General features: G+C 35.9%; 9 protein-coding genes across 22 annotated transcripts; 4 read left to right on the forward strand and 5 right to left on the reverse strand.

The window, feature by feature from the left end:
• Positions 1-271: 271 nt before the first annotated feature.
• LOC128214840 (probable low affinity copper uptake protein 2) lies at positions 272-9,475 on the reverse strand. Of its 2 annotated transcripts, none has more exons than XM_052921517.1 (4): positions 8,983-9,475; positions 8,210-8,273; positions 2,037-2,145; positions 272-834 (listed from the first exon to the last, which is right to left on the reverse strand). In XM_052921517.1, exons 1-4 carry the CDS (start codon positions 9,013-9,015, stop codon positions 444-446), a joined length of 597 nt encoding a protein of 198 aa, XP_052777477.1. In that variant the 5' UTR covers positions 9,016-9,475; the 3' UTR covers positions 272-443. The 2 variants fall into 2 exon arrangements, with proteins under 2 accessions (XP_052777477.1, XP_052777476.1); XM_052921516.1 differs by having other exon boundaries at positions 8,804-9,475.
• A 4,588-nt stretch (positions 9,476-14,063) lies between these two features.
• Positions 14,064-24,771, reverse strand: LOC128215598 (uncharacterized). 9 transcript variants are annotated; one of them, XM_052922317.1, is made up of 5 exons: positions 24,756-24,771; positions 19,784-20,168; positions 19,197-19,260; positions 15,466-15,592; positions 14,064-14,625 (listed from the first exon to the last, which is right to left on the reverse strand). In XM_052922317.1, the coding sequence occupies exons 2-5, from the start codon at positions 20,093-20,095 to the stop codon at positions 14,235-14,237; spliced, it is 894 nt and encodes a 297-aa protein (XP_052778277.1). In that variant the 5' UTR covers positions 20,096-20,168; positions 24,756-24,771; the 3' UTR covers positions 14,064-14,234. The 9 variants fall into 9 exon arrangements, with proteins under 9 accessions (XP_052778277.1, XP_052778278.1, XP_052778273.1 ...); XM_052922318.1 differs by lacking the exon at positions 24,756-24,771 and adding an exon at positions 23,850-23,865; XM_052922313.1 differs by lacking the exon at positions 24,756-24,771 and adding an exon at positions 23,411-23,509.
• Positions 24,772-29,961: 5,190 nt separating this feature from the next.
• LOC128213163 (CXXC motif containing zinc binding protein-like) lies at positions 29,962-43,702 on the reverse strand. The gene is made up of 7 exons (XM_052918714.1): positions 43,649-43,702; positions 42,334-42,417; positions 41,889-41,945; positions 41,035-41,116; positions 32,791-32,900; positions 31,878-31,943; positions 29,962-30,661 (listed from the first exon to the last, which is right to left on the reverse strand). The coding sequence occupies exons 1-7, from the start codon at positions 43,652-43,654 to the stop codon at positions 30,581-30,583; spliced, it is 486 nt and encodes a 161-aa protein (XP_052774674.1). The 5' UTR covers positions 43,655-43,702; the 3' UTR covers positions 29,962-30,580.
• Positions 43,703-43,811: 109 nt separating this feature from the next.
• On the forward strand, positions 43,812-60,593 carry LOC128215229 (N-acetyltransferase ESCO2-like). Of its 3 annotated transcripts, none has more exons than XM_052921936.1 (11): positions 43,812-43,901; positions 47,996-48,073; positions 48,939-50,136; positions 51,418-51,536; positions 51,998-52,103; positions 52,488-52,622; positions 53,548-53,643; positions 54,209-54,286; positions 55,344-55,409; positions 55,849-56,018; positions 57,066-60,593. In XM_052921936.1, exons 1-11 carry the CDS (start codon positions 43,894-43,896, stop codon positions 57,193-57,195), a joined length of 2,184 nt encoding a protein of 727 aa, XP_052777896.1. In that variant the 5' UTR covers positions 43,812-43,893; the 3' UTR covers positions 57,196-60,593. The 3 variants fall into 3 exon arrangements, with proteins under 3 accessions (XP_052777896.1, XP_052777897.1, XP_052777898.1); XM_052921937.1 differs by having other exon boundaries at positions 43,812-43,891; XM_052921938.1 differs by having other exon boundaries at positions 43,822-43,877.
• Positions 60,594-65,210: 4,617 nt separating this feature from the next.
• On the reverse strand, positions 65,211-73,456 carry LOC128214218 (internalin I-like). Its single transcript, XM_052920573.1, has 12 exons — positions 73,356-73,456; positions 72,594-72,754; positions 71,972-72,127; positions 71,544-71,733; positions 70,549-70,617; positions 69,695-69,826; positions 69,127-69,249; positions 68,361-68,494; positions 67,550-67,615; positions 67,002-67,092; positions 66,415-66,492; positions 65,211-65,826 (listed from the first exon to the last, which is right to left on the reverse strand). The coding sequence occupies exons 2-12, from the start codon at positions 72,746-72,748 to the stop codon at positions 65,782-65,784; spliced, it is 1,239 nt and encodes a 412-aa protein (XP_052776533.1). The 5' UTR covers positions 72,749-72,754; positions 73,356-73,456; the 3' UTR covers positions 65,211-65,781.
• Positions 73,399-78,523, forward strand: LOC128214219 (transmembrane protein 234 homolog). Its single transcript, XM_052920574.1, has 5 exons — positions 73,399-73,530; positions 74,365-74,516; positions 76,365-76,431; positions 76,737-76,829; positions 77,109-78,523. The coding sequence occupies exons 1-5, from the start codon at positions 73,518-73,520 to the stop codon at positions 77,174-77,176; spliced, it is 393 nt and encodes a 130-aa protein (XP_052776534.1). The 5' UTR covers positions 73,399-73,517; the 3' UTR covers positions 77,177-78,523.
• Positions 78,524-81,273: 2,750 nt separating this feature from the next.
• On the forward strand, positions 81,274-83,427 carry LOC128214835 (toll-like receptor 6). The gene is made up of 2 exons (XM_052921508.1): positions 81,274-81,573; positions 81,796-83,427. The coding sequence occupies exons 1-2, from the start codon at positions 81,563-81,565 to the stop codon at positions 83,423-83,425; spliced, it is 1,641 nt and encodes a 546-aa protein (XP_052777468.1). The 5' UTR covers positions 81,274-81,562; the 3' UTR covers positions 83,426-83,427.
• A 51-nt stretch (positions 83,428-83,478) lies between these two features.
• LOC128214836 (uncharacterized) lies at positions 83,479-88,112 on the forward strand. 2 transcript variants are annotated; one of them, XM_052921510.1, is made up of 3 exons: positions 83,479-84,532; positions 84,893-85,105; positions 85,545-88,112. In XM_052921510.1, exons 1-3 carry the CDS (start codon positions 83,948-83,950, stop codon positions 85,902-85,904), a joined length of 1,158 nt encoding a protein of 385 aa, XP_052777470.1. In that variant the 5' UTR covers positions 83,479-83,947; the 3' UTR covers positions 85,905-88,112. The 2 variants fall into 2 exon arrangements, with proteins under 2 accessions (XP_052777470.1, XP_052777469.1); XM_052921509.1 differs by having other exon boundaries at positions 83,479-85,105.
• A 13,056-nt stretch (positions 88,113-101,168) lies between these two features.
• LOC128212878 (rho GTPase-activating protein gacG-like) lies at positions 101,169-114,714 on the reverse strand. Of its 2 annotated transcripts, XM_052918264.1 has the most exons (3): positions 113,317-114,714; positions 103,047-103,076; positions 101,169-101,946 (listed from the first exon to the last, which is right to left on the reverse strand). In XM_052918264.1, the coding sequence occupies exons 1-3, from the start codon at positions 114,420-114,422 to the stop codon at positions 101,352-101,354; spliced, it is 1,731 nt and encodes a 576-aa protein (XP_052774224.1). In that variant the 5' UTR covers positions 114,423-114,714; the 3' UTR covers positions 101,169-101,351. The 2 variants fall into 2 exon arrangements, with proteins under 2 accessions (XP_052774224.1, XP_052774225.1); XM_052918265.1 differs by lacking the exon at positions 103,047-103,076.
• Positions 114,715-127,338: the final 12,624 nt, after the last annotated feature.

A 127,338-nucleotide genomic window follows, 5' to 3' on the forward strand; every position in this document is an offset into this window, starting at 1 on the left:
CAATTAAACGGTAAATGAGGCTTTTACTGAATAATAGGATTTTTTAAAAGATTTTACTGTCTCACATATTCAAAAAAGGCGGTCCGCGAACGCTTCAGCTCCCAAACCCTTTAGTTTTTATTGCATTTTTGGCCCCAAATATTTTCTGACTTGTGCGACGAAATGTACGCACGGGCGTATTGTGCGTAACGGCAGCTACGCCACTGGATATATCATTTGACAACAACATGTTGCTATCAAGACGGAGAAAAATACACAAGTTCTCATGCAACAGGGTTAACACTTTAATAAAATAATACATAGTTGTATGTATACCGTTTATGCTCTGTTACCTAAAGCCAACGACTGCCTTTAGGTAAGCTTCGTCAAAACTGACGCCGTGTGCCTGCCTGATGGGAAATCACATTTTAACAATGTATATAGATAATATACGGAATAAATTACTAAACAGTTTCGACACATGGATAGTTTTGCAACAGCCCATCAGTCGGAAAGTTATTATGAATCACATGATTAGCGTTCTTTGAATCATCTTCCTCTAGAAAACTGTCCATTTCCCCTTCTTCCGTTCCAACCGTTCCGTTAACTCGATTCGCGTCGACCTTGACCTCCCTCACATTTTTCACGGGCACACTGACGGGAAAGCAGGAGGCGACGGCCGGTCGCAAGAGGAGGTAACCAACCCCAGCCCCAATAACTGCCGCCACGAGAATCCAAGCGTTCATTGACATGACGCATAACATCACTGTGTAACTGAGGGCTACTGTCAGCATCTTGTGGACGGCGTAGAGCACGTGTAGACTGCCGTCCACTAGAGAACTGGAACGCTTCGATCTGAAATAAGAAAATTATCAGGTGACTTCTGTTGCTCTGAAAATAATTAACGGTCAAATTAAGGATATTTTAAGATAGTGTTAAATTAATTCTAGAGATTTTAGTGCACGACAGCCTCCGACGACCGATGTTGTTGAACTCCAACTGTTGACCAAAATGTTGAAAAATTATCGTCATCTGCATCTATAGATACAAAAGGGTACGGTGTGTTGATCCAGGAGGTTGTACTCGACTCGAGTGGATTTTTGCAGATACCGATTTATCGAGAATTCAAAATCTCTAAACATCCACGAGAGTCCAATACGACCTCTCGGATCAAAACTCAATACTAGTAACCCTGGAGTTATATACATTATTTTGTTTATCAATTACCTAGAAGACACGTTATAACAAACTAAATTTCATTTAACAATAACTAATTTGCTTGATGACGTCATTTTAACATGGCGCAATAATACTTATTGTGTCAGCGGAGTGGAATACGACCGTTTTGCACTAGGCGGAATTCGCAGAAACAAATTTTCTATGTATGCCGGTATATCAGTAGAAGTAGTTTGATAAATTTAGTATTTTAACGTGTAGTTTGTATTATTGATTTTTAATTGGTTGTCATTGAATTGCATTCTTACTTAGCTAAATCAGATTCCCAAGAGTAAAGTCATTGAATTGAACTGCTAAATTGAAATCATTACTCGATCTACTTACAGCATAGTTAAATGAAAAGATTTCTAAGATTGAAAACCGTCCGGATACATCCGAGGTTGTTTTCGATGGAAAATGACCGAGATGTTCCGAATGACGTTATATATTGTTTAAAGATTTATGATGCGTTTTAACAGAATTAATGAACAGGAAACAGGACAATGATATCGTATTTGTTGAATTTGGACAGATCCCGAACACCATAGGCTATAACAATACTACTATCTGAAGTCAGCCAAAACGTTAAAGGTCAGTCATAAGAAAAACGAAAAATAATTTGTATACTCATTTTCCATTTTATATTACTTTCAATTATAAAAAATGAAAAACAAAAAGATGGTTTACACGCGGACCGTTATTTCATGCAAGAAGAGCCTATGGGTATACGACGATGGATGTCTTCATTCGAAAGTCGCTAACTGAAACTTTGACCAGACATTTATTTTTACTATCGCAAACTAAATTATATTATTATGCTTTCATTTATGTTGATTGCGTACTTGTTGGCAAAGGTCGCTGGCCTGGCAGCCTGTTTGAGGAGGAACCAGTAATTGATGCCTTCCAACAGCGCTGTTAGTACCACCACCGATATCATCGCTACCACCAGACCTATAACAGATACTGGCGTTGTAATTAAAACACAGGTATATAAACAAGGGCCTCCACCAGACCTATAACAGATATTGCCGCTGTAATTAAAACACAGGTATATATAAACAAGGACCTACACCAAACGTACAACATATATTGGCGCTGTAATTAAAACACAGGTATATAAACGAGGCCTACACCAGACCTATAACAGATATTGGCGCTGCAATTAAAACACAGGTATCGAAACAAGGGCCTACACTAGACCTATAACAGATATTGGCGCTGCAATTAAAACACAGGTATCGAAACAAGGGCCAACACTAGACCCATAACAGATATTGGCGCTGTAATTAAAGCACAGGTATATAAACAAGGGCCTACACTAGACCCATAACAAATATTGGCGCTGTAATTAAAACACAGATATATAAACAAGGGCCTACACTAGACCCATAACAATTGGCGCTGTATTTAAAACATATGTATAAAAACAAGGGCCTACACTAGATCTATAACATATCTTGGCGCTGCAATTCAAACACAGGTATATAAAGAAGGGCCTACACTAGACCTATAACATATATTGGCGCTGCAATTCAAACACATGTATATAAACAAGGGCCAACACTAGACCTATAACAGATATTGGCGCTGCAATTAAAACACAGGTATCGAAACAAGGGCCAACACTAGACATATAACATATATTGGCGCTGCAATTAAAACACAGGTATCGAAACAAGGGCCAACACTAGACCCATAACAGATATTGGCGCTGTAATTAAAGCACAGGTATATAAACAAGGGCCTACACTAGACCCATAACAAATATTGGCGCTGTAATTAAAACACAGATATATAAACAAGGGCCTACACTAGACCCATAACAATTGGCGCTGTATTTAAAACATATGTATAAAAACAAGGGGCTACACTAGATCTATAACATATCTTGGCGCTGCAATTCAAACACAGGTATATAAAGAAGGGCCTACACTAGACCTATAACATATATTGGCGCTGCAATTCAAACACAGGTATATAAACAAGGGCCTACACTAGACCTATAACAGATATTGGCGCTGCAATTAAAACACAGGTATCGAAACAAGGGCCAACACTAGACATATAACATATATTGGCGCTGTAATTAAAACAAAGGTATATAAACAAGGGCCTACACTAGACCCATAACAAATATTGGCGCTGTAATTAAAACACAGATATATAAACAAGGGCCTACACTAGACCCATAACAATTGGCGCTGTATTTAAAACATATGTATAAAAACAAGGGCCTACACTAGATCTATAACATATCTTGGCGCTGCAATTCAAACACAGGTATATAAAGAAGGGCCTACACTAGACCTATAACATATATTGGCGCTGCAATTCAAACACAGGTATATAAACAAGGGCCAACACTAGACCTATAACATATCTTGGCGCTGCAATTCAAACACAGGTATATAAACAAGGGCCAACACTAGACCTATAACATATATTGGCGCTGCAATTAAACCACAGGTATCGGAACAAGGGCCTACACTAGACCTATAACATATATTGGCGCTGCAATTAAAACACAGGTATCGAAACAAGGGCCTACACTAGACCTATAACAGATACTGGCGCTAAAATTAAACCACAGGTATCGGAACAAGGGCCTACACTAGACCTATAACATATATTGGCGCTGCAATTAAAACACAGGTATCGAAACAAGGGCCTAAACTAGACCTATAACATATATTGGCGCTGCAATTAAACCACAGGTATCGGAACAAGGGTCAACACTAGACCTATAACAGATACTGGCGCTAAAATTAAAACACAGGTATATAAACAAGGGCCTACACTAGACCTATAACATATATTGGCGCTGCAATTAAACCACAGGTATCGGAACAAGGACCTACACTAGACCTATAACATATATTGGCGCTGCAATTAAAACACAGGTATCGAAACAAGGGCCTACACTAGACCTATAACATATATTGGCGCTGCAATTAAACCACAGGTATCGGAACAAGGGCCTACACTAGACCTATAACATATATTGGCGCTGCAATTAAAACACAGGTATCGAAACAAGGGCCTAAACTAGACCTATAACACATATTGGCGCTGCAATTAAACCATAGGTGTCTGAACAAGGGTCAACACTAGACCTATAACATATATTGGCGCTGCAATCATAACACAGGTATCGAAACAAGGGCCAACACTAGACCTATAACAGATATTGGCGCTGCAATTATAACACAGGTATCGAAACAAGGGCCAACACTAGACCTATAACAGATATTGGCCCTGCAATTAAACCACAGGTATCGGAACAAGGGCCTACATTAGACCTATAACATATATTGGCGCTGTAATTATGCCACAGGTATCGGAACAAGGGCCTACACTAGACCTATAACATATATTGGCGCTGCAATTAAACCACAGGTATCGGAACAAGGGCCAACATTAGACCTATAACATATATTGGCGCTGCAATTAAAACACAGGTATCGAAACAAGGGCCTACACTAGACCTATAACATATATTGGCGCTGTAATTAAAACACAGGTATATAAACAAGGACCTACACTAGACCTATAACAGATATTGGCGCTGCAATTAGAACACAGGTATCGAAACAAGGGCCTACACTAGACCTATAACAGATATTGGCGATGCAATTAAAACACAGGTATATAAACAAGGGCCAACACTAGACCTATAACATATATTGGCGCTGCAATTAAAACACAGGTATATAAACAAGGGCCTACACTAGACCCATAACAGATATTGGCGCTGTAATTAAAACACAGATATATAAACAAGGACCTACACTAGACCCATAACATATATTGGCGCTGTAATTAAAACACAGGTATATAAACAAGGGTCAAAACTAGACCTATAACAGATATTGGCGCTGTAATTAAATCACAGGTATATAAACAAGGGTCTACACCAGACCTATAACAGATATTGGCGCTGTAATTAAAACAAAGGTATATAAACAAGGGCCTACACTAGACCTATAACATATATTGGCGCTGTAATTAAATCACAGGTATATAAACAAGGGTCAACACTAGACTTATAACATATATTGGCGCTGTAATTAAAACAAAGGTATATAAACAAGGGCCTACACTAGACCAATAACATATATTGGCGCTGTAATTAAATCACAGGTATATAAACAAGGGTCAACACTAGACCTATAACATATATTGGCGCTGTAATTAAAACAAAGGTATATAAACAAGGGCCTACACTAGACCTATAACAGATATTGGCGCTGTAATTAAAACACAGGTATAAGAACAAGGGCCAACACTAGACCCATAACATGTATTGGCGCTGTAATTAAAACACAGGTATATAAACAAGGGCCTACACTAGACCCATAACAGATATTGGCGCTGTATTTGAAACAAATGTATATAAACAACGGCCTACACTAGACCTATGACATATATTGGCGCTGTAATTAAACAACAGATATCGGAACAAGGGCCTACACTAGACCTATAGCATATATTGGCGCTGCAATTAAAACACAGGTATGGAAACAAGGGCCTACACTAGACCTAAAACATATATTGGCGCTGTAATTAAACAACAGATATCGGAACAAGGGCCTACACTAGACCTATAGCAGATATTGGCGCTGCAATTAAAACACAGGTATGGAAACAAGGGCCTACACTAGACCTATAACATATATTGGCGCTGCAATTAAAACACAGGTATCGAAACAAGGGCCAACAATAGACCTATAACAGATACTGGCGCTAAAATTAAACCACAGGTATCGGAACAAGGGCCTACACTAGACCTATAACATATATTGGCACTGCAATTAAACCACAGGTATCGGAACAAGGGCTTAAACTAGACCTATAACATATATTGGCGCTGCAATTAAACCACAGGTATCGGAACAAGAGCCAACAATAGACCTATAACAGATATTGGCGCTGCAATTAAAACACAGGTATCGAAACAAGGGCCTACACTAGACCCATAACAGATATTGGCGCTGTAATTAAAACACAGGTATATAAACAAGGGCCTATACTAGACCCTTAACAGATATTGGCGCTGTAATTAAAACACAGGTATATAAACAAGGGCCTACACTAGACCCATAACAGATATTGGCGCTGTAATTAAAACAAAGGTATATAAACAAGGGCCTACACTAGACCCATAACAGATATTGGCGCTGTAATTAAAACACAGGTATATAAACAAGGGCCTATACTAGACCCTTAACAGATATTGGCGCTGTAATTAAAACACAGGTATATAAACAAGGGCCTACACTAGACCCATAACAGATATTGGCGCTGTAATTAAAACACAGGTATATAAACAAGGGCCTATACTAGACCCTTAACAGATATTGGCGCTGTAATTAAAACAAAGGTATATAAACAAGGGCCTACACTAGACCCATAACAGATATTGGCGCTGTAATTAAAACAAAGGTATATAAACAAGGGCCTACACTAGACCCATAACAGATATTGGCGCTGTAATTAAAACACAGGTATATAAACAAGGGCCTATACTAGACCCATAACAGATATTGGCGCTGTAATTAAAACACAGGTATATAAACAAGGGCCTACACTAGACCCATAACAGATATTGGCGCTGTAATTAAAACAAAGGTATATAAACAAGGGCCTACACTAGACCCATAACAGATATTGGCGCTGTAATTAAAACACAGGTATATAAACAAGGGCCTATACTAGACCCTTAACAGATATTGGCGCTGTAATTAAAACACAGGTATATAAACAAGGGCCTACACTAGACCCATAACAGATATTGGCGCTGTAATTAAAACAAAGGTATATAAACAAGGGCCTACACTAGACCCATAACAGATATTGGCGCTGTAATTAAAACACAGGTATATAAACAAGGGCCTACACTAGACCCATAACAGATATTGGCGCTGTTATTAAACCACAGGTATATAAACAAGGGTCTACACTAGACCTATAACAGATATTGGCGATGCAATTAAAACACAGATATATAAACAAGGGCCTACACTAGACCTTTATTATATTTGCGTTGTAATTAAAACACAGGTATATAAACAAGGGCCTACTTGAGACCTATAACAGACACTGGCTCTGCAATGAGAACACAGGTATATAAACAAGGGCCAACACTAGACCTATCACAGATATTGGCGCTGTATTTAAAACACAGGTATATAAACAAGAGCCTACACCAGACCATATAGGAATTATGTCTATACCAAACCTCAAGTGAATCATGGAAAGGTTATTTATATCTTTATTAAAGGGACTCGCTCGTGTTTGGGCGTACGGTTTCTCGGTAATGCATCTAAAAACATTTATATTATAACTATTTTACTCTTTCATACAGAAATTGCAGGTGACATTTTAATTCTTATATTTTCTTAGATCACCGTTTTCTATGTTTTTATAACAACTTTTCGAAACAATTCTCCTTCTCACATGTGAATGGTATACATCGACAACGTGGGTCTGAATGAAGGCCAGGATATTCAAATACAGACCCTAGCAAGCCATGTTGGTTCAACATTTTGTATTTGAGTTGGTAAAATTTAAAGCAGCACTCTCACAGATTAACCATTTTTTACATATTTTTATTTTTATTTTTTGTCTTGGAATGAGCACTTTTTGCGTAAATATCTGTTAACCAATGGTAAAAGATTGCTGACAAAAGATCAGAATGCAGAATTTCATATTTCCGTTCGAAAATTAATGTTTAATGGCTTAAACCGCTACTAACGTTACTAACGGTTTAAGAAAAATGCATAATACATCAGTTTTTTTTAACTTAAATATAAAAATCTGCGATCTAATGTTTTGTCAGCAGTCTTATATTACTGGTTTCCATGGATTTTCCTAAAAATTGGCTCGTTCCAAGACAAAACAAAATGAAAAAGTTGTCAAAACTTTCAATCTGTGAGAGTGCAGCTTTAAGGGTTGGCGAGCAGGGATAAAAATCGAGCAATTTATTTACAGTCGCCTTTTGTACAAGAGTACTTACCACTTGGAGCTGAAATCTTCACATCTTTGATGAGGAAATCGCCTTGAAAATGTAATGTGAAGTACTGGAAAGGAATAATGGACCATTTTAAGTATTATTTAAAGAAAAAAGGCTTTATTATGTAAGTTTACGTGTCATAATATTTAAGTAAAACATTTATCGCAGAATACGTGTGTCTTTATTCTACGTAGTAGTGCATTCATACGGTCGTTTTCCCCTCTGCTGACGTCACTTAATAACAAATATCATTGCGCGATGTTTAAATGACGTCATAAAACAAAATAGTACGTAAGCATTTTTTAATGTAATAACGTGTCTTTTAAGTGATTAACAGTATAAATACATATTTGAGTATATACTAACAGAGTTATTACTACTGAATTTTGATCCGGCAGGTCGACTTCGATTCTCGTGGATTTTTTGCAGATATTGAAATCAGAATCTACAAAAATCCACTCGAGTCGAACACATCCTCTTTTTCTATTCAAATGTAAAACAATAGATCTATCTCGTGTCGTTTACAATATAAACTGCATTTCTGTCGTTTTCATTCGTATATTTGACAGATGAAATGAAACATAGCCAATAACATACCGGAGACATATGGTGCATTTTGTTGTGTTCCATGTCCCCGTGCATCATGTGTTCATGACCCATATTCCCGTGCATCATGTGTTCATGATCCATTTTCCTGTGCATCATGGGATCATGGCCCATTTTCTCGTGCATCATGTGACTATGGCCCATTTTCATGTGTTCATGACTCATGTTACCTTGCTGCATATAATCCATCTCCATTTGTTCATGCCGAGCACGTGTCATATTTATATGCACTATAGTCGTGTCCTATACGTAGCTACTGTCGATTTCAATTTATTCTGCCCTGTCTGTTTCCACGAAACAATACATTTTCTTTCTTACGGGAAAAAACACTTGTTTTTCCGGTTTTGCTTTTTTAACTACTTTATTTTTACTATTTATTTTTCTATTATTTTTTTGTAAATTTTATCTATTTTTTTTGGTATTCCATAACACACTAGCAAATATCCCTCCATTTTCTGAATAAAACAAACGTGTCGTTATTAGATGCCTCCCACTTTTTGACATTCAATCATTTGCCAAGAAAGTTAAAATCAATGCTTGTAAAGGAACAATTTGACGACTGCAATTTCAAACGCATGAAAAGATATGTAACAATGATTATACCTCACTGGCTACAATTAGTAACACGTATTTAAATATTTACTCTATTTTTAAACTCAACGCACATAAAAAACTACTTCGATAGAACAAATGCATTGTGGGTGTGTATAAAAAAGAATAGTATCAGAAAATAAACATCGCAAGGTTACAAAATATACCATGTGACCGCAAATATTAGAAAGAATGCATGTTTTCAATGATAAGATCGTCTGACAGTTTAAAGGTCTCTTTCTTTCAATAGTCGCGACTGGTAACTGCATAAGCATTCACTTAAAGATAACGTTCGCATTTTTCTTGCGTTTATACTGTATGAACTCAGTAGGGCACGCAAGCAAACTCCATGAAGTGCGCGACCTCTTCTGTATTTTAGAAATGTTACCAACAGCATACGTTTGTATAAAAAATAGCTGATATTTGTATCATCGAATATCATTGATTTAATGACGTCGCGCTTATCCAATAGGAGTGCAATATTGAAATAAACAATGACGTCATAACTCATTGTGTGTTATACAATATAAACGTCAAGTTTTATCTATACAAATTACCAGTGCAAGTATAAATGTTTGATATGCATGTGCAATCATGAAACAGGCTTTATCAATAAACTATGAACTAAAAGAAAGCAAATTAGATACAGAAAGATTAGCAGTTTCATTCTTCGTATATTTTGCTTGATAGCGAGGCTAAACAGAAATTTGTCACGATTTCCATACGTTTTCGAGCCAAATCTATTGCGTATTAGGTGCGCATCCGGCTGCCCATTGGTTGTGCGTCCATGCGGATGTAGACACATAGAAAAGACTCAATGATATTCAACCTGTTACATTTTTTTTTACAATAGTGGCGTACAATTCTGCCTTTATGTGTAAACGTATCTAAATTCAAACTTTGTGTATAACTGTTTTCGCTTTTAAATAATGCGATATGGGTGGTGGTGTAATGCTTTGGCTTGAGGACCAACGGTTAACCAACCATGTCATCGCACTGACATCTAAACCAGTTACATGTATATCTAGTAGAAAATATAAGTGTACCTTTTTGGTATCATATTCGCTAAACAAATCAGATAAGTTTACGTTGGCCATTTTTCTCCAGTTGTTTGGTTGGAATGAATTTCTGCTTTGGTAGCATATGACCTTTAAAAAATAGTGACATTCAACTTAAAATATTTATAAAAAAAAGTGTTCAGATTTATGAAAGGGACCATTCCACCTATTAATTAACTATGAATAACTGCAGTTTAAAAATATCAGAAAATCTAGAAATGCCTAAATAGCATTTTTTGCTGAGATTGTTAAATTAAAACAACTTACAGTTATTTTATGCTAGATCATTTGTAGGGGTGACCCTTTGGTAAATCTAAATACTAAAAATATTTTTTTCAAAGGTCATATGACACCCAAAGGAGAAGTCCATTCCCAACAAACTACTGTGATTTTTTTTTCTTTGTGTACTTTGTTTGTTAAACATATTTTGACGGTTTGGGTTTGTCAGCTATTTTGTCCATTTTGTAAAGTGTGGGTAAATGGCGGTTTGTGTTTGTTAGCCATTTTTCCATGTTGTAAAGTGTGGGTAACTGGCGGTTTGTGATTGTGAGCTAGTTTGTCCATCTCGTTAAGTGTGGTCTACTGGCGGTTTGTGTTTGTTAGCCATTTCTCCATGTTGTAAAGTGTGTGCACTTGTAACACCGAAATGAGAAGTTCATTCCCAAAAACTACTGTTTCTATTTGTATTATGTCTGTAAAAAATAATTATGTTTCCCAGTCTTGCATGGCCGGTTGGCGGTTTGGGTTTGTCAGCCATTTTGTCCATGTTTAAAAGTGTGGGCTACTGACGGTTTGGGTTTGTTAGCCATTTTTCCATGTTGTAAAGTGTGGGCTACTGACGGTTTGGGTTTGTCAGCCGTTTTGTCCATGTTGAAAAGTGCGGGCTACTGACGGTTTGGGTTTGTTAGCCATTTTTCCATGTGGTAGTGTGTGTAACTGGCGGTTTGTGTTTGTTAGCCATTTTTCCATGTGGTAAAGTGTGGGCTACTGGCGGTTTGGGTTTGTGAGCTATTTTGTCCATCTCGTGAAGTGTGGTCTACTGGCGTTTTGTGTTTGTTAGCCATTTTTCCATGTTGTAAAATGTGTGTACTTGTAACACCGAAAGGAGGAGTTCATTCACCAAAAAACTACTGTGATATTTTGTATTTGTACTATGTCTGAAAAAAAAGTAATTATGTTTCCCAGGCTTGCATGGCCGGTTGGCGGTTGGGGTTTGTCAGCCATTTTGTCCATGTTTAAAAGTGTGGGCTACTGACGGTTTGGGTTTGTCAGCCATTTTGTCCATGTTTAAAAGTGCGGGCTACTGACGGTTTGGGTTTGTCAGCCGTTTTGTCCATGGTGAAAAGTGAGGGATGCTCTGGTTTGGGTTTGTTAGCCGTTTTGTCCATGTTGAAAAGTGTGGGCTACTGACGGTTTGGGTGTGTCAGCCGTTTTGTCCATGTTGAAAAGTGTGGGCTACTGACGGTTTGGGTTTGTCAGCCGTTTTGTCCATGGTGAAAAGTGTGGGCTACTGACGGTTTGGGTTTGTCAGCCGTTTTTTCCATGTTGAAAAGTGTGGGATACTAACGGTTTGGGTTTGTCAGCCGTTTTGTCCATGGTGAAAAGTGTGGGCTACTGACGGTTTGGGTTTGTTAGCCATTTTCCCATGTGGTAAAGTGTGGGCTACTGACGGTTTGGGTTTGTCAGCCATTTTGTCCATGGTGAAAAGTGTGGGCTACTGACGGTTTGGGTTTGTCAGCCGTTTTGTCCATGTTGAAAAGTGTGGGCTACTGACGGTTTGGGTTTGTCAGCCGTTTTGTCCATGGTGAAAAGTGTGGGCTACTGACGGTTTGGGTTTGTCAGCCGTTTTGTCCATGTTGAAAAGTGTGGGCTACTGACGGTTTGGGTTTTTCAGCCGTTTTGTCCATGTTGAAAAGTGTGGGCTACTGACGGTTTGGGTTTGTCAGCCGTTTTGTCCATGTTGAAAAGTGTGGGCTACTGACGGTTTGGGTTTGTCAGCCGTTTTGTCCATGGTGAAAAGTGTGGGCTACTGACGGTTTGGGTTTGTTAGCCATTTTTCCATGTGGTAAAGTGTGGGCTACTGACGGTTTGGGTTTGTCAGCCATTTTGTCCATGGTGAAAAGTGTGGGCTACTGACGGTTTGGGTTTGTCAGCCGTTTTGTCCATGTTGAAAAGTGTGGGCTACTGACGGTTTGGGTTTGTCAGCCGTTTTGTCCATGTTGAAAAGTGTGGGCTACTGACGGTTTGGGTTTGTCAGCCGTTTTGTCCATGGTGAAAAGTGAGGGATGCTCTGGTTTGGGTTTGTTAGCCGTTTTGTCCATGTTGAAAAGTGTGGGCTACTGACGGTTTAGGTTTGTCAGCCTTTTTGTCCATGTTGAAAAGTGTGGGCTACTGACGGTTTGGGTTTGTCAGCCGTTTTGTCCATGGTGAAAAGTGTGGGCTACTGACGGTTTGGGTTTGTCAGCCGTTTTGTCCATGGTGAAAAGTGTGGGCTACTGACGGTTTGGGTTTGTCAGCCGTTTTGTCCATGTTGAAAAGTGTGGGCTACTGACGGTTTGGGTTTGTCAGCCATTTTGTCCATGGTGAAAAGTGTGGGCTACTGACGGTTTGGGTTTGTCAGCCGTTTTGTCCATGTTGAAAAGTGTGGGCTACTGACGGTTTGGGTTTGTCAGCCGTTTTGTCCATGGTGAAAAGTGTGGGCTACTGACGGTTTGGGTTTGTCAGCCGTTTTGTCCATGGTGAAAAGTGAGGGATGCTGGCGGTTTGGGTTCGTCAGCCATTTTTTCCATGTTTTAAAGTGTTGGGTACGGGCGGTTTAGGTTTGTCAGCCATTTTGTCCATGTTGTAAGGTTTGGGGTGCTGGCGGTTTGGGTTTGTCAGTCATTTTTACATGCTGTATAATTTCGGGTTACTTGCGGTTTGGGTTTAGTTTGCCAGCACATACGTTCGTTTTGCCTTACGTACACGACCGTATCTATCAGTCACGTTTGTAAAACAGTAATCGCTAAGTCTAACTGCCGGGTTTATCGTCACTTCATTTGCGGCTTTTATTTGCTAAAACATCTTACCATAAGCTGGTGTTTTGTCTGTCACGTGCTCAAGTAAATAAAAAGTTAAACAGTCTCTGTTATTTCAAAAATTGAACTAATATTTTTGTTTTTTAGAATTTATTGTTTTACCCCTTCAAATATATTTTGCACTGTGGAAGGCCCTTAACTGACATTGGTTCTAAATGCGTTTTACATATTATGTTCTTTAAACTTTCATATTGCAAAACTAGCTGATAAGAAAAAAAACACATTTTAAATTCAGTTTAAACCAGTTTGCCATTTTTATTGTACTAAATTTACATTTACGTTTTTTTTGCATGTGTTTAAATGTGTGAGAAAACTATCTAAACCGTTTTAAAGGTCGGTATACTAGACATGCAGCAGAGCAGACCAAGTGTCTTGATCCAGATTAAAGTTTTTGTCTCAAATATTTCGGTTATGACGTTAACTTTATGACCGTGCATCCGTCAATTTAGAAATCAAATGGATCTATCATTTGACAACAATGAACATGTTGCTATCAAGACGGAGAAAAATACACAAGTTCTCATGCAACAAAGTGAACACTTTAATAAAACAATACACAGTTGTATGTATACCGTTTATGCTCCGTTACCTAAAGCCAACGACTGCTTTTAAGTAAGCTTCATCAAAACTGACGCCGTGTGCCTGATGGGAAATCACATTTTAACCATGTATATAGATAGTATACGGAATAAATTACTAAACAGTTTCGACACATGTATAGTTTTGCAACAGCCCATCAGTCGGAAAGTTATTATGAATCACATCATTAGCTTTCTTTGAATCATCTTCCTCTAGAAAACTGTCCATTTCCCCTTCTTCCGTTCCATCCGTTCCGTTAACATCGTTCGCGGCGACCTTGACCTCCTTCACATTTTTCACGGGCACACTGACGGGAAAGCAGGAGGCAACGGCCGGCCGCAATAGGAGGTAACCAACCCCAGCCCCAATAACCGCCGCCACGAGAATCCAAGCGTTCATTGTCATGACGCACAACATCACTGTGTAGCTGAGGGCTACTGTCAGCATCTTGTGGACGGCGTAGAGAACGTGTAGACTGCCGTCCACTAGAGAACTGGAACGCTTCGATCTGAAATAAGGAAATTATCAGGTGGCTTCTGTTGCTCTGAAAATATTTACCGGTCAAATTAAGGATATTTTAAGATAGTGTTAAAATAATTCTAGAGATTTTAGTGCACGACAGCCGCCGACGACCGATGTTGTTGAACTCCAGCTGTTGACCAAAATGTTGAAACGGTATCGTCATCTGCATCTATAGATACAAAAGGGTACGGTGTGTTGATCCAGGAGGTTGTACTCGACTCGAGTGGATTTTTGCAGATATCGATTTATCGAGAATTCAAAATCTGCAAACATCCACGAGAGTCCAATACGACCTCTCGGATCAAAACTCAATACTAGTAACCCTATATTATACATTATTGGTTTTCAATTACCTAGAAGACATGTTATAGCATACTAAATTTCATTTCACGATACACTGATTTATTTGATGACGTCATTTTAACATGGCGCAATAATACTTGTTATGACGTAACGTGCACTAGGTGGAAAACGCAGAAACGTATTTTGCGATAAGTATTACTTGACGATTTATGATGCATTACAACAGAATAAATGAACAGGAAACACGACAATAATATTGTATTTGTTATTTTTGGACTGATTCCGAACGCCACAGGCTTTAACAATATTACTATCTGAAGTCAGCCGAAACACTATAGGTCAGTCATAAGAAAAAACGAAAATTGATTTGTATGTTCCTTTTTCGTTTTTTTTTTTTAACTTTTAATGATAAAAAAACGAAAAGACGGTATATACTCGGACCGTTATCACTAATTGAAACATTGACCAGACATTTAATTTTACTGAATTTATAATTATGCTCTCGTGTATACTGCGTGCGTACTTGTTGGCAAAGCCCGCTCGCCTGGCAGCCTGTTGGAGGTGGAGACAGTAATTGATGCCTTCCAACAGCGCTGTCAGCACCATTACCAATATCATCGCCAGCACCTGACCTACAACAGACATTGGCGCTGCAATTCAAACACAGATATATAAACAAGAGTCAACACCAGATCTATAACATCTAACAACGGACATTAAAGCTACATTCGACATACATGTTTAAACATAAGAGCCAGCAACACCAGACCTATAACAATCACATGTTTTCGTACAGTAAAGCTGCAATTGACACACATGTTTATGAACAAGGGCTAACAACACCAGACCTTGTTTTGTTGTTTATTTGAGTTTATCAAGGTCTGCCCGCGCCCATTGGCTGCATTATGGCTTGACCCCGCCGTGACGCCATCACGACTTAAATTGTGTTTGAATGCCATAAGTGACATGAGATAGAAGTGACAGCAATTCGCAGTCAAATCCAGACATTGGAATACTTGAAGAAACAGAGTGAGATACAAGAAATCCGGGTGCGATACCCTAGCTCTTTGCGAAGAGACCTCTTGGTTCTTTAACGTGCTCAGTGTAAAGCACCGATACACGGGATACAACTTTCCTGGGTAGGACCAGTACTGAGTACACCACTTTCCCAAGCACTACCCTTTAAATGCCGAGCGCCAGGCAAGGGAGCTACTTGTACCAGCTTTTAACGTCTTTCGGTATGACGCGGCCGGGGATCGAACCCACGACCTCCCGCTCCGTAGGCGGACGCTTAACCACAAGGCCACGGAGACGGTTAACACCAGACCTACAACAGAAACATGTTTACAAACATTAAAGCTGCAATCGCAAACGTGAGTAAAACAGGAGCCATGAACCACAGACCTTTAACATGGATGTCTGCATACTGTTATAACATACATTGGCGCTGCAATTGACGCAATGGTGACAATCTAGAGACAGCAGGCCCAGACCGATAACATGGACAAGAGCACCGACATTAAACATTAAACATGCAATTGACGCACACATGTTTATAAACGAGAGCCAGCATGCACTGGCAAAAAACATATACACGTGTAAACAGCTACATTAAAGCTACAATTGGCACACCCGTGTATAAACACATGTACACAGACATCGACGCTTTAAATGACACACAGGTGTATAAAAACCAGACCTAGAACATGAACATGTACACAGACATTGACGTTACACTTGCCATACACGTGTATAAACCATGGATGCAAACGAATATTCGATCAAACATTTGGTTTTCGAATGTCAAAATCGGTATTCGAATTGTTGAATAAATATTTTGCCTACAACTCTGTTGTTGGTGTTTAATATTCGTTTGTCTTGATTTTACAACGATTGTCCCATAATACCAGAGGTGTGAATTCGATTACAATACACTATACACCCGTCATATGTCATTTAGGGACATATCATAGGGTACTAAAAAGTCCCCGTAATTTTACAATAACTGGCCGTAAGACAAGTGACACAAAAATCCAATTATTTTCAGTAAATTTAAATGCCTCTACCAATTAAGGAATAAACTAGTTCCCGAGTTGGTTTGGTTTTTCCATAGTTTTTTAGTAGAGGTCAATCCCAGAACGAGGCTGCTCGTCTTACGGAAAGACCCTCCATTTGCGTATAACGCCATTTGACCAGAAATCCATTTTAGTTCACGTTGTTTACAAATATGATGGCAGAGGAATACAAATTAAAAGTTTTTGTTTTTTTCGTTTGTTCATAATGTTTTAGTTTTTGTCTTTCTGAAAAGAGGAATTTCAGAGGCTCATTTGGTGAAAATTCAGGGTCCGCCGCGCGTAGTGGTTACGACAAAGTAGAACTTAAATTCCCCGGCTATTACTTTAGCGAATATTATAATAGTTTACTTCAACTTTTAAAAGATGTAGTTTGGTAATCGAATATTCGAATATTCGTTCGAAAGAATTACCGAATATTCGAATATCAATTTTGCCATTCGTTTGCATCCCTAGTATAAACACCAGACCTAGAACATAGACATAGCTCACATACATTGACGATACACTTGCCATACAAGTGTATACACACCAGACCCATAACGTATACATAGCACATACATTGATGCTACAATTGACACACAGGTGTATACACACCAGACCTATAACGTGTACATAGCACATACATTGATGCTACAATTGACACACAGATGTATAAACACCAGACCTATAACGTATACATAGCACATACATTGATGCTACAATTGACACACAGGTGTATAAACACCAGACCAATAACGTGTACGTGTAAACATACATTATTCGACCAATTTGGGGACTGTTATTGGACATGCTACACACGCATTTATTGTGAATATGACTACAAAGTTGCATATTTTATTATTATATATACGTATATGGGTTATGAGCAAGTTTGAGATCGACGTCAAAGACGAAGACGACACCAAGGTTATGACAATAACTCGGTCCTTTCCCCCATGTGTTGATGTTATGTGAAAAACATAATTCCATAATTTTAATATGTTACAATTATCGAAGCGATGTTTTGTTTTCATAATGTTAACGAAACCATTCATTCGGTATATTAAGAATTCTTTTTATTGAAAAATTACTTAAGCATAACGAATTAAATGAGGCAAGCAGTAGACAGCGATAGGTTTAAGTCATTTGTACAGAAGTAAATGTAAAATGTTTTTTTTATTTACTTCTATTAGCTTCGAGCATTTGATGGATGTTCAACATTTGAAAATGTAAATATACCCCATTCAGACCAAATATGTTAATACCGCACCTCAAGTGAATCATGAGAAGGTTATTCGATATCTTTATTAAAGGGACTCGCTCATGTTTGGGCGTATGTGTTCTCTTTAATGCATCTGAAAACACTTATAACTAATTTATTCTTTGATACCAAAGTTGCAGAGAAAATACTCTTAAAATAAAATAGTATAACAAACTATTCTGCTTTTAGTGGGTTGCGAGCCCACGAAGGTACAGTCAAGGAAAATGTAGAAAACTGACAACAAAACCGTACGCCCACACATACTCGTACAAATTGAAAGAGATAACTTAACGTTTAAGTCTTTTGTTAAACCGCGTTACTAACGCTATTCAAATCGTGGAATTCAACGCAATTATTAATTTTGAGCATATATCAACATTTCATGAAGGGTTCCAGTCGTCAGTATCTTACTTCCTAGCTTGACGCTCCTACTAAATGATATGCCGCACATTATTCCGTCATACAAACAATGAGTGCATTTTACAAAAACACGAGCGAGTCCCTGGGTAACTGACACAAGAGAAACTAGGTTACTTTCTCAAATAACAATATAGCCTATATGAATTAATTGCTAGATCCTCATCCATTTTTTAAATGGGGGCGGGCGTGACATTTAATTTAATTTAAATTAAGATGACTGTTCACTGTTGAATATGTGTTTTATGCTTTTTATTGCACAAGGGGCCACATGTGTTTCTAGACGCACCACAAAGAACATCGTAACAATAATCCTGTTTTACATGTGAATGTTATTACATTGACATCGAAGGTATGAATAAACGCAGTTACTGGACAGTACCGAACCGACACGCAAATACAGACCCTAGTTAACAGTTTCATTTGAGTCAGTAAAAAATAAGGGGTGGCGGAAAGGGGGGGGGGGCAGACGGGGATGAAAATCTAGCAATTAATTTATCGCATTTAGTACAAAGTACTTACCACTTGGAGCTGAAATCTTCACATCTTTGATGAGGAAATCGCCTTGAAATTGTAATGTGAAGTACTGGAAAGGAATAATGGAGCACTTTCAGTATTATTTAAAAAAAGGCTTTATTTTATATGTGTCATAAACATGCGAGTATAAAATATATCGTAGAATGCGTTTGTTCATATCCCATGAAGTAGTGCATTCATACGGTCTTTCTTTCCTCCGCTGACGTCACGTCATAACAAATATCATTGCGCGATGTTTAAATGACGTCATAAAAAGAAATAGTGCGTATTTAAAAAAGCAATTTATAATGTAATTTCGTGTCTTTTTAGTGATGAAAAGTATATCTACATAATGAAGTATATACTAACAAGTTATAACTACTGAGTTTTGATCCGGCAGGTCGATTTCGACTCTCGTGGATCTTTTGCAAATTTTGAAATCCGAATCCACAAAAACACGCTCGAGTCGAACACAACCTCCTTTTCTATTTTAAATGTAAAAATAATCTATCTCATTGCAATATAAACTGTACTTCTGTCGTCTTCATAAGTATGTTTGACATATGACAATGAAATATTAGCCAAAAACATACCGGAGACATATGATGCATTTTGTTGTGTCCCATGTTCCCGTGCATCATGTGTTCATGGCCCATATTCCCGTGCATCATGTGTTCATGATCCATATTCCCGTGTATCATGTGTTCATGATCCATTTTTTCGTGTATCATGTGTTCATGGCCCATTTTCTCGTGCATCATGTGATCATGGTCCATCTTCTCGTGCATCATATGATCATGGCCCATTTTCTCGTGCATCATGTGTTCATGACTTATGTTACCTTGCTGCATATAATCCATCTCCATTTGATTATGCCCAGCACGTGTCATATTTGTATGCACCATCTTAAAATGTCCTTTACGTAGCAACTGACGTCACCAACTATTCTTTGTCTGTTTCCACGTGATAATGTATTTTCTATTATAACAGAAAAAAACAACTAGTTATTCCGAGATTTTGAAATTATCAAAAAAACATGTTTTTTTTACTGGTTTTTTTCCTTATCTTTTTTTTTTAAATTTATCACATTACTTGTATTCCATTAAACACTGGCCTATATTCCCCATTTTGAATAAATCACCTACTTGTCGTTTTTAGACGTCTACCACGTTTTGATTTTTAAAGGAAGTAAAGGTCAATGCTTGTAAAAGGAACATTGTCGAATGCAATTTCAAACGCATGAAAAGGTGTGTTACAATAAATATACCTCTTGAATAAAATTACAATAGTTAAAATTAGGAGCACATATTCAAATATTGACTCAAATTTTCAAATCTCAACGCAAATAAAAAACTACTTTAAGAAGAACTGCATTGTGGGTGTGTATGGTATAAATAATAAGAAAATAACCTGGCAGTATATAAGTTATCCTATAGACTCCATGTGCACCGATCCGCGTCACCCATACGCAGTTACCCATCCATGTGGCCGCAAATATTACTTTTCAATGATAATATCGTCTGACAGGTAAAAGGTCATTTTCTTTTAAAAGTGGCGACTGTTCACTTTATTTGCATTCCTAAGTGTTTGATAGTGATATACAACCCTAAAACAGGCCTTATCAATGAACTATGAACTAAAAAACATTTAAATTTGATAAAGAAAGATTAACAGTTCAATTCTTCGCTTGTCTTGTTTCATGGTGAAGCTTAACAGCACGACTTCTGTATGTTTAGAGCCAAGCCTTGTGGGCATTAGGTGTGCAGCCGGGTGCACATGGAATAGACCCAACCATCATATTCAACCTGTTAAGTTTTGATGCATGTTCTCCGTAGTATATATTTGATATGTTTGTAATGCAGTCAAAATGTAATACTAAATGGTATATTGACTATTGTTTATATATATGATCATGTTAATGGATGATGAACTGTATGTTTAAATCCAAATAAATTATTCTGTTTTGTTCCTGTTATTGTTTTTACCTATTAAATATACAAAATACAAAATAAAAATGATTATATAAGCTATATTTTCAAATAAAATGCTGAAACAAATAATAAGTATAATGTAGTGCTTAAGGGGGTCGGGAGAAAGGAGAGGGAGTATAAGTGGTGTCAACAACAAATCAACTTATCCTTTCTTACATCTTAATGTTGTGGACAAAATTATATACTTGTTCCCTTTTACGTATGCGGACTGTGGCTGCGGACAAACTATGGATGCAGACTGATAGAGTGGATACTGACTGAGAGTCTGGAAGCGGACTGAGACTGTGGGTGCGTACTGACACTGAGAGTATGTTTGCAAACTGAGAGTGTGGCTGAAGACCAGGGGCGGTATTCATAAAACTTTTTAAGTCATTTCCTAACTTAAGTCACTTTCCTATCTTTTGTATCACTTTAGTCATATGAAATAAAAAAATAAAGAATTTCCAAAATACATTATTTTCTTTGAACTTATTGAAAAAACAACAACAACATACTGTAATGTTAAAAACACTTATACATTTCTTTTAATTTGACAATGAAAAATTTAAGAAATTGACTTAAGATAGGAAATGACTTAAGAAGTTTTATGAATACCGCCCCTGAGACTTAAAGTGTGGATGCGGACTGAAACTGCGGGTGTGCACTGAGAGTGTGGATGCGGACTGAGACTGTGGATGCGGACTGCGACTGTGGCTGAGGACTGAGAGTCTAGATGAGGACTGAGACTGTGAATGAGGATTGAGACTGTGGATGCGGACTAAGATTGTTAATGCAGACTGAAACAGCGGAGGCAGACTGAGACTGTGGATGCGGACTGGGACTGTGGTTGAGGACTGAGGCTGTGTATGCTGACTGAAACTGTGGATGCGGACTGGGACTGTGTATGCGGACTGAGACTGTGGTTGAGGACTGACACTGTGTATGCGGACTGAGACTGTGGTTGAGGACTGAGACTGTGTATGCGGACTGAGACTGTGGATGCGGACTAAGATTGTTAATGCAGACTGAAACAGCGGAGGCAGACTGAAACTGTGGATGCGGACTGGGACTGTGGTTGAGGACTGAGACTGTGGTTGAAGACTGACACTGTGTATGCGGACTGACACTGTGGTTGAGGACTGAGACTGTGTATGCGGACTGAGACTGTGGATACATATTATGTGGATGAGTACTGAGACATTTGATGTAGACGGACTCTATGGATGCGGACTGCGTACGATTGACTACAGGTCTATAGGAAAGCACAATTACCTGCCTTGGTTTCGATTTCCTTATTATGGCTTGAAAAGGTCAGGGGTGGTATTCATAAAACATCTTAAGCCATTTCTTAACTTAAGTCAATTTTCTAAAGAAAGGAAAGAATGACTGTCTTTTTTAATTAATTATTTATTATAAATCAATTCTGTGAACATAGTAGTTCAGATATTATCAAGCGATACTATCATATGATAACTGAGATACTTAACTAAAGAAAACGACTTAAGTTAAAAAAATGACTTAAGATAATTTATATTAAGTGTATAGAAATGAGAACTCCAATACAGTTAAGTTTAAAACGGTGTGGTTTCCTGAAAAATAATCTACTTCCCTTTACTTGTAACAAGAATCACACACATTTCTCTTGCCATTGTAAAATAATTTTCTTACTCTAGGGTAATGTAAGAACAACGCATATTTCACTTACCATTGGTTAACAGAAAGTGAAAGTATTTTTGTGAAAGGCTATAGCTTTTGTTATATTTACATGTATTTCTCACAGAAAGTGAAAGTATTTTTGTGAAAGGCTATAGCTTTTGTTATATTTACATGTATTTCTCACAGAAAGTGAAAGTATTTTTGTGAAAGGTTATAGCTTTTGTTATATTTACATGTATTTCTCACAGAAAGTGAAAGTATTTTTGTGAAAGGCTATAGCTTTTGTTATATTTACATGTATTTCTCACAGAAAGTGAAAGTATTTTTGTGAAAGGTTATAGCTTTTGTTATATTTACATGTATTTCTCATGTTTCCTGTAAATATTATTTTCATAATTACATATTCAGTGACCTAACATGCTAAAGGTTTTATCCAAATTTACTTATTTCTGGCTGAACCAGTTTTTAACATAAATTAGAGTAATGCTAGTTTTATTCCACCAGAAAGACACACGTGCAAAATCATTTTATGCCTGCAAAAAATATAAAAATACGATACACAATTTTTAAAATATATTAACACTATATACACACATATATAATTCCATTACTCCAATAATCCTTTAAAGCCACCGATAAACTGATGCATACATTACGTTGAACATCTAGGCCACACCAATCTAATAATATTCTTGTACGGCTATTGGCCGAGAACAATTGGAGCGAGCGAACGAATTAAAAATAAACTGGGCTAACAAAATGTAAAAAGCGATCTGAGATGACCATGAACTCGGCCACGATTTACGGGATTTGGCTGGCATCCAAGTTCTTAAAATTATCAAATTGAGTTATTTTACTTACTTATAAAATATAAACAAAGACCCACAGCAACTGGCATACACTTATTTAAAACAAACTGTTTTTAATCAAAGCTTAAAGTGAATCCGTTTTCAATAGCGTAACTAAATCTTTTCGGCAAAATAAAACATTTCCCGTTGTATTCTTAAATATCTATCAACAAACGAGCTCTTACCTTTCCGTTTGATGTTATTTCATAATTTTAATTTTTGTTTACATTTCTGAACCATTCTCAAAACTGTACACATTGTCGATTTTTATTACATTAGCTTCAAAAATAAGAAAGTAGATCAAAGGGTCACAATCAATGTCATTAAAGCACAGACTTGATATTTGTTTTCAAAACTTAACACATGGTCCAAATATCATTGCTGTAGCTTCAAAAATAAGAAAATCGGTGGAAAGGTCACAGTCAGGGTAATCCCAAAACACCATTGATATTTGTTTTCAAATTGTGCACATGGTTCAAATTTCTTTGCTGTAGCTTCAAAAATAAGAAAGAAGGTCAAACGTGGTGGGGCCAGCTTTGACCCCGGTGACTTAATTTGATGTTGGTAGAGGACCACTTTATGATGCTACATACAAATAATTAAATGTCTGGGCCTAACGTTTTTTTTACACGAGGATTTTCAAAGATTTACCTATACAAGTCTACAGGAAACATAAGAATTTGGGGGCTTGGCCAGTTTTGACTCCAGGGGCATTATTTGATTTTCACAAGCGGTTGTGTACAGACAGACGCACGGACGACGGACGCGGTGTCATCCCATAGCACTTCTGGCCCAGTACAGCAAAAAATCAACCAACCCTCTACTTGATATAGCTGCCTGCACACTGACAGATTTGATACAGTTGCCTGCACACTGATCAGTCAAGAAGATTTGTCAAAGTTTACCCTATCTAAACTGTTATAAATTGCTTAAAGTATAAAAAAATGCATTGTCTATACTTATATATAATACCATAAAGTCACAACTATTATAAATCAACATCTTTAAAGAATTAAAAAACCTTCCAGCTATTCAAAATCCATATGAAGCAAGACACATCAGACCTACAAAATATATGTAAATTATTCTACCTCAACATACACAGCATAGTTATCCTTGAGTATACATGTATTAATACATGAAACAAGAAGGCATGACTGCAAAAAACACAGCTGAAAGAAACAATATTGCAGAACTGGTAGAAACAAGATGGCATGACTGCAATAAAAAAGATGGCGCCATGGTTGTCAACATCGCCATTTAGGTTTTCATCCCCAAATGTTGAAACCAAAACGGTGGATGAAATCATTGACGAAATTATGGCCAAACATGCTTCACCAGAGGAAATAATAATTACCAATGATCGGTAGATGCGACAGCACTGACAGAGAAGTCGCCTTTAGAATATGCATTTTAGGAGTGTACTCAAATGATTGACGGCATAAAATGATCGGAAAAATATGCGCAGATGTAACAAACTTAGCGTTTTCTTTTCTTGGGGCGAAGGACTAAGTCGCGATGGCCCTAACATGATTCCGTAGTTTTTAATTCGACAGTGTTTCTTCGTGATTTTTATACGGACGGTTTGGGGAAGTCATGATCTTGCCTTTTAAAAATCTTAATAAGCGAGATCATCCTTTCGTCCAGTATTCTACGTGAAAACAATGAAAGGGAGTCTTTCGAATTTTATAGAGTTAGACACCGTAATAAATATTTCGTGTGGAATGCGACCACAATACTTGTTGCAATGATAAAACATCATAAAAAGTTCAAAGTAGAGTTACACATACATGCATGTAAAGTGTTAATAATTATAAAAAATAATGACATTTTGTCGAAAAGCGTGTGTAATGCTATTGAAAATAACAATAAGGCGCACAATATAGGACAGGTCGATGCAAAAACATATTAATTTATTTTTAAATTTATTGCATCATGTTTAATTCATTTGACTTAAATGATTAAAAAACAAAAAAAAACAAAAACATGCGATTTAAGTACAGATAAAAAAAACATAAGCCTTTATAAATTGATTTCTTTAATTAATAGCTACGTAGTCACACATACCCAGACAAAAAAGCGCAAAAATATGGCTAATATCTTTTAATCTGTACCTAAAGCATATGCTTTTTATTAAATCATTAAAGTCAAATGAGTTAAACATGATAATATATATATATATATATATATATATATATATATATATATATATATATATATATATATATATATATATATATATATATATATATATATATATATATGTGTGTGTGTGTGTGTGTGTGTGTGTGTGTGTGTGTGTGTGCACCAACAAACATTGTGCGCCTTTAGGGCGTGCATGTACATATTTCTATTCAAATGCGTACACGCCAGCTGCCGTCTGGGTTTGTTGTTAAAAGTATGAAAATTAACGAAGATTAAAAAAAGAAAGTTGCCAGCATTGAAAAGGTACCTGCTGACAGACTGACAATGAAGAAGGACAGACGTAATGATACTCCACTTACACGTGTTTGGTTTCATACGCAAGACGAGTTCCATTCAGTTTGTGATGAAAACAATTCATATTATTCAAGTTCACGGTCAATGCAGACAATTGCGACGCATTGCGTATCGTCAAGGCTATCAAATATCTCGGTTAACATAATTTTATCTTTTTAAGAAGTTAACCTTGTACCACTTTAAATAAAAATAGTCGCTATTTTAAACCGTATTAGCCATAACTTATTTGCACCCCAGAACAAGTAAGCTCCGTCAATTAAACAGCTCGTCTTCAGAGCCGACCCTTTCAGAAACATTATGTATACTATTTATGTGTACACTGTGCATATACTTTTGTTTTTTATTGAACTGAAAATATAACAGGTTTAAACTCAAGGGGCAAAATCGTCAATTGTTAAAGCCAGAGTTATGGGCCATGGAATACATGTTTGTATTGTCTCTTGCAATATAGCCATCAAGTTTCATTTGAAGGGTATGATAGTACCTCGACCTTTTTCTTAGAGAACAGATATTAAAGCCAAAGTTATTGGGTCATGGATTACATGTTGGTATTATCTCACGCAATGTCAATCGGAACACCTCGGCCAGTATCCAACAGATCGACCGACCGAACTCAGTCATGTCTTTGTTATGCATGGGTTAGGATGTCCTCACTGATGAGCTCCGCTTTTTCATTAACTGATTTTCACATTTAAGGCTCTGTGAGTGTGTTTGTCTAGAATTGTTTCACTTACAAATGGACAAATGTTATAAACGGTTTGAATTTGAAAAAGGTGTATCAACAATGGAATTTCATTACTTGTACAACTAACAATGTAAACTGTGTAATTAGATATATAAAATAAACAATCCCAATGCCATTTGACTTTCAAACAATAAACTGCACTTAAAAACAGTAGAGTGTACCATGTTGGCCTGGGACTGTTTTCATTGTTTTCGTCTAGACATAACTCCCATACCGAAATGGTAACAAATAGTCGGAGCCTAACCATGCATACACTATGTGATATGTGGAACGATACTGATAGCGTTCATTTGGAACTTTTCGTGTTAGTTCATGGGCGCCGCCATTAGTCTTGTAACATGTTACGTGCAATATGAATATGGAGAATATTGAAAACAGCCACATTGCCAATTTCAAGGGCCATCATCCAGTCATGCATAGGTGGATCTGGCTGTTTTTTGCAAGAGTCGAGGCATCATGAAAATTTAACAACTGTCCACGCTTGGTGAAGACCAAATAAAAACTAGAGGCTCTATTCTATTTACAATCACAATTATAGCAATTTTGTCAGTTCAAGAGGCCATAACCAAGTCATGCATGGGCGGGTGTGGCTGGTTTTCGGAAAGAACCCTTATAAAAAGTCAATATCTGACAACTGTATACGTTAAATGAACAGCGAATGGAGGCTCTATTGTGTCCACAACCACAATTAAATCAATTTTGACAATTTCAAGGGCCATAATCCATTCATGCATAGGAGGATCTGGTTTTAAAAAAGAATGACAGTTTTATCAATATTTAACAACTGTCTGAGTTTTGTGAAAATCAGATAAGAAATGGTGGCTCTATTGTGTTAACAAGCTGTATTACAAAATTACAAGGGCCAGAATCCAGTCATGTTTGGGCAGATCTGATTGGTTTACCAAAGGAACCATGCAAGCTCTCATGGATATCTAACTACTGTACAAGTTCGATTGAGATTCAATCAAAAGGGATGATTTTATCGCATTCAGCAGCAATTGTTTACAGACGCACACACCAAGAACACCCTGCCATTGCATAAGCTCTTCTACCAGTAAAACTTAAACAAGAGCTGTCACAGAGACAGCACGCTCGACTATTCCGCCGCTTTTCAGTGTAAGGATTGAAAAGTTTTGGCGAAACATACATGGATCACTGTTAGATTAGATTTCAATGCAATACATGATGTGCTGAGATATTAACATAAATGTGGTCACATGCAAAATTTTAACCAGAATTTTAAAGTGCAATAATAAAGGGCCTTTATTTGCAAAACACAGTTATCTAACTTGGTTATTCAATTAGGTTGGGTGGTTGAATACCATTGTATAAAGTCTCAATGCAATACATCAAGTAGTTGCTGAGATATTATCCTATGTGTGCTAACATGCAAGACATAACCAGAATTTCTAAGTCGCAAAAAATATATAATATGAAAGATAGAGTTATCTTACTTGATTAAAAAAGAAGGTTAAATGGTTGGGAGTCTGTGTGTAAAGTTTCGATGCAATACATGATGTATTTGCTGAGGTATTGACTTAAAAGTGGTTACATGCAAAACCTTAACCAGAATTTCTGTCGAATAAAAAAGGGGCCATTATTTGAATTTAATGCAAACTAGTGTTATCGTACTTGGTTATTTAAGTAGATTTGATGGTTGAGTACCATTTTATAAAGTCTCAATGAAATACATCCAGTAGTTGATGAGATATTAACCTATGTGTGCTTGCACGCAAAACCTTAACCAGAATTTCTTAGTCGAATAATAAAGGGCAATTATTTGCATTAAATGCAAACTAGAGTTATCTAACTTGGTCAATTAAGTAGGTTGGATGGTTGAGTACCATTGTATCAAGCCTCAATGCAATACCTCAAGCAGTTGCTGAGATATTAACCTATGTGTGCTTGCACGCAAAACCGTAACCAGAATTTCTAAGTCGAATAATAAAGGGCAATTATTTGCATTAAATACAAACTAGAGTTATCTAACTTGGTAAATTAAGTAAGTTGGATGGTTGAGTACCATTGTATCAAGTCTCAATGCAATACCTCAAGCAGTTGCTGAGATATTAACCTATGTGTGCTTGCACGCAAACCCGTAACCAGAATTTCTAAGTCGAATAATAAAGGGCAATTATTTGCATTAAATGCAAACTAGAGTTATCTAACTTGGTAAATTAAGTAGGTTGGATGGTTGAGTACCATTGTTTCATGTCTCAATGCAATACCTCAAGCAGTTGCTGAGATATTAACCTATGTGTGCTTGCACGTAAAACCTTAACCAGAATTTCTAAGTCGAATAATAAAGGGCTATTATTTGCATTAAATGCAAACTAGAGTTATCTAACTTGGTAAATTAAGTAGGTTGGATGGTTAAGTACCATTGTATCAAGTCTCAATGCAATACCTCAAGTAGTTGCTGAGATATTAACCTATGTGTGCTTGCACACAAAACCTTAACCAGAATTTCTAAGTCGAATAATAAAGGCCTATTATTGGCATTAAATGCAAAGTAGAGTTATCAAACTTGGCTAATTAGGTAGGTTAGATGGTTGAGTACCATTGTATAAAGTCTCAATACAATACCTCAAGTAGTTGCTGAGATATTAACCTATGTGTGCTTGCACGTAAAACCTTAACCAAGGGGTGACGCCGACGCTTGGGTGAGTAGTATAGCTCTCCTTATTCTTCGAATAGTCGAGCTAAAAATTGATGCTTAGCAGTAGGCAAGAACTTGGACTTGTTCATCCAAAAGTCTAACTTTGATGACTGATTTAAGTGAAAAAACCTTCCCATCTCTGGAATGATAATAAACCCAAGTTTTATTAATTCTAAGACATGTAAATAAAAAAGTATTAATATAACAAGAGGGCTGCTTCTTACAAATTATTAAACGTCTGGGCCTAGCTGGATATCGGACGATGCACGGCGGACGACAGATGCCCAATATAGACTGATCACAATAGCTCACCTTGAGCACTTTGTGCTCAGATGAGCTTAAAAAGTATTAATATAAATATAAAAGTGCCTTAAACACATAAGATAGACAAACATTGAGCAAACATACATTTTATTACACTTTCAAAGGTACAAAATAATGCAGCTATTATGATTATTGCAAACTTATGGCGAAAACAAACTCTTATTCTAAAATCATTTCACAATAATTGTTCATATTTAATGTAATTGCATTAAATGCTAAAATAAAACAAACAGAAGCACTTGATAGGTTTTAAGAATTAAAAACAATCAAAATAAAACTCTTGACTGTGAATTAAAGCTGCACTATCACAGATTGACAGTTTAGATATATATTTTTTTGTCTTGGAATGATCCAACTTTTGTGCAGATGTCTGGAATAATGTGATATAGGACTGCATGTAAAAGATGAGATTAAAGTTTTTTTTCATATTTCTGTTTAATCATTTATGGCTAAAAGATTAATTAATGCTTTAATGTAGTGTTTCAGACAATTTAGATCTGTTCTATTGTGAGTTATCATAATGACTGGATAGAAGGCATATATGCAAATATCAACTGTTTCTGTGCCAACAACTAGAACATATGTCAAAACTGTCAATCTCTGGTGCTGCAGCTTAAAGCAATCGGGATAATACATTGATTAAGCCACTATTCCCAGAATTTTAAATGTTCATTTGGCCGACAAGTTATTCACTTGACATGCACAAACTTATGCTCTATCTCACTGACTCCGACTGGTTCCTTTTGCTTTTCATCATACTCCGCCCATTCCTGAAAACAGACCAAATGACAGTATTTGTACAAGGGTATTATAAGTTTAACCCTTAAAGGCGTACAATATAGGTTGCTGCAAAACATGTTTTTGACTTGATAATAAAAGCATATGATTAAGTTACAGATATAAGATATAAGCAATAAACTGGCGCTTTTTGAACTGGAGTATTTGTGGCTACGCAGCTATTAATTAAAAAAAAAAACACATTGATAAAGGTTTAATTTTTTATCTGTATTTTAATCATATGCTTTTTTTGGCTTCATTAAAGTCATATGACTTTAACATGAAAATGTATAATTGTTTTATATATTTAGCATCTACCTATATTGTGCGCCTTTAACAATCTGCCACAGTTATGATTAACCACATAACAATTCACCACACTTGAATAAAAATTCATCTCACACATGTGACCAGAATTATAATTTCTTTTATCAAATAAGTGTTTGTTTCCAGTTTCCTGACCTATGCTATTTTTTGTACCCAACCCTAATTTCTTGAATGCAATCTTACCAATTTTTTCTTACCATGATCCTTTTGGTACCCTATTTTGTAGTTTCCTGCTTTGGAAAGACACTTTTGTAATTTTTAAACAGCACTCTAAAATTAACATTTATCCAAAATTACTATTTGCCCTACATTTTCAACCAATCAGAGGAGCTAAAAATGTTCAATTTCTTATTAGTGAAAAAATGATACGTATTGCTGATATTTGAATCTACCTACCCTTTTATTTTTGGGCAGTGAAATGAGAAACAAACTAAATTTTTTTAGCCTTAAACATGTGAAGTGAATTGTTATGTAACTTGGGCAAATCATTATTCGGTGAATTGTTATTGTGGCCAATCTTTAGTAATTATATACAAGCTATAGATCTTATTCTTCCGGGCGGATAAGTTTACTGCCAAATTGGATAAAAAGCATTTTTAGAGTTAGTTTAAAATCTATGCTAAGAGAAAAAACAACAAAAAGAGTTATTTAGACTATCACACAATAACTTCTATTTTACAGAGATGTCCGATGTACATTTGATAAATCTGATTCTTTTAAAAGACAACAAAATAATACTTAGACCCATGTTCGAATCAAGTGGGCATGGCGTACACTTGTGGCCATAAATGTGAGGACAAACCAATCAATCTCTACCAAAGATAACAGACCAGTTTTTTGACACTAATATTAGAGATGAATATAATCCAAAAACCTACATACCCCTTCTGTTAGGGAAACTTCGGGAAAGGGTGTGCCGCTTTCCTCGCCCTCTGCTGTGAAGCCAATCTGGAAAACAATTATACGCAACAAGGTCACATCGTTTCAATGCTTTGTTATACCAATATTGGCATATGAATATTTGAAGTTCGCAACCAATTTTTTAAAAAATATCCAATTTCTTTTTAACGCAAAAGAGGTCAAAGACCATATCATTTTTTTCTATATCCCGGTAAATAATATTTAGAGTGATAATCCTGGCCGATAACAACATTTTTCACCCACAATTTATTTTGATTTTTTAAACAATAGTTTCAGTAATTTCATAGAATACAACTTCTATATGATGTGGCTATTCATTCATTAATTTAAAAGATATTCTTAAATTTTCTGTTTTTCTCTTTTCTTCATCATTCTTGATCCAACACAAATAATTATTAATAGTATATGTGCATATCAATAAGGAGAACAAGGGGGATACAGCAGTATAGATGACTGTCTTTCACCAAAAAGGTCATGGGTTCAATCCTCTTGCCTTGACCTCTCAAAAAGGTCACAATACAGTATACTGTTTCTATCCAGGAAGTGGACTCTAGGGGCCATATGCATAAAGCATCTTAAGTCAACTTCAGTCGATTTCTTAAAATTTTTAGTCAAATTAAAAGAAATGTATAAGTATTTTTAACATGAAAGTACGTTTTTTTCAATAACGTCAATAAAAATAATGCATTTTGGAAATTCTTTATTTTTTATTTCATATGACTAAAGAGATACTAAAATTAGGAAAGAGACTTCAGTTAGGAAACGACTTAAGAAATTTTATGAATACCACCCCAGAGGCATTTATATCAGCTTAAAGCTGACTTTGCTTTTGTGGCTTAAAATAAATTAATTCAAACTGAGAACACAAACATACTCTTGGAGAGAAATCTATAGGCTCCACCCCTCGGCAGTCGAATACTACTATTGTCTTGAAATGATTAGAATCTTCCGCATTGTATGATGTTATGGTGTCTCGCATTATATCTGAAAATAAAATAATGCAATTTTATATACAATGTACACATGCTCATTTTTATTGTAGAAAATGGAAAACAAGAAAGCAGCACATACAGTAATTTCTTACCCACTTCTGTCGATATCATGTCAGTATAAAAGGGGCATAACTTCTGAATTACTTAAACCAGTCTTATAGGTCTTGCAACACATGTGCAGCAAGGCCCATAACTTGTTTTGCTTATCTTCAACAGTTATTGAGTTATGGCCGGAGTTTTATTATTGGTCTCAGATTATGGCCAAGGTAGTATGAGAACACCAAGGCTATTACAAAACATCAACAAGGGTAAAACCAGGTTTTAAAAAGGAAAGGGTGCTGCAGAAGAGGGGCAGGGTGCTGCAGAAGAGGGACAGGGTGCTGCAGAAGAGGAACAGGTGCTGCAGAAGAGGAACAGGGTGCTGCAGAAGAGGGACAGGGTGCTGCAGAAGAGGAACAGGTGCTGCAGAAGAGGAACAGGGTGCTGCAGAAGAGGGACAGGGTGCTGCAGAAGAGGGACAGGTGCTGCAGAAGAGGAACAGGGTGCTAAGGGAGAAAAGGGCACAATGTTTTGGGCTGTGAAGAATTTCAACATTATGAGTTTCACCAAAAAATGTTAAGAATCATGTTTAATTGATATTTAGTCTTAAGTATTTAACTCTATGAGGGCAGAAGGGAGCCCATGCTTTTCTCTATGAGGGCTTAAAAGGGTTCTACTAAAAAGGACAGGGTGCAGCACCCTTCCACAACTCTTTAGCTAAAACCCTTCATAAACATTTACTTTTTATCCAAAAAACAGATGAGCAAAATATCAGCTTAATAAACAGTATGGATAAGAGACTTTGGTGAATGAAAATCCTTTTCATTAGCAATAGCATCAGTCTGTATAAAACATGTTAGCGTAAGTATATTATGTTTTGATCAATTATTTTTTTTTATTAAAATACACAGAGTTTAATTAATTTATTCATGGTTTTACTGGCTTGATTTGTTTGAAATGCAAATTTCTGTTTGCTGTTTTTTTTCTCTTCCCCTTACAAACATGGTAAAAACCTATGAATAGATTACACATTATCAAATAGGAACATTTCATACCTAATAGACGGAAATAACCATTAAAATCGTTAACCTATATATAATGCAAATTTGTCCATAAATCTCAAATGTTTGCATTGGTTTTAATGTTATCTGATCATACACCGAGACAAATGACATTTACTTGCAACTCCGATGACAGTACCGGTACACAGTAAGAATCTAACAGCCTACTTGAAATTTTGAATTTAAGCTCTTTTAACAGTAATTAATAGTTGTCAAATATGATTTAGTTCTACTTTAAGGCCACACCAAATTAAACTTTTGTTGAAAGGATTTTTGTAAAATAAATACCTTGAGTGAGCAAGTGCATTTTTTTTTATAATAATACCATTTTTTCATTATTCATTGTTCATAAAAATCTAAGTGAGCAAAGAGCCATTTAAGTTCAGAGCCATTTAAGAGCAAAGAGCCATTTAAGTTCAGAGCCATTTAAGAGCAAAGAGCCATTTAAGTTCAGAGCCATTTAAGATCAATCTGCATTGGACATTGAAAAAAATGTGCCCATCTTTACTACCAGGTATTTACCCATTAGTTTTGAGTAAGCACACAAAAGATAAACCAATTCTAAAATATATTTTAAGAAAAATATCATTTTTTTTTTATTTATGATGAATAATAACCATGCTGTTATTTTTTTTCTTTAGCATCATTTGACTCTGTATATAGACATGTTTTTTTTTTTATTGATTTTGGATATTTAAAAAATGCAAAGTAAGTTGTAACTTATGCATTATTTGAATACCTGGGTATGTTGATTTTCATCAGCAGCAAGCGCATTCCATTAAAGGGTCAATACACCAGATGGTTAAAAAATCCGCAAATACAGTATGTCCTCGAAACAAACCTAAAATTATCAACACCAGCTAGTATGAGGCCAATAATATGTCACTGTACATGATTAAAATAATATTTTGACGCTGTCGCAGGTGAGATTACCCATTTGAAAATAGCGCATAAACGTTTCCCAGTTTATAGAGTATATGTTAAGCATGTGAAAATCATGTGATTAGTACAGATACATATATATATATATATATACCAAGGCTTTTAAATTTAGAGGTATTTCTGGGTAGAAAAGAAAAATGCGCAAAAACTGCGAAAGACGCATGTGTCGTTAGGGATGTGAATCATCAGTAAGTAAGATTGAATGTGTTGTAAACAACAAAATTTAAGTCTGACAATTTTCTTTTTTTCTTGCAATTGTAACATCTGGTGTCTAGTCCCTTTAACACATGATTTTACAAAGCAGCACAAACAATTTTAGGTTTCAATATACATTTCAGCTTGTTGATTTAATTTGGTTTTCAATATCACTTTTAAAGCAAAACCAAGTGTGTATAAAAAATAATCAGAATGTTTAGCATTCTATTATGTCGAGGTATTTATTTTCTTTCCCTAAAATATTGGTGTAAAAGGAAACAGAGATATAAAAGTAGCCATGGTCCTTACTTTCTTTTTGGTTTGTCCGAAACAGTGTTCTATACTGACAGCTATTTGTGACTAAATATTACCAAACACATGAGCCATTTGATCATCTTAAAACTCCTGCGTGAATGACAAAGTTACAGCCTCTACACATATACTATGTAGCATTTTATAATAAACTGTTGGTCTTTCATGCAACATATTGTCTTTAAATGTACCAACAAATGTGCCAATCTATTTTAAAATACTCTGTGCATGACAAAGTTACAGCCTTTACACTGATACTATATGAGCAAATATGCAAAGTATGACCTTGAACTTTGAGGTAGGGTCGTTGGTCTTGCACATGACATGTCATCTTAATGTACCGAACACATAACAGGGAAAAACATTCTTGAATAATAAACCTGTAAGTGTGACCTTATCCATTGAGGTAGGGTCGTGGGTCTTGCACGGGACACATTGTCTTTATGTACTGATCACATGTGCCAACAGATCTTAAGATCCCTCCCTGCATGACAAAGTTAAAGTCTGGACAAAGAATACTGGACGAAAGGATGCACAATGGGATTTTATTATGCCCACCGGTGGTGCATAAACCTTCATGTTCATGGTGAAAACGTAGGTATGGTCAGATAAAAAAACAAGTGCGGTAAATTTGTGGAATGAAGCATCAATTTCGTGTGGCCTTAATCCCACAATTATTGCATCAAATCTCTAAGTTTTCCTCTACATTATAAACTAGAGATTGCTTTTTTGAAAAAGCCCTTGTCTCCCCTATAGTGTGGTCGTAGCTGAGAAAAAATAAATGATGGACATGAAATGTGTAATTTTGGACTGGAGATGAAACAACAGTGAAGTTTGGTTTATTCACCCGTATAAAGTAGTGAAGAGAAAAAAGTGTTGTTGATTAATCTTGGAAAATGTAAACGAAGTTTGCATAGTATGAAGTTCCTGGGTGCAAGTGTTATTCAGTTATTGATTGGAAACCATTCTTCAGCTCAAGGTCATCGTGACCTTGACCTTTGACCAACTGATCACAACATCAATAGGGATCATCTACATGACCAACTTGCATACCAAGTATTAAGTTCTTGGGTGCAAGTGATACTTTAGTTACTGAGCAGTAACCGTTTCTTCACCTCAAGGTCACGGCAACCTTGACCTTTGACCTACTGATCTCAAAATCAATAGGGGTCATATACTAGTCATGACCGACAAGCATACCAAGTATGAAGTTCTTGGGTGCAAGCGTTATTTATTTATTGAGCGGAAACAAAGAGTGACGTACAGACTGACTGACTGACTAACGGACTGATCAAAAAATCAATAAGCTTAAGATCACCGCCAACATATCGTTTTTTACCTGAAAGTAACCTTGACCTTTGACCTTTTGATCTCAAAATCAATAGGGGTCATCTTCTAGTCATGAACAACCAACATACCAAGTATGAAGTTCCTCAACCCGAAGGATCTTTAGTTATTGAGCAGAAACCGTTTCTTCACTTCAAGGTCACAGCGACCTTGACCTTTGACCTAGTGATCTCAAAATCAATAGGGGTCATCTTCTAGTCATGACCAAGTAGCATACCAAGTATGAAGTTCATGGGTGCAAGCGTTCTTTATTTATTTAGCAGAAACCGTTTCTGCACCTCAAGGTCACGGTGACCTTGACCTTTGACCTACTGATCTCAAAATCAATAGGAGTCATTTACTAGTCATGACCAACTAGCAACTTCCTGGGTACAAGCTTATTGAGCAGAAACCGTTTTTAAGCTGAAGGTCACTGCCAACATATCATTTTTTACCTGAAGGTAGCCTTGACCTTTGACCTTTTGATCTCAAATTCAATAGGGGTCATCTACTAGTCATGAACAACTAGCATACCAAGTATGAAGTTCCTGGACCCAAAGAATCTGTAGTTATTGAGTTCACCTCAAGGTCATGGCGACCTTGACCCTTGACCTAGTGGCCCCAAAATCAATAGGGGTCATCTACTAGTCATGACCAACTAGCATACCAAGTATAAAGTTTCTTGGTCTAAGCGTTCTATAGTTTTTGAGCGGAAACAAAGTGTGCGTACTGACTGACTGACAGACTGATGGACTGACGGACGGACTGACTGACGGACAGGGCAAAAACAATATGTCTCCCCATGAATAGGGCAGACATAATTCTTCACATTCATTTTCAAGCATTTTAGCAGTTCTTGTTTGTCTTCAGAGATTTGAGTTTAAGCAGTAAAGCCTTAAACTGGAACAGGGTAAAATGTCCTCTAACAATATCCTCTAACAATATCCTCTTACAATACATGTGGGTTTATGGTTTTAAATTACTGCCGTCTCATTTACCCTACAAAACTCTTTCAGGGACAAGACACCAGATGGTCCAAAAATCAGCAAACAAAGAATTTCCTCAATACAAGCTTAGAATTATCAACACAAGCTAGTATGAGGCCGACAATACATTATTTTACATGATTGAAATATTAACTTATTATTGTCCCGTTTAAAATAGCGCATACTTGTTTCCTAGTTAATAGGTTGTACCAATATATTTAGCATGTGAAGGTCCCGTGATTTGTACAGATATAAATACCGATGGTATTTTTAGTTCACTGACATTTAAGTGGTAGACAAACCCAGTTAATTTCGCATTGGAAAAATATGCAAAAACTGCAAAAGATACATGTGTCGTAAGCGATGAGATACATCAGTAAGTAGGATTCAACACGTTGCTTACAATGATATCAATTTTATGTAAGTTTTTGACAATTTTCTTTTTTTTCTTGCAATGGTATCTTTTGGTGTCTAGTCCCTTTAAAACATGTAAAAGATTTACATCAACAGCCATTCGAGAATTAACCATAAACATAAATTATACAATGTATTAAATAGTTTAAAGTTTAGGCCTGTCCAGTAACTATATAAATCTAAATCTAAAATAATCTAAAAAATCAAAAAAATTAGCATAATGATCCCGAGATCACTTAATTGCTAGATGAAGTTTTACTGCTGGACCACTGAGTGACCAATATGTAGAAATTGCCATGTCACCCTATCCATGATTATACTCAAGGGACTCAATCATATTTTTGGAGCAAATATAATGTTTTCACAGTTATGCACTTGAAAACAGTTATTTAATGATTATTCTACTCTCTGATACCGAAATTGCAGAAAATAATTAAAGTATAATTTTTTTTATTCTTGTTGTAGTGGAGAGTGCACCAAAGCTGGTACAGTAAAGAAAGAAAGAAAAGAAAACTGACACCTTCACAACTCCCCCACAAGGACTTATACAATAGCTGTAGTATATTTTAACCTTTTTTAAATACATTGTATCAGGCATCAACCAATCAGGCTACAATAATTTGCTTAATTGTGTTACTATCGGTATTCAAAATTGTGGTCTTCAAGGACGGTTTTTGAGTGAAAATCAACATTCATTGAAGGGTTCCAGTTATCAGTATCTTTGAGACACGTAATGATTTGCCACATTTTATTTTGTAATATTTTTTTCTTCTTCTTTAAAAAGTGCATTCAAAAACCATGAGCAACTCCCTTTAAAATTTGTAAACATTGCAGATTATATGTAATATTCTCCACAGTGATCTCCCTTAACAAGCAGAATAGATCACTGCCACCATGACCAAGTATAGCTTAATCTTTTTTTATAAAAAATAATATTTTCACTTTTTGGGGGATAGTTTAATAACATTACAATATTAAAGATGAACAGAGGTTGAATTACATGAAATCTTTTAAAATCAAATATAAATAAACAATCATTTTTATGTATCATGTAATATCTATCCATAGTAATTTGATTTGCATGTTGGCATTGATCACTGTACTGTAAGGGAAGTAACTCTGCATCGAGTATCTTAGGGATGTTTGGTGCCATTAAGTATCACAATATATCTTCAGTGCATGACAATATATTGCTGTAAATTAAACAATTAAATATGGTACTGATTTCTTGTTCATGTTTATTCATCCTAACTCCTGGGGGGGGGGGGGGGGGAGTTAGGATGAAACTTTTAAAACTTTTATTATACTCTGATATTGAAATGGCATGTTATAAAATATTGAAGCATATTAACCGTTCATTCAAGAATACTTTTATACATCTTATAAAGTGGACAAACAAATGAAAAAAGGTCTATGTATAAATTGGGTTCATTTGCAGGCCAACTGGAGGCCACAGGCAATTGTGCCACGCACTGTTCTGCTAGATCCTCCACTGATATATTGGTTTATCGATAATATCACACATTCCTTATTAGAAGGAAAGTTGTCAGCATACAAATGTTTATGGTAGACAATGCAAGTAGATAAGCTTCACAACATAGTATTCCTTTTGTCTACACTTTTTTCTATCGGCAGAAAGTTAATAAGAATTGTTTAAGAGGCTTTGTGCAATCAGCAGGTACAAATAGTTTGGTCGAAAAGCAAAGAATGTGGCTTTTAATAACATTTGGACTACAACCAAGATGTCAATGCTGCTTCCATGTACAAAACCGTTTTCTATTTCTCTTTACTTTGGACTGACACAAGTACAGAAATGCCATTTTTGTTACAAATTCAAAAGCAATAACTCTCTCCTTACTATGTGCAGCTGCAAAAGAAATCCCAGGTGCACAACTTCATCATCTCCTATGGTTGCAAGACTCTAGGTTAAATAGTTAGGGAGTTTTGTGTGACACAAGTCCAGAAATGCCATTTTTTTGCTAGTTCAAGGACCATAACTCTCCCCTTACACTGTGCAACTTCAAATGAAACCTCATCATCTCAACAACATTCTCCTTAGGTTTCAAGACTCAGGGTCAAATAGTTTTGGAGTTTTTAATAGACAAGGGCAATTTTATATATAGGCCTAAAAACTGGATTGCCTCTGAGAAATGAAGTTGACAGTTTTATTTATCAATTGATTGTAGCCTGATTGTGAAGTTGGTAGGAAGATGCTCTGATTTGTGCTTAAGTTCCATTTAATGGGTACATGTACAAACTCCTGTGTTATGACATGATGCTTTACAAGACTGAATTAACTGGAATTCTGCTAATCAAATGTGTTACCAGTCGGGAGTGCCCATCATTATAATAATTGCAGGGCAACAACTTTAGTGTTACAATGGCAATCTGACTATAATCAATCTTAATTAAGATAAAATGGCTAAATGCATTGCTGCCAAGTTTTGTTTAAGTCATTCTCATTCATCAGAGGATGGTAAGGCTTACTCTAACCTCTGATTCAAAAGCTGCAAAATCCAGTGCAAAACTATAACTAGAAAATTTTCCTTTTGTCATCGTCAACCAATCAAAACGCTTGTTACATTAAGCATACTCAACTTTAGGGATTATCAAGTCAAAATTTTTATTGCATTGATCATCTGACCAAACTGTGGTAAGCATAGCTCTGATTTCAGACAGTGGTCGAAGTCAGAAAATAAACAAATGAAAGTGTGTTGCAGTGGACCATGAACAACATGATCCTTATGCATCTGCCATGCAATGCAGGCAAAACGGTTTCTTTTTTGCACGCTGAAGGTACCAACTTAATTTTGAGTTTGGTCATTTTCAGTGAATCTTTTGACTACCCTACCTATGGAGTTTTCTCTTGAGCACAACTTGCATTTCACTACCATGCTGGCGTGTCCACGGCCTCCCTTTAGAGGTGCATTCTCCTGAAATCAACCATATTGTATAATACTGTGTGGATTGCATTAACTGAGAAAGGTCATTTATTGAGATATTTTTTAAAACTTTCACCATTTAAGCAATGTTAAGTACATTGTCGGCAACCATGGTACTTTTTTCTGTTACACTTCATACACACCGTGGGACAATTGACTGACAAAATCTGGTTTTAATGAATATGCATGAGGCAGTAGAGACAACTCATCTTCCAATGAATTGGCATGTTACACTCAAATATTGTTCAATAACATTACTGTGTCAGTAGCCTCCGAGGCCATGTGGTCTTGACTACCGCCAAATATTAATGTACTGGGAAGGCACACCCGTTTCAACTCTGGCAATTGCCAGAATATTTTTTAACGGTAAAGCATCTGGTACTTTGCAGAACCAACAAAACTGTCTCATTAATTATTCATGATTACGAGAGTTTCCAAGCCAAATTGCCCACGGTAAACAAAGAAGTATAGCGTAGTGAGTATCAGGGGTATCCAACGATGTGTTAAGTTTTGGAGATAAGAAACAATTAAACAATTTTACGAAAGTAGTTTCAAATAAGTAATGTGAAAATTTAAATACTGGTTCCTAAGGAATAGTGTCCTAATAAAGGTTCTTCACTGATCCTGATATTTTTAAATGCCCACAGAATTTAATACACATGAAATATTTAACACACACTACATGAGCACTAATTAATTTACTTTCAGAATTTTAAATGCTATGTCTTGTATGGATATATAGACAATTTTAACGATCACTTACTATCAGGGTCAAATACTGGAATTCATGTGTTTCTTCTCCGCAATTTGCACACCGCAACTGGAATAAAACAATGGAATAGCTTAAAGCTGCACTCTCACAGAGTGTCTGAAAACCAGTGATATAAGACTGCTGATAAAAGATCAGATTGCAGGTTTTCATTGACAATGTAACTTAATAGTAAGATAACAATTTGGAGATAACCTTTCAGAGTTGTGGTTAACTTGGAATGCACAGTTTTTAAGTTCAGCAACATGTTTGAGAATTACTATTTGAATGGGCTAGTATCAAAAGCTACTAAGTATGATCATGTACTGGTTAATACCAACCTTGTATATCGTTCATCATTGCTCAAATGACATCACGTTTGTCAAATCAGAGTACAGCAAAGAAATAAACAATGATGTCGTAACATGCAACATTAATATTTAAAAATAAAAAAACTCACCCTAACATACCATCTGAAGTCTTCTCCATCAGGTTTTAGGTTGGTTAAATTTTCCAAATTAGCCTTAAACTGCAAGCCTATTTTCTGCAAAGAAAATTAGTGTACATGTAGATAAAATAGCATGCTTATCTATTAACCAAGTCTTGTTGAAAAAACAATCTGGTCATTAGATTGAGATACATCATAGGTTGGGTGAAAGGCTTGTTCAGGGGAGGGCAGGATGGTTGCCAGGTGTCAAACAGGTGTTTTTCTGTCCAGATGATGATGACTATCGTTACTATCAAACAATATTAGTTAAGATTAAAATATTTGTATTAATAATAATTTGTATAATAATGATAATTATATTATTAAAATGAAGACTATATGTTAACATTGATGTTTGTGAGTGTCATGATTTATCTGAATAAAGAATCATTGTTTAATTCTTTTACATAATGAATAACAGATAGAAAAGATCAGACGCATACTCAATACATCCATTAATCCTGACGCCTGTAAATATAGTAACACCTTTGACAGCCCTTTTGATGTCAGCCAATCATTGCCACCATGGTAACCATGGCAAACAAAATAAATGTTTTGTCAAAATTAATGAATGTTTGATGAGGCTTATAGTTGTGAGGATGAAAGCATGACTGCACAGATAACATGTGTTGGTAATTAGCCTTGCCAGTGGAAGGCATGTCAGGCCGGATTGGACTAGGGCCCGATAAGCTATAAAGACTTTGTGGAAACCCTGATGTATACAATACACCGATAAACAGTTTCCGTGTGGCCGTTTTGGTAGAACTCAAGTACCCGGATGTGCGAGTAAAAATTTATCGATCCGCCATTTTGAATACATGGTGAACTGACAATCACAAATTTGTCTTGCTGCTTTCTCAGTGTATACATTTATAAATTATTAGGAATCCAAGTGGCAGGTACCCACTCATGTGATAAATATTTGTCATGTTTCGGAATATACCAGTAGACGGTACACACAGGTAGACGGCACACGGAGTAAATGGAATAAAAAATGTTTTGATTTAATCCGTTCTTATTTTAATCTCATGAGATATTTAAAAATATACTATATATTAAAATCAGAGACTTTCTGGTCTTAAATATCCGAAAACAAAACCTATCCGATGTTTACTAAACATTAATTTCCAACTCATTTTGGAAGTTTTAATAGCACAATCGACTCAGATTTTCACAGACAAATAAATTACTATATTATGCATTAACTTATTCGTACAAAACTACATGACAAATTATCTAAGTGACATTAATTCCAAAAAATAAATAGAAACACAAAACGTCAACAAACCACCATCTTTGCTGACTGGTGTTTTCATATATTATTGTTTTCAACCACTTACGAATATTTCGTGTAAACCATTCGAATTTAATTCGGTGTTCAACTTTGTTTTTATGCAAAATAATAATCCTGGAGAAAGAAATGTACCAATCAAAATCAAGAATAATCATCACACAATATGGCGCCAAATCCGGAGACTTCATGAACTTTGCGGGAAACTAAACAAAATAAAAATTTAGTACGTAAATAGTGGTATGTTCAGGTAGTTTTCATTTTGACATAAGTCATAGTTCATGTTTTTTCTTTAATTAAAGTATCTATCATATGTTTTACTCTGTACTTTCCGAGAACAGTTTTCTTACAGTGACTTGATTTTTGGAAATTAAATGTTATGATTGACAATGCTAACTACTTCTACCAGATACTGGCCATACTCAACAAGCTGAACGTTATTGTCAGAGTATAGCGCAATGAAGCAAAATGGATAAAGTGAGAGTATTTATAGTGAAGGATAAAAATAAAAGCACGAGTCTAGATACAGTGTGGCTAGCAGAGCCTTAAAGGCATCAACTGAGCCTGATACAGTGTCCAGTCGGAGGCTGTTCCACTCCTTGATAGTTTGAGGAAAGAAGAATTGTTGCCGATAGCTTGTAGCACATTGTGGTTTCTTGAAGCTAAAGAAGTGTGTTGATGTATGTCAAGAGATATGACTATGAGACTGGGAGAATATGTTTGGTTTTGTTGATGGCAACTAGATCAATTGAGATTTTGTATAAGAGATTGAGGTCGGAGATCTTTCTGCGGTCCTGTAGTGGGGTCTATTTGAGGCCTTAAAGCATCTCGACGATGCTAGATCTATACTGGTACTTGTGTTTTACAAAGGGTGCACCTCGACGTTGTACCATTTCCAGTCTGTTAATAGCATCTTTTTCATGCGGGTCCCAAACGGAGCTAGCATATTCCAGGGTTGGTCGAATAAGTGATTGATAAGGATTTCTTTTGTTGATGAGGAGGCAATGTTCATGTTTCTTCTTACAAAATTGGGGTTTAGATTGGCTTTGTTTGTTATGGTGCTGATGTGTTCCCCCCCAGTCTAGGGATTTGTTGATGGTGACTCCAAAATATTTTGTTAAAACTACATGCTGAAGAGACTGGTTGTGAAGAAGACATGTGAACCTTTGGCAATGAAAGAGTGGTAGATTTAGGTCTCAAAAGCGGTAGATCAGGTTCAAAAGCTGTAGAATTTCTAATTCCTTTAATTTTCAGTCAAAAACAAAGATGTAAACAAAAACATTACATTTTTTTTTTTTAGATTTTCGGAAAATATGCGTAAAATACTTCATGGTTTAGAGACTTGTCAAATGTCAGTCTTTTTAATTTAGAAACAGAAGGAATATTACCTCTGACTTGTAAAAACAAGTTCATATTCAGAGGAGCTGCTAATAAATCTAATCAGACAGCCAAAACAGGTCGGAGTGTATTCGTGCAGACGACTGCAGAAATGTGTTTGTTAATTTTCCCGCCAAAATGTTGTAAAATTTTATACACTAGAATAGATAATTAATAACACCTTGGAAATGTTTTTTTTTTAATGTTTTGACAGTCTTATGATATCTTTTATATTTACAAATGCTGATTAGTAGGATGCCAATTAACAAAGAATGCTGATGAGTAGTGATGGGATATCGGAAAAATAATCGGTTAAATGTTATTTATTTTCATAATTTTCTATTCAGATATTTATGTCTTAAAAGTGAATGTTTTACTTAAATTCTAATGATCTTTTGAAAAAGTAAAGAACTTAAATTACAATCTGGTGTATACATAGCTGGCATTTGTGAGAACTGACTGGTATTATAGTGGTATATACCTCTGTAACAATGTACATATCTAGCATACAGCAAGGAAGTACAAATATTTAGTTTCTCTGGATGATAAAACTGTGATTGTCTGGAAGAAAATAGTCATTTTTTGGTAATATTATTGTAATGGTTACGTTAGTGAAAAGTTGCACCATGTTCCTACTGCTTGTTGCTAGCATTTTTGTCCCTTGTCGACAGATAGATACAATCGAACATACCGTTATAAAATACGAAAATCTATCAAAGTTTTGCTAATTCTTTCGAACTTATTTTTTGACGCTATGGGCGCCGCCATATTGACAGTTGTGCCTAACTGTACGATGTTAAATCAATTTTCATTGGATAACTGCTACGAAATACTAACGCTTCATTGGCTGACCATTTGCCGGCATACTTCGGTTTTAACCATTACGCATTAATCATGTCTGATATTTCCGATACTTTAAACTTTCGGACAGGCAGGCGTTCTTTCTGTTAAAGTGGGGACAATATATTAGCAAAACATTAATGATGATTACACAAACCTAGCTCTTGAGTTCCAAAATATAATGCTGAAGCCTGACATTAAAATACTGGACGGGAAATTTCAAAAGATTGTTTTTGTAAGTCTTTTTACAAAGACGACAAATGGCGATGTTCATATTCAAATTGTCCTTCGTCGGTGGCAAATTTAGGGCGATCTTTTGAAATCCAAAGACCTTCCATACATTAGACTTAGTTTTGGATCGTGGGTGATTAAATATCTCCGACTCTCTATTGCCTTCTGCTAGAGCGGCCATTTTGCGCGCTTTCAGAGTTATTTCCAATTCGGAAATCTTCGTTCGTACCCGTGAGTATTCGTACCCGCTATCGACTCGGAAAAAACACAATCAATTATCGGAATCGGTTGGGCTTTTCTAGCCGTTAATCGATTATACCCGCTAATCAGCCCATCACTACTGATGAGTGGTCTTTTGTACCGTACTGGTAACCTAGCAACGATCTCGGCCAAAGTGTTAAGTGATTTGACAAGTTGTTTATTGCACCATGTTCTTTAAAGTGACAGATTAATAGGGTATTTTAGCAAAGTTGATAGAATTTTGAGGTAGATTTCTACGGGAAAGCGGTATGGTAGTAGAGGCGACTTAAAAGCGGTATATTTTACCTACTGTCGGTAGAGTTCACATGTATGTGTGAAGGCGAAAGTCATAGTGGATTATTTTTTTCTTCCTTGAGGTGCTGATGACTTGGCATTTGTCTTGATGGAATTCCATTTTCAACTTCTATTCCCATTGTCCAAGTTGATCTACATGTAGGTCTTTTTGCAGGTTTGCAGTCAAAAAATGTTGGCATCAGTAAGGTAGGGATGGTATTGTCCACAAAGAGGCATCAAGACCTTGAGGAATATTGTTGATGTAGTATAAAAGAGGCTTGGGCCAAGCACTGAGCCTTGTGGAATGCCAGATGCCACCTTGACTGTGTCAACTTGTGAAGGAGAAGACTGTGTGAAACTTTATCAAACGCCTTGGAGAAATCCACCACAAGAACGTCTGTCTGCTTACCCTTTTCAGGTTTGATGATATGGCATCTGTGAATTCAATGAGCTGTGTCTCACAGGACAGACCTTTACGGAAGCTTTGTTGTAGTGGGTACAGGGTTTCGTTGATTTCCCCATGCTGTATAATGTGTGGTAACAATGTGTTCAAGTAGTTTACAGCATATACATGTAAGTGAGATCAGACGGTAGGTTTCAGGGTTGTATCGGCTCCCTTTCTTATAAATTTGAGAAACATTTGCTTTCCGCCAGTCATCGTGTGTAGTGCTGGTAGAGAGTGAGTAATTAAAGATGGTGCAAAGGATAGGAGCTGACGAGAAGAAAGTTCCTTTAATACTCGAGCGATTCCATCAGGACCTGGAGATTTGTAGGTTCAGTTTGTTTAGTAGCTTTTCTACCCTGTTGTTTGTGATGGAGATATCTTGGGCAACTGGATGTTTTGAGAGGTGGAACATAATTCCTAGAAGTAAATTAATGACTGGAGCAAGGAGTACTTTCAGAGAAGACTGACTTGAATTGGCGGTTCAGGATGTTGGCTTTAGATTTCACAATGTTGTGTTTGTGCTCGAAGTAATTCCTCATAATTCCATCGACAAAATTCATTCATCCAAGACCCAAAGATATTATAATATTTGCACACTAAATTCTGCACAAAAAAACTCATGCAATCATACCAGTACCTACTTATAAGCATGGTGAATATAATATTGGATGCCCCCTAAGTACATTAACTTATCAAAATATCTGTATACTTAGTAAAAATGGCCTGCAGAGTGACATGTACTCAGTAAAAATGGACTACTGACATTGCCTACCTTTCAAAACTAGGCGGAAAAGGAGTAGGCCATATTGGACCAGGCCGAAAACATCTGGCAGTGATAAAATGGACTAGTGGTTAACTTGTTTATTTCGATGACTACTTAGTAGAATCAGTAAATTTTGACATGCACTTCACTTCAGATTGAGTACCATCGCTGTTAATATGGACACTCGTCAGCAGAAAAGGCGGTGGAGGTCCTCTCCTGGAAAAAGAGCTCGGTATTTGAATTAATATTTTTATTCAAAAGGATTCTTATTATGCATGGGCATGCTCAAAATGATTTACAATTGGTGTTTCGTAAGTACAAATTCATATCCTAGCAATATTAAATTGAATACTAAATCTTGGAAATTTCATACAAATTAAGTTTGATTCTTGGCAAAATGTATATGTGAAACACATATTTCTACATGTACCGGAAGGCTCTATGACTCTGGTACAAAATGCTTTCCTCTGGATTTTGTTGTTGTAAGCATTATTTTGCAATTAACTTGCAATTATTAAGCATGTGTTGTGTTGTTATGTTTTTTCGCTTAGTTATTTAAGACCGAAAATGTTATGGAAATTTACTTACTGTTGCAAATCACACTTACTGATTCCAGGTTTAACCATTTAAATGATCATGATGATACTATGTATAAAGAATGTATTGCTTGATTTTGTGAACTTTCGATTATTGTCCGATAGTAAATCAAAATGCTTGGTCCGATTCAATTCGATAATCAATAGTAAATAGAGTTTCAAACACTATATAATAATGATAATAATTTAAACATTAATGATTTTGTATCCTAGAAATGAAAAGAGGCAATCTTAGTCAATCTTGATATTTTTTTATCTTTTTTTCAACAACTTCTTTGTCTCATCAAAATTAGCCCATCTTATTGAATGATTGAGGGATATTTTCGGGGAAAAAACTTTGCAAATATTGTTTCCTTAGGACCCATAATTCCTTAAAATGTATATACTGGGAATGCACTATTTTTAAGTAATATGTGCACAAATAAATGCATCCAAAAGGTGACATTCATTTCGTTTTGTTTTTTTTTGTCACAATTTATGGACATTTCTTAAATATTTCAGTGTTGGCCTTGACTTCGGCCATAGTCCTTCCCCGAAGAAAAGAAAACTTGATCAGTTGGAAGTTAATCCAGAAAATGTGTTAAAGCCCGAAAAAAGACCATTTACAATTCGATCTTTCTATGGCAAACGTGACAAGAACCATTTTCCCCACTCCCCTGGCCGGAGAAAGGCTGCTGAAAAAATCTCTGAAAGGGCGTTAAGTGATAACACTGATGATTCTGAAAATGACAGACATGCAGAGAAAACTAGGAATCATGTGTCTAAATTTGATTTCCATTCATCTGGATCAGCGGAAAGTGACACAGACACAGGGACAAGGTCAGTCTTACGGCAAAGAAATGAGAAATCAACCACTGCCAAGAAAGTACCTCTACAAGTTAAAAAAGTACATGTAACCCCAAAAACTACTCAGTTACCTAGAAAGACTTTGTCAGCCTCAACTGGCAAGTTAACTGACAGAAATAAACAGACGACGCCACATTCCAGTACACCTTTATCGGGTGGGAAAAAGTTCTTTAAAACAAGGTCTCCAGCAGCGGCTGACAAGTTGTTCGGCAGTGTCATGGTAAAGAAAGGATTTGATGTCAAATTTGTTTCAAGGAGGTCACTATCAAAACTTACTGTTGAAAGCAAAAAAAGTAGTAGTAAAAAGAAAGCTGCTACTAAACATGTTCAGAAAGTAAAGGCTTGGGAGGCTACACCATTTATGGAAGAAATGCCAGTAAAATTGGATGGCACTCAGGTTGTAAGTGACGAAAACAATGAGAGCATTTCTTATGATACTGATGCAGCTGAACATTCTGAAAATGAGTCTCCTGAGCAGGTAGCTGACAATTATGAAGAAAATAAAGTCAAAGTTGACTCCGGACATGAAACTGGGAATTCTTCGGATCTGTTCAGCAGTTCACTGGGTGAATATGTTAAGAGTAGTTTAAATAGTTCTAAGTCAGATAATTCAACAAAGCTCACAGTGAAGGAGAAACTTGTGTCTGCAGAAATAGGGCTAATGGCAGACACAAATAAAGTTGTTTCAGACAATGATGATGATGGATCTTTGTCTTTGATATCAACCAATGTTAGTGATGGTACTGAGAGTGTTGGGGTATCCGAGGACTTGTTTGCAAGTGGGCGAACTACTCCCAGTGAGCAGACTACAATGTCAAGCAGTGAAAGAAACACTCCAGTAAAGGATAATCAAGTAGGTGGAACTTTTACATGATTTATGATTGGCGAAGTCATAGTGTTTTTGATTTGCATGTTTGGTTAAAGACGTACCAAATTGATTCCATGTTATGCGCCAGGTTAGAATTTAAGACTCTACCTACCAAACAGGTAAAAAGAAAGTGCTTTCAGAAATTAATACTCTTTGTTCTTAAGGATTATTCCTGAAATCAGGATTGAGAACTTTATTTCAGACTAAGTACAGTTGTTTTTTTATCAGACATTTGCATAAAAAAGTAAGAAAAAACGGAAGTACCTTCAAATGAATATAAATGACTTTGGAAACAATTTTCAAAAGTGGTCTGAGTCCCTTTAACCAGTGTAGGGCATGAATCTTTCATACTCAAACAAGACCCCCAGCTATTTTTCAAAATTGACAATAATCCGTTGTAAAAAAAAAAACAGATTTTAATTGGAATGATAAACCTTCCTACCTAATGACGCTTAACATAAAAACATTTAGCATGGCATGTTAGATTGACATGCCACCTTACCACCAGTGGTCGAAAATAGCTCAAGCCTTGCACTGGTAAATTGCTTTCTGCGCTTGCTAAAATTCTGAGCTTTATGTAGCAACGCTTGCTGATTTTTTATAACAAACACTAGTTTAAGAAATCGGGCTTGTTCTTTTGAAACACGAATTTTGATGACTGAACCACCTAGTGATGTTCCGATAATTGATTATAATCGAAAATTGATTGGTTTTTGGCCTGAAATTGGAGACAATCGATTTTATTTGGTCATAATTGATCATCGATTCAACGTGGTTTTTCTTCTTCCTCTCATTATTTGCGCTGGTTAATATCCGCCAATTTTCTCCTTTGAGTTTATTTATTCATTCGGAAGTGTTCAGTTGTTATCATTAACAATATGGCCGAAAGCAACAACAACACTAAATAACTTTAAACATTCGCATAGCATAAGCATAGTTAAGGATTATGAGTTTTTGTACAAGAATAAAACTACAATTAAGGTATTGTCAAAACCAATTGTACTATCAATAATCTGCTAGTTACTTGAATGGAACCGATTATCGATAGTCAAACTGGAACCCATTCCCAACACTAGAACCACCCTTTGTGACCCTTATATACGTTATATAACTATTCGTAAGTGTTCTACCAATGTAACTAGTCACATGATGAACACCGACAAACACACAGACACAGACTTGGATTCAATAATTTTTATACTTAAGTACTGTACTTCTACATGCAAGTTTTAAGTTTTAAAACTGTCCTCTTGTTCATTATTTCAGGCCAGCCCCCGGTCAGCCAGCAGCAACTCTGTCCCACCTACTCCAGACGAGGGGAAAAAGCTGTTTCCAATATTCACCAAAAAGTCCTCCCCACAGTGTAGTCAAATCAATAAACTCAGGTCTGAGCATTTTAAAATAAAAAGTGTATGGCATTATAATAATTTTTGTAGTTGTATTTTTCAATTGTGAATGATGTTTCTAGAAGTATTTACATAAATATTAATAAAGAATCTCATCTATAACATCTGTAGTCTTTCGGTATTTCATAATATACTGAGATCAAAAGTTTGAGCGTGTGGGTTGATCTACACAAAAGCACATCGAAATAAGACTTTGATGAACAAGCTTGAATTGTATTGCTTGTTATAAAAAATATAATAACAAACCCTTTACATGTTTATAAAATCCAGAAATTGAGCAAGCATGGTGAGCATTTTACAGGTGCAGGGCTTGCTAGCTTTTAGAAATTCAACCATTGCAAACAGACCTGCTGATGAGAAGTGACATTACCACTTGTGTTTACTGAATATGTGCACTTGAGTCTTGACTTTAATATTCAGAACTTTTTTCCCATGATCAGGCAAAGGACGTCCCCCGGAGGGTCTAAGAGGTCCCCAGGTCAGCCTGCCAACTCACCACTCCTCAAGTACACACGCAGCAAGGATAAACTAGATCAGATGATGCTGGTATGCTCTGATGATTTACTATCACTTTAAGGACATTTTAACTTAAGTACTTTGTGGTTTTGTTGAAGAATTAACAAAGCAAAAAAAAAAATGGTTTAGATAGGGTTACATGACTTACATACTTTTCAAAAACTGGTAGGGTAGTTAGGCTTTTTAGATTAAAGTAAACTTTGGGGACATGGGGCAGTTATCCATACAATGTAACAAAATCCGAATGATGGTTTCCATATTTCATGAATAGCATAAACAACTTCACTACTTATACATTTGTAATTTAAGTGTTTGAGGTAAATGTATATCTATGAGTGACTTACATGTTTGAAATGGTGATTTACATGTATAGACTGCAATATGTGTTGATATTCCTGACTTGTGTATTTTCAGGATGCTGGTCAAGTGAAGCGTTACGGGGCTACACAGTGCGAGGTGTGTGGTATGGTATACACACAGGCAGAGCCTGCTGATGAGACAACACATTACAACTTCCACACAAGCGTTCTCAATGCTCTTAAGTTCCCAGTAAGTGCTATTGTCTGGTGACAAACTTGCCCCAATTCCTTGAAATATCTTGAGCGTAACAGGTTTAAGTATCATATTTTATTAACTTGCTTAAATTTGATTTATAAACATTGACATAATTGTTTACCATGATTATCCTTAAAATGATATGCTGTATTTACCTCAAAACTCTTTGAAAGGGGGAAAATTACACATTTTATACTCAAACAACTATAGTATGTTAGCTTCATCATGATATTAGGGACTTGAGTCTTAGTTGTTAAGACTGATTCCTTTATGTACGGATGTTAATGAATATCAAATGCGGTATTAAGGTATAACACTACTATCCATATATTTGCCGTCCATAGATTTGGATAAAATTATTCGTGAACAATCCTACTTTTCTGTGTTTCCTGAAATAGTTATGTTTGTTTTCAACAAGTATTATTATTACTTTTAATTAATGAGTATTTCTTTTGGAATGTGGTAGTAATGTTTGACCAGGTTTCCTAATTTTCACTTTTGCATGTATAATACATTAGAATGATGAAGTGTAACTGTAAGTTTCATGAAGTTCTGATGCAATTTTAAAACAGTTAATACGTCTGTTATACCCCCATTATGTGTCATGCTGTTGGAGGGAAAGAAGGTGTTTTGACGGGAGCCAGTCCCTACACTGATACAACCCTCCTAGATGAAAGTTTGTGACTAGAACAGTCCTCTGTGCTCGAGCTATTGCCAGGGGTCTACTTAGTCACATACATGTTTTTAACTAGTGAGAGATTTAGGGCCACCATGGCCTTCCTGTTTTTCCAAAGGGAGACTTTACATTTGGGCCAAAGGTCTGCAGTATGACTCACATAATGGTAGGAAATTAATATGTTAAATGTTCAAAACTGTTGTATATGAAAATATTAATTTTTGTATTATTATGTTGCTCTAGGGTTGGAAGAAAGAGCACCTTGTTCGTGAGTTTATGGAGACTGGAGATCGTGTCATTATGGTGACTGCAGATGACCAGAAATATGCAACTAAGAAAGTAAGTCAGTCATGAAATCAATTTATAAAGTATCAATAAGTATGTTAAAATGGCATTTGTTTCCTATTGATAAAAGTAATTGAAAGAGGATGGCTTAAAATTCTTTATTTCACCGTTAATTATTCTTATTCTCCTTTTTTTCCCAATTATAAAAAGTGTGAATAATCTAATACTAACAAAATATTTCAGTTTAGGGTTTGAACGTGATTTTTAAAAGGGCAGGGTGCTTGAGAAATTAACTTCAGGTACCTACCTGGTAACACCTATATTCAGACATCACCTTAGTGACCTAATGAAGCCAGCCAGAGCGACAATACAGTATAATTATGATTGTATCAAGGGACAAGGTGCTAAGTGGTGAAAAAGGCACATAGTATTGTTTTTGAAGAACTTAAATAAAAGTTTGAGAGAGAAATGTGTTTAAATGAAGTTGTTTTGGTTTCAACTAATGTATTTAGTTTGTATGTATTTATAATTACTTACTCAACTTTGAAACAAAAAAGGACGTTTTTGATTATTTTGCATTTAATTTTATGACACACTTAAAGATATATTTTATGAACAGGTTGAGGACATCAACAAGATCATGGGAAAAGAACTTGGATTTACAGAACCAACGCTAACCTTCAAACCATCATACAAGGTATTACATGTTCTGACATCTTGCAGGCTCAGGGCATTTTCTATAGTAACCACAGGTCGTACTATCGGACCCATTCCCAAAGCAAAATATAAGATATTTCCCAATCTTCAGAAAAAATCCCAATCAAAAATAGTTTTTTTGTTTTTTTTAGAAAGTCTTTTTACCTGTACTGGGTCATTTTCAACATCCTATTAAATTATGTGATGTAAAGTTTTTTTTTGATAATCATTGATTTCCATCACATTCAGAGATCAGTATGAAATATTATCCGTCATGATTTATTGCAATTTAGATATTTACACCCCAAGGATTGATATTTCAGCCATTTTGGGTGTTTTAAACTTTAAAAAGGAAAATAAACTAATATAAATCATTTTCTAATTTGCAGGAGACTAGCCAGCTTTTTCTTTTAACTGTAAAATTTCCCAATTTCGGCATTTTCACGACGCAAAATTTCCCAAAAATGTCTAGGGTCTGTTTCTCAAAATGGGCAGAAAAAGCCCTGAGGCTTGACCTCAGATAAATCTGCTCTCAACACATTGACCTCTCAAACTTGTTTGAAACCATTTTTGTTCTTGCTTAAGCTTCAAATTTAGTATTGAATTGTCAGCTTTTAATGCATATGATATCCCATGATTGTCTAAATCTTCTTATATTAAATTAATTGATAGCACTCATATGTGTCAATAAATGTACTAGGCAACATTTATTGGTCTCTTTCCGACGAAAAAATGTTAAATGTGAAAGCCTTGATGTTGTTATACAAAAGCTTGAACGTTGGCTATATTCCAAAACTATTCAAGATATTCAACTTGGCGGTATACTAGGTTCACATGTTTCCAGAGACAATATTCACATTGATTTCAAGGGCACATAACTGTTTGGCTTTTATAATTGAAGAGTAATGCCCTTTCAAAAGAAAACAAAACAGACAAGCATTGATGTTTGGTCTGGGGCGCTCTTATAATGTCCTTACATGTACGTTCTTATAGTCTGTGTGATGTTAACAGTTGGGTATGGTTGTCACTACCAGCTTATATGTCCTATATCTCCGCAGGCATTCCTGTACATATCTGAGGAGAAGCGTGTTGAAGGCTGCTGTGTATGTGAGCCCATCTCACAGGTAAGTGCCTCCTGGGTGATTTACATTATAATGTAGGGTCTGATTTCATGTGCTATTCCATGAATTAAAGCATTTTGACATGAAAAATTCACGTCCAAATGTCTTGATTATTTCTGTTTTTAGTTCATGTTTACGAATTTTGAGAATATTTTTAAATAGAAGGGCTTCAAATTGAAAGCTGATATTAAAGCTGAAAGAGACAAACTGTTAATCACTTCATTATGTGGAGTGTCAGTGTCACTTCATTATGTGGAGTGTCAGTGTTCCAGAACATTGAAACAATTTCATACATGTGTGCATGTTTAGTTCATTGCTAAAAATGTTCTTTAAAAATCAAAATATCTTTTGCTAAGATTGGTTTGGGAATGGTAAATGGAAGATTTTACATGTACTTGTAAGTGTTATGCCTACTAATGTGCATGTGGTACCTTGTCTTCAGGGCTATCGTGTGTTACCAGACCAGAGTCAAGAAAGCCAACACCACCCGGGACAGAGGCCCTGGTATTGTAGTGATTCTCCGGAGAAAGCGTCTATCGGGATAAGTCGAATATGGGTGTTCAGCCAAGCTCGACGGAAAGGGATTGCTTCAAAACTCTTAGACTGTGTCAGGTAATCTGGGATGACAGTCTGCATTTATTTACTTTTTAAAAGTAATCAGACTTAATATGGTAGTAATGTTTCCTTATCCTATCTCTTTAGAACAGTCTTTGCTCTTAAAAAAAAAAAAATCCATGGCTCCATGGTCTTAAAAGTTGGGTTAAAAACCAAGGGATCAATATGAACATTAATTAGTCATAACAATAAATGACACTCATTATATTCAGACTTGAGATGAACCAACCTGAATTCTTATATAACTCAGTTATATTTGCTTTATTATATATAGTAAGAAAATGTAACAAGTCCTGTTGTATAAAAGTTATTGAGGACCGGACTTGTGCCAATTTTTAACACTGATGATAAGTTGAATTGCTAAGAAAATACACAGCATCATGTACGGTATTTTTATTATGCCCCCTTTTGAAAAAAGTGGGGTATATTGTTTTGCACATGTCGGTCGGTCGGTCGGTCGGTCGGTCGGTCTGTCTGTCTGTCGGTCGGTCGGAATACCAAATGGTTTCCGATCAATAACTTGAGAACGCTTTGACCGAGGGACCTCATACTTGGTATGTGTATTGGTCATCACCAGCAGATGAACCCTATTGATTTTGAGGTCAGTGGGTCAAAGGTCAAGGTCAGTGTGACCTTTACATGAAAAACGGTTTCCGATCAATAACTTGAGAACGCTTTGACCCAGGAACCTCATACTTGGTAGGTGTATTGGTCATGACCAGCAGATGAACCCTATTGATTTTGAGGTCAGTGGGTCAAAGGTCAAGGTCAGTGTGACCTTAACATGAAAAAACGGTTTCCGATCAATAACTTGAGAACGCTTTGACCCAGGGACCTCATACTAGGTAGGCTTATTGGTCATGACCAGCAGATGAACCCTATTGATTTTGAGGTCAGTGGGTCAAAGGTCAAGGTCATTGTGACTGTAAGCTGAAAAAAGGTTTTCTGATTGTCCATATTTTATTTAAGTGTCCAAATCCTACTAACAATTTGGCTCCCAAGGGGGCATAAATGTTTCACTAACATCTCTTGTTTTCATTTTAGGCTCTGGGCTTTGTATGGTATCGAGGTTCCCATAGAGTTGTTGGCTTTCTCTGATCCGACCCCAGACGGCAAAATACTGGCTACAAAATACACCGGCACATCAAGCTTTCTTGTCTACAAGTATCAATGATGAACACTAATTAATGTTATCTCTTTAGTGTTGTGATTAATGGTTTTGTGGCTGTGAGAATACAAGTTTAAGAGGTTGTTGTGTGTAAATGCATTGTGACTCTTAAGTCTAAAAAAGAACAGGGGCCTTATTCAATATCGTTCTTATCCTTAACCTTAGACATGCCTTAGTGATCCCATTCAGTCCATAGACCAGTTATTTTTACAGTCCAATGAAAACTCTGAGTTCTAATCTTAAAATTAAACAAACATCTAAGATGGTTTTTGAATACAGCCCCTGAGGCCATATTCAGTATAATCCTTACCCTAAGACACGCCTCACTGAATTCATTCACTCCATTGGCCAGTTATTATTACAGTCCAATCTTAAAATTAAATGAGATGATTTTGATCTGAAGTAGTTATTGAATACAGACCCAGACTAATAAATGATTATACAGAAATACTTCATTCTACTAGATTTTACTTAGTTATGTTTTAAATGAATATTGTTAAATATTACACTGATGGTTAGGGATTTTAAAAGAACATTTAATTTCTTTTTGTTAGAGTCACACGATATCATCATGTACTGGCGATATTTGATTTGCAAGCGTAGAGCTGAGCTCCACAATGCTTTTAATGCAAAATGTGGATGTAATGGCTTAAGTTCATCAGATGTAGTTTTATTCTTTGTCAGTAACAAGAATCTCTGCTTAATTCTTAAGAATTCTCGAATGTGTGGGGAAATGAGGGGTGTGTCCTGGAATACCCCTTATCATATTTCTAAAAAATAATTAAACTAAGGCAAATAATGCCAGTCATGTTTGTTTTATAAAAAAATCTTAATTAGACTTCTATGACTTCATCGCAAACACTTAACAGAAGGTTTTAACTAGACCCATACTCACTTGGTTATAAATTGCCCCTTTTTTTCGCAAATAAATTAATGAATTTGATACATTATGTAGAGAAAATATGAAAGAATCAACTTCTATGTAATCTTTTAGAATGTTGGAAGTTAGGAGAACAGATATCAGTAAACTTTTTTGCATCACTGTCAAAATTGAAACTAGGATAAAATAACACAAGTCAATATTAAAGCTCAAAGATAATAGCTTTTGACTATGACTTGAAATCCATTACCATAAATGTCTTCACATTAAACTCACTAATGGTGGTGGTGTGTAGCAGGATTTATATTGTGTTTTTTGATGGACAAGGAGCTTCTAGAAAAGAAGAAGTTGATTGTTCTTATCTGATTTAATATTGCATATACTGGTAATTATGGTATATAGAAATCTCTCAAAATATTGTTTTATGCTTGGTTTTACTATCAGATTGGATCCATTTTAGGCACATCCTATAAAGTTACACCATTCTTTTCATGAAGCATGTTAGCTATTTATATAAACATGTTTTATATTGTAGTAATTTGGACTAGAAGACTAGATGTTACATGATCATACATGTATGTTAACCAAGTTTTTTGCAGTATTTTGACATTTACTTGTAAAAGTATATGACAAGAGAATGGTTGGAGTGATTATTCATTCACCAAACAGCACCCATTCATTTATTTATCATTTTATTACATGTTGAAAGCACAACATATGCAACTATAATATGTTTATACAAGAAATATTTTTCATCTAAATCATAAGGAAAGATACATGAAATATTTTTTTATCGGAATCACTTTAGGGAATATGGATACATGAACTTTTTTCATCTTAAATTATGGGGAAATTTTTCATGAATTATTTTTCATCTTTATCATGACGAAATGTTGATACTTAAATTATTTTTATTTAATTACTTTGAAATGTTGATACATAAACTTTTTTCAACTAAATCATGAGGAAATGTTGATAATTGAATTTCATTTCATCTTAAGCATGTGGTAATGTTAATACTTTAATTATTTTTCAACTCAAGCATGTGAAAATGTTTATACATCTTGTTAAAATGTGGTAATGTTGATTTTTCAATTATTTTTCAACTCGAGCATGAGGAAATGTTCATACTTGTGTTAATATGGTAATGTTGATTCTTCAATTATTTTTCAACTCAAGCATGTGAAAATGTTCATACTTGTGTTAATGTGGCAATGTTGATTCTTCAATTATTTTTAGCTCCACTGGCCGAAGGCCATGGAGCTTATGTCGTCACAGATTGTCCGTCGTGAGTGCGTGCGTAAACTTTTACTTTAAACGACATCTCCTCTGAAACTGATAAGCGGATTTTGACAAAACTTCACAGGAATGTTCCTTTGGTGGTCCTTTACCAAAATTGCTCAAATGGTTCCGGTCCATTGCACAATATGGCCGCCAGAGCTAAAAATAGCAAAATCTTTAAACGACATCTCCTCTGAAACGGTTCGGCAGATTTTGATGAAACTTGACAGTAATGTTCCTTGGGTGGTCCTTTATTAAGATTGCTCAAATGGTTCTGGTCCATTGCACAATATGGCCGCCACAGCTAAAAATAGCAAAATCTTTAAATGACATCTCCTCTGAAACGGATAGGCAGATTTTGATGAAACTTGACAGAATTGTTCCTTGGGTGGTCCTTAACCAAAATTGCTCAAATGGTTCCGGTCCGCTGCACAACATGGCTGCCAGGGCAAAAAAATAGAAAAACCTTTAAAGAACATCTCCTCAGAAACCGATGATCAGATTTTGATGAAACTTAACAGAAATGTTCTTGGATGGTCCTTTATCAAATTTGCTTCAATGGTTTCGGTCCACTGCACAAGATGGCCCCCAGAGGTAAAAATAGAAAAACCTTTAAACGACTTCTCCTCAGAAACCGATGATCAGATTTTGATGAAACTTGACAGAAATGTTCCTTGGGTGGTCGTTAACCAAAATTTGTTAAATGGTTCCAGTCCAATGCACACCATGGCTGCCAGAGCTAAAAAATAAAAAAAACTTTATACGACTTGTCGTCGAAACCGATGACCTTTTTTCGATAAAATTTGACAGAAATGTTTGTTTGGTGCTCCTTTACTCGAATTGCCCAAATCATTTCGGTCCACTGCACAACATGGCAGCCAGAGCTATTAAAGTAAAAAAATTTTTTAAATAACTTCTCAAAAATTGATGATTGTATTTCTATGAAACTTGACGAAAATGTTCGTTAGGTGGTCTTTGCTTGAACCTTTTGGCCAGTGGAGCACAGGCACTGATGTGCCTCTTGTTCAATTCAAGCATGTGGGAATGTTGATATATGCCATGTACTAATTCTCATCTTAATCACGACAAAATGTTGACTAACTGTTTTTCATTTTAATTCTGTGGACATTTTGATACATGAAATATTATCTATATTTTATTTTAATGATGTGGAAACAGAGGATTTTCAGTTATTTTTACACGATGTGTATTTCAAAATATGAATAAACATGAAATATAAGAGTATTGAGAGTTAATATGCTCACATCCCTCCCCCCCCCCCCCCCCCCCCCCCCCCCCAAAAAAAAAAAAAAAGAAAGAAAAGAAGAGAGACGTCGATAATAATTATATTTTACACTATTTGAGGCTGGGTGAGACATAGTGCTTGTTTTGTCGATGTCCATCCAGCTGTATGCCACACTCAGACATAGTGCTTGTTTTGTCGGTGTCCATCCAGCTGTATGCCACACTCAGACAGAGTGCTTGTTTTGTCGGTGTCCATCCAGCTGTATGCCACACTCAGACATAGTGCATGTTTTGTCGGTGTCCATCCAGCTGTATGCCACACTCAGACATAGTGCTTGTTTTGTCGATGTCCATCCAGCTGTATGCCACACTCAGACATAGTGCTTGTTTTGTCGATGTCCATCCAGCTGTATGCCACACTCAGACATAGTGCTTGTTTTGTCGATGTCCATCCAGCTGTATGCCACACTCAGACATAGTGCTTGTTTTGTCGATGTCCATCCAGCTGTATGCCACACTCAGACATAGTGCTTGTTTTGTCGATGTCCATCCAGCTGTATGCCACACTCGGACATAGTGCTTGTTTTGTCGATGTCCATCCAGCTGTTTGCCACACTCGGACATAGTGCTTGTTTTGTCGATGTCCATCCAGCTGTTTGCCACACTCGGACATAGTGCTTGTTTTGTCGATGTCCATCCAGCTGTTTGCCACACTCGGACATAGTGCTTGTTTTGTCGATGTCCATCCAGCTGTTTGCCACACTCGGACATAGTGCTTGTTTTGTCGATGTCCATCCAGCTGTATGCCACACTCGGACAAAGTGCTTGTTTTGTCGATGTCCATCCAGCTGTTTGCCACACTCGGACATAGTGCTTGTTTTGTCGATGTCCATCCAGCTGTATGCCACACTCGGACATAGTGCTTGTTTTGTCGATGTCCATCCAGCTGTTTGCCACACTCGGACATAGTGCTTGTTTTGTCGATGTCCATCCAGCTGTTTGCCACACTCGGACATAGTGCTTGTTTTGTCGATGTCCATCCAGCTGTTTGCCACACTCGGACATAGTGCTTGTTTTGTCGATGTCCATCCAGCTGTTTGCCACACTCAGACATAGTGCTTGTTTTGTCGATGTCCATCCAGCTGTGTGCCACACTCAGACATAGTGCTTGTTTTGTCGATGTCCATCCAGCTGTGTGCCACACTCAGACATAGTGCTTGTTTTGTCGATGTCCATCCAGCTGTGTGCCACACTCAGACATAGTGCTTGTTTTGTCGATGTCCATCCAGCTGTGTGCCACACTCAGACATAGTGCTTGTTTTGTCGATGTCCATCCAGCTGTGTGCCACACTCAGACATAGTGCTTGTTTTGTCGATGTCCATCCAGCTGTGTGCCACACTCAGACATAGTGCTTGTTTTGTCGATGTCCATCCAGCTGTGTGCCACACTCAGACATAGTGCTTGTTTTGTCGATGTCCATCCAGCTGTTTGCCACACTCAGACATAGTGCTTGTTTTGTCGATGTCCATCCAGCTGTTTGCCACACTCAGACATAGTGCTTGTTTTGTCGATGTCCATCCAGCTGTGTGCCACACTCAGACATAGTGCTTGTTTTGTCGATGTCCATCCAGCTGTGTGCCACACTCAGACATAGTGCTTGTTTTGTCGATGTCCATCCAGCTGTGTGCCACACTCAGACATAGTGCTTGTTTTGTCGATGTCCATCCAGCTGTGTGCCACACTCAGACATAGTGCTTGTTTTGTCGATGTCCATCCAGCTGTTTGCCACACTCAGACATAGTGCTTGTTTTGTCGATGTCCATCCAGCTGTATGCCACACTCAGGTCCACTCTGTATCTTCTTAACGTTTTTAAAGATTTTCATGAAATTTGGGTCAAGACATCTTGCAGAATTCAATATTACAGGACCCCAAGATCAAGGTCAAAGGTTTGAGCCATGAATTTCATGTCCGCTCCATATCTCCTTAACCCCTTCAAGGTTTTTTATTGAACTTGGTTAATATTTCAGCCACATTTACACAACATGCAGATCCTGGAGGATGCCCTTGCTCATTGTCTAGTTTCATACCCTAGATTTTACGTTGGCTCCACATCTCCTGAACCCCTGTTCACCCTATTGATACAACTACCACAATACGCTCCATGTCTAATGTTTTGAAACAGAACAAGCAAATGAACTTCCATAACTCTCAAAATAAACATCAATGTTGAAAAATTGAGACTTTGTTATACATGAATTTAGGTTTTTGATGAAAACAGGGTTTTTAGAATGAAAATTTTGTTGGGTAGGTGGTGTGTGGGCATCAAACATTGGTTTCCACCCAATAACTTGAGTTGACATTGAGTCAGTAGTGATGAAACTGGTGAAGGTAGGTTATATGAAGAGCTAGCTTGGGATGGTCGGGGGAGGGGTTCAAGGTGAAAAAAATGAATAATTGGTGTTCAGTGAGTCCCTTCAGCTTCCACAAATTGTCATATCAAAAATTATTTAAAACAAACATATTCACATGAAACTAAGTATAGATATTGCAGCAACACTAAACAAACAAGATTCTTAACTCGATTAATTTTAGTCGTCTCTTTATAAAAGTAAAGAGAATTGCTGTTGTATTTTTCATTATTGGCTATTCTTCAAATTGCACATATATAACGTCTGGTTTGGTCGCATTGCTGTAAAAAAATATTTCCATTTCAAAACTGGCCAATATGAGTTTGAAATTCGTGAAAATGGCACGTAAAAATATTCAACAAAATAAAGCATATTTACAATATTTAAAAGAAATAAGAATTTGGATAAGAAAGGATAAGCAACTACAATTTTTTAAATAAAAAATCAGCAATACCAGGGAAATATTTTATTGGGCCTAACCAATACACCAGATGTATACACCTGTAAATGTCAAATAAATGTATTTTGGTGATTGTGTATGGAGTTTACGAATAACATTGTTGGAAACTGGCAAACTGTTATGACACCTTTACCATGCTATTAATGTAGCACGATATTTACATCATATTGGATTTAAGGAAGGAACCGAGTAAGTTATATTTAAATTAAGAAATCTACCTTACTGAAGAAAGCAACTGCCACTACGTACACATTGGCAACTTTGTGCCTAACCAGGGCCATTTTGGTGCCTAATTATGGCCAACTTGGTGCCTCGTGGACAACTTGGTGCCTAATTTTGTGTCTTATCATGGCCAACTTGGTACCCAATCATAGCAAACTTGATGCCTAATCATGAAATCACTGCCTAATTTGGTGCCCCATGGCCAATTTGGTGCCTAACTTGGTGTTTCATTATGGCAAACTTTGTGGCTAATTTGGTGTCTCATCAAGGCCAACATGGTGCCTAATCATGGCCAACATGGTGCCTAATTTGGTGTCATCAAGGACAACATGGTGCCTAATCATGGTAAACTTGGTGCCTAATTTGGTGTCATCAAGGCCAACATGGTGCCTAATCATGGTAAACTTGGTGCCTAATTTGGTGTCATCAAGGACAACATGGTGCCTAATCATGGTCAACTTGGTGCCTAATTTGGTGTCATCAAGGCCAACATGGTGCCTAATCATGGTCAACTTGGTGCCTAATTTGGTGTCATCAAGGACAACATGGTGCCTAATCATGGTAAACTTGGTGCCTAATTTGGTGTCATCAAGGACAACATGGTGCCTAATCATGGTAAACTTGGTGCCTAATTTGGTGTCATCAAGAACATGGTGCCTTATCATGGTAAACTTGGTGCCTACTTTGGTGTCATCAAGGACAACATGGTGCCTAATCATGGTAAATTTGGTGTCATCAAGGACAACATGATGCCTAATCATGGTAAACTTGGTGCCTAATTTGGTGTCATCAAGGACAACATGGTGCCTAATCATGGTAAACTTGGTGCCTTATTTGGTGTTTCATCATGGTAAACTTGGTGCCTAATTTGGTGTCATCAAGGACAACATGGTGCCTAATCATGGTAAACTTGGTGCCTTATTTGGTGTTTCATCATGGTAAACTTGGTGCCTAATTTGGTGTCATCAAGGACAACATGGTGCCTAATCATAATAACCTTGGTGCCTAATTTCGTGTCTCATCATGGCCAACTTGGTGCCTAATCATGGCCAACATGGTGCCTAATTTCGTGTCTCATCATGGCAAACTTGGTGCCTAATCATGGCCAACATGGTGCCTAATTTCGTGTCTCATCATGGCCAACTTGGTGCCTAATTTCGTGTCTCATCATGGCCAACTTGGTGCCTAATCATGGCCAACTTGGTGCCTAATTTCGTGTCTCATCATGGCCAACTTGGTGCCGAAACATTGAAAATTGGTGCCTTATATGGGCCAACTTGGTGCCCAATCATGGAAAACTTGGTGCCTTATAATGGAAAACTTGGTGCCTTATCATGGAAAACTTGGTGCCTTATCATGGAAAACATGGTGCCTTATCATGGAAAACTTGGTGCCTTATCATGGAAAACTTGGTGCCTTATCATGGAAAACTTAATATTGGCCAACTTGGTGTTTTTAACAGTAGTGTTGATGTAATGGATTAATAAACAGGGGAGACATATAATTCACAATCAATTTTTATAAACAGTTTTATTATAAAATGTATAAAAAAACAACAACGAAAAAACAAAGAGTTCAATGAAATATTCATGTTGACGGTAGAAAAGAACAATCTTTTTTTTCAGAGGTTGAAGAAGTAGAAATGTATAAAATAATGTAAGATTTGATTTGGAACTAAGCCAACATGACATCAAATGTTGAGCAAATTTAACAGCATAAATAATAACAATAAAAACAAAATCACTAAGGGGCCATCTTTGTACAGTTGCTTTTTCAAATAATAATTTCCCAGCATATTCCAAACCCATTGGCTTGATATCGCTTGGCTTGATTTCCTCAACTGTTGGAACTTGAAGTATAGGACCATATTTTTTACTCTATGTAAGCATTTCCGCTTTGATTTTTTACATTTAAATATTCAACTGAAATAATAGATATTAACGGTATTTTATCGAATGCTCGTTGATAAGATGCCCTAAACTCGTGCACTTGACTATTGAATGACTGTTATTTGTATATCCCTGTTTTTCCCATTATCATATGTACTATCAAAGTTTTGGAAAATGTGTCTCAATATAAGACTGTCACTCCCTGTTATCTTTTGTCGGTTTTCAGTTCCATGCTTGCAAACTTCAGCAACTGAAACAATTTAAACAGAATTACAGCTGAATTATAAAAGTTTTGATGAATTGCAGAATTTTCAGTGCATTACACCTTCTTTTGCACTGAATTCATCCTGGTACACCAGAGCAATGATGCTACGTTAACAACAGATTAGATTAAACATTATCAAATCACCGATGAATGAGAATGCACTGAATTATACCGTTCATTTTAATTTCTGAATAAATCTGTGCATTGATACCAAAACGTGGGTTTTGAACGGTCTTAAATGCCAAGGAATTGCATAAAATGCTTAATTGATTTGTGAAATTAAATGTTGTGGATTCAAATAATTTAAATTGTTGCAATAAAATTAAAAGAGCAGAATGCTCATCTGTTATTGTTTTTTTTTCAGTCTTCACAACTATTATTAAAGCTGGAGTTATGGGCCATCCTGTATATGTGGTTTGTGTCTCTGGCAACATGTACACAAAGTTTTTTTTTCAATATTTTGAACGGTTGTAGTGATGGCCAATTTTAAAGTTTTTACACAATAGTGACAAAGACACTAAGGCTATAACAATACCTAGAGTTTAAACTTCAAACAACAGATGTGAATCTTACCTCATCTGTCTGTTTGATATGGGAGTAGTCATTTTTCGGGTCACTATGTTTGACTGGTTTGCGGGACTGTTGATGATGCTGCGGAAGAAAATGGTTATGGTTATTCTGTGATAAATCATTACAATGAATAAACTCTATCCAATATAATTCTTACCCTTAAACAGGCCTGAGTGACTTCATTTAGAACATTAGCCAATCATTTAAACTATCAGTGGGTTTTTTTTTCAAATGAAAATTGGGCAAAAATTCAGTCCTATTCACAATCCCAATTTATTTTGTTTCATTAGGCCTATATTCACAGTACACTAAAGGAGATATGTTTAAATGCAGGCTTTTTTCTTAAAAAATCTTCAAACCCAGGGTCTGTAAGGGCCTAGCTAGCTTTGTTCCTCTGGGAAATTCACAATTTTAGGCATTTTGTTGCTATTTTTACAAATCTAAGAGCCTTGGCTCCATTCACAAAAAGGTGGATAAAAATACTGACAGTCATTTTAAATATGATGATTTTACTTACTTCAAGTTAAATCTCAGAAGTTGACTGAATGCAGCCCAAATCAGCACATATATTAGCATAAATGGATACATACCCAGGGCTTGGGGTGAGGGGTTCCGATGCTGTCTCTCACTGCATGTCTATCAAATGAACCCACGTCTGTTAGGGAAAGGTTATCCAAATACCTTAAATATAAAAGAAATAAGTGCATGTGGCATTCAATTAATGTTGTTGTTTTTTCAAATGCTCACTTCAAAATACTAACAATTCTTTTTTAATTAAAAAAAAAGTTATCACAGTGGAAGGCCATTTTTTAGCCCTTGAGGTTTGAACATTTGTGAAAAAAGAGATTGCTTGTGCATGTGATAACAGTATCTTCTATTAAAATGTGGATAAAGAGTTATAATTAGGGCTAAGAAAAACAATGTTTGTATAAATATCTGAATAAATAAGAAATAAATAAGGCATGTTGGTGAACTGAGTTCTTCTCAAACATAGTATATACAGATATCAATATTTGATTTGCAAGGGCTGAATTATTTTTCAATAAAAAAAATGTCTGGGTGAGAATTGGACAGGAGCAAGCAGAGATGAAAATTTAAAAAAACAACACTTTACCGGAAATCACTTCTTCATTCATACCTCAAGCAAGAGTCAAGGTCATTTTTTAATGTTCCCTCATATTCCTGGTACTCTTTCTGCATCATGCTGAAAAATTGAAATAAATCTTGTTATAGATAGGCCATACCAAATTTATTGTTTAAGTGTCGGGTTCCATAGGAAAAAATGCCATAGGAATTTTTTTTTTCTTCATCTCTAAAGAACAAATGCCATTGACATTGACATGTTAAACATGATATGAAATATCTTAAATACCTATCTTACACTAGTTGCAGACATAATGTATTATGTCTGCATTGCTTTTTGCAAGACAGCTCCACAAGAAAGGGTTGTTTGGCATGTTTTTGACTTTTTGGGCGAAAAATAGTATATGCATGGAAAAAATAGTGCAGTAAATCCATTGAACATTAATTTGGTGTGTTCTTAACGACGTTACTAGCCCAAATTTCTTGAACATTCAAAATTGTAAAATTTGTAATTTGGCTAAATAACATGAAATACTTAAATGTGGGGCACTCAAGATATTTAGAGAAATGGAGGCTGGGACCCATTTCAGGAAAGGATCTATGTTGTTACTTATACATAGTCTAAAATCTGAAGCAATGCACAGACAGCAATAGTTGAATATTTTCATTTCTAGAACATTCTTTTTTTTCATTTTTACTGCGGAAAAATCAATTTACATTAAAACATAACGGACATATGACACTGATATCATTTCACTGTAAGATGAAGATCTTTCATGAAACAGATCCCTTGTTCATCTATGGAATTCAACTATTTCAAAACCTGGCATTGCACTTATTGTCACGAAGTTAATAAGCTATCTTACACTATACGTCTCTGAAGGAATCCAATCTGGTCTTGCATTTTGGCACGTGAATCTTTCATCCGTTCTTCAAACGCCTGACGCGCCGCCTCCTTCAGGGTGTTAATGTTGTGGACATGTTTGTAATTCTCATCATACTGAAAATACGTGTATCAGTAAAAGTCTTATTTCTGGAACAATTCAGAGATGAATGAATGTTTTTAAATTATTCATCTGATGATTATTGTGCATGTTCATAATGGAGTTTTGATAACCAACCTTCTGAAAAAAACAGCATTATTAACTTGTGTTGGTAAACAATTTTAGCTTACATGATAAAAAATAATAATACAGAAAATTAAATGAACATCCTCGCAAAAAAAATCGCTAAAATTTAACACTTTTCACCACTTTTATAATTATGTTGCATTTTGGGTCAATGGCAATCACTAGTGGGAACCATGTCATACCATACAGTGTGAAAGTGTTCAATGTACAACTTATTGTAGATGCAATAAAACATCAACATAACTGTGATGCAGTTTACATTAAAACACCTATCGTTTTTCTTTTGAACTAAATCAATATAACAGCTGAGTATGATGTTTAAAAAATGGCCAGCAACACAACTGTGGTCCATCATTCAAATATGGCCAATTTATTCCACAACCATGGCTAATCACTGAATGTGACTGAGGGGCTGGCAAAAAATCTGAGTCTTACATACATAACCAGAGTTATAACCTAAAACAGAGATAAACCTTAGGCAGGTTTTTGCTAAGACTATTACCTGGTATCTGTCCATTTCTGCTGGCTTAGGGAGTGGCCGTACAGAGATGTTGTCAAGGGTCATTACAGTAGTACATTTTATGATTTCTGTCCTGTACAAGGGGTCAGCATCAACTGGGTTTCCCTGAAATATACCAGGGATATTCAAATAAATAATATTAAACCACTGTGAATAGCATTTTAAAAGACCCCTGTCACTACAAAGGGAAAGAGGAAACAAAAAAACTTTACAAAACAGCACACCAACATTTAATAACTATCAACCAACTTTAGCTTGTGATTTGCTGAGAAGCAAGTTAATTATTTATTCCTTTCAAATTTTATTATGCCTTAAAAGTTATATCATTGTATTTTCATCATTTCATTTTTAGAGTTCACAGCTTTTTTTTCACGTTTTGTACAGTGAAGTTCACAGTCAGAACGTTGATCATAGTACTGGTAAAATAAATTATAAGAACGTGAACATATTGAATGACATTGAAGACAAAAAAACCCCAAGCATCAGACTAGATTTATCCATTGAAACAGACTCTTAAAAATTAAAAAAAAACAACAACAACTTTTCTTACATATAGAGAGAGGACTTCAAGCCTTCTGAGTTGTGCAAGGATGTCGACGGTGTTATGGAGTGTGGTAATGTGGTTGTCGGCTGCGTTCAGATTGTGCAGGTAGAAACAGCTCGTCAGTGGTACCACATCTTCCTGTGAAATTATTGTACCAAATATAACCATTCAGCTGATTCATAATTTGAATATATGGCAATTGACATCTAACATCAACTTTCTAATTGTATTAAAAATAGTTCTGGGGCTGTTTCAATAAGGCGTACACATAAACATGTTGGTTTCCAGTTTCCAGACCTACCCTAGTGTAATTTTTATCTTTTGTTTAATTGTTTCTTCTAAAAGTGAAAAATTAAGTTTGAGCTCTAAACAATACCATTGATGGTAATACTGATTGTATAGATCATACAGTTCTTAAGCATAAAAATTATAAAAGATGGTAAACTATTTTATTTTATTTTTTTATTTTTTTATTTTTTGGGGGGGAAACACACATAATTCTTTGATGCCTAAGATCCAATAGGATAATAATAAATATATATTAAAATGATCTTCCTGTCATATTTTCATTATTTGTGGAAATTGAATTTAGCCAGTATTAAAAATGAATGCAAAGTTTAGGTAAAAAAAACACAAACATTTGTGATGTTTATACACATTTAAGATTATTGAAGTTAAGATTAAGATCCTTTAATAAAACGGAAAGCTCCACTACTAAGCGCTCTGTTTGGCTTACTTAATTAATGACTTTTCTTAGTCTGGTTAGAAATTATCACAGTCACTTAAAAATTCTGCTTTAATTACTATCATAAAGTTAACCAAATTATGAACTACATATCATATAGCCTTGAGCATCTTACGATGTTATTCCTTTGGCAGGAGAGTTCTCTAAGTTTTGGCAACGACTGGACCCCATCTAGACTTCTCAGCTAGAAGAAAATAATTAAATAATTATGGCTTTGTCATGTTATTTAATGCTAGACATTTCATATATTGAATCTACTTTGACAAAAAATGTTATGAGGAGTGCTGGAAAATGGAGTAATTGTGTTTATAAAAAAACACAGAGGAAAAAGACAGATATAACATAAAAGTTACACTTAGTTTTAGGGTTCAATTATGACATTAATAGGAGGATGGGTATTTGCTAATGCATGAATAAACATTGTAGTATGCACTTTTAATCTTGTATCATATCAGAAAGTGTTTTCCCTTATTCTCTCATTAGAATTAGAATAATAAGAGAATAAGGAAAAAAAACTCTTGTTTATAAAGCAGAGCTCTTACAGTATGTAGTGTGCACATAAATTAGGACATAATTCTAATATACTGGTACTGTATACACTTGTGTATTATTTGGATAACTCAAGTAGTGTGTGCAGAAGCTATAAATTATCATCTTATATAAGTGCTCGGATTAAGGACACACACTTGCACACTCCTAAAATGCAAGTTAAAATAAGTGAAAATCTAGAAAAATAGTGACTTACAATTTGCCTACTTTCTTTTTCTCATAAACAAATATAAAATTATTTGATATACACAAGTATGATATGCTTAGCTCACATTGTAGATTGGTACTTCGTGTTTAGATTTAAGATGTCAGTATTTGGCTAAAATCTTTGACTTTGAGTCACAGTCTATCATCATAACAAGCAAAAAAGTGAAGTTTCTTTACCGCATGGATATTTAAAATTGACAACGTCTTAAGCGAAAGGAGTGAACAAAAAAATTGTGAGTTAACTAAAGATTGTGCAAGATGAAATTTTCAGCACTTGCAAAACCTTGCGAGTATATATTTTTTTTTAATTTTAAGCCCTGTAATATAAATGTTTCATTGCAATATTGTGCCTACCTTGTTGTTGCTGACGTTAAGTATCTCCAGGTTGATCATGCTGGGCATCAGAGAGAGGTCTTGTATCTCATTCAGGCTGATATTCAACTCAATGAGGGAGGCACTAGAGCTCAGGTTCTCAATTTTCCGGATAAAGTTGTGGGACAGATTCAGTGTGTACAAATAAGGAAGCACTTCAATACCTGTAAAACTAAATGACACACTTATTATTGCAAAACAATTTTCAAAATCTGACTCTGTACATGCAAGATTTGATATAATCATAGCCTATCACATAGACAGATACGCCCAATGCACTCATTATGATCTGATGTATTGAGTTCCATAGGACATTTCGCTAGGGCAATAATCATGAATATTTAATGAATTAATAAAATATTAACAAGTTAATTGTTTTAACTCAAGCTTCTACTTCAACACTGACTTACTTGCTGACTTTATTTAATGATGCATTTAGTTCTCTGAGGTATCTGAAAGGTTTGAGTCCTGCATGTTCAAGAACAGTCAGCTCATTCAGTGATAAGTCAAGTCGAACTACTCTGGATGGAACTTCTGTGATGGATGCCATTCTTGGCAAAAGGCCACTGTTGAATAAAAACACAAACACCGTAAAATGTACATATATTAATGTATAAATAATGAGTATTAATGATTGGAAAGCTTAAATATAAAACTACAACAAATAATAATTTTATGTGCAACCACCCATGAATCAAAAACCTTCTATATCTTATGAACCTTCTTGGATTAAAAGGACTACGGTAGTCACCATTTGATACAAATGCAAGAAAAGAAGAAAATTGTCAAAAACTAACCTAAAATTGATATCATTGTGTACAATTCACTTACTGATCAGATGTATCACATCGCTTACGACACATGTATCTTTTGCAGGTTTTCAAACATTAAACAGTAAGCTAGAATCTTAACTTCAGCAGTTTAGATTTGAAGAACCATAATCAATCTAAAAGGTATTAAAGGTTTCAAGTTATTATAATTATTACGAACTTAAGAATATATCAGTGTGTTTTTTAGCTAATTCTTCCTTACCCTTCCTTTCCCCACTTGAACTCATAGTCAAGGTTTTTAAGCTGACACATTTTAAGGTCCAGCTCATAATATTGTCCAGTGGGATCTAGCTTCCATGCTGGTAATATCACAGGACAGGTGTGACATCTGCGCTCAACAAATTCTTGAGTCAGCATGTTTAACTACATAAGAGGAAATTTAAGAAGAATAAAAAACAACCGAACATACAAACAGATGCAAATTATAAATTCTGCCAATATAAATATGATATTGAATAATTCAACTTAATTTCTTGCCATTTACAAAGTTTCTTTCCACATACATTTATGTACAATTAAACATATATATTATAATATAAATGTTATTTTAAAAAATTTATTCCCTATTTTGACTTAGACTAAGTATCTTCTTGTAGACTTTAAGCTCTTGTTATTCAAACTCATTTTAATGCCAATTTCACAATCATTCAGGTGTTTTTGGTTCAATGGCCAATATCTAGCACACTTTTATTGTAACTTTTGTCAATGATGTCAACCATTCGTGGATCAGCATAATCAATTTACAATGGCAGAATATTTTTCTGGCAGTTATAGGTTCAATTCTTATTTCTAATTACAACAATGTCAGTGTACTTAGTTATAAGCTATCCTGGTTTTCAAGATTTAGGAAATCTTTAGATTTGGTGATAATTTTAAGTTGATCAATATAAATGATGGTCAAAAGACGTCTGAGATATAACAATACTTCATAAATCATTACTTAAGATATTTTTTCCTGTTTTACCTGTTGTGATTTGGAAACTCTTAAAATATTTTTTTACAGGAAGTTTACATTGTTGCCACAAAGGGAGGTCACTCTAGTACAGCTGCAATGTCAAAAACCGTCATCCTACTGTACACGGTAGCATTTTAAAGAAAGAGTAAGCGAAATCAACAGATCGTCACGATGTCAACAATGGGTAAGAACTATTTTTAGTTACTTTTTATCTGCATTCATATTTAAAACGTTACGAACCTACGAAAATAAATTTGTCGCTATACTGTGAGAAACCTAATTTTAAGAATCTTCGTACCTCAAAATGTTCGCCCCACAAATATTTCGCACCACTCATCATTGATCCTGGTGCTATTCCGGCCCAATAACCATATTCGGCCCACTGAGAAACTCGGCCTTGTTCAGTATGCCTACTTTATTTATTATTTGTATATTTATTGATATAGTTGATTAAAAAAGTTATTATTGTTCAAGTCACGGCGAATACTAATTAACAATGATCAATGTTTAGCTTAATCTAAGTTGGTCTGAATTGCCTTGAATCATGGTTTGATTATGAAAATAAATAAGTAGTATTTGTATTTAGTCATTTTATCCACAATTGAGATTATTTTCTTTGATATAGATCACACTGATCTATATCAAAGAAAATAATCTCAATTGTGGATAAAATTCGGAATTGTATGCATGTTAACGTACATTACTGTAGAACTACGGACGAAGTGACACATTTCTCACATATTGACTACTTTTAATAAAAAAACGACAATGTGTCTAGTTGCCGTCCTCAGCATAACACTGAGAATAAAACAATGAAAAGGGACAACCTAAATTTTATCCCAGATTACGTTTAAAGTCACAAGTTTAATGACCCCACGAAACCTCCGTCATAACGTTGGCTTTTATTTTGACAGTTGCTGGATAGTAAGGTTATTGTAAGAAAGGAGATGACAAGTTATATACTATTATAATACTTTTATAATAAAGGAATAACTTTATATTCCCACAATATACACAGAGATGGCATTTTGGCTGGTGTCCGTTGCGTTCCTTTGGGGATTTACTAACCCGTTCATCAAGCGAGGATCAAAGGGTATTGAGTCAATCAAACGTGCATCCGCTGTACGACAATTGTGTGCAGAGATGTGGTTCCTCATCACAAATTGGAAGGTAGGCATTTTGTTCATTAATTTGCTAATGTTTAGTCGAGCTATGCTTGTAATCTTAAAACAGACAATTTCTAGAATATTGTCAGTAATTACGAGTATAAACAATGAACTTTTAATAATGAAATAGGATTGTATTTTGCAGCTCATAAACTCATTGTTGTTCTTTTTTTTCGTAAAGGAGCTTCCATTGAAGAAAAATATAAATTGTAATTAAAGGGCCTATATTAAAAGTGAAACTTACTTATATGAAAAGGCTATGGTTCATAAGGTTTATATGAGTTTGGAATTGTATTCAATAAAGCCAGTATCCTTTATAATGTTCCATCGAGTTGACGTCATTATGAACGCGTCTTTTTAAATTGAATTCATTTGTTTACTTTCCTAATCACTCTTCGGCTGGAACATAAGGCAAGCACTACAACTTTCTAATGTGTTTGGATTGAGTCTTGGCTTTTTCTTCACCTCATGACCCCTTAGATCGACGAACATAGTCTTTCGCCAATAAGTATTCTGCCTCTGCTTCCTTGTACCCTGTGGACTCCATTCAAGATCTTGTTGGGCTGTTGTGTTTGTAATGTGTGGCCAATCCATCGCCGCTTATTCCGTAGCATAGCGTATGTGATTGGGTGATATTGTCTGGCCGGCCATCGGATATAATACAAATGATTGCTTCAGACAGTGATACGCACATGCAGTTTCTGGCCCAGGCTCCTAGTCCGTTTCCAGGTTTCAGCTCCGTACAGAAGGACCGTCTTGATGTCTAACTTGAAGAATCCGAGCTTGGTCTTTTGATGGATGTTCTGCTGTGCCATACTGGCCGTAGTGTGACAAAGGCTGAACCTGCTTTTGATATCGGGATTTTATATTTTTCTCTGTTCCCACTGTATTATTGACTGTACCTCCAAGATATGTGAAGGACTGAACATATTCTATCGTGGTTGTTATGTCAATTGCCAGTTTTAATTTATAGACAGTTGGACTTCTTGATGTTGAATTCAAGCCCTGTTGACTTGGAAATTTCCTGAAGACGTATTTCGTCTATGTGGGAGAGCGTATAGCCTAGGACAAGAAGCCTATGTCATCTGCATAGTTGAGGTATTCAAGCTTTTTGATAGGGTGAACGATACCCCTCTTGGTCTATCTATTGTGGTCTTCATTATACGGTCGATTACTACCGAGAATATTATGGGAGAGGGATGGCAGCCTTGTCTTTCGCCAGTTTTCACCTGGACGGGAGCAGAAAGATCTAGATTGCGGATGACTTGACATACTGTGTGGCTATTCAAGCTCCGAAAGATGTTGACAATCATGCTTGGGATGCCACAGTGCCTCAGGATCGTCCGAATAACATTTTTGTCCACCATATCGAACGACTTTTTGAAATCAAACGGGTTTTTTGTTGTTCCCCCTTTTTTGACACTTGCTATTTTTACCTGAAGCTTAGCTTTAAAACGTTCATGGTCCGAGCCAATCTCTGTTTCCATGTAAGTTATAACAACTGTGAAAGTTCTTCTCCACATACAGGGATGACACTGCTGTTTTCACCCACTTTAGAATTCATTTCAGCCATCACTATGATGATTTCTCCTTTTCAGAACCTTGCCTAGCATACCCTGTTACCGCGAATATTACTCTTTATATGTCGCATCCTCTGTCTGATTGGCAGGCTTGTGTAGTTCTTACCTTTTGAAATTTCGAATGCAATTTGGCTTTCGTCATTCTTTTATCCATGTGTTCCCATATTGGAGGTCTCGTAATTTTCCATGAAAGACATCGCTCCATATATTTTAGAATCGTAAGCAAACCATAACTTGTCAATTTTGATGATGATAACATCTTTATTTTGCAGTATATCATACCGTTCGTGATAAACCAAAGTGGATCCGTACTGTACTATCTGACGTTGGCATCTGCAGGTAACTTATCATATTTCTTTGGTTTCCATAAATTATTTTAGGAAATACTTTTTTGGCGTTTCATGAGTTTTTTTACAAAGTGAAAATACGTAAATATGGGTGTTTTCCGGTAATCAGGAAACGGTCTGTCGCATTTCCCCCGGATTTTATGCGTTCAAAAATTGAACATCGATACTGATAAAACTATTTTGATCAAAATTAGTGTTTTTTTCAAAACCTATAATTTTAATTTCGAAAACATTTAACTCAAATATCATCACAGGCTGTTTAATGACTTAGAGATTTGATCATTTCTGTCTACGCAGACTTGTCGCTTGCCGTTCCAATCACCAACTCACTGACGTTCATTTTTACCGCCATATCCGGTCATCTGCTCGGCGAAAAAGTATCCTCGTACAGTAAGCTCACCCCTCGTTCTTCTCCCGTAACATATATTTAAATTATAAAATTATAGGACCGTATACATGTGGAAGACATAGCTACATTATAGCTTTACTGTGGCGAAATAAAAAAAGAGAAAATACTGCTCATAATGTGTTTAAACAAGCAATGTCTTTGTTTCACAGTTTAAGGCCAGTTAAATAATGCGGTAGTAGAACACCAACATTTAAATGGTCAAATATTCATTTTTTTCTGCTTTTTGAGATATTATTACTTTTAATTCGGACTTCTTCCAGAGACGGTTGCGGGGATGTGTTTGGTAGGACTGGGCGTGGCTCTGTGTGTGTATGACAAAGTGAGCTGAACCTTATCCGGGACTTTCCATCCGACTTGATATTGGTTCATATAATGTTGTGTAGAACAGCCATCATAACTAAGCCATTATAGAACATGGCAGATGGTTTATGCAAGGAATGTTACCTTTCGGGAATTAGATTTGTAATAAAAACACTCCTCCGCAATTATTGCGTACACTGCTCTTTAAAAGTGCACTATCACAGATTTACCGATGACATTTTTTTTGTTTTGAAATGAGCCATTTTTTACGTAAATATCAGCAAATCAGTGATATAAGACTGCTGACAAAAGATCAGATCGCAGATTTTCATATTGCCGTTCGAAAATTAATCTTTTATGGCTAAAAGCATTACTAACAGTTTAAAAAATGCATAAAATAAAAAATATATAAAAAAATATGAAAATCTGCGATATGTTTTTTTTTTGTCAACAGTCTTATTTCACTGGATTCCATACATTTTCGCAGAAATTGGCTCGTTCCAAGACAAAAAATAAAAAAAAGTTATCAAAACGTTCAATCTGTGAGAATGAAGCTTTAATAGTTTGTGTGTTTTTTGTACGATTTTATATTATGATATCGAAAAGCAAAAAGTGTCGTTAAGAACTGCTTTTAATGCTCTATGATTTTGAACCAGGTTTACTTTAATTGTTTTAAGTGCATTTGCATGTTTAGTAATATCAAACGATTTTATCTTATCCCAAAGATCTATTCCTCTTGGAACTCATTTCGATGGGAATTTAATATGCTCGTGAGTGTTCTAAATCCTTCTAGTAAGAAGCACACTTATCGTCGCGCCGTCTATAATATTAACGGTGCTTCAGTGCGTCGTTGTTAGCATCCCTGGCGGAAGATTCCGGTGATTCCACTTCTTCTTCACATCTGTTCTCACTTGAGTAATAATCACTGTATTAAGACATGATAACTCTCACTTCAAGGCAGGTGCGGTTCCAGAGTCAACAACTCAGTCTTGTCTGTTGTGATACTTGTACTATTATGTTTTTGTTTGTCTGCTATATACTCGTGCTGGTTATAACTGCAATAATTGAAGGTTCAATTATACAAAGATGCACCGTCTTTCTCCCAAATAAAATGTAACCCAATTATTAGAATTGTTTTAATTAAACGACAAAAGGATGAGTAATGTCGAAAAAACATGGTTGTATGAAGGATACTGTGTTTAATTTGAAAGAAAGGTGCAAAACACACGGTATTTCTACCTTATGAGACGATGTTTGATCACTGTAAATGTTTTAGCACTCACCAGTCATTTAATGTTTGTGCGTTTTCAGCTATTAAATGCAAGATTACAATCTTGGTATCAATAATTAATATGTTCCATTAATTTAAGGCGTTATTTAGTAAGTAGTAAAAGGATTATCACTCAAAATATATGTTTGTAATACATATGTATGAATTGATTGTAAATTCGAGTTTCACTTTAAAGAAAATAATTATTTTTTGGTTCGTTAATTTATTATGTTATAATAAATTTTATATATATATATATATATATATATATATATATATATATATATATATATATATATATATATATATATATGTGAATTACACTTCTTTATAGAATGATAACGCCCATAATGTATTATTAGTTTTGGTAACATAACAAATGTCTTACGATAATCTCTGTTGTTGATCATTTCCGGACCATCTATTTTTCGAAGAACAATGTCGAGGTATTATCAAAACCTTGGCGACGTTGTCGTCGGAAGCGGCGTCGGCATGCAAAAAAAGCCTCGGTTATTATAGTCCAGGCTTTTTTGCATGCCGACGCCGAGTTAAACTAAAAGATTGTCAAGGTATTGAAATGGAAATTGTTACACAAGTTGCCTGTGACAATACGTCTTTTGTACAACAGGCCCATCATCAATCTCTGGCTATTAAAATTATTCAATTTGGCTATTCAAATTATTCAATTATGCTTCATTTTCGACTAAAAACAATAGACGAACGGTTGTCGATCGCTCCGCGACGCTCTCTTTGTCCTGAACATTGTTCTTCACTTCAACCTCTTATTCTTTTTTCACGCAAATTGTTCAAAATCTGCTAATGCTCTTTTTTTATCATCTTTAAAGACATATTCGTGGTACTCGTAATTGTGAAAGTTTATAACCCAACACTGATGTCAGTCAAGAACAAAATCGCATCTTTTGTTAATTTAGTTTAGAAGTGTTTCTTTTTTTGATACATAAAATGTATTCAGGTTTTATGTATGACTCCAAAATGCCTTCTCAAGTCTTCCATCTGTGAGTTCGGAATTTTTGTTTATTGCTTATAATTACCTTTTGTCATATTCCTATCGCACACCACCCTATTACCATTAACTCGTAAATTGCTAAAGAGCTCAGTATTTCAAAGCTGCCGTTTTATATACCTGTGTTAATATGTTTCCGTTTTTTCTTTATTGCTCATGTTGTCTTGTTGAATAAAAATGTGGAATGCGCAAAAAACATAAACACTGGAAAAGCCCCGTGCCTTAATGCACTTGACTTGATTAACAACAGAAAAGAACAATGTGAGTATTTTTCCATGCGTTTCTTATTTTAAATTGAAAACTTTTAAGTTCCAGTCATTTCTTTATACTCATTGACCAAGCGGGTTAAAGCTGCACTCTCACTGATATACCGTTTTGACAACTATTATATATATTTTTTTTGTCTTGAAATTAGCTAGTATTTGCGAAAATATCTGCAAACCAGTGATATAAGACTGCTGACAAAAGATCAGATTGCAGATTTTCATATTTCCGTTCGAAAATGTTTTATGGCTAAAAACGTTACTAACGGTTTAAGAAAAATGCATAAAACATCATTTTTTCAACTTAAATATGAAAATCTGCGATCTGATATTTTGTCTTCAGAATTATAACACTGGTTTCCATGCTTTTTCGCTTAAATTGGCTCGTTCCAAGACAAACAATAAAAAACGCTGTCTTAACGTTTAACGTTGAATCTGTGAGAGTGCAGCGTTAAATATTGTGTACGTATGAACTGGATCAATTTTGAGTAGACAAACAATGAACTTGTTGAAGTAATGCGCGAATAGTTTCTAATTCAAACAACATGTTTCCTATTTGTACTTTGGAAGAAAGTTCATGGTTGGAAAATTCTATGTAATAGCTTTAACATTTCTAAGAACAGCTAATTCTTAAAATCTTCATGGATTCAAGCGGTGCCAATATCATACTAATTACAATTTTTGTTTTCTGGGATCATAATAGAAAATCATAAAATCAGAAATAAACTTTGATTACACTCCGTTTCAGGAACGCCCCAGATTGGAGGTATTCGTGTTGAACGTCTAGAATCCGGTACCTTGATCTTCAATACACCAGTGATTATATCGTGCTATCTTTTCATCTCCCTTCAAGTTGTTTCGAAGAATCCCGGTATTGAATCAGTGTGGGTGTCATTTTTTCAGTATAAGAACGTAGAAGAAAAAGAGCACAAGCTCATACAGTCCCCCGATTTAAGTGTAAACCTCAAAGCAATATGCAAGATACTCGGACAGATATTGATCAAATGTCGTGGGTAAAATAGAAATAGTAGCTACTTGTGTTGGTAACTACAGCCATCCGGAACAACTCGACCATTTTCCACTGAGAACAACCTCGAATGTATGAGGATACATCTGTAGTAGTAGTTCGTATTTTTGAAATTGATAGCCAGTGAAGGATATTATTGCATACATTATTAGGATTCCCAAAAGTTAAGTCAAAAAGTGCCAAATTGCAATAACTATGCGATCTACTTTCTGCGTAGTTAAATGTTAAGATTTCTGACATTGTTAAACGTCCATATTCATCAGAGGTTGTTTTCGATGGGAAATGGCCGAGGCGTTCCGAATGTACCACAACAAAACTCCGTTTGGTCAATGCCGTTTTTCCTATGTCGTAAAGGATCATATATTTAATTTTGATTTTTTTTTAGTTTTTAACAGATTATAATAATTTAAAATAGTGACGTAAACACTCGTTCCGTGTTTGTAATATTTTTCTACATCCAAATATATTTCGGTGATGTAAAGTTTGCGTTTCTCGACGGTAAGGAAACTGATTCATGCGATGACATAATCCCCTGAGTTAGAGAGATTCACCTGCAGGAAAAAAACTCATCACAAAAATGTATTAAAACCCCAGAAGAATACGTGGTTTTGAAACTATAAATCTTTTGCTTTTAACCTTTTCACGGAAGATATAAATATTTGTCTGGGAGACTGACAGAGGAAAGGTTGGGATATGCGAATTCTATTGCACGGCGCATTGTTGCTGTTCGCACGTTGTAGCACTGCTGTGATGACGTTTAGCGTTTATGTATTGATGGAATGGTGAAAATGGACATGTATATAATGGACTTTGCTTGAAAAGGAATACATATGAATTATGCGTAAGCAAATTGATTTTTCCATTTTTTATGATTTTCAGTGTAAAATGTCATTAATTATATTTATTTTTGTATTAAATATGCGTCAGTGTTTTTCTTCCATATTGATGAGCTTTTAGTGTAAAACATTGCAGTCTAAATAATGGTGAGTCTAGACTTCTTGTGTATACATGTTTTATTCTTTAATGTTGTTATATTTACTTATTAAGACTTATTTACTTTCAGGAAGAGGATGAAAACGTATTTTCACAATGCAGCCGTGTATATTACACTTGTAGCAGTCATTTGTATGAATTCAGTTACGCCATTTTCGTGTCCAGAAAGTATTGCCAAATTGTGTTCCTGTTATACAAAGCAAATCCACAAATCTGGCTTGCGCCAAGTACATCATTACGTCGACTGTTCTTCAAGAGAATTTTTCAAGGTGCCATTTTTCGACTTTCCTGAAGGAACAAAATTAAGGGAATTACGATTGCAAAACAATTCTATTTTATCACTTTCATCGAATGATTTCCACCACCCGATTATAGCAGAACGAGTTGATATAAGTCGGAATCCCGTAGGAAATTCGCTGCCAGATGCGTTTTTCAGCACAGTTGTTAGAAATGTTCAAGCGATAATTGCCAGAGAGATAGGCTTAGATCTTCAGAATGTGTCATCACTTGCTTTCACGAGAAATGCATTTTCTCTTCAAGAGTTAGACCTATCAAGAAATTGGGCTTATGGAGTGGACATGCTACCAGCACTTTTTATAGACAACAACATACACTCTCTTCAAAACCTTTCTTTGTCGTCCTGCAGAATAAGACGGATAAATGCGCATGCGTTCATTGGATTAGTGCATCTTCATGTTTTAGACCTCAGCCAGAATTTCCTCGCGAAAGTACCAAAAGCAATCAATAGACTGAGTCTTCTTCGAAAGCTCAACTTAAGCGAAAATGATATCACAGTTCTTCGGCATGGTGATTTTAGCGAACTGCATTGCCTACAAGAATTAGACCTTTCAAAAAACTTGCTTGGACAGCTTGAAGCATTCAGGAACGGAGCTTTATTCGGGATTGGAAATTCACTCACACACCTTTACCTACACGACGCTCATTTGACAAATATTCCATCACGAATGCTTTCTGAATTAAATATTCTACAACATTTAGATTTATCCAGTAACAAAATATCGGTTATGACCAACAATTCATTTAAAGGGAAATATTCTTTGGTCTCACTAGATATTAGTGACAATCCATGGATAATCGACGCACGCATGTTTCACGGCGTTGGACAGACTTTACGAGTTTTGCGTATGCGAAGAGCTGGCCTTAACTACATTCCAACCGCAACACTTCAATATCTTCAAGTTTTAGAGGAGTTAGACCTTTCATTTAATTCCTTACTATCAATAAATAGTAAAGACCTGCACAGTATTTCTGCTAGACGTTTACTCTTTCGGGGGAACAAAATACATTTCATCAGTCCTGATGCTTTTTCGCATTACAAGAGACCAGTCGACGTAGATATTTCCAGAAATGAGCTATCCACGCTGGATTTTATATTTGAATCAGAAAAATGCACGTTTTACAAGGTAAACATCACTTCCAATGGCTTTCTCTGTGATTGTAACATTGAAAAGTTAATCAGTTCCAGAAGGACTCATATTCTTGATGGCGATTGTGCTCTTAAATCAGGGGTGAACGTTTCATTTAATAATGCTATCGTGGAGGGTGAACTGGAGAAACAGTGCGGGGTGTCTGACTCGTCCTATTGTATATGGTGGATCAAGAATAATAGTGAACATGTGAATGAACTCAATATCCGTATGTTTATAATTTTGATAATGCTCACATTATTAACGGTTTGATAATAGTAGTGAATAGTTTTAAACGCTGATTTTCAAAACACTTTCTTCACCTAGTTTATGCGTCTAATCTTTGTATAAACAGGAAATTATTTAAAACTTGAGATAGTTTCGCATACCATTTATGTTAGAGCTATATTGATCATAGCCTTCATATTGCACAGCCGTAAGCATGTCAAAATCAACCATGTTGATCAAGGCGTGCTAAATAAAGAAGTATGTCGATTAATACTGTTCTATTTAAAGCGTTTTGTAATTTTCTTTAAGCTAGGACGTGTAAATAATGTTATCATCATTTACAGCGTGTGTCTCATGGTCACTAAACTAGTATGATAAGTGTAACGTACCACTGATACTGTACTTATAAGGTCAAACTAAACGGATTTGATATAAAATAGAATACTACAAAGTATACATTCACTAATGGTTTGCCTTAACAATAATAGATCGATTAACTTGTTACTCATTTCTGAGGTATATAACAGACAACTAGAATGTGTTAATATCAAATGACTACTTGTTAAAATGCCTGTGTTGAAGGAAATTGCTTTTGGATATATAGATGGAACTGAGCAGGAAAGTTACTGTCTTGATCTTTATTTACCTGACAATGTAAAGACAGACGATGATGTGCTGCCTGGACCGTTTTCAATCGGAGCATCTCCTCTTGAAACCGAAACTGAAATAAAGAGAGGGGACTTAAACGAGGCTGTTGATGAATCAAAGTTAAAATATGCAAAGTATTACTGTGAGCTTCCAGAAGAGTGCCAAAATACAGTTTCGGAAACAGATGCTTACAATGTGGAAAGTGACAGCTTCGAAACAACTAAAAGACACAACAACTCAGTGACTGACCCCAAAGCGAACACAAACATAGATGCTAAGATACCTTTTGCTGTATTTGTTCATGGTGGCGGATGGCGTCGTGGAGGAAAGAATTCCTGGAAACATTTCCTGTTTTACGATGTCAATTTCCTCGTTGCCTTTTTGCAGTATTTTCTTGGAACTTACGGCAACGTAGGGGAGACTCTGTCTGATAATAACATCGGATGTGCGGTCATTTCGTACCCTCTCACCGAACTGGGGATGCCAGTGCTGCTTTTGGAGATGGTATTGTCTTACGTTCAGTGCTGTCTTTGTACGATGTTGCTGAGTATACCAATTTCTTTGTTTGGATTTATAATTCGAACAAAGTTTGTACCACATCAGTTCAATTGGGAAATTAATGAAACGAGTTCATTTGAAATGGATATTTGGAAACAATATATTTTGACAGTTTTCCTAGTGACAAATCTTGCTACTTTGACTTTGCTTGCAATGAAAAACATTTCCAAACGGACGCGGACTTCATCGTTTATCATAATGACTGTTTTTATATTGATAGTCTCGCTGCTTTTGGTCAACAACATTTCTTTAACCTTTATGGTAATATGTACCGTCATTCTTAGTCAAAGCCTTATCCTACACCAGCGTTTACACCGACGGAGACACAAGCACGATCATCAGTCGGACGCTGTCGCCCTTGCAGTCAGGTGGTCTAAAGAATTCTGCGAGCGATCTGATATTGCAGATTCTTCACAACTTTACCTTATTGGACACTCGGCAGGAGGACACCTGGTTACTCGAACAGTCCTTGACGAAACTGTTCTAAGTCGAGTCGGATGCTGTCCTTCTGATATTAAGGTATTACGAATTAAGAAAAAAAGTGAACTCAAATTCCGTAAATATCACACAGTATTAAATATAGTATTAAAATAAAAACAATCAGAAAAAATAACAACTTGTTCTTTTATGATTTTTGAGCTTCTCCAATAAATATAATTCTATCTTTATCGAAAGCCTGCTTTTCGTCACTGTTTATATATTAGTATGTTTTGGAAATTTGTTTTTGAAATGTGTACCTCAAACAATTATCCAAATTGTCTTGCCCTTTTATGAATTTGCAATGTATGACGTTCTATGTGGTCGTATAGTACAGTGAGTGATAGTGACGTTGACCGAGAATAACTGTTCCAATTAGGGTCATTAGATAGCCTAATGATCCATATATTTTGATAAGCAGTACACTGTTTACTGTTGTATTTTTTTTTTAACTATAATATGTATGTTCTCATTTTTTCAGGGTGTGGTTTCGATATCTGGTGTGTACGATCTTCTTTGCCTTAAAAGTCCTTTGCTGCGACAAGTATATTTAACACCGACATTTGGTGAAGATTGGGTAAACTGGCGGGAGACATCACCTACAAACCTTGCTGAAAGGCTGGATAATTCACAAGAGACGAGACCGTGTTTCTTGTTGCTTAGTGCTGCAAAAGATCCATTTTTGAAAGAGCAAGCATTAGGCTTTTGTAGAGTTTTGAAAGAGAAGCAATTTCAGTGTGATCATTTCGAAATTACTGGTACCAATCATTTCAGTATTGTAACAGGATATAAAACTGTCAAAGGATCAACTTTTCATTTTGTTCTTGAGTTTATTCGTTAATGATCTACGCATGTGTAATAGTTATGAACATGTAATGTCTGCGTTGATATCATATACATATGAGAGGTCGTCTGGTTTAGTTTAATGCTTTGTGTCTTAATGATTTACATAACTGATAAAATTCATGATCCATCATATGCAAGCGTGATATGCTACCGATCGGTCGATTATCGTACATCGTTTGTCTTAAAACCACTAACGATATTTGAATGCTTTCATTTTAGTTCATTTTCCGATACAATGCACTATCATCTGGCATTCATCTCTTCTCTTCACCTACGGAGGATAAACAAAATAAACTAAGATTAGGTGTTTTTCATGTACTGGCTTCTGTGCGGAAAATGCACGGCTGTCTATTTTTGTCAAACTGACCATTCATAACAACAGAATACTTGTCATCAGTGTACTTTAAGTACAACATTCATATTTCGTTTTATCTAGAAATGTCTATGCCGTTGAAAGCAAAAATGTTTTAAATGACATAAAATAACGAAACAGATAGAACCTTTTCGCTTTTATTCCTCACCGTTTCGTTGTGTTGAGCTAATTAAAAGGGTAACTATATATTGTCATGTGTTTGCAAGAGTAAATGTTCTTTAACCGTGTATAAAATATTCCAAAATGAAATGCAATCCTTTGTTGTCGAGATATAAAAACAATATGGGGTAACATTTTGTTTTCATTTGTGCTGTAAATAGGTGCATATCTGAACAACATTTAAGAAACTTTTAAAAACTGTGTTTATTTCATAACGTATTATGTAACAGTGATGCACAAACGTATGGTCATATAATCTAATTCAAAAGCAATTCTTTATACATGAAACAATGTTGTTGTTGGTTTATCCTACACTTTAGTACCTGTGATTTGTGTTCTGTTTTGCTGAGCTTATAAAAGGGCAACCAACGGTGAAATGGTATTGCCATTTGTTCACAAGAGTAACTGATCTTTAACTGTGTACAAACTAAGTTTTCAATAATGCAATATATATGGCCCACACTTAGTTATGTAAATTTACCATGAATTCATGTAACACTGATAATTAGTACATTTGTCTAGCTATTTGGGTAGTATTTACATCATTTAGTATTAAATATTTGTATTTTGAAAATAACTATCTTGACGTCACTAAATTCACTTTTCAAATTTTGTTTCATGCCTCATGCAGCCTGTATATATTTTTCATCTAACAGGCACATTGTTTAAAAATATAATAGTCTATTTTTGTCAGTTAATAAATATCTTTTGAGATTCTAAACTTGTTTTTAAGTTCAATAAACTGACCATCTTAGGCTAAGTAAATCACTTACCCCTTTTATTATATTAATTGATGTCAGCCTATCGTACCTTTTTCTTCAATACGGTAGTACCTATTGAGATCGAATAAATGATTTTTCTTAGTTAGCAGCCTTAATTTTAGATTGTTTTATAGTGACAAGTTAATTTAATGATGCTTGTGCAATCTGAGATCTGTATGCTATTGTTAAAAGCTTTGTATTTTAAATAAAGCTAAATTCGAGAAATAAAACACAACTATATACATGTTAGTATAAGACGATCTTTATTATTATTCAGCTGCTTTCGGGATAAAACTCCTCGACGACCCGTCAACTCCGCAACCTCACATTGGCACTCTTAACAACGGCATTTGTACTGTAAATACGTGCATATCTGAACAACATATAAGATGCTAATAACATCAAATGGGTGTATTTTTTTAGTAAGTATTGACCATGTTACAGTTATTACGACGTACAAACGTATGATAGAACCCTGACCCCAACATCACAAAAGTACTCGGGTCAAATAAAAATATAAACTTATTTTCCCTCATCAAATCAAAGAATGATTCGAACCCTTGTATGTTTTTACAATAATGTTGATAAAAATATAGATTATGTTGACAAAAACATTTTGTCAATACTTCAAATAGAAATTATTCTAGAGCCAAATATATATTCGAGTTATTGTTAAAAATCAAAAGGTGTAATGCATGTACAATTTCAAATAACTTTCAATGTTATGTGATAACATGAGATGTGTCTGAGATTAAGATTTCACTGGAGTAGTTTTGTAATATTGGGGTCTGATCACTTAATTAAAAGCAATTATATAAACATGAAAGAACGTTGTTATTGTTTTATCCGAAACTCTACCTGTATTTTTGTTCTGTTTTGATGAGCTAATAAAAGGGTAACCAACGGTGAATCAGTGTTGTCATTTGTTCGCAAGAGTTACTGATCTTTAACTGTGTTAACTGATCTTTAACTCTGTGCAAGTTATTCAAGTATTCAGTAATGCAGTGCAGTCCGTTGTTGTATGATTGTTTTACTTCTGTTACGTTATGGCTGTGCAAAAAAATGGAACTTACGAGAGTATATCTTAAAAACTTTTGAAAACTTATCGTACCATAAAATAGACCTGAAAGACTTCATGAATACTTTAAACATGCTCATTCTTAGCATGTTTTCTACATTGATTGCCTTAATTGTTATGTCCGTTGACAACGTCTCCGTAGAAAGTGCGATAATCATTTAAGTCCTGATAAATATTGGTTCATGTGAAATACATTGAAATAACAAGTTTTATTGGCAAATCGGCAATGATTTATTGGTTCAACAAAATTAATTAACCTTTCCATATTCGGCACTTTCGAGTAAACATTCCGACGTTGCAGTAAACATTACAATAGGTGCGTTACTATTTTGGCGTAGCGAACTTGATATGTTTTTGTGAATGTGATTTTCACTTAATAGCCAATTAAGGAACTTTGGTGTTGTAAAAATGTTATATTTTTTATGAAATATATACAACATCACTCAAACATTAGATCAAATGCATGTACGGTTATTGTATTCCATCTTTATACTTTATATAATGATTAAATAAATTAGCTAGTTCGTTTCTCGAACATAGCCTTGATGTCGTCGTCAATTATTTTATGATTAATTAAGCAATAGCTGAAAACAATATGGATTATGACCTGTAACATAATACTTAGTTCACATTAGTACCAAATACATTGTGCGTATATTTAGCAGGGTCCAAAATGTATTTATTGCTGTCGTGGTATGTCTCTTGGTCGACTGAGAACAACGGACGAGGTCTTGTGTTAAGTTACGAATGCTTGTTGCTTTACGAATGGCATCTTTTCATAACCCCAAAGCCGTATTCTTTATAAAACGTAAACACAAATATCTAGTTGTCAAATTTGAACTGTTTTATATATTAAGGTTAGGTTTTAAGATTCAAAACCAAGATAAGTCTTTTATGTTGTGTTATTCAGTCTTTTTGTTGCAAATCGAGGCCCAAATCTGAGGAGTCATAATTTTGCATTGCAAAAAGGAGGTATCTATGTCATGCATAATGGCATTATTTTGTTCGGCGGCGTAGGCCGTATTCAGCGATTTTCCGTATGTTAAAGGTGTTTGGGACTCATGGCTGTCGTCGCACAATCCTGCATTGGACTATCTTTCTCTTTTTCTACATAAAAGGATATGCATTGGACTATCAAGTGGGTTGAACAAATCGAGGTCGAAATAGTTCAAAAGTCATAAACAAAACAAAATGTAATATTTCGTGTATATACTAACTAGTTGATTGTTGTCCACTTCAAATTTCTGGCAAACTAGTACTGAAACAAGAAGACATTGAACATTCCCAAATCATCTTTGAATTCCGTTTTTAGGAACCATGTCAGTTTGCATGTACGGTTAATGTTTTCTATAGGTATATATTATCTACCTTGTGCTATTGACTTCGTTAAATTTAAGGATATTGGGCCTGTCTCTGTAGTTTCCCTTTTCATTGAAATATCTTCACACACATGGTAACCATGCTGAGAATATATTTATTAAGCTGTGAGGTACGTCGTACTTGTATTCGAAAGCAATGCATTCAATCCCTGAATGGTTTGGCCAAAAGAACAGGTCCCTTTTAAATTAAACACAATAAGGTATTATGTTTACATTCTGCATGTATCCAGTTCCTTGTTATTATGTAATCATTTCCATTGTCAATGGTAGCTGATTGGCTGCAATGGTGGTAACAGGGTTTGGGCTGTCTTGTGGAGTTCAAGGTCATATAAAGATTGTGTCATAAACGGGTTTCCTTCGCTTGTGAGCTTATGTGACGGCGATGCTAGGGACATTGACATTATTGCACTTATCATTACTGTAAATGAATAAATTTCAGTCAAACCGTACCTGCTGCTTCGTGCTCCCGAACCGAAGGAATTCTCTTCCAGTATGTAATTACTTTTCACTTCAGCTAGCGTTAAGTGCTATGTGGCGGCTTTTAAAAGTCGGTGCGTACTTCACAGAGTGTTTTTTGTAATCTGGTCCTTGAATATTTTTAATGGTTCTAGACAATAAAGTACGGGTGCTAGAGGGCGTCGACACGGTTGCACTTACCGTTACTGTCAATGATAATATCCAATCAAATTCATACCTGGGATATATTTTGTGCTACAAAAGATATATCTTTCAGAATACATTAACGTTTCACAAAAGATTTTTTGAAAATTATTTTAACAAATGTTAGCTACACTTGGCTTTTCGTCGCATGTAAATGGAGGTCTATACAGCTCAACAAACTTTGATATCGGGAAAAAAGAAACTTATTGTCGCGTACATGTTGTTCCCAATTGAAAATTGAAATCATTTGATGTTGTCAAATTACAGTTCAAGTGTCATTCAACGAAAATAAATGTATTATTTTCTTTTTGGCCTAATAGCTGAACAATGTATACTTACATATTAAAGGGACAAGTACTAGTCCAGCAGAACCGTGCATTGGCGTATATACAAATTATTTTTGCATTTTCTTAATTGTGTGACAGCACTATAACAGAAACTAAATGAAGCCACTCTGGCATTGGTGGGCATATCTTGGAATTCAAGATGGCGTCCAAGATGGCCGCCAACGGACAATTTGTACCCAGTGTGAACAGTGCATTGGCGTCTATAAACAATTCATTTTCTAAATAGCGTGACTTACCATAACAAAATCTGAATAATGCCACTCTGGCATCGGTGGGCAAACCTTGGAATTCAAGATGGCGTCCAAGATGGCCGCCAACGGACAATTTATTCATTTAAACATTAGGACATGATTACATATGATTGACGTACTATTTTATGGGAAATACTAAAAGTTCATAATTATTAATCTATTATCACTACCCTTCTTAAGAATTTTGACATAAAATGGTCATCTTTGAATAAGATATCAAGAGTAAAAATGCAAGTATTATGAAGCAAGTGTTCGTATTTCGTAGGCGAACTTCTTAGCTATGCGAGAAAGCAAAACAGCGTCCAACAGTTATGGGTCGAATGTCAAAGTTGTACTGATCATGGTAATGTATATCCGTACTTTAAGGGAAGGTGATTGGTGCTTACATCTAGCTGGGATCTAGTGTATGATTCTAAACTCTTTTTGTGGCGGGTAACGTAAAGTATGCCCGCTGTGGTCTGTATTATTTGAGATCGAAGGAATCGCTTCCGAAACCAGTCCGAAAAAAAATCTTAAAAGGTGAACACATAATGCGTCACATACCCGAAACATGAAACGCGATATGGAGCGATATGTTCATTGAAACGACCTTTATGAGGTATGGGCATGGCGCTGGTGGAATAAAAGGAATCACAATCAAGCCTGAAACTGAAACGTTATAGGTACTCAGTCTGCACATATGTAGTCAAATGGAACATGGCATCAAATCTATTTGTGATGGAGAACGACAACAAGACACAGGGAAACATTTAACGAAGATAGGAAAAGCAGGATATAAACAGTTAATGTAAACGATGTCATCGCAATAGGTAAGAAGCAAATAAAAGACTTTGAAAACGGATAGTCAGTATCATTCTTCGAAGCCATTCTGCGATCAATTAAAACTCAATCCGCATCAAAGAAGTCACTAACGATGTGTTGAGATCATTTGACACAGAGTTGATTTATACCAGAGTTATTGGTCTGAAAGCGAGTTCACGGGAAAATGACTTGAAAAGTGTGTTATCGTATGAATTGTCGCCTGTTTCCACCTCTTTGTTTCCTGCATCAGGTGATCTCAGAATAGCCAAATCAAAGTAAAAAATGAAGAAGAATTTACATGTAGAAACGTCTGTAAGACAATCACCAAAGCAGATGAAATGTGTTATAATTGGCGGTTCTGCAATTGTATGTATAATTCGCTGGCCCATAAATGGAACGGTGATTGATTTCATTTTCCAATTAAGAAGATATATTGAAAGGAAACTGGCCAACTTCAATGTGTACTTGGTATTTGACAGCACAAAAGGTGAAACGCGAGAATCACAAGGAATTACATATTGTCAAATACACCAACTTTTTACATTTATGCAATTGCCCACACAGTAGGCCATTCTTACTGTACCATTTAACTAAAACGGTTGATTTCTCTTATTGGTGACGATTTGTCGACAAATGTAACATTCCCAGAAACGGGCTCAAGACACAAACTCGTTATAACTGGGAAAGACGATTTTCAACTCGATGTTACAGAGAGTGTAACGATAAGACATGCACACAGAACATGAAGAGGCGAATAATATCCTTGTTCAACAAATGGTTGTGTTTGCCAATGAGGCCGAAAGTGGTATGTGCATAATATCTGAAGACATCGATGTGTTTATGCTGGCCCTTTATCATTTTCTAGTACACCAAGTGTCTTTAAAAGTATTAATGGAATTACCAATACAATGCCATGCAGTTAAAGACATCAACGCGACTGTTGAGGCTAACTATGATATAATACTGGATATACCAGCATCTCATGCACTATCCGGTTGTGACACATTGGCATATAAGGATATAGCTATTAAGGTTATAAAATCTCATTAATACACACTCGAGTCTGTTTGAAATAAAACATTCTGATTTTGGACGCCATCGTCAGGGAATTGACGTCCTTCGATGCTGCTTGTTTCGAGCTCGACTAAATAAATGCAATGTTAGACATGAGAATTATTGCAGGGGCCAAAAAGGTTGAAAAATCTCCAGCATCAGCACCAAAAGTTCAGTCACTCCCTATGCATGTATATGGAAATACGCCGTTAACCCAGATCCACTAGAACTTGATCGTTCGGATCATGGTTGGATGCGAATGAAGATCACAAATCGCTGTCAGCCGTTATAATTCATATTGATGTACAAAGGGCACCACAGGGAATCTTTAAACTGATAAGGTGTTCATGTGAAAACCAAATGCTGTTCTTTAGTATGTGATGTCTTTGTTGTAGCTCTCGACTGTCATGCACTGTGTTCTGTGTCTGTCGTGGAGAATATATGTGCTGTAACGAAGAGAACAAATAGGCAATCAATGAATACGCTTGCTTATATGTTTGTAAACATGACCGATAAAACACTGAAACCAAAACGTGTCAAATGAAACAATTGTTCTATGTAGATAACTTTTTTGTAATATTATCAGTGAGAATATTAAGTACAGCATAATTTCCGTTTTGTTTATCTCTTGGATATTTTTTGTAATATTCTTACCACAATACTCATTTACCGTTAATTAATTAATTAACTAGATGTGGTAACGTAAGTTTCATTACATACTCATGTATTACATTGACCTCTGCTAAAATTTGCAAATGTATAATCATAGCATTATCCTGTTCAGTTTTGAGCCACGTTATGGCTTTATGTTATCATAACGATGCTTATCAGTCGTCAAAAGGAACTGAAATTTAGTGGTTGTGGTAACGTATGTAACATTTCATTGTAACCGTGCATTACATGGGTTGCAAATTTGAAATTATGAAATAATGCAGTAAAATTGTGTCGCTCGGATTCAGTTTTATATTTTAAACACGATGATCATGAATCCCAAAATAAGAAAATGTAAATGAGCTGAGTAGACATTGTAACGTACATTACGTACATGACATGGTCATCTGCTTAAACTTGCAAACTTTTAATAATTAAAGTTTTGCTAGCACGTAGTTAACTTACCAATCATAAACCAAAATAACACGATACTTCACATGACTCTCCATTCTAATAATACAATCGTAGTTTGACTTTGGTAACGTATTTTTTCAGACAGTGACAGTTTGATGGGGGTTTTTTTCACAAGCAAATACCATCTTAAACCAGTACATTTACACAGGAGAGTGTTAATGTTGTGATGTAATCTTTTGTTTTATTAACATAAACCTCAATAAAGAAATATAGTAATTGTATGTGTTTTTTTTCTTTTTCGGCAGCCATATTGGCGGCCATCTTGTTTTAGAGAGTTGCCCAAAGATGCCAGTGTGGCATCACTCGGATTCGTTTACAATAAGGTCTAACCTACACAAAAATGTAAAAAAAGTTTTGTATATACGCGATTGCACGGTTAAGTTGAAATTTGGCATTTATCTGCCGGACTATACTCTAAATTGTTTAAATCTCAGAAGTAACAGTTAACGAAGCATAATTAAACTGGGGGTTTTCCAGAGTTTTTGCAGGTATTATATTCATATTATGCATAGTGATGAAACCAATAATGTATACTAGGCATAAAAAAGGACAGATTTCTCCTGAATAATTTCAAGATTAGTAATGATTAAATCATAGTCTAAACTGTTTGCTCCATTCGGCTAAGCCTATTTGCAAGAGCATGGCCAATTAATTTCATGTATGCTAATGTTAACTTATAATTACGTTATACCTTTATAGTATTGACTTCAACAAAAGATTCATGACCCATTGAACTCTTTTATTGGAGTCGTAATGAAACACAATACTTTATACAAACGCGTAATATCAAGAGCAAAGTTGACATTTAATGGGTTAATTAATTCGTTCTATTCATTTAAGAAAAATTGGCGTTAAACACAGTTAATACATAAACAACAATTGCATTCATAATACGTTTCTTGTCCATCGGGCTTATTTTATATGACTTAAGCGATTCCTGAAAATAGAATACAGCTTAACCCAGCACTAGTTGGATAAGACAATTAAGTACCTACCATCAAATCAAGACAGCTATTGGGATTAGAAAATTAGGTACCTATATGTTTACCATCAAATCGTGACAGCTATTTAATTCTGGCAAACGTCTCGGGCAAAATGTTGTTGTACACGTTTGGTTCATTATGTACAATTCCAGATTTCGCCTTATGCGTTCGTCTAAGATAAAGTTCCAAATGTACATGTATAAACATCTTAAGTAATTTCATAAATTGCTTTCATAAGGCAGTCAGTATTCAGTCGAAACAAAACCAACTCCAAAATGTGTTTGTCGGAAATTGCAAGGTCTGCAGTCATTCCTCATGAAAATGTTTTAGAAAAAACAAGTTTTTTTAAAGTGTTTAACTTTTAACTGAATTTATAGATAGTTTATATGTATTGAAATAAACATAAATATGGTAAATATCATTACAAATGGAACAAAGCACAATCATATAATTGAAGCAGCCGTATTTCATTTGTATTGAACCTATGGTGTTTCATGTAAATTATAATTGTTTATTGCACAGGATAATGTTAACTGATCTGCAAGAAATGTTAATTAGTATCACTTGTATTATAAGCCGCAGCGTCTATAAAATATGCAAAATACATTATAGCACGGGAATCTCATGGCACCATGAGGAATATTAAGCCGTGGCAAGCCAGTGCTTTAGTGCTGCTTCGCGAGATATATTTTTGACACTACCGCTAGTGTAATCCTGCTCAATTTTGATTGTGCACGTTGGTGTATGCATTCTTTATTTCATTGCCTTGCTTTTCAACGTTTGTTTACATGTCTGAGGTTTTGTATTCTGAAATTATATTTCAAAGGCATCTTTCGTCAGCTTTGTATTGTATTGGTTTCTTGCAATTCCAGAAGAAAGTTTTTGTAAATTATTTTGTTTCTCGCAAATGTTGTCAGGTTTTTGCATCATATTTTACTGCTGGACTTCGTTTGCAATACTAACGAAATATATATAATGGCCCTGGGTACCATGAGTGGCAAGTTAATCATACAAAGTTTACAAGCAACTCACTTAAAACCCATTGCATGTTTACATGAAGCATGAGAGCATGAAGATGTTTACAGCAAATAGATTAGTATTTAATGGTAATATTTAAAAAACACTTTATAATTCATTTATTAAATGTTATTCGGGATACAATTAAAATTAAAAGTCTCTCCTAGTCATTTATATTCTTATTATTCACAGTTGATGGGACGCCGTTAGAAGTTATAATTATAATTCCCGGCAACATCTAAAATGGATGCCATGTTGAACTGATAAATTATAGCACTTATATTTATTAACAATTTATTTCCTTTACAATACAATTCATTTTATTAACAAATCATTTCAATAAATATATTAAATATACAGCAGAATGAAGCTATGAGTAACACTGCAACACAGTGGTATATACTTATTCCTTTGGTATAGAGGATATTATCCAGTAACAAAATGAAACATGGTATTTATATTCAGTGCAATATAAGGTAGACAGAACAGGGTCCGTACTCATCCTCAATAGTTCCCCTCCCCTTGATTGAACTAAGAACTAGTAACAAAACACAGAACATCGAAAAATATATTGTAAATCGACGAACATCCATTAAGCCGGGTAGCCGAAAATCTAACGAAGACCCTGTTTATAGACACAAGATTAAGGTCTAATATACACGTAACAAGAGACATACAACCTTCAAAACATAAAAGACGGACTTCAAATGTATTAACATATGTGTTTTAATAAATGACGGGGTTTCTGCCTGGAATTGGTCTTCGAAACTGGAGTTTTGTGGAGGTTTATACATTTTAAAGGAGGAAGACAACTATCCGAACTGTGTTGCCCGTCTGCATGAATACTGTTTCAATACTACAATGGAGGTATAGTCTTGCTTTTAAAGTTTATTACAGCAAATGCCAATGTATCCACGACTTGGACCTATAGATGTATTGTTGAACACTTAATCCTTTAAGTCATAACAAAAATGTTAGCAACAATGAACTACATTACAATCACAATAGAATAGCTTTGTGTCGTAACAAATTAGATTTGCCTTCCATATTTTGGCACTAATGATTAAACAAACTTAAAGTTTCAATTTATTTTCCAAAGAGGAATTATGGCGTACCGAGCCTGGTATTATACTGTACATATAACATATTTTACCATTGCATTATCGTCCTTTTTAGGTGTGTGATTCTAATGCATTTGGGTAAAAACCAGTTTCAATTTTTGTGATTTATGTTGTAACATCAGTTTTTTTGCAAATATTTTTTTTTTCCAAATTGCATGCAAATGTGAGCAAATCTTGACGCCAAGTCTGCTACAAAAATCCGTTTAATTTGGGATTTATTTTGAGATGAATGACATTAATACATAACAAAGTATATGTTAGTTTTTATTTCAATCTTTCTTTAGTAATAAATATCAGAAATCCCTTAGTTATAAAAGGATTAAGCTGAGACAAATATTTGTGTTTTGGTATAATTTATCTATATTCTTCGGAGTTTTTGAACTTCAAAATTAAGTTAGAAATTTGGCTGAAAGAAATAAGCGATTTAAGCTAGTTATTCTTATTATGAACTTTCGAAATTTTGAGGCTTGATATATAACCCCGTCGCTTTGAGCGAAGCAAGGTGTGACCAGGCTGAGAGATAATGAGCTGTAACAGTTTAGAGTCTTCAGAACGTAACAGTATCCAAATGGGCTTATCTGTCTTGGTCTCAAATTCTATTTGCATTTGGAGTAGATTTTTTTCCCGGATTCGTTTGTATTAGCTCTGTCTTTTGGTGGATTAACAGCCAGTTAGAGAAATTGTTATATCAAAAGTTTGCCAAGCTTATTTTAATGGTTTGCTTTCCCCTAAACAATACAAAAATATACTCCGTGACTCAGAACGACTGTGCTTTTGATGTCGTCAGTTGTAAAAGTTGAATGTTTAATGCAATCAGGGAAGTCTTCCTTAAGAAATAGATGACTTTCGAGTTTATTTCAGGAGTTTTCTTGTGAAAAGTGTAGTTATTTTATTTGAATACACCCAACAGTACACATAATATATCTAAAAAAGGAAATAAGTTTTTAAATACTTTTAAATCCCATTTGAGAATAGTTTTGTGATTTAAGATAGGCATTCCAACTGCACACAAATAAGTTAAACATAATACATCTAAAAATGAAAATAAGTTCCTTAAACACTTTTAATTCCCATTCTTCAATGAGAATTAAAAGTCTTTAAAAACTAGTTGTATGATTTCAGATAGCCTTTTCATATGGTACATTAAAAATGATTCTTTTTGACATTTCTTTGTAATGGTAAACTTGTCTGGTTCATAAATCAAGGTTTCACATTATCGCATTATCGTTGCTCATGAAATTTCAATGCCAAATGATAAATGAACTGAACAGTTTTAATAAAAGAACATTTCGTTACTTTTATTTTTTTAAATTGTAAAGCCCATTCCGAAAATAGAAAGTGCAATGCGTACGCATATTGTAACCACAATTTAAGTGAATAAAGATTCCGTATTTTTTGCTTTTCGTTATTAATGGTTGACTTGTAATGAATGCAGATTTTTTACAACAAAGAAAACTTCTAACTAAGGTTGAGTTTCGTAATTTATTAGGTTAGTACTTTTTTGCAATGACATGGGTAAAACAGGTTGAGATTCGTAAGTTTTTGGTCGTGTTCTTTATACAATGAATTGGGTAAAAATCTAAATGTGTATTTGTCATTTGATATGTTAATTGTATTTAATAGTTATTCTTTATGTCTACTGTAATAAACCATATAACATGATCCTAAACATTTATAATCTCTTAGCAAGTCACTGAATAACAAATAACACTACTTTAGAGGAATACTGTTACAGTCGAACTCCGCTGGCTTGAACTAGCTTGGCTCGAATACTTCGTTGGCTCGAACTGGGTGTAAAGGATCGATTTCATTATACCGATGGTAAGCATTCCCGCTTGGCTCGAATTTTCTGAGACTCGATGTATTTTCACCGGTCCCTAGGAGCTAGAGTCAACAGGTTTCGACTGTATTAGCATATTGTGGCACCGTTATTATACGGTATTGACCTACGTTATAAAACCATGACCCTTTGCACTTTGAGCAGTGTCGCAATTAAGTTCAATTATCTATTTAGAGAATAATATAAAGAGCTAATGTTAAACCACCCCTGTTTGATTTTTTTTTTGAATTATTGACCTGTGAACGATAGTAAAAGTCGCCATGAAATTAAATCTTATCAATTGTTATTATTATTGTCGCCAGAACAACACATATTTGAGGAAAAAAACTAGACATAAAAACATTTGGCAAAACACGAAGATAAATTTGAAGTTTAATTAGAAACAGTTCTTTGTTTTCTGTAGTGTTAAGCGGACACCCTAATAAGGGTTCGTTTACAAGGTTTTCAAATCTGAATAACGGCTCAAAAATAGTCCAATATGAAGCTTTTAATTTAGCCTTTTGGTATATTTTTTACCTTGATTACAAAGAGCCATTTTATGCAACAGAAAAATATAGCGTTGTCATCAGTCCCACCATAGAGACGCTAAAGGCTTTAATCAATTATGAGAAAAGCACAAGACCATTGTACTAGACGCATTTGCCTTATTGTACCTACATGTAAAACCGTACACTCTAATGCATTGCAACACTTTATATGTTATGTCTTATCACTTTTAACATGCAATTTCCAGCTCTCCTTCGAAGTTTGACAATAAAATACACGATAAATCTTAAGTATGGGCTGATTAAAATTCAATACATGATAAAACAGGGTTCACTGCACAGATAGGCAGCATAAAGTATAGAACATTACCCCTTCCTTATAAGATAATGCAGGTCACATGCCAGTACGGTTTTTAACATTACATTTATTTTCAGTCTGCATGAAATCTTAATACGTCAATTGGCTGAATAGCTATGGAATAAGATTTAGTGTCATAAATTATTCGATTTATTTAATATTTTATTCCTAAAATGGCTAATATACATGTATATCAATTCAAGCTCAATGTTCATTAATTGTCGAAATCAACTTTAAATATTAGATTTGCTATAAATAGGCATAGCCCCGTTCAAAGGATTCTTTGATGAATGAAAATGCGTTGAGCCATTATGAACAATGTTCTCGTAAACGTTCTAAAATCCGCATATTCTATCAAAGATTCATGATACTCAGAATGTGTGTCTCTATGGAATATATGTCAAGCTTGAGTAAGGGATTAAAGCAGGTCGAAAAAAGGCAGATCAAACTTTAGAACAACTTTGTGTTTTAAGCGGAAAGGTTTACCCTTTTAAAATCGGTTTAATCTTAGAAGTAGTGGTTGGCATGAGCTGTTTGCTCTCAATGAATCGGCCAATTTTCAGGAGCATGCATGATAATGGGAATAGGTGGCAAATTAAATTATTTTATGTTAATATTAAAATCAGCAATATTCCTTAACATGTCGGTTTAACTTCTTCTGAAGAACCATGACCCTTTGAACTCTTTAATTGCACTCATACTTAAACACAATACTCTATACTAAAGCATACTAAAATGTTCCTTGATTCATAATTAAACAGTGTTTTATGATGTGAAACACAGTTACTACATTACAAATAGTAAATCCTTGAATACTGTTTTCTGTTCCTCGAGGTCATTAAATATGTCTAAATGGTTCTTGAAAATGAAATACAGCTTAAGGGTGATTGGACAGTGATATACCCAGCGCGAGGGTGATTTAACAGTGATGTACCCAGCACGAGGCTGTCTGTACGATCTTTTGATGTTAATAAACAGTCTTAATCAAACCGAGAGTAAATATGAACCAACAACTAACAGCAATAAGTTTGTTATACTCGTTTGTTTCATTTGTAATTATACAATGTAAACAACAGACCAATTTGCCAAAATCTTACGAAGGGCCGGATTGAAGGAACAGAGCAAGGCCTAACAGACATTTAAACGAGAGACACACACTACAAAGCAAATCCAGACAGATCGCACATGGATTAAAATATAATTTCAGTTGGACTTTGTATCTTCTAATATAAAATTCCGAATGTTTAAAAACTCGTTTTTTTTTGTAGAAACCGCTTTCCTAGAAAGTTGGTCATCAGTCTATACAAAACAAACCCAAAGTGCATATTTCGAAAATAGTCTGGTGTGTACCATTGTTAAAGTATGGGTATTTTTGACAATATTTTTGGAAACAAGTTTATAGAAAGTAACAGGAAAGATGTAGCCAATATCTAAGATTTGGTTTAAATATTTATTTTATAATGCTAGTAAATATCAGTTCATATAGAACATAGCACAATCCCACAATGAAAGCAACTGTATTTTATTTGTGATAAAACCAGGGTGTTTTATTTTAACGTCTAAATGTACATTGCACAGAATTTTGTTTACAAATGTTAATTAGACTTTTGGTTTACGGAATGGTGACACAATAATAATCGTATGTAAAATGTTATATCACAGGAATCTCAGAGCACCCTGAGGAAAATTGAGTTGTGGCAAGCCAGTGCTTTAGTGCTGCCTCACGAGACTTCCTTTCTGAACTTGGACATATAAAATCTGGTAAAGAAGGAATTGATTCACTTTCTTCATCGACCCCATTCAAGACATTGTCATTACTACCAACATTTTCCTGTGCCGTATTACTTTGCACATTGGTGTCTGCATTCTTTATTTCATTGCTTTTCAACGTTTGTTCACATGTATCAGGTTTTGCATTCTGCAAGGCTTGCTCAAAGGCATTTTTCATCAACTTTGAATTGTTTTGATTATTGGCTGGTTTTTCAACTACAATAGAAGTTTTTGGTACATTCTTTTGATTCCCTGCCGCAATGTTTTCAGACTTTTGCGCTACATTTTGTTGCTGGATGTCTTTTGCTACTTGGTCACCACTTGCTATGACGTCACCATCCGTGTTGTCGATTTCCTCGTGATCTGATTGGTCGCTGGAAACGGTTGCATCATCCACCCAGCAATGAGGTCCTTTGAGAACGAGTTTTACCTTGACTGGTTCTGGCTCTGGTTCTGGTTCCACGACTTTTCCGCGTCTGAAAAGAAACCGAAATGATATAATTGCTATCAGTACCATGAGTGGCAAGTTGGTAATACAAAATTATAATAATAACTCAATTCCGGAAGATTGATAACACAAACAAAATACATGCCTTAGCTTGTGTAAAACTGTTCATTAAATGCAATATCATGTTTAGTTATTATCATTTCTATTTTTGTTTTTAATTGATTTTTCATTTATATGTGTTATTGTTTAGTGTTGTTGATGTTGCTGTTGTTGTTGGTTTTGATGTTGTTGTTTTAGTAAATTGAAATAGAAAACGTGAGGTATTAGGTTTACAGAGGTTTTCGAGGTAATGATTAGCAGCGGAATAACAACTAAAACATGTTAACAGGAATAAAACAAAATAAGTATTCAATCCTAGTCATGTGTACAGTCTTCTACACTTGCTCAATGCTAAGGACCAGTAAAATTGTCGTCGGGCAAGTTAAGAATTCAGTCAGCTTGCCCCAAGTCATATATAAGACTAGTTATCAGCAGAAACAAGAGCAGAATAAAGATAATTTATATTGTTAAAGATTTGAGCAGATTTACATATTTATATGAGCAAAAGATATGATCCTTTAAACTTTGTTCAATTATTGTGAATCCCTTTTTATACTTTTGAACAAAACTGTACACTGCCTTTAGGAAATTGATATTGTTTAAAAATATGGGTACAATCATCATTTTATCAACGTTTTCGAGTTATTGAGAGAGGCTTTCGGCAAGTTCATTTGGACGGCTTCTTGTCAGAACTGGCAACAACTGACAATATTACCGTGTAGACTGTGTGGATATTAAAATTAGTCACAATTGACGGAAATCATAAGCACTATTAAATATGTCAGTTAAAATTTACAGCGACTTTTGAACTGGTTTCTATGGTGAAATAGATAAGTATAATACTTATGTTCATTAACAATTCATATCAATAAATACGTTAAAGTATATAGAAGAATAAACTCTGAATAATACTGCGATACAATTGTGTATACGTATTCATATCGGCAAAGTACAAAAGAAGAGTTATGAAAGAAGTGAAGTATGATTTATATTGAGTGCAATATTAGCTCGAGAGTACAGGGTCCTTACTCATCCTCAATGGTTCCACTCTCCTGGAATCTGAAAACGATTTGAACTAAGAAATAAATAACAAAACACACTGCTATTTACATATGTACTGTAAATAATATAAAAGTGATGGTCGACGACCAATTGTGTTAAACAGGATTAACATAACGGAAAGTACAGTGGCAAGCCCAGTAGCCAAACAAATACAAAGACCCTATTAGGGGTACACTACTCAGGCCCTATATTAAATCAGATACACACAACGTCACAACGCAACAAAAAAACCTAGACTGAACATTGACCAAAATATATTTACATGTTACCGCGTTGGAACCGTCAGCGATACGGTAGTTCATTGGGTGAGGGGGGGGGGGGTATATAATACATTTTATAGGATTGAGACAAATATCTCAAGCCCATATTCCTAAAATACAATGGAATTTACAGCAACGTACCGGCAGTTTACCTACTAAATATGGAGTTGTCTGTTACAGTTTATTACAGAAAATTCCAATGTCTCCAATACTTCGTCTGATTGATGTATTGTTGAACAATTAATACATTAAGGCATTCCAAACATTGGCCACTGTGAACTACATTAATGTCACAATAGAACAGATTTGTGGTCGTAACAATATTAGATTTGCTTTGTATATTTGGCACGAATGATTGAACTAATTTCATGATTTATTACAAAAAATATGACTTAACGACCATGGTATGGTAGTGTTCATGTAACGTATTTTACTATTACAGTGTTTTACTTCCTTTGTGTAATACAACATTGTGTCTTTGTTTTATGTAATGCCTTTCGGTAAAAAATATATATATTATGCGAAGTCGTATTTCGGGCAAAAAAGAATAATAACAATACCCACGAGTGTTTTCACTATTTTTTTGCCTGAATTTAAATCAAAGTTGCTGTTTTTTGTTTTCTTTTTGTTCTTGTTTTTGATATATAAATCATTTCCACAATCCGGTCTGATATTTTAACTTAGCATGCTTTTAATCGCTGTTCGTTCTGTTGGTAAAACTGCTTGTAACAAATGTATGGTGTGAAGGAAATGGTCAAGTATAAGTCGGATATATTTTGGCAAAAACCTATTAAGTGTTTTGTTAAAACATCGGTTTTATTTAAGGATATCAAATCTGTTAAATTGGATCTATGTTTAGAGGAATAACATAAATGCATAACTAAGTACATGTTAGTGGTTATTTTAAGCTTTAGGAATACAATGCGTATTGGTGGTGAGCAAAGCGAAATATCTTGGTGATTTACCCAAGTTTTCAACGGTGTTATAGTTAATCGCCATGAAGAAGACAAATAAACTACAGTAAAAATTGTTTTTATTGGCAATGCATAATTGCGTTTTACAAATGTACTTGCTTTTTGTCTACTGAGGGTGAAACGCACAACATACAATACCTGCTAGCTAAGTAAAAATCTTGCTGTAAATCATACTAAATGCTTCTTATACTATGCTTATTAGCATAACTTATACAGGGTCGTTTTGGATGTGCATCATCAGTTTTTCTGAGGTAGTTTTCCCTATTTCTAAAATAACTAAAATGGGTCCATCCGGAGCTAGAACTCATGCTACTGATTGAAAATAAATTAAAAAGTAAGAACGCCAATGTTAAGTGTGTATAACCACAGTTCGCTCGACCAAGCGCAAGATTCTTCAAGATTTGATTGGATCGGACCAGTATCACAAAAGTTATCGCCACTTAATAAATGAAGAAAAAAACGCATACACTATAATGTCTGTTTCCGGAAGGATAAATATGAAATTTACCGACGAAAAATTATGAAACTTATGTGAAAGTCTGAACATCCAAAGTGCAGGTACGCACGCGCAAGATTCGTGTAAATTAGGTCAGTAGCATATGCGGTTTTGCCCTTATATTTATGAAAACAAACTTAAATGAGTCCATTATTATGTAATTAATCCCCATAAATTTATAAAACCTATGAAATGTTTATAACTTTAGTATGATGGTAAATGTGAAAGATTCGAATGAGTCGAGCCAAAATTTGTCAAAAGTTGTTAAGCACAAGAATCTTATGTAGCATATTTTATTAAACCGAATTCCTTACTTAGTCTTTATTTTACTATATTAACATTAGATAATCGTAATTATCATATAGATAAAGTTCAAAATTTCATAAGACATTACACAAATTCTACCATAACAAAAGTATTGAGATGAGCTTTATCCTGTTAAAATTTTAACAGGGTACTTAAAAATGAATATCTTTTGATGTATCTTTGTACTTGAACTGAACAAATGATAAACATGTCTGGATCATAAATCATGGTTTCACATTAGCATTGCTGCCAAGAGATACATTAACTTAACACTTTTAACAAAACGAAATGTTCGTTACTTTTATTTTCAAATTTAACAACCCATTCAGTAAGATTACAATTTGCCTGATAATGACGTCATCAATAACCACAGCTGAATTAAAATCTTATTTTTCTTCTCTTTAATAACAATGAATAAATTCATAGCCGATTTTGCAATTTACAGCATAAATGTATTAGTCTCCGCAACAAAGAAATCTTTGCACTTTGGTCAGGTTCTTTTTGCGATGAATATAGTGAAACTTATTTTCTTTATTGAATATGTTTATATTAAGTTAATGTTGATAAGTGTAAAAATATTTATAACTAGATAATGAAAAACAATACAGTGGTATACTACTATTAGCAGATTGTGGTACCGTATTAATACAGTATTGACCTACCCAATAAAACACAATAAAACCATGACCCTTTGCACTTTGATAAGTGTCGTAAATGAAGCATACTGATCTATTTTAGAGTATAATACAAAGAGAGAATTGTATACACACCTGTTTTGTATTCTAATTTTTATCTTGTGAACGACAATAAAAGTCGTCATGATATTGCTAAATTTACTGATAAATATTGCTACTCGAAGAAACAAATATTTGAAGAGAGAAGTTTAAAATAGTCAAAACAAGAAGATGGTCATTTTTTCCTTTATTGTCGTGTGGTAAGCAAGACATAGTTGCCACAATGGCGGTTCCATGTATGCGTCGTCTGTCATGGTCATACTTTGTTTTCGTAATAACTTGTTTCCTTGTTATCACCTTATTTTCTAGGTAATCGTCATGCAAATTGGTCTGAATGTGATTCGCTTTGAACTCTATGTCAAGTTTGATATTGTTTATACCTGATAAAATGTGATTCTTCTGCTGGGCTGGTATTCAATATTAGTATCAATTGGATCTAAGAACGATGTAGCTAATCGGATTACTTGTTATTAATAAACTGACCATTAGAGTGAATGAAGTCAATGAAGTGTATGGCCCTGATATTAACTTAAGTAACATATTTCAACCTAGGTAAAGTGTAAGAACAGCTCTGTTTAAACTCAAGTTTGTAAAGTTTTGTTTACTCCATCTGTATGGAAGTTGTTTAGTATGTTAGTCACTATAATCTAGATGTTTGAATTATCGTTTATGTCAGGATGAAAACTAGTTCACCTGGTCAAATGTTAACAATGTAGAAGCCATATTCACTGAACAAGGTAAGACGTTTGTCTTTATGGAGTTTTATACCAAGTTTGAGAGAGGATACAACGCCAGGTTCAATATCAGGGTACTATGTCAGATATTAAGGATGAAAACTGTTCTTCCTCTACAAGTACTAGTGCAAAGATCCAACCTGAACTTCATAAGATTTGGCATGTCCAGTACCGATAAGGGTCATGTGTGCTATTCAATATGCAACTTAAGTAAATATTACAGTCATACATCGTCAACTCAGTTCACTGTATAGTTCCGTAATTTATGACGAGAAAACCGATATGCTACAACGTACTTAAATCCAATTAAGACCAGTATTAAATACCACTCCATTATTGTTTAAAAATCTAATCATATTGATAATTTGATATATTTCTTTGGCCCTATACATTAATGCAATGAAAACAACAGGCACAATTCCGTAGCCATTCATTTAACAAAGAACCTGGATGAAGCCCAACATATACTAGCCGAGAGACCCACAACGTACAAACAACACAGACAGACTTCGCGTATATCAAAATCAGGCAATCTCATAGACCTTGGTCAGAATCTGTGTCCATAGACGGTTGTTGAAAGCTGTGTCATTTCGGTAAGTACCATGACAATTGTGGCCTTTGATCCTGGCCGTCTTGTTTATTGAGAGAGACAGAGAGACATACATTCGAAACTCCTCGGCCATTTTTATCGAAAACAATGATACAAATAGCCAAGGAGTTTCGAATGAGAGACAGAACGACAGAGAGAGAGACCAAATAATGTTTAACATTCAACATTGAAATATTGTGCAATTGTTGGACAAGTCTGGTACACACTGCCTGAGATAACTGATTGTTTGATTTGGTTACGGTTTATTTTTGCAATGATCGGTAAAATGGATGCTTCTCAGTCCATATGTTTGCTTTCAGCCTAATCTATTAGCAAAACAAGGACTGTCAATTACGGGCAAACTACTTTAAAAGTTATCTAATATTAGCATATAATTGCAAATTACATTTCAGCGGTATTGACCTACACAATTAAACATGACCCTTTGCTCTATCTCAGAGTCGTAATTAATCACAATAGCAAGTATAATGAATTAGCATAACACACACTATTAAAGGAGCTAGCTGAGATTGAATTTGACTTTCCGAATTAATACTTTTTTTAATGACAATACACGTCTTAAAGACAAATGTTTGATTATATTAGATATAGTGTTAGAACAAGAACTATTTAAAGTTCTGGTACAAAATAGTAAAGACATGCTCCTTTTCGCTCTTTATTGGAAAAATGAAATGCATTGACAAAATAATTCGATACATTTCTCATTTAAGTTCGAATTTTAGAGTTATGCTGTACCCAACTTGCTGTTTATGCCTACTTGAAGTGCGCATGGAATCATTGAAAGAAGTATATACCAGATACAAGATGCATGGTTTTGTATGTGTGTTTTTACCATTTGTCATTTCACAGTATTAAGAGCAACTATGTTGCAATAGCATAAAAAATACTACTATTATTGGTGTTCCAAAGCATGTATTAGAACTTTTTGTTCTCCTTCCAGACCCTGAATATCAAAGTAAACGTTTATGAAAATAAGGACAAATAACTGTTGGCTGTGTCACGGACACTACAGCGTCACGGGCACTACATCAAGGCTTAACATCAGCATGTTGTTACTATTCCAGATACAGAAAGATCTCACTATTTTCGCGATAGAAAGTTTCAAGAGGTTCTACAAACCCAGAAAGAATTGTTTATTATGAATTGGTCGATAGTGTAAAATATGAATACGTAAATGATGCGTCACAGACACTACCACATTTGGTGATGTTTTAAACAAAATGAACAATTAACAATGACGTTTATTGTGTATACATTCTCTATATCAGTGTTTTTCGGCTAAATTTAACTTAAAATCATTATTTTAATATTACAATTGATCTTAAAGGGTCAATATATCAATAAAATAGAAACTGTATAACGAACTTTTGCCTCTACTATATATTCAATATCTTCTGAACTACTTAATTGATATTCTCAATTAAAGTATCATTTTAAAGCTAAATGATTGCCAACATGTACATGTTCATTTTGATTTGTCTGATTTTATCTTAATAGATGTGTTATTTTGTATGAAAATATTTTCATTTTTTACGCGCGTCATCATTACGCCCTTTCGGGTATTCTGTCCAATTCTATGGAGAAAAACAAACTGATACTAGGAAGCAATTTACCACTCTGAAAGGATTATTTTAAGATCGGCTGGGCCTAAACCAACCATAACAACAAATGCATTTGTGATATACACTAATGGAAAACATACATGGAAAACTAATATCGGATCAAAATAGTGTGAAAATTATGTACTCGATTGTATACAGCCACTTTACAAGTATCCAGTGGTTTATTTGCACAAAAAAACATAAAAAAAGAGCTTCTTTGCCCTAATTTAAATATATGGCGAATAATCCAACACGGATTATGAGTTTCATCCAGGAATTCATTAGCGGTCAAAAGTTACGCAACGTAAATGCGCTCCTTCGGTTGTGTTTGCTGTAACCAGCTTTTCGAGTATTATTGTCGATAGTCAATACCGTTTGTTTACCGAAGTGACTGTTTGTAAAAGTGGATTTCAAAGGCAGTTTGTCAGCAATATTTCAAAGCGACACCCGATTAGCTACATTTGGAAAGGGTGGGCGTCGGAACGACGAACGGTCAGTGTGTGTAAAACTACTCTAGACAATAAAGGAAGAAAGAAAAACAAAACGATCGTGCTCCTATGTAACAGTTTATGTGTAATGTTGGTCTCCTATATAATGTAGTTGGCAGGCCTGACGCGAATTGTTGAACTTCTTGGTGCTAAGTCCAAATGCCCCGCGAATATCTCTATGCTACCCAGTTCGCATGCACGAGCTAGAACATTACTCAATTAATAGAAACAATTAATGACAAAATGTAAATTATTCGATTGTTTTCGTCAGAGGCTTCTAAACGGTTGTCGCCAGTTCGAGCCAATGGGGAAATCGATCCAAGTGAGTTCGAGCCAATGGGGTTCGACAATACAATGCAATCTCTTTTCAGCGTTTAAGCTTGAAAGAATGGGTAAATGTATTTTAAATTATTTAGGATGATAAATAGGGTGTTTGACTTTACAGATAGGCAGCGAATATTACCCTTTCATTGATAAGATATAGGCAGCGAATATCACCCTTTCATTGATAAGATATAGGCAGCGAATATCACCCTTTCATTGATAAGATATAGGCAGCGAATATCACCCTTCCATTGATAAGATATAGGCAGCGAATATCACCATTCCATTGATAAGATATAGGCAGCGAATATCACCCTTCCATTGATAAGATATAGGCCACATGCTAGCGTGATGTTCAACATTCTATTTTAACGATCAAAGTTGCATTTTTAGTGCTCATAAAATCCAAATCACGATTCAATCGACATAAACTTAAAGGAAGAATGAGACGCATTTACATTATTACATTAAGTATATTCTTTAAATGAATTATGAATATATTCGAGTCTGCGATGATTGGACTTTTGAAAGGCATAATGTACCAGTCAATTGTAATAATAATAATGCATAAACGTTTCGTATAAAAATAATGTAATTTGGTTTTTAGCAGGGCTCATGGTGAGCTATTATGACCGAGCATTGTCCATGCTGAATGCTTGAGTGACAAGTTCCCTTGTTATGATTGCTTAATCAATCATAACATCAAACATCAATTTTGACTGATAAACCTTTAACTACTTACTAAATAATGCATTAATGGAAAATATTAATTACTGATAACAAGATTGTAACCGTCTATTTAAGAACAGAAAGCGCAAAAATATTCAATGATTGGTGAATGCATAAAGATTAACTGTGGTCTACTATAGTCTCATGAGGTAGAAATACCGTGTTTTATGCTCATTTCTTTCAAATTAAACTCGGCATCCTTCATAAGAACCATTGTTTTCAACATTTATTTATCCGTTTTGGAACATTAAAACTATATTATTAATTGTGATAAATCTTATTTTGGGGTAAGAGTGCAGTTTTAAATAAGTGTAATCGAAGAAAGCTTGAGGGTCCCTGAGAATCGAACCTACGATGAAATGTCCCCTGACACTATTCTTAGCGCTTTCGTCTGAGATGTCGACAATTACATAATGGAAAAGTTTGCTTAAAAGCCCTTCCTTCTGACGTCAATGACCCGGAAGCGTGCTGTAGCGCAGAAATTTGAATAAAATTGACATTAACTAGATCTCAAATAACGCATGTTTTTGCATCAAATAAAAAGACACCATATATAGCGTTATAGATAAAAAAAAAAGCCTCGTTCGGGCTGCATCACTACTTCCGGCTCTTTCATTTTCTATAGAACGTTAACAATTTACGAGAACAAAAATAAAAATATGTCAGCATTCGCACGTGTTTCAAGGATTGATAATCTACGGAACGGAAATGGGCTCTTTCGGTTCTGTTTGCTGTAGTCCAATACCACAAACACTAAGTCGAGTATCCTCGCAAAACAATCATTACCGTTTGTCGGAACCGTTATTTTTAAATGTTGAATGTGTTTTGACTACCTGACATATTGACTCCAGCGCGTATATCAATCAAATGTGGATTTCAAAGGCTTTGTCTGTTTACAATGAGACAAATACAAATTAACCTAAACTACAGTTATGTCCAGCCGGTACTCCGTAACAACCACGCATGGAAGGAGTAGATGCCGGGCTGACGTTTGTCATCTTAATATGGTAAACTTTGCCATATCGATAAATCTCAGACAATAAAAGGAAAGCGTTGAAATGAAAGAGTGATTTTTTTTAATTCACGGGCAATAACAATCGAATCCAAAAAAATATAAGTGGCCCAAACTGTAACCGACAATTACCTGTCATTACCTAAGAAAAGGTAATGAGAATTGATGTATTTTGATACAATTTTAATAGCTAGTTTTATAACAGTAACTATATGAACATTTATATGTTCTAGGATATATGAACATTGCTTTCATCAAGTTTATTGCTAGTGTAATGTTAATTTAGTGAAACCCGATATTGGCTAAGGATGTTTTGACTATTTGTAGTTGGTAAATAAGGCAGGGTCTTTTAGTCAACACAGTTCCATTTCCTGCGGAATTATCTATTCCCCTCGGTTCCTCACCAATAATTATTTCAGATTCGTCGTATTGCTTTCAAATTCACATCATTGTTGCAATGTTATTCACGTATTTAGATGAAGTGGTATTTTAATTCGCACTATTTCTAAACCTCATAACATCATACGTCCCATTTTGTAACCCCGGCGCACTAATTATTTTAACATGTCATGTCAAAAAGTAGATATGAAGATACCTGATTTCGATTTTCGTCACTAAAGTATAGAGCTAAAAACAAACGGAATAATAACCAGCTGATCACAACTTTGAAATGTTGTAAGTAATGATTAGTTCAGTTAATATGTACCATGGCTCCTTTTTAAATGCATATGCGCCGTCGTCGTGATGTTAACATTGGATACTGGAAAGTTTATATTTCTTCCGCAAAATATCAAAAGTAAGACCGAAGTGTTACCATAAATTGTGTCATTGATTGTGCTATATTTTATCACCATTCAAGTACGAAACCACAAGCATTTGAAAACTTATTTCGGCTTTACGTGTAAGATATCATTTAAGCGTTCGAGTACAAGTGCACATAAATCTCAAGTATTGGCTCATTTAGAGCTGATTAGATAGTAGAGGCATGATAAAAAGGGGGTTTGACTTTACAGATAAAAGCTAAAGAATACTGCAAAAGGTAAAGAATATGATCCTATCCTTACAAAATAAAACGCCTTATACAAATGTGAGTTTTTACATGCTATCTATTAAGTAGCATTTCAAGCGCATTTGTAATATATCGTAGCAAAAAATGAGTATTTGAAGGAACATGCGAATCAAAGAATGCATAATAAATTTTAGATTTACAAAAGTTAATGCCACGTTTCCATTCATTGAATACAAAATTATTGGAAGAACGAGAAATTTAATAAACGCTGGTGAAATTTCATTAAACGCTGATGAAAAGTTAATTTGAAAAGAAATGTATAGCGCTTTCTTTGCGTACCTATTATAACCATCATGCATGCACATTTAAACTCCTTAAGTTAATAACAAGGCACATATTGTGGGTGTTTTTGCTCGAAAAATAAACCGATATTGAAAATATATGTCCGTTCTTGGGGAGGGCAGCTGAAATTACTGACTACTGACTGACTGACCGACCGACCGACCGATCGACTTACTTACTGATTGACTGAATGACTGACTGACTTAACGAAATAACGAACAAAACATAAAAAAAAAACATAAAAAATAATTTAAAAAACAACAACTGAATTACTGACTGACTGACTGACCGACCGACCGACCGACCGACCGACTTACTGATTGACTGAACGACTGAACGACTGAACGACTGACTGACTGAACGAAATAACTAACAAACAAACATAAATAAATAATAATCAAAAAAAGAGTTATTGTAGACACATAGACAATTGACATAGAATGAGACCAGCCCAACATGTCCATCAAAATACATCAAATACTAAACCTATATACATCTATCATCCCGATTATGTCGATAATGCACTGCAACATTTGTACGGTAACAACAGCCACATTTATTTCTAATAATCGGTGATCGCATTTTAGCTTTGTTAACTGTTTTATCTACTCTTTATACCTTACTCCCCTCTGAGGGGCCGATGGCGGGTCTGGCTTCTTCACTTCCGCTGTTGGCTCTTCAGCCTCCTCCTCCGATTCGGACGTTTCCTCGTCTAAGGAGACCAGCTGCAACCGGCATGGTGTCGACGGAGGGAGGAGCGTCCGTCGAGAGTGCACTAGTGAATTGGGTCGCGTTGAATGGTCATTTGGAGTAAAGTCTCCACCAATAGAAAGGCTAGCTTCATCGACGTCATCAAAAGGGTCCCGTGTAAAATAACTTTCGGTGTCGTTGTATATAGACATGGTCGATGTCATATTGGACCTTTGAAACTCAGATGTCAACTGTCCATTTTCACTATAGGTTGTATCGCCCATCGGAACAAATATAAACTCGGAACTGTTTATCGAGCAGTTTCCTAAGGTAGATTCCGGTCTGGGATAATCGTTAACGCTAAGTATCCGTAGACGGCGACTCTTTTCGCAGATGGCGGATTTAAGGCTGAGAGAGGACCTTGATCGTTCGTGATTAAATTGAGATTCTTGTTCCATATGAGGACGCGTGCGTATCTGATTGAGCACTCTTTGTCGGCGGTTGTGTAAAATACTGCCGTCCGGTGTCGGGCCGTTGTTTCGCGGCGTTCGCGGTACGTCAGCCATTTCAGATTTCGACCTAGCTATATTGTTCATATTTTCTTTACCTTTTCTAGTGGGGAATTTAGGTTCGCTTCCAGTATGCTTTCCATTATTCATATTCACATTTAGATTAACATTGTCAACATTTTTCACGGAGAAGTCAAACATGTGTCTACCGTACTCCCGCATGGAGCCGCTCTCCGCCCTGTCCCTAGTCATCCTCTGTCCATTCTCTCGTCTCTGCGACCTCTGACCCCTTGCGGACCTCAGCGCGTCCTCCCTTTTATGGGGCATGGGGAACTTGTCCAGCGTCCGATTCTCACACGGTGACGCTGATCTCTTGTATTTGATCAGGTGTCGTTTTTGTGGCTTCCCCGCGGTTGCCATCTTTCGGAGTTGCATTGTTGTTACAAAATAATCCTGTGAATGAACCGAGCTGGAATAAGGCCTCGGTTCTCTTTTTGAGATCCCCTCCGCTAACGTTCCTTTCATCTTTAAAGCACTCTTTTAACTTTATGTAGTAGGTACGATTCGATTAGTTATAAATTGTTATTATTACCCTAAATAAAATATGTATTAAAAGTTAAATCCAATCTCCAGCCGCTTCACAAACATTTCATACATAAAAGTTTCTATGAATGCTTTAACCCTAAGAGTAACTCTCATGTTCAGGTCTTTACCTTATCAAAATTCTATATCGAACTAAAATTGTTAATACCAGCTCTGATATCCTCCAATAACATAATCATGTTATTCGCAATTCCTTCAATAGAATCGACTTATGTTACCCGCTGAACTCCTAATATGTTTGCCACGATTGTTAAAATGAATAAATGTATGGTCAAAGCATTTTAAATTCGCCCGTATCTTAAATATCAGCCACGACTATTGTCTTACAAAAGTTAATAAAACAATGGTTTAAATGCAGGTATTTAAAATCTATTTTAAACTACCATTATGAAAAACATTCATAACAAGTCAAGTTCTTATGCTAACTGCAATTAATAAGTTAATGTCACATTTCATTTCTGTCATATGTAATTGAATTCTACCATGGAAGGTTTGCTTCGTGTAGATCAGTTATCAGAAAATTAGAAAATGGACATATTTTTCATCAAATCGCCATCATCATCATCATCGTCGTCGTCGTCGTCGTCGTCGTCGTCAACAACAACAACAACAACAACAACAACAACAACAACAACATCATCATCATCATCATCATCATCATCACCACCACCACCACCACCACCACCACCACCACCACCACCACCATCATCATCATCATCATCATCATCATCATCATCATCATCGCAGTAATTTAATAATGATGCGTTTAAGAAATCGAAAGTAGCATTTCATCTCTTGGGAACCCATTTCGTGTCATAATTAATACGTCAACAAAACTATCATATTTTTATTTCAATGAAATACCAGAATCACCAATTTATTAAAGAATATATTAAACTTGTTTTAGAAGAATCAAAAGTAGAACCATGTATTTCACCAGGCGTAATTTATTAATACTGTTGTGAATAAATTACAATCAATGAAATTTCAAAAGGTATCAATGTAGTGAATATAAACTTACTGGCTATGCAAATTTGAAAACCCAAGTAAAGCCTAAATTGGGTAAAACAGCATATAAAAGGTAAAGAACATTTGCTTTGTATAGGTGGTCCGGGAATTCTGGGTTATCCAATCTATGTCTCCCAAAGTCCGTTGTTGACTACCTTTTTATGAACTTTTGTTCCTGTGATTGATTGAAAATCTTAGAATGTCATCACTTTCTTTTCATCCATGCTACACGTGGTTATATATTATGAAAATGCTATCATTTTTCCCAGCGCGAACAGCTTGGCGGGAGTACAAAGGAGGCGGTAGTATGCGCTTTTTTAAACTGTGTCATCATCATCATTATCACCACCACCATCATCATCATCAGCATCAGCAGCAGCAGCAGCAGCAGCAGCAACAGCAGCAGCAGTAGCAACAACACCAGCAGTACAACCACCAACATCACCACCAGCATCATCAACAGTAGCCGTAATAGTAGATAATTGTAGCGGTAGCAGAAGCAGCAGCAGGAACAGTAGCCTTAATAGTAGATCATTATAGCGGTAGCAGCAGCAGGAGCAGTAGTCGAAAAAGTAGATCATTATAGCGGTGGCAGCAGTAGGAACAGAAGCCATAATAGTGATCATTATAGCGTTATCAGCAGCAGTCTTGATTAGTTTGATTGACAGGTCGGATCGATGTATAGTAGATCATTATGGCGGTAGTAGCAGCAGGAGCAGTAGTCGAAAAAGTAGATCATTATAGCGGTAGGTAGCAGCAGCAGGAGCAGAAGCCGTAAAAGTAGAACATTATAGCGGTAGGTAGCAGCAGCAGGAGCAGAAGCCGTAAAAGTAGATCATTATAGCGGTAGCAGCAGCAGGAGCAGTAGCAATAATATTATATCATTATAGCGATAGCAGCAGCAGGAGCAGAAGCCGTAAAAGTAGATCATATAGCGGTAGCAGCAACAGGAGATGTAGCAGTAATATTATATCATTATAGCGATAGCAGCAGCAGGAGCAGTAGCCGTAAAAGTAGATCATTATATCCGTAGCAGCAGCAACAGGAGCAGTAGCCGTAAAAGTAGATCATAATAGCCGTAGCAGCAGGAGCAGTAGCTGTAATAGTTAATCATTATAGCCATAGCAGCAGCAGCAGCAGCAGCAGGAGCAGTAGCCGTAAAAGTTGATCATTATATCCGTCGCAGCAGCAGCAAAGCAGTAGCCTTAATAGTAGATCATTATAGCGGTAGCAGCAGCAGCAAAAACAGTAGCCGTAATGGTACATCTTTATAGTGGTAGCAGCAGCAAGAGCAGTTGCCGTAATCACTAGATCACTATAGCGATAGCAGCATCAGCAGGAGCAGTAGTCGTAATAGTTGTTCATTATAGCGGTACCCGCAGCAGCAGCAGCAGCAGCAAAAACAGCAGCAACAGCAGTACCACTACCCCCAGCATCATCATAAGTAGCAACAGCAGCAGCAGCATCACAATGGTAGCAGCAGCAGGAGCAGTAACCGATACAGTATATCATTAAAGCTGTGGCTGCAGCAGTAGGCGCAGTAGCCGTTATAGTAGAACATTATAGCGGTAGCAGCAGAAGCAGTAACCGATATAGTATATCATTAAAGCTGTAGCTGCAGCAGCAGGCGCAGTAGCCGTTATAGTAGAACATTATAGCGGTAGCAGCACAAGCAGAAACCGATACAGTATATCATTAAAGCTGTAGCTGCAGCAGCAGGCGCAGTTACCGTTATAGTAAATCATTAAAGTTGTTGCTACAGGAACAGGCGCACTAGCCGTTATAGTTGATCATTAAAGCTGTAGCTACAGGAACAGGCTCACTAGCCGTAATAGTAGATCATTAAAGCTGTAGCTACAGTAACAGGCACACTAGCCGTAATAGTAGATCATTATAGCTGTAGCTACAGGAACAGGCGCACTAGCCGCTATAGTTGATCATTAAAGCTGTAGCTACAGGAACAGGCTCACTAGCCGCTATAGTTGATCATTAAAGCTGTAGCTACAGGAACAGGCGCACTAGCCGTTATGGTTGATCATTATAGCTGTAGCTACAGGAACAGGCGCACTAGCCGCTATAGTTGAGCATTAAAGCTTTAGCTACAGGAACAGGCGCACTAGCCGTAATAGTAGATCATTAAAGCTGTAGCTACAGGAACAGGCTCACTAGCCGTAATAGTAGATCATTGTAGCGGTAGAAGCAGTAGCAGCAGCAGAAGCAGTATCTCCTTATATATTATGAATGCATTGTTTTAAATAATGATGACTTTAAGAAAATCGAAAGTAGCATTTAATCCCTTGGGAGCCCATTTCGTGTCATAATTAAGATGTCAACAAAACTATCATTTTGGGGGTTTGAATGAAATACCAGAATCACAAATTTATTAAGGGATATCCTAAACTTGTTTTAGAAGAATCAAAAGTAGAACCATGTATTTCTCCAGGCGTAATTTATTAATACTGTTGTGAATAATTTACAAGCAATGAAATGACAAAAGGTATCAATGTAATGAATAGAAACTTACTGGCTATGCAAATTTGAAAACCCAAGCAAAGCCTAAAATGAGTAAAACAGCATATAAAAGGTAAGGGACTTTTGCATTGTATAGGTGGTCCGGGAATTCTGGGTTATCACATCTATGTCCCCCAAAGTCCGTTGTTGACTACATTTTTATGAACTTTTGTTCCCGTGACTGATTGAAAATGTTAGAGCGTCGTCACTTTTTTTTTCATCCATGGTTATATATTATGACATGAATGCGAAACAGTGGCTCCAGCTCTTTTAGGAGCTGTATATAAAAAAGAGCCAATAACATGATATTTAAAAAAATACAACAATATCTTAATACTAATTATAAATACAGAACTTCAACTATTCCCAATATGCCGAGTTCAGTGCATTATTATACAGCGTATTGGCTCAGCCTCCTCGCTTTGGCTCAAGCTCCCTGGCTTTTGGCTCCAGCTCAGCCCAGAAAAAGAGTATAAACATGCTTATTCCGGTAAACAGGCGGTCATTTTTATTCCCGATTAAATGAAAGCACTCAATAATACTGGTTTTATCTTAAATGTAAGCTTCTTGAGTGAAATGCAGCTGAAAATTGGTAAAAATGTTCTACTTTTGTTTGTAAACATGCATGTGATGGGAGAATCGGAATTATAACTCCATAAACAATATGTTTACAAAATAACCGAAATACGTTTGAAGATAAAACATATTTTTATGGCACTGCATTCCCCTATTTCTCAAATATTTAGCCCTCATAATTGTGATATTAGATTAATAACGAGTCATACTTACGTTTTATGATGATATCCGTTCTTTTGCTCTATATCGGGAGTGTCATTGGCTCTTTTAAGATACCGCTCCTTGGAGCCAATGTTTCGCGACCGTGATCATTTTTCCCCACCGCGTACAGCTTGGTGGGAGTACTAAGGAGGTGGTTGTATGAGCTTTTTTAAAAACTGTGGAGTCATCATCATCATCATCATCATCATCATCATCATCATCATCATCATCATCATCATCATCATCATCATCATCATCATCAGCAGCAGCAGCAGCAGCCACAGCAGCAGCAGAAGCAGCAGCAGCAACAACAGCACCAGCAGTACAACCACCAACACCAACACCAGCATCATCAACAGACGCCGTAAGAGTAGATCATTGTAGCAGTAGCAGACGCAGCAGCAGGAACAGTAGCCGTAATAGTAGATCATTATAGCGGTAGCAGCAGCAGGAGCAGTAGCTGTAATAGTAGATCATTAAAGCGGTAGCAGCAGTAGGAACAGAAGCCGTAATAGTGATCATTATAGCGGTAGCAGGAGCAGTAGCCGTAAAAGTAGATCATTATAGCGGTAGCAGCAGTAGGAACAGAAGCCGTAATAGTGATCATTATAGCGGTAGCAGAAGCAGGAGCAGTAGCCGTAAAAGTAGATCATTATAGCCGTAGCAGCAGCAGGATGAGTTGTCGTAAAAGTAGAGCATTATAGCCGTAGCAGCAACAGCACGAGCAGTAGCCGTAAAAATATATCATTATAGCCGTAGCAGCAGCAGAAAAAGCAGTCGCCGTAATAGTTGATCATTAAAGCTGTAGCAGCAGCAGCAGGAGCAGTAACCGTAATAGTAGATCATTATAGCCGTAGCAGCAGCAGCAGGAGCAGTAGCCGTAATAGTAGATCATTATAGCCGTAGCAGCAGCAGCAGGAGCAGTAGCCGCAATAGTTGATCATTATAGCCGTCGCAGCAGCAGCAAAAGCATTAGCCGTAATAGTAGACCATTAAAGCGGTCGCAACAGCAGCAGCAGCAGCAGCAAGAGCAGTAGCCATAATAATAGAAATTTATAGCGGTAGCAGCAGCAAGGGCAGTAGCCGTAATAGTAGATCATTATATCAGTACCTGCAGCAGCCGAAGCAGCAGCAGCAAAAATCGGCAGCAGCAGCAGTACCACTACCACCAGCAGCATCGAGCAGCAACAGCAGCAGCAGCATCACATCGGTAGCAACAGTAGCAGGAGCAGTAACCATGATTATATCATTAAAGCTGTAGCTGCAGCAGCTGTTAAAGTAGAACATTAAAGAGGTAGCAGCAGCAGCAGGAGCAGTAGCCGTAATAGTAGATCATTACAGCTGTAGCCGTAGTTGCAGGCGCACTAGCCGTAATAGTATATCATTATAGCTGTAGCTGCAGCAGCAAGATAAGTAACCTTTATTGTAGATCATTAAAGTTGTAGCAGCAGCAGCAGGAGCAGTAACCGTAATGGTAAATCATTATAGCAGTAGCTGCAGCCGCAGGCGCAGTAGCCGTGTAGTAGATCATTTAAGCTGTAGCAGCAGCAGCAGGAGCAGTTACAGTTATAGTAGATTATTAAAGCTGTAACTGAAGCCGCAGGCGCACTAGCCGTAATAGTTGATCATGAAAGCAGTAGCTGTAGCAACAGGCGCACTAGCCGTAATAGTTGATAATGAAAGCAGTAGCTGTAGCAACAGGCGCACTAGCCGTAATAGTAGATCATGAAAGCAGTAGCTGTAGCAACAGGCGCACTAGCCGTAATAGTTGATAATGAAAGCAGTAGCTACAGGAACAGGCGCACTAGCCGTAATAGTTGATAATTAAAGCTGTAGCTACAGGAACAGGCGCACTAGCCGCTATAATTGATCATTAAAGCTGTAGCTACAGGAACAGGCGCACTAGCCGCTATAGTTGATCATTATAGCTGTAGCTACAGGAACAGGCGCACTAGCCGCTATAGTTGATCATTATAGCTGTAGCTACAGGAACAGGCGCACTAGCCGCTATAGTTGATCATTATAGCTGTAGCTACAGGAACAGGCGCACTAGCCGCTATAGTTGATCATTATAGCTGTAGCTACAGGAACAGGCGCACTAGTCGTTATTGTAGTTCATTAAAGCTGTAGCTACAGGAACAGGCGCACTAGCCGTTATAGTTGATAATTAAAACTGTAGCTACAGGAACAGGCGCACTAGCCGTTATAGTTGATCATTATAGCTGTAGCTACAGGAACAGGCGCACTAGCCGCTATAGTTGATCATTATAGCTGTAGCTACAGGAACAGGCGCACTAGCCGCTATAGTTGATCATTATAGCTGTAGCTACAGGAACAGGCGCACTAGCCGCTATAGTTGATCATTATAGCTGTAGCTACAGGAACAGGCGCACTAGCCGCTATAGTTGATCATTAAAGTTGTAGCTACAGGAACAGGCGCACTAGCCGTTATAGTTGATCATTATAGCTGTAGCTACAGGAACAGGCGCACTAGCCGCTATAGTTGATCAGTATAGCTGTAGCTACAGGAACAGGCGCACTAGCCGCTATAGTTGATCAGTATAGCTGTAGCTACAGGAACAGGTGCACTAGCCGCTATAGTTGATCATTATAGCTGTAGCTACAGGAACAGGCGCACTAGCCTTTATTGTAGTTCATTAAAGATGTAGCTACAGGAACAGGCGCACTAGCCGTTATAGTTGATCATTATAGCTGTAGCTACAGGAACAGGCGCACTAGCCGCTATAGTTGATCATTATAGCTGTAGCTACAGGAACAGGCGCACTAGCCGCTATAGTTGATCATAATAGCTGTAGCTACAGGAACAGGCGCACTAGCCGCTATAGTTGATCATTATAGCTGTAGCTACAGGAACAGGCGCACTAGCCGCTATAGTTGATCATTATAGCTGTAGCTTCAGAAACAGGCGCACTAGCCGTAATAGTAGTTCATTAAAGCTGTAGCTACAGCAACAGGCGCAGTCGCCGTAATAGTAGTTCATTAAAGCTGTAGCTACAGCAACAGGCGCAGTAGCCGTAATAGTTGATAATTAAAGCTGTAGCTACAGCAACTGGCGCAGTAACCGTAATAGTTTATCATTTAAGCTGTAGCTACATCAACAGGCGCACTAGCTATAATAGTGGATCATTATAGCTGTAGCAGCAGCAGCAGTAGCAATATCTCATTAAATATTATGAATATAGTGTATTAAATAATGATCACTTTAAGAAAATCGAATGTAGCATTTTATCTCTTGGGAACCCATTTCGTGGCATAATTAATATGTTAACAAAACTATCATTTTTCGGATTTAAATAAAATACCAGAATCACCAATTTATGAAGGGATATCTTAAACTTGTTTTAGAAAAATCAAAAGTAGAACCATGTATTTTACAAGGGGTAATATATTGCTACTGTTGTGAATAATTCACAATCAATGAAATGACAAAAGGTATCAAATATACACTCGCTATGCAAATTTGAAACCCAAGCAAAGCCTAAAATGAGTAAAACAGCATATAAAAGGTAAGGGACTTTTGCATTGTATAGGTGGTCCGGGAATTCTGGGTTATCCAATCTATGTTCCCCAAAGTCCGTTGTTGACTACCTTTTTATGAACTTTTGTTCCTGTGATTGATTGAAAATGTTAGAATGTCATCACTTTCTTTTTATCCATGCTACACGTGGGTATATATTATTACCAGCTATTAACTATAAAATAGCTGTTGTTATCGAGAATAATCAACCCGTTTCATCACCTTTATGTTTACATTAGCAATACACATCTAATCATTCAACAGATCCGCTTGAGGGCGCCTTACAGTATTACGTAATCAAAAGATTCCCGCGCCCGCCATTTCGTTAAAGCATTTCATTGGTTAAAACTTAAAAAGAGATTCAGCGCATGCGCTAAATCGAGCGCGCAACCCCACCGATTCACTTTCGTTCAGGCAGTCGAACCGAAAGGTCAGTTTTTTAAGAGCTAGGTTTGCTATTTAAGAAAAAATCCCTCCCACCCACCCAATTGCCGTGCCTTTTGCTTCTTAGCTCTTGATTAGTTTAAAGTTATGTTCATAAATAGCGGCATGTGTGCATTTGTCTGCGCCCGTTTTGCATATCTGTTTTCAGCAGAGCTAAAACATCCATGGTCGTATAAAGCCACCACGACGAATTTGAAAAGTCGCTGACCACTACGCAAACACAGGTGCATATTCTTCACTTCTTTGGGACCTAAACTCTCATCGGATGGACAACTCGTGAATTTACCAGCGGCGTGGCTCCTATTAAAATCGTGATATTTTGTGTTTGTCATGTATATAATGCTTTATGCGTTGTGATTAGCGTTCGGCAGCACTTAAATTATGATATTTATTAAGCTATTGGAATTATATAAATACAGACAGTATACTTAAAGTTAAAATGCTAATTTGTGAGTTCCGGCCATAGTACACCTTGACGGAATTCACGTTCAAATACTTAAGTTTATTTCATAATCAAACTCGTAAAGCCCAGTGGGGGCTATTCAAAACTGCTGCTTTGCCCTTTGGGGCGGTCGCCAGTAATACGCCAAGTTGGCAGGTGACCAGATTGCTTCGTTCGCTGTTCATGCTTTTGAATTCGTGCTTGTGTAAATAACATGGAGCCTCGCCATTAAATCCAAACTTTAAATGTAAATAAAACAAAATAAAATTTTGACAAGTTATTTGCTCTGTTGTTTTATATAGCAAAAACGTAAGGTTATGGTTGAAGAGTAAGAGAAGCTAAGCGCTTCAATCGTTCTTGTAAGTTGAGGATTTATCGATAAGAACATGCTATCACTTTTCCCCAGCGCGAACAGCTTGATGGGAGTACAAAGGTGGCGGTGGTATGCGCATTTTTAAAAAGTGTGGAGTAAGACGAATTGCACACTGCAAGTGTTGTCTATTTTTTTTATTTGTACCGTATTTCAATGTCAGGTACAATCGAACCTCTTTGACTCGAACTCCCGGAGACGGCGAAAAAAACCTAGAGCCTCGGAAAATTCGAGCCAAGCCGAAAATTTTACCTACAGTAAATGCTAATCAGTCCTTTACCTCTAGTTCGAGCCAACGAGGAATTCGAGCTAAGCGAGTTTGAGCCAACGGGGTTCGACTGTACATGTTAAGTACATTTATGTTGAAAAGAAGAGTTTGGTGCTAATATTGAAGTCGGTAAAGAGAGCGTTCACCGTGGACATGTTGAGTCTGAGAATGATATAGGTAAGTTGGTTCATTTTGCCATTTGTTTATTGTAAGGTTGCATGCAATGCAATAATCATCATCATCATCATCATCATCATCATCATCACCACCACCACCACCACCACCACCACCATCATCATCATCATCATCATCATCATCATCATTAACAACAACAACCTCATCATCATCACCACTGACAACAACAGCATCATCAGCAGCAGCAGCAGCGAAAGAAATAGCAGCAGTAGTACCACAACCACCACCACCATCATCATCAGCAGCAGCAGTAGCAGCAGCATCACATCGGTAGCAGGAGCAGTAGTCGTAATAGTAGATCATTATAGCGGCAGCTGCAGCAGCAGCACTACCGACACCACCAGCACCATCAACATCATCAACAGCAGCAGCATCACATTGTTGGCAGCAACAAGAACAGTAGTCGTCATAGTAGATCATTACAGCGGTAGCTGCAGCAGCAAGAACAGTAGCCGTAATAGTAGATCATTACAGCGGTAGCAGCAGCAGCAGCAGTAGCATATCCCCAAATATTACAATTTATTTATGCATTGTTTTAAATAAGTATGCGTTTAAGAAAATCGAAAGTAGCATTTTATCTCTTGGGAACCCATTTCGTGTCGTAATTAATATGTGAACAGAAATATCATTTTATTTGTTTTAATGAAAAATCTGAATCACCAATTTATTAAAGGATACCATAAACTTGTTTTAGAAGAATAAAAAGAAGAACGATGTATTGTAAAAGGGTAGTATATTGCTACTGTTGTGAATCATTTACAATCAATGAAATGACAAAAGGCATCAATGTATCAAAAAGAAACTTACTCGCCATGCAAATTTGAAAACCCAAGCAAAGCCTTAATTAAGTAAAACAGTTTATAAAAGGTAAGGGACTAATGCATTGTGTAGGTGGTCCGGGAATTCTGGGTTATCTAATCTATGTCCCCCAAAGTCCGTTGTTGACTACCTTTTATGAACTTTTTCCCGTGACTGATTGATCTGTCGTCATTTTCTTTTTAACCATTCTACGCGTGGTTATATATTATGAACATGCTATCATATTGCTTCCCACCGCGAACAGCTTGATGGCAATTCAAAGGAGGCGTGGTTTGCGAATTTATAAAAAACAACAACTGTGGAATTACACAAATTCCACACTGCAAGCGTTGTCTTAATCCATCACATCGCAGTCGAAACCCCTCGATTCAGAAGTGATTCAAACAACAACAAAATCGAACGAGCTTCACTTGGTCTTCCCAAATCCCGCGCGCTGTCTAGAACTCATTTGGTTTATGTCTAACGTATATCAATTCATGGTACATGTAAAGTACATGTATGTTGAAAAATAAGATTTAGGTGCTTACATTGATGTTGGTAAAGAGAGCGTGTTCACCGTGGACATGCTTGAGGGCGAGCATGGTATGGGTTTGTTGGTTCATTCATTTTGTCTAGTGTTTACAGTTAAGGCACATGCAATGAACTATAACACTGAAGGTTTACTTTTGGTAAATAAAAGACCAGTAATCAGAAAAATCATATCGCTGTTTGTTTTTAGACTCAAATGTAAGAACGGAAATGTTATAACTGCGCTGAAAAAAATATAAACCGAAGCGTATCTCCGAGTAAAGGACCCTTATACGCTTCTATAACAAAACAAATCATCATCATCATCATCATCATCATCATCATCATCATCATCATCATCATCATCATCAATACTATCATCAATATCATTATCACCATCATCAGCAGCAGCAGCAGCATCAGCAGCAGAAAAATCAGCATCGTCGTCGTCGTCGTCGTCCTCCTCCTCATCATCATCATCATCATCATCATCAACATCATCATCATGATCATCATCATGATCATCATCCCATTGTCATCGTCATCGTCGTAGTAGAAGTTGCAGTAGTGGAAATAGAAATAGTAGAAGCAGTATTATCCTTGTGTAGCGGTATATCTCTTCGGAACTCACTCCATGTAATATAAATATATACACAAACCTATGAGCAAATGACACACATTAAGCATTGTTGTAATCCCACCACAGCGCAGGAATCGAGGTTTGTCGAAAACCCTTGATCCAGAAGTGTTCCAACCGACAACAAAAAATAAAATATCGGAGAAACCTAACCCCAGGTCCTTCAAAATCCCATTTTAGTACGGTGTTGGCGCATATCGTCATTTAACCGGGACAAACGCAATTCCCTGATCTTATTTTGCATTTTTTACAAAAATGAACGCAGAGGTTTGTTTTTTTTGGTTAAAGATATATTGCTTTTTCTTGGGATATATTTTGTAAATGGGAAATTCAGAGGCTAATTTGTGGAACAATAAGGGTCCGTCGCGTGTACCGAATACGACCAGGAAGGGTAACAGGGCCCCCACTATTACTTTAGTGAATAATAATAGTTTACTACAATTCTTAAAGGTTCATTTTGGTGTTCGAATATTCGAATATTTGATCGAAAGAATTACCGAATATTCGAATATCACTTTTGCCATTCGTTTGCATCCCTAGTAATAGTAGATAATTAAAGCAGTAGCTGTAGCAACAGGCGCACTAGCCGTTATAGTTGATAATGAAAGCAGTAGCTATAGGAACAGGCGCACTAGCCGTAATAGTTGATAATTAAAGCTGTAGCTACAGGAACAGGCGCACTAGCCGTTATAGTTGATAATGAAAGCAGTAGCTATAGGAACAGGCGCACTAGCCGCAATAGTTGATAATTAAAGCTGTAGCTACAGGAACAGGCGCACTAGCCGTAATAGTTGATAATTAAAGCTGTAGCTACAGGAACAGGCGCACTAGCCGCTATAGTAGATCATTATAGCTGTAGCTACAGGAACAGGCGCACTAGCCGCTATAGTTGACCATTATAGCTGTAGCTACAGGAACAGGCGCACTAGCCTTTATTGTTGATCATTATAGCTGTAGCTACAGGAACAGGCGCACTAGCCGCTATAGTTGATCATTATAGCTGTAGCTACAGGAACAGGCGCACTAGCCGTTATAGTTGATCATTATAGCTGTAGCTACAGGAACAGGCGCACTAGCCGCTATAGTTGATCATTATAGCTGTAACTACAGGAACAGGCGCACTAGCCGTTATAGTTGATCATTATAGCTGTAGCTACAGGAACAGGCGCACTAGCCGTAATAGTTGATAATTAAAGCTGTAGCTACAGGAACAGGCGCACTAGCCGCTATTGTTGATCATTATAGCTGTAGCTACAGGAACAGGCGCACTAGCATTTATTGTAGTTCATTAAAGCTGTAGCTACAGGAACAGGCGCACTAGC

This window comes from Mya arenaria, chromosome 13, assembly GCF_026914265.1.
Source record: "Mya arenaria isolate MELC-2E11 chromosome 13, ASM2691426v1".
Classification (NCBI taxonomy): domain Eukaryota; kingdom Metazoa; phylum Mollusca; class Bivalvia; order Myida; family Myidae; genus Mya; species Mya arenaria.

Coding starts and splice junctions, on each gene's coding strand:
- LOC128215229 (XM_052921936.1), top strand. Junction 53,644..54,208: donor AGAAATATGCAACTAAGAAA/GTAAGTCAGTCA, acceptor TTTTATGAACAG/GTTGAGGACATCAACAAGAT. Junction 56,019..57,065: donor AAACTCTTAGACTGTGTCAG/GTAATCTGGGAT, acceptor TTTTCATTTTAG/GCTCTGGGCTTTGTATGGTA.
- LOC128214218 (XM_052920573.1), bottom strand. CDS start 72,748: ATGCTGACTCAAGAATTTGTTGAGCGCAGATGTCACACCTGTCCTGTG. Junction 69,827..70,548: donor CCTGCCAAAGGAATAACATC/GTAAGATGCTCA, acceptor ATAATTTCACAG/GAAGATGTGGTACCACTGAC. Junction 68,495..69,126: donor CAGAAATGGACAGATACCAG/GTAATAGTCTTA, acceptor ACGTATTTTCAG/TATGATGAGAATTACAAACA.
- LOC128212878 (XM_052918264.1), bottom strand. CDS start 114,422: ATGAAAGGAACGTTAGCGGAGGGGATCTCAAAAAGAGAACCGAGGCCT. Junction 103,077..113,316: donor GCCCCTCAGAGGGGAGTAAG/GTATAAAGAGTA, acceptor AATCGTTTTCAG/ATTCCAGGAGAGTGGAACCA. Junction 101,947..103,046: donor AGTGGAACCATTGAGGATGA/GTAAGGACCCTG, acceptor GTTTCTTTTCAG/ACGCGGAAAAGTCGTGGAAC.
- LOC128214219 (XM_052920574.1), top strand. Junction 76,432..76,736: donor TCTGACGTTGGCATCTGCAG/GTAACTTATCAT, acceptor CTGTCTACGCAG/ACTTGTCGCTTGCCGTTCCA. Junction 76,830..77,108: donor CGAAAAAGTATCCTCGTACA/GTAAGCTCACCC, acceptor GACTTCTTCCAG/AGACGGTTGCGGGGATGTGT.
- LOC128214840 (XM_052921516.1), bottom strand. CDS start 9,031: ATGACACGTGCTCGGCATGAACAAATGGAGATGGATTATATGCAGCAA. Junction 2,146..8,209: donor GAAGATTTCAGCTCCAAGTG/GTAAGTACTCTT, acceptor TATCTGTTATAG/GTCTGGTGGTAGCGATGATA. Junction 835..2,036: donor CCAGCGACCTTTGCCAACAA/GTACGCAATCAA, acceptor TTCTTATTTCAG/ATCGAAGCGTTCCAGTTCTC.
- LOC128214836 (XM_052921509.1), top strand. CDS start 83,948: ATGCCTGTGTTGAAGGAAATTGCTTTTGGATATATAGATGGAACTGAG. Junction 85,106..85,544: donor GCTGTCCTTCTGATATTAAG/GTATTACGAATT, acceptor TCATTTTTTCAG/GGTGTGGTTTCGATATCTGG.
- LOC128213163 (XM_052918714.1), bottom strand. Junction 31,944..32,790: donor CTATAGATTTCTCTCCAAGA/GTATGTTTGTGT, acceptor ATTGTTTTCCAG/ATTGGCTTCACAGCAGAGGG. Junction 30,662..31,877: donor AAGTTTCCCTAACAGAAGGG/GTATGTAGGTTT, acceptor GTCTGTTTTCAG/GAATGGGCGGAGTATGATGA.
- LOC128215598 (XM_052922317.1), bottom strand. CDS start 20,095: ATGGTGCATACAAATATGACACGTGCTGGGCATAATCAAATGGAGATG. Junction 15,593..19,196: donor GAAGATTTCAGCTCCAAGTG/GTAAGTACTTTG, acceptor TTTGAATTGCAG/CGCCAATGTCTGTTGTAGGT. Junction 14,626..15,465: donor CGAGCGGGCTTTGCCAACAA/GTACGCACGCAG, acceptor TCCTTATTTCAG/ATCGAAGCGTTCCAGTTCTC.